The sequence below is a fragment of the Balaenoptera musculus genome, chromosome 1, assembly GCF_009873245.2.
Source record: "Balaenoptera musculus isolate JJ_BM4_2016_0621 chromosome 1, mBalMus1.pri.v3, whole genome shotgun sequence".
Taxonomy (NCBI): domain Eukaryota; kingdom Metazoa; phylum Chordata; class Mammalia; order Artiodactyla; family Balaenopteridae; genus Balaenoptera; species Balaenoptera musculus.
Window position 1 is genome coordinate 53,671,104 of NC_045785.1, and position 135,109 is coordinate 53,806,212.

A 135,109-nucleotide genomic window follows, 5' to 3' on the forward strand; every position below is an offset into this window, starting at 1 on the left:
GCTTCCTTAATAACAACCCTAATAAGTGGATCCAATTACATGTTTATTTACTACAAACACCTATGAATAACAGATAACCTAATTATAGTTTATTATTACTTCTGAATCATTCCGATGAAAATGTTTTCTCTCACAGAGTTCATATTGCTTTGGTGTATGAGTATCAAAAGCAGCAGATTGTTTTCCATGATCGTAGGTTTTAAATATTTACCTGCTTGTGCTGCATAATTTAGCACACTGGAGTTGGAAAGCAGTTTGTATGGTAGCTGATGCCATGCCAGTGTTAGAGAATATAATTTCCCTGTGTGACTTCTACGTGAAGTTGTAAAAATGGAAAGTATTCTACTCTTTTACTAACCAATTAAAATTTGTTTTTGCTGTAAATCCACAGACTACCAATGTTTGTGGTATACACACAGTTTTATTTTGTATAATTACCATGTAGTTTATTTACAGAATCAAAGCATTGCTTCTCGCATCCTGTTAATGTATGATATTAAAAATGAAATACATTCATTCTTGTAATCCGAGTCTTTATGAAAGTAACAAAAAAGCATCCAGACAGCTTGTTAAATGCATGTTATCTGTCCTAAGAAATCAAAACAGAGTTCCGTATTTTAAAATGTGGAACCACTGGCTATCCAATCAGGCAAGAAAACAGTTATTTTGTTTGCTCACTCTAAAAAATGTTACATCTTGCTATATCCTTTGTATGATAGGTTACTTGGTGGCCCTACTGCATAACAGAAAATAAAAAGTTGCATTACCTGTTTTTGTGAGAATAATAATAAAAATAAGATAATTCAAACCATTAAACACATAAAAAAATTGAAAACCCTTTTCAAATCTACTTTTGAACTTTTCAACTCTGCATTCTGAAAGATTTTCTTTCCCTCGTGGTTTCATAGTCTGGTAGTACAGACTGTTAATTTTTCACTTCTCGCTATTATTGTAATTTCCTATGCAATTCGGGAGCACGTTTGGTAACCCTTGTTACAGCACAACCTTGCAGTACTGCAAAAACGACACAAGATTACACTTTGCAATAATTTAGTATTTCTCTCAACACCCCTTATGAATGAGGATAAAAATTTCCATTTCATAAAAAGCCTTTGCAGACTGTCCTGTTTCAATTCTGGAAAATAATCTGAACGTCGAAAATGAACGCACATATTCCTTGACATTTAATACCTTCACAAAAGGAAAGGAGGGAATACTGGTATTTTTACCAAAGTGGGGCTTGCTAGAAAGGTCTACATTAATCTAAAGGATTTAATGAATCCTCTGAAATCGCCTTTGAGGTCTGCAGGTGTCAGAGGCAGAGTGAAGAATAAGGGGCGCAGTGCATGCTGGATCTTGTAGTTCCCGCGCTGGAAGCGAGGGAGTGTTGCATGGCAAGCTGGGAGTTGAAGTCCAAATTGTTCAGCAGGAAGTCATGGCAGGAATAATGTAGTTTGTCTATCGGAGACACCGCTTATAGATGGATACTTTCTCTTGATTCTGCGCTTGCTATATTGGTGACTTACAGTCTGAGGCGGCAAACAGGACGAAAAAAGGAAAAAAGGATGAAGTAAACAGACCGGGGGCCTGTAGGCCGCTGCTCTTGCTGCTGCCAATCAATAGGCGTTAGTGCCCCGGAAGTGGCTGACCTACTGGGTTTGAAGCGGGGGTGGGGCGTTTCTCTTACTACGGTGGCCGGGGAGCTCGAGGTGCCTGTAGCTGCGGCGCTGAGGTCGGGGTGTCTGCGTGTGTGTCGGCTGCTTTTGTGGCGGCTGCTGGTGGAGCTGGAACATTTCCCGGTTGGTGGCTCCTGCACATTGTTTACATTTCTCCAGTTCTGTTTTCGGTTTTTCGGTGAGGGGTCGACTTGAGGTTCCTCTGACTCCGCTAGCCTCAGAGAAGGTTGGGACTTAGTGTCTCCGGTCCTTCCAAATGACCAGGTTTCTTGGGGGGCCCTGCCCTCAGTGGAGACCCAGTAGCCAACCGTTTAGGCTCTCTGAGGGTTTTGGCGCCTCCCTCATCTCTGTTTCTGGTGTAATTTGTTTTCTGACTCCTTGCCCTTCCTGGGCTCCAGAGCTAACGAACCGTAAGCCTTCCTGTGGGCAGCTGTTCCCCCTCTCCTAGAGGCTTTTCTTACGTGTTTCAGGCACGATCTCTCGTCCTCTAAGCTATTGCATCCATTTAACTCCTTCCCTGTTTCTCTCCATTAAAAAAAGAACAGAAAAGAGAAAAAAAAAAATCCCCCCAAATGAGATTCTCAAGATCTCAATCTTCTCATTCCTAACTCCTTTATCCCTTTTTAGGCCTTTGTTACTGCTTCAGACTCTTAACACATTTGCCTGAATATCTTAATGCTTTTCCATTCAGACATTAACGTTTAATCATTTTATTTGATTCTTACTCATCCTCAACTCTTCGACTTCCATCCACATGTCAGGGCTTTTTAGGTTGGATGTTCAAACACATTGTTATGATGACTGGTGAATACGAGAGACGTCAACGAACAGCCAAGCCTGACTCTGCTTATGAAGTTTATACTTAAGATCTATTTGGCTTACATTTTTGTTTTGTATTGATTATTTTCCCACAAGGGGTTCACTGCTACCCTATGGTTAGAGGAGAATACCTCGTCCTACAGCTCTTTGTATCTGAATTACTTAGATGGGATTTTTTTCCCTTCTCCTACTCGAAACATATGTCCCCAGTAGAATTTTTGCGATGATTTTGTGTCAATTAATAGCAGATAGACACAAGGGAATGCTCTTTCCTCCTTGGTTGTTTATGATTTGTAATTAGATTGTGAGTCATTGAAAGTACACAGAGGGATTAGAAAAGCTTTGAAAGGTAAAGTCTGTGTGTGTACCAATTTACAAGTAAATAAAGTGTCTTCCCTGAACAAGGGAGCGTTTCTAATTAGTCGAATAATCTGATGCTATATTGAATTAATTATCAGTTCTTTCACTGTAAAATTTTGGGAAGTGTTTAAAGTTAAAAAGTAGCCAATATGAGAACTTTTATAGTTTAGTAAAAAGAGTTTAAAAACCATTTAACTGATGCTCCTTTTTCTGTAAAATGGAATACAAATATATTGAAAAGTTTATTTGTTGTGATTGTTTATGAGATATTTCTCTCTATATATATTTTTAAAATTTATTTAATTTATTTAGTTTTGGCTGTGTTGGGTGGTCGTTTCTGTGCGCCAGCTTTCTCTAGTTGCGGTGAGCAGGGGCTACTCTGTTGCAGTGCGCGGGCTTCTCATTGCGTTGGCTTCTTGTTGCAGAGGGCTCTAGGCACGCGGGCTTCCATAGTTGTGGTTTGGGGGCTCTAGAGCTCAGGCTCAGTAGTTGTGGCGCACGGGCTTATTTGCTCTGCGGCATGTGGGATCTTCCCGGACCAGGGCTCGAACCCGTGTCCCCTGCATTGGCAGGCGGATTCTTAACCACTGCGCCACCAGGGAAGCCCCTTCTACATAATTTGATAGATCTGGTAAAACAGCATTGTTTACTATTCAGTAATGTTTTGTAGACAGAAATTTTTGTACTTCTTGTCTTTCTGGGGACCATGTAACTTAAATAACTTTGCAGCTTTCTTCTATTCTGAGTATTTTACTATTCTAATAGTAAAATTATTGTTCTTCTTTCGGAGTCAAATATAATCTCTATGTCAATAAAATATAAATATTAATACTTGTACCCAGTCTAAATGAGGTTGTTCCTAATTAATCAGAAATGGTTTTAGCCATGCTTAAGAGTGGGGCTAAATGTATAATATTTCAGAATTAATTCACTCTTGAAATTCTTTATTGGATAAATGATATGAGGCTAGACATTACTCAAATTTGAGATTTTATTCATTTAGTAGGCATTTATTAAATGCTTCTTACTATTTAACTTTTGTCACAATATCATCAAAACATTTATTGAGAACATTCTCTTGTCCTCAGCTCTGTACCAGATGCTTTAAAGCAGGAGTCCCTAACCCCCGGGCCATGGACTGGTACTGGTCTGCGGCCTGTTTGGAACGGGGCTGCCCCGCAGGAGGTGAGTGGTGGGCGAGCGAAGCTTCATCTGCCGCTCCCCATCACTTGCATTACCACTTGAACCATAGTCCCCTCCCCACGAAACTGGTTCCTGGTGCCAAAAAGTTTCGGGACCGCTGCTTTAAAGCATTATTGCATTAAATCATTATACCAACTCATTGAGCTATTGAGTATTATTTACATTTAGCAGATGAAGAAACTGAAGCTCAAAGAATTCAAGTAATTTAGTCCAGTTCCTTTTGACTCTTCCCACTTAACTACAGTTGCAAAGATTTGTTCACTACTCTGGACTATATAAAGAACATTAATTCAATAAATACTTGCTAAGCAGCTATTACGTACCAGATACTCTTCTAGGTGCTGGGAATATAACAGTGAACAAGAGAGAAAAGTCCCTGCTCTTAGGGAGCTTACACTCTATCAGAATGTTTGACATGTAAACCTTGCCTTCAAGAAACAAAATATAGCCAGTATGCATTTGGTTTTATGTGTTTTAGGATGTTAAGGTTGAAAAGAGAGATTAACCAAGGAATATTTCATGAAGATGAGATTTGATCTAGAACTAAAATAGTGAGTATAAATTTGATAGGTAGAAATTGGGAGGAAAGTAATTCCAGTCTGAGGCATAAAATGAGCAAAATTCTAAATTGTAGGAGAGAGAGATTAGTGGGAGGGACAGTTAACTGGACTGCTTTGTATCTTCATTTCTTTGCATATAGGTGCGCAGTGTTGGCTGAATTTGAAACAAATGTTTAAATGAATGAAGCTGTGGCAAGAGCTCAGGTACCAGGCAATGAGGAATTAGATAGATCTAGTGTTATTATTGTGGGATTTAAAGAAAAGAATTAATTGGATAACTGTTGGTGAAAGAACCAGTAAGCACTGTTAATTACTGAATGTTGGGAGTGGCATGGTGGCCAAAGGAGAAGGGAGGCTAGCCTACCAGGTTTGAACTGAGTGGGTGAGGTGTATTGTAGATTTACCTGGGATGAGGGTTTTTTATTTGTTTGTTTATTTTATTCCAAGATGCACCATTATTTTATGAACTGCCATGAAAGAAAAATAATATTGCCCATTAAACATAAAAAGATTGTCAATTGTTAAGATGTATTCAGTTTCAGAGTTTAAAATGTAAAAATGTGTGATCTAGAAATGATGAAATAAGGTACTCCTTATGATGGTTCGTGAGCCTTGTAACTACTTAATTTTTTTGGACTGTTTATAAATGTTTGTAATCTTTGACGTGCATTCAATCATTTAACATTTATTTACTAGGCACGCTTCTAGGCCACAGTGATATAGTGATGAGTAAATGCAGTCTCTACCTCATAGAACTTATGAGGGGAGGCAGACATAAATCAAATATTCCATCAAAGAAATGTAAAGTTGCAACTATTGTAAGTTCTATGAAAAAGGACTTGATGTTATACAGAAGAAAAATTGTTTACAGAGGAGATAAGAGTGTGGATGAGGAGAGGCCAGATGAGAGATGGTAATATCTTAGACAAGGTGGTGGTGAAGACAGGTAAAAGTGGATGGGTTTTAGAGATGTTTAGGAGGTGGAACTGGTTGATGAATTGGATATGAGGAATGAGGGAGAGAAAGGTGCCATCAGCCACCACTAGCATTTTGGCTTTTGTAACTGGATGGATTGTGGTACAGTTCATTGAGGTTGAGAACATTGTAAGATGACTGGGTTTGGGGGGACATGCTTTGTTTGTTAATATTTTTTCACCGTGGCATCAGTGTTCAAGGTTTATGTCTTATTCTTTTTTTTCCTTTTATGTCATTGTTTAAGTTAAGTATGTTTGAGGAATGCTGTACCTGAAATAAGTTTTTTCAGTATTTTTTCCCTTGAGTGGGCAGGGATAAGGTTCTAGATGAAGGCTTTTGGAAATATGTTGGTATTTGTTTTGAATTTATATGTAACATATTCAACCATATATATGAATAGGTAACTGAGTAATATAGCTCTATATCATTTTTAATTGCACTTGGGATTTGGCAATAAATTGGGCATCTGGTTAAATTCTAACTTCATTCAGTTGGTGTATGTGTAAATATAAATGTGTATTAGGGAAAAAAGACATGCTTATGATTTTCTTTGAAATAACTCCATTGTGTAGTTTTTGGTAGATATTGAATTAATACAGTCAGTTATTATTTAAATTTTACATTTCATAGTAAAGCAGTAGAGGGTACAGAGCAAAAAGCTTGGGCTTGGAGTCAAATTGCCTGGATTCAAGGTGTGTTTTGCTATTTAGTAGCAGTATGATCTTGCAAAAGTTATTTAGCCTTTGTTATTTTTTAAATCTATAAAATGAGGATAATAGTACCTGCCTTAAAGAGTTGTTGTGAGGATTAAATGAGATGTTATATGTGCATAGGTTTACAAAATTCCTGGTACAGAGTTTATTATTATTGTTATCATTATTATTATTATAGTGATGTGGTGTCTGGGATCATCTGTACTTCTGTAACAACATCTTAATTTAGAGTTCCTTTTTTTTTTAAGTTATTATTTGGGGGTGGGTTTTTGTTTGTTTGTTTGTTTTTAATTATTTATTTATTTTTGGCTGTGTTGGGTCTTCGTTTCTGTGCGAGGGCTTTCTCTAGTTGCGGCGAGTGGGGGCCACTCTTCATCGCGGTGCGCGGGCCTCTCATTGTCACGGCCTCTCTTGTTACGGAGCACAAGCTCCAGACGCGCAGGCTCAGTAGTTGTGGCTAACGGACCCAGTTGCTCCGCGGCATGTGGGATCTTCCCAGACCGGGGCTCGAACCCGTGTCCCCTGCATTGGCAGGCAGATTCTCAACCACTGCGCTACCAGGGAAGCCCCTAGAGTTCCTTTTAACTAATAGATCTTGATTGGGGAAAAAAGCGTTTGGTAGTCATATTTGGATTTGGAGAAAATATTATACAAGACAGCTTTTGTTTATTCACAGTTGTCCTAGGTGAGTCAGCACATGTCATCTTTCACAGAATTCACATCAGAGATTATGGTTAGTCTACAGCTATAAGTGGAAGTTAATGATGGATTGGCTTATAATTACTTATATTTGTTAGGATTATTACTTTTATTTTTAGTCCAACCTGTCTGAACTTTGTACTGGCTTTTAGGTCTTATGGATAGGGTGAAGACATAGTTAAACGTTATAAAGTCTGATCAGCTGCTCTAAAGTCGATTTAATTTCCATCATACTTTTTTCCCCAACTTTTTTTCTTTTGAAAGTTTCAAACCTATACAAAAAAGTTTAAAGAGTAGTACAACAAATACCTGTATATCCTTTACCTGGACTCACTAGTTGTTAACATTATGCTTCTTTTGCTTTTTCGCTTTTTCTCTAACACACACACACACACACACACAAATGCACACATTTTTTTTTCCTTCCTGAAGCATTTGAAAGTAAGGTGGAAACATCATGATACTTTACTTCGAAATACTTCACCATGCATCGCCTAAGAACTAGGACATCCTCCTACATAACTATAATGCCATTAGCATACCCAAATAATTTAATTTTGATATGATAATATTATCTAATGTGTAGGCCATATGAAAAAATTCAGATTTACCCAGATGTTCCAGTAATGTCTCTTATAGCTTTTTAGGAAAAAAACACTGAATTGAATAAGAGATTTCATTGAATTGTATTTGGTTGTCATGTCTCTCTGTTTTCTTTTATCTAGAACAATCCTCACCTTTTCTTTTTCCTCCTGTCTTCCTTCCTTTTTTTCTTTTTTTGGTGTTTCAAGACATTGACATTTTTGGAAAGTCTAGGCCAATTGTTTTGTAGAATGCCTCACAAAATGAATTTGATTGTTTCTTCACAGTTTCAGGCTAAATAGTTTTTTTTCAAGACTGTTACATGGTAGTTATTGTAAACTTTCCATTTGATCACATCAAGAGTAATGTAATGATAATTTGTCCATTTATTGGTGATGTTAAGGTTGATCACTTAGGTTAACCAGATTCCTACATTTTAAAGTTGTCTTTTCCCTTTTATACTTAACAATTAATCTGTGGAGGTGATACTTTATCATTAGATATTCTGTTTTCCAACAATTTTTTTTCTATACAGTGGCTTTAGTAGCCATTGATGAACCTTGCCCGAATCAATCATTGCATTGGTTGTTGCCAAATAATGGTTTTCCAGTTCTCTCAATCCTTCTACATATGTTTGCTGGCTATTTTCTTTAAAGAAGAGTTATTCCTCCTCTCTCTTTTTATTTTATTTTAAAGGAAGATACAAAATATATATATTTATTTATTTATTTATTTATTTGGCTGCATTGGGTCTTAGTTGCGGTGAGTGGGCTCTTTGTTGAGGCATGTGCGCTTCTCTCTAGTTGTGGCGCGTGGGCTCCAGAGCGCACGGGCTTAGCTGCCCGGCGGCCTGTGGGATCTTAGTTCCCTGACCAGGGATCGAACCTTCGTCCCCTGCACTGGAAGGCGGATTCTTAACCACTGGAACACCAAGGAAGTCCCTCTCCTTTTATTTTAGTACTTCTTTGTACCCAAGGATTCCTTTTTAAAAAACGTATCCAATGTGATGATCTGTTACCATTATGCTTTTTGATGACTGAATTATCTCAAATTTGTTTAGTCCCTTCAAACTAGTTCCTGTGGCCTTTGCATATGTCCACATTGGTATTTGGGCACCTTCTTACTTCTTTGTACAATAAGGTGTTCCAGGCTCACCTTGTATATTCTACTTGGAATCAACTATTTTACAGTGGAGCCCTCGTTCATTTTAGTGGAAAATGGTACTTAGAAACCAAAATTTGGACATTGAATATACTCACTACTACTACGGTTGTTGCTTCTAGGCCCTTTAAATGGTTACACACATGCACACACATTTTTTAAAAGAAATCATGATTTTATAGGATACCTTCAATTCAAGTTCAGAACCACAGAGTTCAACTTTACCTTTCCTCAGTTCATATTTGTATCTCCCTTTTCCTACAGGGAGAATTCTGATTCTCAACCATATCAATATATTTACTCATTTAATCTGCCCTACACACACATATGATAGTTTTGGAATTGCTATACTGACACTCTCTCCTGCAACAGATTTACCAAGTAAAGATTTCTTTGCCACTTTATGTCCTTATAATATATCCCACTAAAGATATATAGTCAAAGAAAGCAGGTGTTCAAAGGTATTTGAATGATTTCTTCTGTGATTATGTTATCAATTTAAAATATAGTTAAGTTCCTACTAAACCACTTTTTAATAGACTCTTTTTGTAAAATCGGTTATCTGTAAAACTACTAAAGTAGACATAATAATTTAAAACTTTATCATAATATATAGTAATAGGGAGCTCTAGGATAGTTATATCAGATAGAGAATATGCAGTTTTTATCTTTATAAGGCTTTAAATTTGTAGCTCTTTTTTCAAATTGATATAATTTTTTATTATTTAAAATTAGAAATGATGAGAAAAATGACGTCAGGCAATTCCATTTGTAAGCCAAAACAATTATGTTTGTGAACATTTTAAACAGTGCTCTTCTTTTGACTGATGATACAATTCAAGCATTAATCTTTAACAATAAACATAATTGTTCAGGGTACTTTAACTCATTCCTAAAAAATATGGCTAGTGTTTTCCTGTATTGACACCCAGAATAGAAAGATTTATGTTATTTGTATGTCCTTGTTCTTTGTATTTGAAGAATGCCAGTTATGACTGTGTGTTACCCTGTGATTTTTTTTCATGTGTGAATGTTCTCATTGGAAATGGAAAAATATTTCTCTTAATTATTATAGCATTTTATATTTTTGTTGTGAGACATAACCACATTCAATCTTGAGTTCTGGTTAGTTATAAACATGTTGCTTATTAGAATGCAAGGTTAATGGGGACAGGAACTGGGTTTCGTGGCTTATTATATTTCCCATAGTGCCTTATAGAAGTAAGTACTCCAGTACTTGATGAATGAATAAATGTGATACTTTGTGTTTAAATGACATATAATACTAGTGTCAATAATATGGATGCACCTTTTTCTTGACGAAAGTATCTAATGGAATGGGACTTGGAAAAGATCTTATTGGTATTTACTTGTTACAAATCTCAAAGTCACTGTGTCTCACACTGAACTCCCCATCTTCCCTTAGCCTTTTCCTCTTGGGTTCCCGTTTTCTGTTAAAGGTATCATTATTCTCTGAGACATCAGACCTGAAATTTCAGTCATTTTATTCTCTCTCCTGTATGTGGGCATATAAACATTCATATATTTATATGATGTTGCTAGTTCTACCGTCTCAGCTTGTTACTTGTATCTCCTTATTCCTTATCCCCTTACCAGCACTCTGATTGAGGCACTCATTACCACTTATAACAATCTTCTGACTAATTGAAGGAATTAAGAATATTTAATGTGGAAAAGAGATGATGGGGTGGGGTGAAGAGCAGGAAATATGTCTTTGAATATCTGATGGACTATCAAATGGAAGAGGGATTGATTTCAGAGCGCACAGCCAGGACCAGTTACTAGAAATTAGAAGGACATAGACTTTTGGTTCAGTATGTCTTTCAAGCCAAGTGTAGGTGTTTAAAATTAGCTGATATCAGGCAGTTGTATGGATACTCTAGAGCAGTTATGTTAGTAGAAAAAAAATAGTTTAAAATATTATCAGGCTTTTAAACTTGCTGCTGTATATTCAGCTCAATACAAAGCTCATTATATACTGAGCTCCCTGTTTTAGGAGTGTTCACTCAGAGGCTGGGTAAATGCACTTGGCAAAGATATTGTAAAGGAAATCTTGCTGCCATATGGGTGGATGAACTGATTCGCGATTAGTGAGCCCGAACCAGAGAGCAGATCAGATTCCTAGGGATAGGAGTGATTTTTTGTTTTTTGTTTTTTGCTTTTTAAACTTACACATTTTCTTTCACTGCTCCTCCCCATCCAAGCAGTGCAAGTTAGGAGAGATTACTGGTAGATTGGAGTGTATTGTGTAGGAAAATGGTCAAGAACTATTAATAGTACTACTTAATAGTTACTAGATGCTTTTAAGTTCCCTTTTAATCCTAAGATTCTGACATCCTTCAGTTCTTAGAGAGGTTAAGTTCATTTTATTGATTAAATGATTTGACTCACTATGTTATCTCTTATATGTAGACTGTGTACTTAACACCTTGCAAAGTTGCTCTTTAAAGTGTGGAGGCTGCAAACATTCATATTTATCGTGGACTCATCAGAGGTTACTAAAGTACTGACAGAGTTCTAGGGTATCCATACAACTACATGATTAAAATTTATTTATCAAACTATAGTCAATATTATGTTCTTCTTAGAGATAAGATCAAGGAATGTTTAAGACAGCCCAGATAACATTAATAGTTCCTATTGTAGCCTTCAACCATTTAGGTTGGTTATGGTGATGACTTTACAGTCTGTGAACATGTAATACTCAGTGCTGCATACGTGGAGATTTTTGCCTATAGGAACTTGATACAAGTCATATGTCAGGGTAAGTGTCTATTCAGTACTTAGGTTTTTCCATATAAGTTTCATTTTAGATTTCAGAGAAGAACACCTTAAGTAGTACCTTTTATTTATGTCATCATTATGAAGTAGCTGTGCATTGATTTAGTGTCTTTAACTGGAGGATGCAATCCTAAAGAGTTCTAAGACTGTTTACAAGATGTATCCTTTAGGCAAAACTACCAAGCCAGTTTCTGGATGTGCGTGTCTTACCCTTATTATGTTGCTTGTCCCTTTTCTCAGTCTTTTCATCTTTATCTCTTACTGCCATCTACGTTGCCTAACTGTTAGCTCTGAAAGAGGGCAATCCAGGTAAATATTTCTAGTGCTCTCCCTATCTTCATATTTGCTACTTAAAAAAAAGCGTGCTGGGTTTACAAACTGAACATTTTTAGACAAGTTCAGGACATGAAGATAGAAGACTGGCAAGTATAGGAAAAGCAAAGGAATAGAAATGGATACAATAGTTGATGTTTCTGTAAACAAAGAACTGAGATGGAGAAAAGAAATAAGAGAGCAGAAGTGACAGACCAACATATTGAGAGACATTCAAGGTCAGACAAGGGATTGATATTTGTTACTAAAAATGCAAGCAGGTAGAAAAGGTTACAGTGGATGAAAAACTTCCTCACAGTTCAATTTATTTGATGGCATAGCTAAAAGCACATCAAAAATTCTAAATCAATATCTATATTTCTTTTGCTGCAGAATACCATTTGGGGAAGATGCCCAACCATACACAAATCCTGGAATCCTGCAGTGTTTTTATTGGTTGTGCTGCGTGACTGAGATATATTCTGTAGAATCAGTCCCCTAAAGTTCTGTCAGGAGTTTTTACTGGCTTTAAATCCTCAGTGGAGAAAATATTCTATTTATTGCCATATGGGGGAGGCTGATTATCCTTATCTACTCTTCAAGGACATTGATTTGAGTACCTTTTACATTTATCAGTTTATAATTTATCGACCATCTTAATGTGTGGTTGTGGTTAGAAAAGTGACTCTCTAAAAATGACATTTGGGTCTCAATCGATGATTTTCATATCAAATGTTGTAGTTCTGTCTTCCAAAACAGCTCTGTTTAGTCTTCACTCTGCACTTCAAATCATTAACAATAAAGTTGAGGAATGAACCTCATCTAGTGGCTTTATCTATTTTTACTGAGGTAAAGAGTTTTCTCCTCTTTAATGCTATTATTTTTAAATTAAAAATGGAATCGTCAGAATGTAAACAGCAAACAAATATGGAAATGGTGGATGATAAAATTTGTTATAGTATGTGTTAGTGAAGAATGTCTACTTGAAAAAAGTGTTGCCAATTTCTCTAAAGTTTTAAGAAATAAACCATAAATCCCTTCTAAAAAGTATTTGGAAATTGTGGAGAATGTTATTTGGATGGTTTTTTAGACTGAGGCTCTGACAACACTACATAAAATAACCAAGAGTTTTGGCGTATCATTTTTTTTTTCCTGGAGCAGTCAAACCATGTATTTTAGGTATCACAGGAGATTGAAATATACTGGATAATGGGTAAATCATCTCTTCACTTTATAATTGATAGACTAGTGAATTTTAATTCATTTTTAATTTTTTTTTAAATCAGGAAAGCTTTGGGAAAGGGAATTTGTAGGTGAGGATAGTTTAGAATTGCGGTTTCTTCATTTGTATGTTTTTTTTTCTTTTATAGTTAAACTAAAAGTACTGTTTGTCTTGCCTTTCCCTGGCTTTTCTCACACAAACAAAAGGAACAAATTTTTTTCTTCATTGATTTTTTAAATTATTATATACATTTTCTTCCAGCTTTATTGAGATATAATTGACATACAGCACTGTATAAGTTTAAGATGTACAGCATAAAGATTTGACTTCCATACATCATGAAGTGATTATCACAATAAGTTGAGTGATCATCTGTCATCTCATATAGATACAAAATTAAAGAAATAGAAAAAAAATTTTTTTTCTTCTGAAGAGAACTCAGGATTTACTCTCTTAAGTTTCATATATAACATACAGCAGTGCTAATTATATTTATCATGTTAATTACATCCCTAGTACTTATTTATCTTACAACTGGAAGTTTGTAACTTTTCTTTTTTTTTAAATAACTGGAAGTTTGTACCTTTTGACTACCTTCATCCAACTCCTCCTCTGTCATCCCCTCCTCTGGTAACCAGAAATCTGATGTCTTTTTCTATGAGTTTGTTTGTTTTTGAAGTATAATTAACCTAAACACTATGTTAGTTCCTATTAACATAGTGATTTGGTATTTTTATACATTTTAAAATGATCACCACAATTAGTCTAGTTACAGTATGTCACCATCCAAAGATATTATGTAATTATTAACTATATTCCCTATTCATACATGAGACTCATTTAAAGAAAATATTTTAGTAGACTGAATGGATGCAAGTATTAATTTATGCTTTTTCCTCTTTCCAGATCTCACCGCATTTATTTTTAGGAGAAAAAAAATTATGAGTTAACAAGGGGTAGCCTCCAAGTCATTTTACTCAGCTAAAGCTGTTCTGGGGAATTACATTGAGGAAGTTAAGTTTTGTAAATGACTAAATAGCTGAATCTGATGTCTTTGAGAAACACAAGAATAATGTTGTTTATCTTAAAAAGGAAAAAAGCACTTTGTCTCAGCATTTTTATCTTTCTCATAGGCTTTTTAGGAATTTTGTAATAGAATGTCTTCTCTGTAGATTTCTTAGTTTGTCGGAGTCCAGCTCCAACAGGATCCAGGATACCCCAAAAGGATGGACAGCGTCGGCGATGAACAACAGGAAGGAGACTGAGACTCGTGGACTCAGCCAACTAAAAATAGCACCATCTCGTGCTTTCTTTATTTCATATACTCATATATAGATTACAGTAGAATTACATAAATCATTAACATACATTGTAATACTATTGTTTTGAGTCGAAAGAATGAATCATTTTGAACCCACAAAGATTTCCTTAAAAGGTTATGTAAACCATACCTTTTAGTTTCTAGATTTTCTCATAAGATAAATTCCAAGGGTACCATTACGTACAGTACATGTTCTAAGAATTATTCTTGGTGGTTAACCAACCTTAACACCTAAGTCTAAATATATCCTTATATTCTATATGTCCCTAGCCCCCACATAGCTTTTCCTACATGGACGTTCCTTTTTTATAATGCCATTAAAATATCTAAAATATATTTTACAATTTCTATTTTGAATATTGCTACTCAAAGGCAATTTAATATAGCAACAAACAATATTAGGATCCCAATAATCTATTAAAGAATAACTTTCCAAATCATTTCTATTTGTCCCTAATCTAGAACATATCTGTTCACCAGTTAATTGATCAAATATCATTAAACTACCATTAATATTGAACCACAAATTATTATTACCATCATAAACACCCTCATATGGCCATATCTCTAGGGAGGATGGTGTTTTCCAAAGAAACATTTCCTTATGTCCAGATTTAGTCACTGTTTCCCAATGTCCCTTTTTAGGCACCGGGCCTTGCCAAACAGTACTCAAAGGGGAAGTCAGGAAATCTAAGATTTTTCCTTGGGGCAAATCCTGCCACACTTAAATTTACATATATAGAAATTATAAGTATTGCTTTTACGAGGAATGTAGTCCACCTTCCACGTGCGGTTCCGCCTTGCAGTTCCGCACTGGAGCGCCCCATGACCTTGTCATGGTGTTGCAGCGTCTGGATGGCTTCCAACATTAGTTGAGCAGTTTAAGTTGTTTTTGTTAGAATTTAACATAACCTGGACACACTTGTAATTTCCTGTGTTAAGTTTTTCATTTGAGCGATTTATTTTTGAATAATTCTGTTATTATTTTAAAAGAGGCTCAATGTAAACACTTTAATAAAGAGAAGTACAAAAAAGAAAGTAGAAATGACATTGCATAATGTCAGCATAGAGTCTCAACATAAATCATACCTTGTTAAAGCTTCTCCTAATGTTAAAAAAAATGATATTGCATCTCTTAGAGATTTCCACTTTTAACATTATGGACTTCTTTTTTTTTTAATATTTATTGGAGTATAATTGCTTTATATTGCTGTGTTAGTTTCTGCTGTATAACAAAGTGAATCAGCTATACGTATACTTATATCCCCATATACCCTCCCTCTTGTGTCTCCCTCCCAGCCTCCCTATCCCACCCCTCTAGGTGAACACAAAGCACCGAGCTGATCTCCCTGTGCTATGCAGCTGCTTCCTACTAGCTATCTGTTTTACATTTGGTAGTGTATATATGTCAGTGCTACTCTCTCACTTTGTCCCAGCTTACCCTTCCCCCTCCCATGTCCTTAAGTCCAGTCTCTATGTCTGCGTCTTTATTCCTGTCCTGCCCCTAGGTTCTTCAGAACCATTTTTTTTAAGATTCCATATATATGTGTTAGCATACGGTATTTGTTTTTCTCTTTCTGACTTACTTCACTCTGTATGACAGACTTTAGGTCCATCCACCTCACTACAAATAAGTCAATTTTGTTTCTTTTTATGGCTGAGTAATATTCCATTGTATATATGTGCCACATCTTCTTTATCCATTCATCTGTTAATGGACACTTAGGTTGCTTCCATGTCCTGGTTATTGTAAATAGTGCTGCAGTGAACATTGTGGTGCATGACTGTTTTTGAGTTATGGTTTTCTCAGGGTATATGCCCAGTAGTGGGATTGCTGGGTTATGTGATAGTTCTATTTTTAGTTTTTTAGGGAATCTCCATGCTGTTCTCCATAGTGGCTGTATCAATTTACATTCCCACCAACAGTGCAAGAGGGTTTCCTTTTCTCCACACCTCTCCAGCATTTATTGTTTGTAGATTTTTTGATGATCCCATTCTGACTGGTGTGAGGTGATACCTCATTGTGGTTTTGATTTGCATTTGTCTAATGATTAGTGATGTTGAGCATCCTTACATGTGTTTGTTGGCAATCTGTATATCTTGTTTGGAGAAATGTCTATTTAGGTCTTCTGCCCATTTTTGGATTGGGTTGTTTGTTTTTTTGATATTGAGCTGCATGGGCTGCTTGTGTATTTTGGATATTAGTCCTTTGTCCATTGCTTCGTTTGCAAATATTTTCTCCCATTCTGAGGGTTGTCTTTTCATCTTGTTTATGGTCTCCTATGCTGTGCAAAAGCTTCTAAGTTTCATTAGGTCCCATTTGTTTATTTTTGTCTTTATTGTCCTATAGATTTTGGATTGTCGTGTTTTTGTTTCCATTTGTCTCCAGGTTTTTTTTGATTTTTTCAGTGACTTCAAAATCATGCTAGTAAGCATTGGTTGTTTACTAGCATATTGCTTAGCTTCCATGTGTTTGTGCCTTTTTTTTTTTTTTATAAGTTTGTCCTGACCACTTTAACTAGGGTCTGGCTTTTTTTTTTTTAAATTTATTTATTTATTTATTTTTGGCTGTGTTGGGTCTTCGTTGCTCTGCATGGGCTTTCTCTAGTTGCGGCAAGTGGGGGCCACTCCTCATCGCAGTGCGCGGGCCTCTCACTATCGCGGCCTCTCTTGTTGTGGAGCACAGGCTCCAGACGCGCAGGCTCAGTAGTTGTGGCTCACGGGCCTAGTTGCTCCGCGGCATGTGGGATCCCCCCAGACCAGGGCTTGAACCCGTGTCCCCTGCATTGGCAGGCAGATTCTCAACCACTGCGCCACCAGGGAAGCCCTGTTTGTGCTCTTTTGCAGTATTTTTCTTGTAGTTGATTTCTAGTCTCATAGCATTATGGTCAGAAAAGATTCATGATATAATTTGGATTTTATTAAATTTACTGAGAGTTGTTTTGTGGCCTAGCGTTTGATCTATCCTGGAGAAGGTTCCATGTGCATTTGTAAAGAATGTGTATTTGGCTGTTTTTGAATGGTATGTTCTCTATATATCTTTGAAATGCATCGTATCTAATGTGTCATTTAAACCCCTTTTTCCGAATTGATTTTCTATCTGGATGTTTTCAGTTCATGTAAGTAGGCTGTTAAAGTTCCCTACTATTGATGTTATTGTGTTACTGTCAGTTTCTTCATGTCTGTTAATATTTGCTTTATGTATTTAGGTGCTCATATGTTGTGTGCTTATATATTTACAACAGTTATATCTACTTCTTGGACTGATTCCTTGATCATTATGCAAGCTCCTTCTTTGCCTCTTGTTATAGTCTTTGTTAAAGTCTATTTTGTTTGATATAAGTGTTGCTATCCTGGCTTTCATGTCCATTTGCATAGAATACCTTTTTCCGTCCCTTCACTTCACTGTGTCTTTAGATCTGAAGTGAGTTTCATGTAGGCTGCGTATGTATGGGTCTTGTTTTTGTATCCATTCAGGCACTCTCTGCCCTTGTTTGGAGTATTTAGTCCATTTACATTTAAAGTAATTATTGATAGCTGTGTAATTTTTGCAATTTTGTTAACTGTTTTGGGTTGTTTGTGTAGTTCTTTTTGTTCCTTTCTTCTTCTTTTGCTCTTTTGCCTTGTAATTTGATGACTAGCTTTAGTGTTGTATTTGGATACCTTTTTTCTTTTTTTTTTTCTGTGTATCTATTGTAGTTTTTTGCTTGGTTATTACCATGAGGTTTATATATAGCAATCTCTATATATTTATATGATTGTTTTAAGTTGCTGATTTCTTAAGTTCAAACACATTTTAACAACCCTGCATTTTTTCTCCCCCCACCATGTTTACTGTTTTTGACATCATATTTTACATCTTTTTGTTTTGTATATCCCTAACTAGTTATTGTGGATGTAGGTGGTTTTACTACTTCTGTCTTTTAACCTTCCTACTAACTTTGTACTTCGTTGGTTTACTACCTTTATTGTATATTTGCCTTTACCAGTGAGGTTTTCCTTTTGTAATTTTTATGTTTCTAGTTGTGGCCTTTCTTTTTCATTTAGAGAAGTCCCTTTAACAATTCCTGTAAAGCTGGTTTGGTTGAGCTGAGCTCTTTTGGCTTTTGCTTGTCTGTGAATCTTGATCTCACCATCAAATCTGAGTGAAAGCCTTGCTGGGTAGGTAGAGTCTTCTTGGTTGTAGGTTTTTCCCTTTCATTACTTTAAATGTATTATGCCACTCCCTTTTGGCCTGCTGAGTTTCTGCTGAAAAGTCAGCTGATAGCCTAATGGGAGTTCCTTTGTAGCTTGTTGCTTCTTCCTTGGCTGTTTTTAATGTTCTCTTTATCTTTAATTTTTGCCGATTTAATTACTATGTGTCTTGTTGTAGTCTTTTTTGGGTTGGTCTCATTTGGGACTCTCTATGCTTCCTGGACCTGGACGTCTGTGTCTGTTTCATTTCCCAGTTTAGGCAAGTTTTCAACTATTATGTCTTTCATACATTCTCTGCTTTTTTCGTCTCTTCTTCTTCTGGGACCCCTGTAATGTGAATGTGAGTCATTGTGCAGAGGTCTCTTAAACTGTCTTTGTTTCTTTTTATTACTTTTTCTTTTTCCATCCAGGTTTAATGATTTTCACTACTTTGTCTTCCAGCTCACTGATCCATTGCTTATATCATGCAGTCTTCTGTTGATTTCTTGTGTTGTATATTTTATTTCAGTTACTGTATTTACCTCTGTTTGTTCTTCTTTGTATTTTCTAACTCTTTGTTACAAACTTCTAACTTCTCTCTCTGTTCATCCAATCTTCTTCTGAGTTCTTTGAACATCTTGATGATCATTACCTTGACCACTTTATTGGTTAGATTGCTTATCTCTGCTTCCTTTAGTTCTTCTAAATTTTATCTTGTTACTTTATTTGCAAAATATTTTTCTGTTTTCTCATTTTGCCTAATTTGCTATTTTTATTTTTATGTATTTGTTAGGTTGGTTATGTTTCCAGCCTTGGAGAAGTGACCTTGTGTAGGAGACATCCTATGCGTCCCAGCAGTGCACTCCCTTGTAGTTACCGGAGCTATATGGTCTAAGGGTGCCCGCTTTGTGGGCTGCGTGGGTTCTTCTGTTGTGGTGAGCTGGCTACTGTGGTTGGTCTGGTAGGCATGACTGGTCCCCAGTCTATTTCTTTGTCAGGCCCTGTCTTGTGCAGAGGCTGTTGGCTGCTGGTTGGTGGGGCTGGGTCATGAGGCACCTGACTGCAGAGCCCCAGAGGGTCCTGGGGCTAGTGCTGTCCCACTGGTGGGTGGGAACTGGGTTCTGGTGTGGGGCTGGGGGGTCCTGGATCTATTGTCAGCCTGCTGGTGGTCAGGTCCATTTTCTGGCATGGCTGGCTGCAGGGTCTGGGGTGTCCCAAAGCTGAGTTTTTACCCACTCGTGTGTTGGGCTAGATCCTGGGGAGGCTGGCTGAGGGGCCCAGGGTATCCTAGAGCTGGTGTTGGCTTGCTGGTTGGCAGGGCCAGGACCCAGTGTGTCCTGTGGGTGGTGCTTTTCTGCTGGTTGGTGGGCTGTGTCCTGACATGACAGGCTGTGGGGCTGTGGTGGTCCTGGGTCTGGTGTCTGCCCTCTGATGGGTGGGTCCGTAGCCCATGGGATTCTGGTGCTGGTGCCCACCCACTAGTGTCTGAGGTCCTGGGGCTAGTGCCAGCCCACCGGTTGGTAGAGCTGAATCCTGGAATCTCTGGCTGTAGAGCCTGGGAATTACAGAGCTGGTAGCAGCCTGTTGGTGTGGGGGGGCGGGGTGAGGCCCAGGTGGTCCTGGGGCTAGTGCCTGCTAATTGGTGGGTGAAGCTGGGTCCCAGGGTCTTTGGTTGTAGGGCCCTGGGGGTCCTGGAGTTGAGGTGTTGGCACACTCATGGGTAAGGCCTGGGCCCAGGGAGTTCTGTGGCTGGTGACTACCCACTAGTGGGTGGGGCCAGGCCCTGGGTTCTCTGACTGCAAGGCCTGGTGGTTCCGAGGCTAGTGCTGGTGCACTGGTATGTGGGGCCAGGTCCTGGGCCCTCTTCTGTACAGCGCGGGTCCTGTGGCAGTTGTGGGCTTGGGGGAGGGGGGCGTCTTAAGGTAGCTGGCCTGCTGGTGTGTGAGGCTGTGTCTCTGCCTGACTAGTTGCATGGCCTTAGGAACCCCATTACAGGTGGTGACATGTTGGTGGGAAGGGCTTGGTTCCAGAGATAATAAGCGAGAGAGAGGAGTCCAAAATGGTACTTGACAGCACCGGGGTCCTTGAGGTAGAACAAGCTCCCCAAAATGGCGGCCGCCAGTGGGTATGTCCCCAGGGTGAGCTCCAGTTGCCTCCTGCCTCTCTGCCAAGATCAGCAGGTAGGTCTGACCCAGACTCCTTTCAAATTACTGCTTTTGTTCTGGGTCCCAGAGAGTGTGAGGTTTTGAGTGCGTCCTTTAAGAGTGGAGTCTCTATTTTGCCCAGTCCTCTTCCTCTCCCGAAAGTAAGCCCCACTGGCTTTCCAAGCCAAATCTTTTGGGGGGCTTGGGACCCCAGTGTGGGGCTTGGACCCCCTTTCTCCTTGGGGAGAAACCTCTACAACTGTAATTATCATTTTGTTCCTGGGTCAGCCACCTTGGGGAATGGGTTTTTTTTTTTTAATTAATTAATTAATTTATTTTTGGCTGTGTTGGGTCTTCGTTTCTGTGCGAGGGCTTTCTCTAGTTGCGGCAAGCGGGGGCCACTCTTCATCACGGTGCGTGGGCCTCTCACTATCGCGGCCTCTCTTGTTGCGGAGCACAGGCTCCAGACGCGCAGGCTCAGTAGTTGTGGCTCACGGGCCTAGTTGCTCCGCGGCATGTGGGATCTTCCCAGACCAGGGCTCGAACCCGTGTCCCCTGCATTGGCGACAGGCAGATTCTCAACCACTGCGCCACCAGGGAAGCCCTGGGGAATGGGTCTTTACTATACTAAGTTTCTGCCCCTCCTATCCATCTTGTATGTTTACTTCTTTATACCTTTAGTTGTAGAAGATCTTTTCTGTTGGTCTTCCGGTCTATAATCAGTAGTTGCTCTGTAAATATTTGTAATTTTGGTATGCCTGTGGGAGGAGGTAAGCTCAGGGTCTTCCTACTCCACTAAAGAGGCCACCCAGATGCATCTCCTGTGCATTGCTGAATTTGATTTCCTAATATTTAGTTGAGGATTTTGCAGCTATGTTCATGAGAAATACTGGTCAGTAGTTTTCTTTTCTTGTAATGTCTTTGGTTTTGGTATTAGGGTAATGCTGACTTCATAGAATGAGTTTGGAAGTATTCCCTCTGCTTCTATCTTCTGGAAGAAATTGTAGAGAATGGACATAACTTCTTTCTTAAATGTATGGTAGAACTCAGTGACGCCATCTGGGCTTGATGCTTTGTGTTTTAAAGGTTATGAATTATTGATTCACTTTTAAAAATAGATATAGCCCTATTCAAATTGTCTGTGTTTTCTTCTGTGACTTTTGGCAGACTATCTTTCAAGGATTTGGTCCATTTCATCTGGGTTATCAAATTTGTGAGCATAGAGTTGTTCATAATATTTCTTCTTATTATTTTAATTTCCATGGGAGCTGTGCTGATGCCTTCTCTTTAGTTCTGGTATTAGTAATTTGTGTCTTCTCTCTTTTTTCTTAGTTAGCCTGGCTAGAGGCTTATAGGTTTTATTGATCTTTTCAAAGAAGCCCCTTTTGGTTTCATTGATTGGTTTCATTCAATCTCTATTTTTTTTCTGCCCTAATTTTTATTATTTCCTTTTTTCTGCTTACTTTAGATTTAATTTGCTCTTATTTTTCTGGTTTTCTAAGGTGGAAGCTTATGTTATTAATTTTATCTTTCTTTTCTAATATATGCATTCAGTGCTATAAAATTCCCTGTAGCCATGCATTTGTTGCATCCCACAAATTTAGATACTACTTTTTCATTTTCATTTAATTCAAAATACTTTTCAATTTCCCTTCTTTGACCCATGAGATTTGAGATTTCTTCTTTGACCCATGAGAGGTATGTTGTTTAAGCTCCAAGTATTTTGGGATTTTTAGGCTATCTTTTCATTTTTGATTTCCAGTTCAACTCCACCATGGTAAGAGCAAATACTGTATGATTTTGATCCTTTTAAATTTGTTAAGGGGTGTTTTATGGCCCAGAATGTGGTCTATTTTGGTGAATATTCTGTATGAACCTGAGAAGAATGTGTAATCTGCTGTTGTTAGGTGAAGTAGTCTGTAGCTGTCTAGTCTGTAGCTGTTTTTTTTTTTCCCCCCTACAGAGGCCCCTTGGAGGGGTAGTCTGTAGCTGTTGATTGATGCTGCTTTTGAGCTCAGTTATGTCTTTACTGATTTTCTGCCTGCTGAATGTGTTCATTTCTGATAGAGAGGTGTTAAAGTCTCCAGTTATAACAGTGGATTAGTCTATTTCTTCTTACAGTTTTGCCTCACATATTTTGATGCTCTCTGGATATCTTTTTTTAAAAACTTTTTATTGGATATCTCTTTATGGTGATAAATATAGGTCATAATATGTATCATCAACAGATATTTGTGTCTGCTAGCACTCCTGTGTGCTAGGTGTGAGGATATAGTAGTGAACAAGACACATTCTCTGCCCTCAAGGAGTTTGTTATCTGAGAAATAATTTTGTGAAATGCTTGTTACCTCAGGCTTGCTAATATCTCTTGTGAATATGAAAAAAATATTAAATTTCTTTAATGTGCATTACTTTGATCTAGTAAGGTTGAAAATATTTTCATATGTTTATTGGTCCTTTTCTTTCAGAATGCTTGTTTTTTTTTCCATTTAGTTTTTTTTTTTCTGATTGATTTTTAAGAGCTCTTTGTATATTACGGACATTAATGCTTTGTCTATACAATATGAATTGGATTTTTTCCTTAATTTATGAATTGCAAGTCAACCTTGTTAATGCTTTCTTTTTCTTCTTCCTGGCAGAAGTTTTCTTTTTTATGTGATTACATTTTCTTTTCTGATTTCTAGTATTGCATACCATGCTTAGAAAGGTCTTTTCTACAAGACTGTTAAAAACATTTAAATCAATACTTCCCTGTAGTATGTGCAAACATGCCATGTGTTTGCATTTTCATTTAATTCTGTGATTGGTCTAGAATTTATAATGTGTGAGGTAGCTTTATTTTTAAACTGGCTAGTTTATTATTCCAGTACTATTTACTAAATCAGCTATCTTTTCTCACTGATATGAAATATCTCTTGTATCAGTCACTAAATTCTCAAATATATTTGGATTTATTTCTCTACTCCCTGTTATGTTTTACTCAGTGTCATCCTTTGCTAATAAGATCAATAAATTTAAGTATTACTAAACTTAATTACTGTAGTTTTATAATGTGTTTTAATATGCAGTAAGGAAAATGCTTTCCTCATTAGGAATTTTTGGTTCCTTTTTAAAGTGTTTTAGTTTATAGTACTTTCTAATATGGTTCGAGGGATCACCTTTCAAAATCATCTCTGCTCTAAAAAGTTAGGATTTTTAGAAACAGCCATTTAAATTTTTGTTATGGAAATAAAGTGGGTTTCTGTCTTTATAGAAGATTGGAATTCAATTTTAGTTATATGGAAAGTAACTATACTGAATTGTTAAACTAATAACAGCTTAGTTAATTTGACCTTATGATAATAATTTTATTCTTTCCATGTACTCTATATTAAACAATGGCAATAAATGCATTCTTATAAAATAGTTGAGATGTTCCAAAAACATTTCAAATGTTTCAAGTTTGGGGTAAAATTACTCTGAGTAAATAGTCTATAAGTAGCAGGAGTTTGAAGTAAAAATAACAGTAAAAGAATAATTTAACAATTTATTCCACTCTAAGTTCCTTGAGGTTAGTATATTTGTCTCATTAATTTCTGTATCTGTCACAGCATCTTACCTTGGTTATTTATTTATTTATTTATTTAGGAGTCTTTATCTAATATACAGACTTTCCTCATAGAAAATGTCTCATTTTGTCTTGATTTTCCCCCAGCACACTTGAAAGTCATGTTGACTTTCACACTGTTGCTAAGGACTGTCCAGAGTGTTCCTGGTAGCTGGTATTGGGAACTCTTTGAATCAAGGTCCTCCCTGTGGCCTACTTTCTTTCTAACTTAGAAAGAAAATACATGCATGTACATTCTCTTATTTTATTTTTATTTTTTAATTTATTCATTTTTATTGAAGTATAGTTGATTTACAATGTTGTGTTATTTCAAGTTTACAGCAAAGTGATTCAGTTATACATACATACATAGGTCTATTTTTTTCAGATTCTTTTCCCTTATAGGTTATTACAAAATATTGAGTATAGTTCTCTGTGCTATATACTAGGTCCTTGTTGGTTATCTATTTTTAATAGAGTGGTGTGTATATGTTAATCCCAAACTCCTAATTTATCCCTCCCCCACCCCTTTCCTCTTTGGTAACCATAAGGTTGTTTTCTTTGTCTGTGGGTCTGTTTCTGTTCTTTATGTAAGTTCATTTGTATCATTTTTGTTTAAATTGCACATATAAGCGATATCATATGATGTTTGTCTTTGGCTTGCTTTACTTCATATGATAATCTCTAGGTCCATCTTTGTTGCTGCAAATGGCATTATTTCATTCTTTTTTATGGCTGAGTAATATTCCATTGTATATATGTATCACATCTTCTTTATCCATTTATCTATCGATGGACATTTAGGTTGCTTCCATGTCTTGGCTATTGTACATAGTGCTGCAGTGAACATTAGGGTGAATGGATCTTTTGAATTAGTTTTGTCCCTATATATGCCCAGGAGTGGTATTGCAGAATCATATGGTAGTTCTATTTTTGGTTTTTTAAAGAACCTCCAGTCTCTTCAGTAAGTGGTGCTGGGAAAACTGGACAGCTACATGTAAAAGAATGAAATTAGAACACTCTCTAACACCACACACAAAAATAAACTCAAAATGGATTAAAGACCTAAATGTAAGACTGGATGCTATAAAACTCCTAGAGGAAAACATAGGCAGAGGGACTTGCCTGGTGGCGCAGCAGTTAAGAATCTGCCTGCCAATGCAGGGGACACAGGTTTGATCTTTCCAGGTCTGGGAAGATCCCACATGCCGTGGAGCAGCTAAACCCGTGTGCCACAACTACTGAGCCTGCGCTCTAGAGCCCATGAGGCACAACTACTGAGCCCGCATGCCACAACTACTGAAGTCTGCGTGCTCTAGGGCCTGCGTGCTGCAACTACTGAAACCCGTGTGCCTAGAGCCCGTGTTCTGCAACAAGAGAAGCCACTACAACGAGAAGCCCGCACACCACAAGGAAGAGTAGACCCCACTTGCCCAACTAGAGAAAGCCCATGTGCAGCAACAAAGACCCAATGCAGCCAAAAAATAAAACAAAACAAAAACCCCCCAAAAAACATTGGCAGAACACTTTTTGACATAAATCACAGCAATATCTTTTTGGCTTTGTCTCGTAGAGTAATGGAGATAAAAACAAAAAGAAACAAATGGGACCTAATTAAATCAAAGTATTTGCACGGCAAAGGAAACCATAAACAAAATGAAAAAACAACCTACAGATTGGGAGAAAATATTTGCAAATGATGTGACCGACAAGGGATTAATCTCTAAAATATATAAATAGCTCACACAGCTCAATATAAAAAAAACAAATAACCCAATCAAAAAATGGGCAGAAAACCTAAATAGATATTTCTGTAAAGAAGACATACGGATAGCCAAAAGGCACATGAAAAGATGTTAGACATTGCTAATTATTAGAGAAATGCAAATCAAAACTACAATGAGGTATCACCTCACACTGGTCAGAATGGCCATTGTCCAAAAGTCTACAAACAATAAACGCTGGAGAGGGTGTGGAGAAGAATGGACCCTCCTACGCTGTTGGTGGGAATGTAAATGGGTGCAGCCACAATGGAGAACAGAATGGAAGTTCCTTACATTCTCCTATTTTAAATATTTTGTATTTAGAAGATTCATGGTTGGTGGCTTTTTAAAAATAAACTTTATATATATTTTTTAACATTTATTCATTTGGCTGTGCCGCATCTTAGTTGTGGCACATGGGATCTTCGTTGCGGCATTCAGGATCTTTTTATTTGTGGCATGTGGGACTTTAGTTGCGTCACGTGGGCTCTTAGTTGTGGCATGCGGGATCTAGTTCCCTGACCAGGGATAGAACCAGGGCCCCCTGCATTGGGAGCTCGGAGTCTTAACTACTGGACCACCAGGGAAGTCCCTAAAAATAAACTTTTTAAATTCTAAAAATTACGTGTGTTTTTTGTATAAGATTTGGAAAAGGTGAGCGATAGTGATAAAAAAAAATAGCCATACGCAATTTGTCAGGGAAACTATTGTCAGCAATTGGGTATACTTTTTTTACTTCTTCACCTCCCACTCAGCCCCCAGGCAGTATTGTGTGATACATAAAGTTTTAGATTTTGCATAGTGTTTCCCCATTTTCACAGACTCTTTGTAAGCATTTTTAATGGATATATAACCCATCATGTGGATGCACTATATATAATCACACATTTTATAAACTTTTCTCCTTCTTGCTTTTCCAAATTTTGTTAAATAATGCACTTTTGGGAGGAAATTTTTTTCTTTATTCTAGTTGTCAGTTAAAGAATTCTAATTACAGCAGGTAAGACTACTGCTTATGTTTCATAATTTTTCAGTTCACTGATTCATTTAATAAACATTTTGAGAAACAACTGTGTGCCAGGCAGAATTTAAGGACATTTGAAAAGTTTACTGTCTGGTGTAAGAGGCAGGTAAGAAGCAAGTTATTACAATACAGTGTGATGAGCGCTGTGATAGAGGAAGACATAGGCTCCTAAGGAGCAAAGAAGAGGGGCTTCTGTCTTAGTTTGAGGTTGGGAGGAGGGTAAAAATCTTACTAATCTTACCAGAGGAGGAGAAACTTAAGCTGGGTCATAGGGACTCATGATAATAAGACAGTCAAAAAATGAGGGTGAGCAGGAAGGCATTGTAGGTGGAGGGAAGAGCACATGCAAAGGCATGGAGGTATTAGCATGTCAAGTTTAGGAAGCTTTAATATTAATATTAAAAATGGCTTTAGTATATAGTGCATGTGAGGGAGTGGCAAGAGAGAAAGCTGAGTAAGTGGGCAGATATAATTTCATGAAGGGCTTTGAATATCATCCTCCAGGCTGGGGTACCATCATGGACGAGGCAGAATCCTTGAGAAACATGTTTATAGCTCTTAACTCTTCATTTGTACATCAGCAATTCTCAAATTAATAGCTCTCACCCAAACCTCACCTTTGAGCTCCAGAGCTATATATCCAACTGCCTTGTTGGCCTCTCTAGAATGTCTAGAATGTAAGCGTCATGAAAGCAAGTATTTTACTCCCTTTGCCCTAAGCTATATCTGCACTACCTAGAACAGTGCCTGGCAATAATTTATCGAGTGATTAAATAAAAATGAATGATTCCCTACTATATCTCAGAGCCATCTCAAACTCCACATAAATCCAATTCATGATCTTCTCCCTCTAACCTGCCCTTCTCCTAATGTTCCCTATTTTTAAAAATAATTAAAAAAAATTTTATTTAGTTTTGGCTGTGTTGGGTCTTCTCTGCTGCACGCGGGCTTTCTCTAGTTGCGGTGAGCGGGGGCTACTGTTCGTTGCAGTGTGCAGGCTTCTCATTGCCGTGGCTTCTCTTGTAGTGGAGCACAGGCTCTAGGTGCGTGGGCTTCAGTAGTTGTGGCACATGGGCTCAGTAGTTGTGGCTTGTGGGCTCTAGAGTGCTGGCTCAGTAGTTGTGGCGCATGGGCTTAGTTGCTCCGCGGCATGTGGGATCTTCCTGGACAAGGGATCGAACCGTATCCCCTGCTTTGGCAGGCGGATTCTTAACCACTGAGCCACCAGGGAAGTCCCCCTAATTTAATGTTCCCTATTTAAGTGATTGGCACCAACTATTTAATTTCACAAGCCAGAAACCTGGGTGTATCTTTGACATATTCCTCTTTCTCACCTTTCACATCCATTTTATCACTGAGACCTAATGAATTCTTGACGTTTCTTCATATGTCCATTTCTGTCCATCTCCACTGCTCTAGTCCAAGCTACCATCTCTCTCCTCATCCTATACGGTAGTAGTAAACTCTCACCCTTTACTCTTGTCCCTTTTCAATCTGTTCTCTGTGTTGGAGTCAAAAAAAAACCAAACAAACCCACAGAATCTGATTCTGATATTCCTGTTTGGAACCAGTTGCTCTTTGGATAAAGAACAAAACCCTTAACATGGTCTACAAGGCCCTGTGTGCTTCGGCCACTGTCTAACCCGATAGCCACATCTCATGCCACTTTTTTGAATTCTGTGCTTAGTCACATTGGCTTTTTAAATTCTTCCGGTGGACCATGCTTTCTTCTGTCACAGTTATAATGTATAATTAGTAGCTTCTAATACATATTATAAAACGGAATGCCTATTGTCAGAGAAACAAATGTATCGATACCTTTGAGTTGATATTTATAACCCTGAAAGGATAATGTTCTGTGTGGCATTCTTTTCTTGAAAAGAAAACTGTCTGTGAATTATTTCAAATAAGCTCAAACACTTTCAGTTATAATTTGTTCCTCTTTCAGATTACATATCACGTATATCAATTTTCCCTCAAGTAAGTTAAATACTTATAAGCTACATTTATTCTTATTTTAAAGTAAGAAAACATTGTCTTGTAAATTTAAGCCATTCGATTTTTTAAAAAATGCTGCAGTAGGAAGCAAGGAGGTATTGGAAATATAGGAAATGCCTTAATTAAAAAAACAACTAGGCTTTATATGAAACTAGTGACTTAATCAATATAAGTGGAAGCCTCCATTCTGAAGATAGTCGCCATTTCTTATACGATTTCAAATCACCCTCTCTGATTACAAATGAAACAAGTCTTGAATAATCTCACCAAGACTGACTTGTGTTACTAAGTTATTGTTCTTAATTGTGAGTGTCTGGGGGAGTTTATTGTTTGGTTTTGTGTGATAATTTTTATTGTACATAAAATATACAACAATAAAATATATTTTGTAATTAAAATATTTTTAGAGTATATTGTATTCTATTCTGTAAAATGAAAAATTGATTTGCTCATTTCCAGTTCAAGTTGTATTTAATCACTTAAGTAACTTTAGCAGATAGTGCACCACATAGATAGTGCACCATATAATATGTACTCATTACTTATTTTTCTTTAACTTCTTTTCTTTATGTCAGAACAAAAGTCTAAACTTACAGAAGAATGCAATCAAGTGATGGCTTTTTCTTTAGAATCTGAATATGGAGGCCACAGGAACAGATGAAGTTGACAAGCTAAAAACTAAATTTATATCTGCTTGGAACAATATGAAATATAGTAAGTATCAAGATTTGAAAACTGTATAAATCCAAAGAAATATTTGAAGACATGTATTATCTCCCTTATTAAGTCACTGACAATTGCTGAGATTCTCTTTGAATGAAATATTTCTGTAAGGAACGTAGATAAGAATACTACCTGAAGAGAGAGCCAAATACCATCATAAACATTGCTTAGAAACTCAGGCATATCATGTGGTCCTTTAAAAAAGAAAATTCCAAAGAAGATAGAATTTATTCAGGTGATGATAATACCTCAGGTTTTCAGACTCAGCATCAGGCAACCTCATGTATGAACCAGGAAGCAAGCAAAATAGACTGCTGAACACACAAAGCAGACCATTTAAAGTTCACATGCTGATACATATGACTTTCTTCTAGGAACACACTCAGATTCTTATTTTTAACTTAGTTACTCTTGGTTTGCATACAAATCCAATAAGGATCATATGGTGGTTTTGAAGCCCACTTAAGACTAGAAACAAATTGGAGATGAAAAATCCTTCAAAGATGGAGAAATACTCAGCAGAACCAGTTTCAACTGGAAGAAGTTAATATCCATAAGATAGGAATGATAAAATTTAGTAAAACCCCTTGACAGTGCAAATTCAGGTAAAACACAATTGGCTGTTGGCTCCTGGTTCACTGGAAGTCATGGCCAGCTAGCTATTTAGACAGTTAAAACTTGATAATAACTTGACATTGTATTTTGAAGATTATAGACATTAATTTTTTGAAAATTGAGATTTAAATCATATACTACTAAAATTCACCTTTTTAAAGTGTATGATTCAGTGGTTTTTAGTACACTCACAGGAATGTACAACCATCATCACTATCTAATTCCAGAACATTTTCATCACCCCCAAAAGCTACCTTGTACCCATTAGCAACTACTCCCTATTCCTCCCCACCTCTCTCCAATCCCTGGCATCCACCAGTCTACTTTTTGCCTCTCTGGATTTGCCTATTCTGGACATTTCATATAAATGGTATCGTATAACTTGTGGCCTTTTGTTTTTGACTCCTTTCACTTGACATACGTTTTGAAAGTTAATTCATGTTGTAGCATGTATATATCAATACTTCATTCTCTTATACGGCTGAATAATATTTCATTGTATGGATATATCACATTTTCTTTACCCACTCATTAGTTGATAGATGTTTGGGTTGTTTCCACTTTTTGGCTATATGAATAATGCTGCTATGAATATTGTATACAAGTTTTTGTGTAAACATATGTTTTCAGTTCTCTTGGGTATATACCTAGGAGTAGAATTGCTGGATCATATGTTTACCCTAAGTTTAACTTTTTAAGGAACTACCAAACTGTTTTCCAAACTGTTTGCACCATTATACATTCCTACCAGAAATGTTTGAGGGTTTGAATTTCTCCACATCCTCAGCAATACTTGTTAATGTCTATCTTTTTAATTAGACCCATTCTAGTGAGTGTGAAGTATCTCACTGTGAGTTTGATTGTATTTCCCTGATGAACATATGAAGTTAATCCTCTTTTTATGTATTTATTGGCAATTTGTATATATTCTTTCAAGAAATGTCCATTCAAATCTTTTGCATGTTTTAAAATTGGGTTGTCTTTTTATTATTGAGTTGTAAGAGTTCTTTATATATTCTAGATAAAAATCCCTCAGCAAATATATGATTTGCAAATATTTTCTCCCATTCTTGGATTGTCTTTTCACTTTCTTCATAGTGTCCATTGAAGCATAAAACTTTTACTTTTTGATGAGGTCCAATTTACCTATTTTTTTTCCTTTTGTTGCTTGTGCTTTTGATGTTGTATTTAAGAAACTGTTGCTTAAATCAAGGTCATGAAGATTTGCACCTATTCTTTAAAGAGTTTTTATTTTTTTAGCTCTTATATTTAGGTCTTTGATCCATTTCTAGTTAATTTTTGCATATGATGTGAGGTAGAGGTTCCACTTTATTCTTTGTATGTGGCTATCTGGTCCCAGCATCATTTGTTTAAAAGAATATTCTTTCTCCATTGACTGGTCTTGCCACACTTATCTAAAATCAGTTGACCATAGATGTAAAGATTTATTTCTGGACTCTCAATTCTATTCCATTAATCTGTATGTTTGTTCTTATGCCAGTAGAACATTCTCTTGATTACTTTAGCTTTTTGTAAAATTTGAAATTGGAAAGTATGATTCCTCCAACTTTGTTCTTCTTTTCCAAGATTGTTTTGACTGTTCTGGATTCCCTGCATTTTCCATATGAATTTTTGATCCTCTTATCAATTTCTGCAAGAAATCCAGCTGGGATTTTTATATAGATTTTAGTGAATCTGTAGATCAATTTTCAGAGTATTGGCATATTAACAGAATATTGCCATATTAAGTCTTCCAATCCATGGGCATGGGATGTCTTTCCATTTATTTAGGTCTTTAATTTCTTTTAATGATGTTTTGTAGTTTTCTGTGTGCAAGTCTTGGCACTTCTTTTGTTAAAGTTATTCCTAAGTATTTTATTCTTTTCAATGCTATTTTAAAGTGAATTTTCTTCATTTCATTTAGACTCTTCATTGCTAGTATATAGAAATACAGTTGATTTTTATGATTTGATCTTGTATCTTGTAAACTTGATAATCTCTTTTATTCTAATAATTTTTTGTGGATTCTTTAGGATTTTCTGTGTGTAAATCATGTCATCTGCAAACAGAGGCTTATGTTCTTTTTCAACCATTTAATCTGATGGATAGGTTATGTGATGAAGATTTCATTTATAAGGTCTGAACATTGTCATACAGGTACTCAACACATTTCAGCAGTGACCTAGGAATTGTTATTTAACCTATTATTTACATATGTGTAGCTTTCCCTATCTAGATATTTAAGTGGGCATCATAAGATTATGGTAATCCCTAATCTCTGAAGAACAGATTGTTCAGGGTAACTACATGTTCTAGATAGTTTTAAGTTATAGAGTAGTATTTTAGTTTTATTTTTATTGGTGAAAATTATTCTAAAATGTTGAATGTATTTTCATTGTTTAGAGTTTGTGTAGTATGGATGGTTTAAGAAGGATTAAAATCGATTGAGCACCCACTAGTATGTTGTAGTTTATGTACCTTCTCATTTAAATTTCATATCTTTCTGAGTTAGATATCTTTCTGAGATTTAAACCTAATATGTTTCTAAGGTATTCTTTTTGTGCAAATTAGAAAACTGAGATTAGGTGACATATTCAAGGTCGTATATCTAGGTAAGTCTTGAAACTTGTATTCAAACCCAGCCTCCCTTGCTCCCTATTCTTGCTGTTCTCTGAATACACTGAACATAATTTAGGATTATTTTTTATCAATGTCAATATTATTATATAAAGATGGAACTAGAAATGGCATAGCACTTAAAATTTAAAAGAACTGGACCTTACTTTCTTGAAAAAGTGTTTCATTTTTGCTTCCTCCCCCATATTTACATGACTTTATGAGGTATGTAAACTTGATTTCCTTTTTAAAATATTACGAAGTAAATCATCCTTCTGGGTGTTTCTGTTTCTCCAGAAAATCATTATCATCTCTACTATTTCTGTGCTCTTTGGCTTGTTTGCATCTTTTAAAGCCTGACTTGTGATTTTCAGATTGCTGACTTAATGGACTATCGGTTTTTTGGTAACATTTTGTTTATGGTAGCTAGTCTCCAAAGACAGTCCTCAGTGAATCACATTTTGTGTTGTCTCTTTTCTCATATGAATCTGGGCTGGCTTGTGTCTCATATCAAGCAATAGAATGAGTTAGAAAGGAAGCTATGTCAATTCCAGGCCTAGCCATTAAGAGACAACTTCTGCCTGGTGTGTGCACTATAACTCATTGCTCGTGTAAAATGTAGATCGTTGCAAAGCCTCAGGCTCTGACTTGTCAGATTCACCTTTCTTTTCTTTTGGAAGGACTGGTGACTGGTAAGAGGGTATACAGGTAGAGGGTAAAGCATAGGGAGAAAGAGAGAAGTTCCTCCGTAAAGGTTTTTTGTTTGTTAGTTTTTGAGGTTGTTTTTATGAAGTTCTTAGGATTTGCTTTGGAAGTACTGCCTTTTGGGGAGAGGGGATTGTTATCATTTTGGGGATTAGAATCATTCTAGTATGGTGCTAATAATACTCCTATGAAACAATGTCTATAAAGCACCTAGCTTAGTTCCTAGTATAAAATAGATGGTCAGTAAATACTATTTTCCCATTGGAGTTCAGAGAAGAGAATGAGAGATAGGTGGGAACAGGAAAAGATGTCTTAGAAGTGCGTGTTTGAGTCAGAAGAAGAAGATTTAAATGGATTTAAATGGGCTGATATTGGGGAGGATATTTTTGTTATGGAATAGTATGAACCAAATATTAAAGCCCACTTTGAGTATAGATGAGAAGTAGTGGAAAAGATGACTGTAAAGGTGATTTGTATCATATTGTGGAAAGTCTTTAGTATCACAGAGAAGTTCATTATAAATCTGTTAAGTAATGAATCATTGAGGATGGTTTTTGAGCAGACAAGTTACCTAATCAAAGCTGAGCCACAGGGAGATTAATTTGGCAGGGATATGTGGCATATGCTAGAGTGGGGAAAAACTGATTACAGATAAGCCATTTTGGGGGAGTATTGCAGTAATCCAAAGCCTGATTACTGTATTTGACTTTCCATTCTTTCTTTCTTTTTTTTTTGGCTGCGTTGGGTCTTCATTGTGGTGCTTGGGCTTCTCACTTGCAGTGGCTTCTCTTGGTGCGGAGCACGGGCTCTAGGCTTCAGTAGTTGCAGCATGCAGGCTCAGTAGTTGTGGCACGCGAGCCCTAGAGCATGCAGGCTTCAGTAGTTGCGGCACGTGGGCTCAGTAGTTGTGGCACACAGGCTCTAGGGTGCGGCGGGCTTCAGTAGTTGTGGCACGCGGGCTCAGTGTTGTGGCTCGTGGGCTCTGGAGCACAGGCTCAGTAGTTGTGGTGCACGTGCTTAGTTGCTTCACAGCATGTGGGATCTTCCTGGACCAGGGATCAAACTCATGTCCCCTGCATTGGCAGGCAGATTCTTAACCACTGCAGTACCGGGGAAGTCCCTCCATTCTTTCTTTTTCACTACCAGACTCAGATACTTGCATGATTTTTATTATAAATACATATTTTAATTTACTTGTTCTTTATGCTTATTTGTATTATAGTACTTAAGGGAGCACTTTCATAAAAATCGCTCATTTAAAATTTTGTAACAACTCTGTTAAATATAAATGTTGGTCTGCTTAAGACTAGACCTAAGTCTCTTAACTCCCAATTTCAGATTCTTTTTATTTATATGTTCTTGCATTTTAGGAGCTGCTTTTAAGTCTGCCATTAGCACTCAGGAATTTCATACACTTAGGAATATTCAGGAATGTAATGGGCAAGTGCTTTTCTCAGGAAATTGAGAACTATTAATGGCAACATAAAAAACCAAAAGGAGAGTTCCTTTTAGATATAGACAGTTTAGTAGGAAGAAAATTGGAAGAATTAGAGTTTGCAACTAAGAGTTGAGGATTGGGGATTGGGAGGTGGAAAATTGAGATGAAAGTGTCTGAAAACTTTATACATCACTTTCAGAAATCCTCATTTGGCTGAAATGATGGGGTAAAAACAGATTTCCCTAGGAAACTTCAGAGATCCACTTTTATCATAAGCATTAGTGTACTGTGTGATCTTTTCCCTAAATTACTTCACTGGAATATTCAAATACTTTAAACCTTTAAAATATCTAAAATGGAAGAAAATATAAGAAATTGGTAACATTTGTTGCCTTTGGGAATAGAGGTTGGTGTCAGGGAAACTGGAGTAGAATTTGTACCTTTTAAGTTTTATATCATAAGAACATTGTGACCTGTTTGAAAATAAATTAAAACAGATTTTTTCTCTGCCGTGTTCTTTAAGTGGGCAGAATGTGGTTAAAATACTTTGCTTTATTTGAAAGTAGCATAAGTAGTCTGTATTTTCAGTTCATTGTCAAAATACTTTTGCTACGCTTGTAAAAAATGCACATCCATAATTGAGAATTGGTGATTTGAAATTAAATAAAAGAAAATGCTGCTGAACTTTTAGTCTGAAATCCTTTAATTGCAAAACTGTTTTTCTCTTTTTCTCATTTAGGTTGGGTGTTGAAAACAAAGACATATTTTAGTAGAAATTCCCCTGTATTATTGCTTGGAAAGTGTTACCATTTTAAATATGAAGGTAAGTGCTAAATTTGTGATCCATTTAAAAATCTTTGCAGAAATTCATTGTGTAATTGTTTTCATTATTTTATTTCCAGATTAACCTACTTTTGACATATTTCTTTTTGTTTTTTACTTCCAGTTATTTTTATTGTGGTAAAATACACATATCAAAAATTACCATCTTAGTCATTTTTAAGTGTACGGTTCAGTGGTATTAAATACATTCATAATGTTGTGCTACCATCATCACCATTCATCTGTAGAACTCTTCATCTTGTAACACTGAAATTCTGTACCCATTAAACAATAACTCCTCATTCCTCCCTTCCCTTCAGCCCCTGGCAACTGCCATTCTACTTTCTATGCCTATGTTTTGGCATTTATCTTTTAAAAACCTGTATTTTATGTAACACATAAAATACTGCCATATGGTTTGGGTTTCTTGTGAATTCCTTGAAAATAAAGTTCATACCGTCATACACCATTTGTTACATCCCTCATAATTTTGGACTTACCGTATGAGTGCTAAGTAAATATTATTTGAGTCAATATCTTAATATTCTTTATCAAGTTCTCTGATGATAATTTTAAAATATATGATAATAATTAAAAGTATCACGTTAGTTAACGTAAAAAATGGTAAGTTTTCCAATTCTTAAGGATGCTCCAATTCCTGAAATTATTTACTGTATTTGATGTTTCTGAATTTTCATATATCCTCATCCTTTCTGTAATTATCATATATTTTCTTTTAATAATTTATGTCCCCTAATGAGTGCCTATTATGTGTCAAGCATCATGCTAAACTCTTTGGGAAATGTCTTTAATTCTCACAACAAGCCTACAAGGTAGATTTAAGTGTCCCTATCGTATATGTTTGAAAGCCGGAGTTTAGAGAAGTTAAATAATTTGTCCAAAATCACACAGGTATTAGATGACAGAGCTGAATTTTAAACCAAGACTATGTTTCATTTTAATACTGGCATTCTTTGTACTATATGTCTTTGCTTGGTATTTTGTATGTATGAGTGTGTGTGTTTTTTGTGTGTTTGTGTGTGTGTGAGAGAGAGGAGAGGGGAAGAATGTATGTGACAGTATGTGATTATCAAGGCTTTTATTCATTTTTTTGATTGATCTTTTTTGGTCACATCAGCAGTTGTCTAAAGCCTAAATGGTTTGTAATAGTAACAGCTGACATTTATTGAGTATTTATAATACGCCAGACAGGATTTTTAAGTAATTTACATGTATTAACTCATTGAGTCCTCACAGTATTCTTGAAAGATGAGTAGGAAGTTGATGGATAAAGAAGGCATGCATTTTAGGTAAATGGAATGGCATGATGAAAGCAATAGCACTGAGATGTTAGACAGTATATTTAGGAAACAGAAGTGTCCAGTGTAACTATGGTGGGAGAGAATTATGAAAAGGATCAAATTATGGAGGAGCATCTTGAATTTTGTGCTAAAGAGTTCGGTCATTTTTTTACAGGCAGAGGAGAGTACGGGCTTTAGGGTGAGACATATGTGGGTTTGAATTTTGGCTCTTTTTGCTGATTAGTTGTTATTTTTGGCAAGTTATGTGATTTCCCTAAGTATTAATGATACCTATTTCGTAGGCATTTAGTGATATGTCTTGTACATGTAAGCATTCTAAATGATATTATTATTCATGATAAAAGGAATGTGAGAAAAAGTTATTAGAATTGTTTTTAAGGATAGCATTATATATATTTTTTGGAAGAAATACTTTGAGCAGTAAGTGGATTCTTGGGGGTCCTCAACTTGAGATGAAAAGTAAATGATATAGGAGATACAAATGAGACAAATAGAAGACTGTTTTGTTTTGGACTAGGATTAGGGATACAGGGAAAGAAAGACAAGGGTATGGGGCTCGGGAAGGAGAGAGGAGAGCGAGCCAGAAAGGTGGTTGGATTCTGCATGTCCACTGAGAGGTTTCCTTGTTGACGTGCTCTGGTCTTCAGCAAAGTCAGGTAAGTTTATGAAATGCTTGATGTAGGAAAAGTTCTTTTGGAAAGGGGATGGATTTGGCATCTGGAATGAAAAAGACAACTCATATCATTGTAGGAGTTAGAAGCGGGAGGGGAGGAACCAAGAGAGTTTAAGCTGTGTAGAATTAACAGAAATCTGCGGGGCTAGCTTTGAACTTCTACATGTCACAGAATTTTTGGTTCAAGCAAGTTTTCTAAGTTATCAGAGAGATAGGGGGTGGTGTACCCAGCTTCTTAACTACAATGGTTATTATTATCCTAGGTTTTTTTATTTTTTAAATTTTTTTATTTTTTAATTTATTTGTTTATTTATTTATTTATGGCTGTGTTGGGTCTTCGTTTCTGTGCGAGGGCTTTCTCTAGTTGCGGCCAGTGGGGGCCACTCTTCATCGCGGTGCGTGGGCCTCTCACCATCGTGGCCTCTCTTGTTGCGGAGCACAGGCTCCAGACGCGCAGGCTCAGTAGTTGTGGCTCACGGGCCCGGTTGCTCTGCAGCATGTGGGATCTTCCCAGACCAGGGCTCGAACCCGTGTCCCCTGCATTGGCAGGCAGATTCTCAACCGCTGCACCACCAGGGAAGCTATCCTAGGTTTTTGAACAACAAAATACCAGATTTCATTTAATTATTTTCAGTGATCATGTATTGAGAACATGCTAGCTAGGACATTGATCTTGCCCAGAAGGAGCATATGATAATCATAACTAAATACATGCTTTAGAAAAATAACTGATAGCAATGTAGAAGAACTATTGGAAGTCAGTTATCAGGCAAGATACGATGACTCTGATATAGGGCAGTGGAAATGGAGAGGATTGACTTGAGATATTTTAAGGTAGACTTGATAGCATCTGACAAATGATTGGATTTGAGGTCATGAGAAAGAGAAGATAAAGAATACTTAAAGACTACTATCTTGGATTATAGGTAGTGTTAGTAACCAAATGTGATATACTAGAGGAAGTGTGGATTTTGCGGGGACATGTAGTGTTTGAAGTAGGCCATTCAGAAGTAAACAGTCTGAATGAAGTAGGTGGTTTAGAATTGATTGGTTAGTTATTTTCAAAGAGGTAGCATTTGAGGCTAATGAATAAGGTCACATTGATGGAAAGTATAGGTGGAGAATATTCATCTCTAAGGATCTACTGATGAAGAAGAATCAGTGAATGAAATTGAGAAGGAGTAGGCAATATATAGGACAAAACCCATGACAGTATTTTATCATAGAGACTGAAGGAAAGAGATTTTCAGGAGAAAAGTTGGGACAAAGTGCCTAATGCTCAAAAGAGGTTAAGCAGGAAAAAACCTGAGTAGAGGCTATAGGATTTGTCAGTGAGAAATTGCTGATGACCTTTGAGAGATCAGTTTCACTGGAGTGGTAAGGATAGAAAAGTAAAAGCAGTAAAATTAACAGCAGCTAACCTGCATTTACTGAGTGTGGCTCTTTGTTATGCACGAAAGCCAAAGTGTATTCTATTTATTTATTTATTTGGCTGCATTGGGTCTTCATTGCGATGCGTGGGGTTTCTTGAGTTGCGGCGAGCGGGGGCTACTCTTTGTTGCGGCGTGCGGGCTTCTCACTGTGGTGGCTTCTCTTGTGGAGCACGGGCTCTAGGCGCATGGGCTTCAGTAGTTGCAGCATGCGGGCTCAGTAGTTGCGGCATGCAGACCCTATCGCACACGGGCTTCAGTAGTTGCAGTGTGTGGGCTCAGTAGTTGTGGCGCGTGAGCTCTAGGGCACGCGGGTTTCAGTAGTTGTGGCACGCCATCGTGGCTTGCGGGCTCTAGAGCACAGGCTCAGTAGTTGTGGCACATGGACTTAGTTGCTCCGCGGCATGTGGGAACTTGCCAGACCAGGGATTGAACCTGTGTCCCCTACATTAGCAGGCGGATTCTTAACCACTGCGCCACCAGGGAATTCCCCAAAGCGTATTCTTTTAAAGATTTATTGGTTATGATATCGGGGTAGAGAACTGCTTTTATAAAACGTAAAAACACAGCCTGTATAGGAAAATATTGATGTATTTGACCAAATAAAAATTTAAAAATCTGCATCACGAAAGACACCATAAACAAAGTTTAGAAGCAAGACAGAGAGAGAAGATATTTGTATACGCACTCTCATTCTCTTTTTCTCTCTCTCTGTATTGGTGTATGTATGTGTGTGTGTGTGTGTGTGTACATTGAAGATCTATCTGTCCCTCTGTTATCTCTTCATCTATATCTTAGACAAAGGATTAGTCTACAAAATAATATGAAAAACATGGAGAATTCAAAAAAAATGAGCCAAGGAAATGAACAGGTGCTTTTAAAGTAGAAACTTGAGTGGCCAAACATAAGAAAATGTTCACCACAGTAATAAAGGGAGTGCAAATTAAAATGAGATACTGTTTCTTAGTTATCAAATTTGCAAAAATTTGAAAGCTTCATGATATCAAATTTTAGCAAGGTTGTGAAGAAATAGGAACTCAAACACTGCTGATGGGAGGCAACTTGGTACAACCTCTTCATGAATTTGAAAGTACTTAGAAAAATTGATAATACATACAACTTAGGATCTAGCAATTCTACCTTTAAGTATTTACCCCAGAGAAGTTATCTGTATATGTGTAGAACACTTGTACAAGGATGTTTATTGTAGCTTTGTTGAAATAACAAAAAATATTGAAAACAAGTATGTGCTACTAGTGGATTAGATGAATAAGGTTATTCATTCATTCCAAAAGTATTTATTAAGAGCCTGTTATGTGCCAGGCACTGGGGTTACTGCTGAAAGTATTGCAGGCACAGTACTTAGACTCAAGGAGCTTACAGTCCAGTAGATGAGAGACATTAAACAAATAATTACAAAATTATTAATTTCATTATGATAGTCATGATAAAACAGAAGTACAGGTTCTTATAAACAGAGACCAAATTAGAAAGGATGTGATTGGATCAAATAAGCAGAAAGTCCATTTCAAAATAGCTTAAAAGCAGTAAGGGTATTTATTATCATTCACAAGCGGAAGTCCTGACGTAGGGATGGCTCTAGGTTGGTTAATCAGTGCCTCTGTGACATCATCAAGGACCCATGTTCTGTCCATCTTCCTACTCTGCTAATCTCAGCATATTGGTCTTATCTTCATCTACCTCTCCCATAGTAACAAGTGTCTATCTTAGTACCATTATAAGACATATGGCAGATATGACAGAATCCAGTGGAAGTAGGACTTTTTCTTCTTTGTTTTCTTTATTATAAATATGAATTTTTATTATTTTAATAATTTTATATTATTTAAAATCTTTACATTTTAAAAATTATGAATTACTCGTACACAGAGAAGACAAAAGCCTTGTGTATACACTTTCAAGAATAGTAATGAAATTTTATTAGACAAGAGAAGTACAACATTATGAATAAGTTTTAATCTCCTTGTGCTTCTACCCAACTGTAGTCCTTCCCATGCCAAAAACTCTACTATCCTAAAGTGGTGGAATTTAGTGTTTCCTATTTTTGACCTTTTTGAAAATGAAATCGAACTATGTTTTGCTTCTGTGACTTGCTTATGGCTTTTAAGGTTGTGTTTTTAAGATTTGTCCATGTTATGTGTAGGTTCTAGTTTATTTTTACTGCTGTATAATATTCCATCGTATGAATTACCACAAATTATTCATTCTACTATTGTTAGACATTTAGTTTGCTTTGGTTTTGCCATTTTAAATAGTGTATAATAGTACATTCTTGTATTTTTGTAGAAATAAGACTGTAGTCTCAGAAGTTTTTGAAATACGACATTTGCTGTTTAAAAATATCTACATGCAGAATGAAGGGAATGAATCATTAGCCAGAAGAATATCATATTTCTGTTCTTATCATCCACTTTATAGATTCTCTTTTCTAATGAGTTAACCCCAAACCACCTTCTTACACCTTTCTAGGAATTTTTTGGTATCCTCAGAGAGGGGGAGGCCCTTGTACTTAAAAGCATACAAATTTAAGTGAGTCAAGTATAATTCTGAAAACAGGAGGAATAACACTGAATAAGATCAAATACACATTTGAAAAGAGATTTCAATATACATTTTGAAAATAAGAGGGGTCACAATAATCAAGGCAAGGTAAAAGGGAATTAGAATATTTGTTCAGAAAAACAAAGGGATTATGACACGGTGGAAGTAACATATTAAGGATTTTTTTTGTTGTTAATGAAGTTTTAAAACTTTTGAAATATATGACATAAAGGTCTGTTGATTATGGGGGACTAATTTTCTTTATTATTTCTCCTGTTGTGGGTATACAAACCCATATTATGTAAAGGTTTATTAATCCTATAATTATGGTATTACTTTGGTGAATTTCTAGTTCATAACAGTTGTCCTAAGGTTATTGCCCTGTTTTGTCATGACTTTCTTTATAGCTTCAACAGAAATATAATATTCTGTTTATCGCATTCAAAATATTTTAATGCTAACCTTTTCTCTCTGTGTGTCATTATGTACTCATAGCTTTTTAGATTTACTGTGCATTGGTCAATCTCCACCAGATTTTCTCTTAGATGGTTCAGGACATGATGGGCCCAGAGACCACTAAGGAAAAACTGTATCTGTGGTTATCTCTAGTATACCAGTTCTATCTTAGGGACCCAAATGATTTAACATGAATAACAGAGATAAGGCTCTCTCCTTCCTAATTTTGGGGCTGAGGAGCATCTATAGACAATGATTCTAACCTATGGACAAAAAAACCCCAAAATAGTGCATGGAAAAAAGGAAAAAAAAATAAGTAGAGAGGGTAGCACAGAGGCTAGAAAATAATAAAAGTTTTTTCTGCACTGAAACCAGCCCAGGGTGGAGCTTTGCCTAGGGATCTCTTTATAGGATATAAAGGGCATGAAAGTAAGGTATCAAGGGGTCTTCCTTTGTGCGCTCTTGGTTCTTGTACTATCTCTACTATTTTCAGGGATCTGTGTTATTCCACATGTTGCCAAGATTATGCCCAAATGTTGTGGAAATAAGATCCCACAATTTGGAATTTTTTGAAACATGACTTTTGCCATTTAGTAAGAAAGGGTGTGCAGGATGAAATCAATTGTTTATAGGTATATTACTTAATTTGGAAATTTTCCAGATCTTGTTCTGTTATTGATTTTTAATTTAATTCCATCGTGGTCAGAGAAAATATTTTTATGACTCTAATCTCTTTGAAGTTACTGAGACTTGCTTTACGGTCTAAATATGGTATAACTTGGTAAATGTTCTTTGTGTGCTTGAGAAGAATATGTATTCTGTTACTGGAATGTTCTATAAGGACAGTTAGGTCAAGTTGGTTGAGTTCAAGTCTTCTCTCTCCTTGCTCTGTCCTACTTGTTCTACCAATTTTTATGAGAGGGATATTGAAATCTCTGACTATAATTGTGGATTTGTTTGTTTCTCCTTGCAATTCTATCAGTTTTTGCTTCTTCAATTTTGAAGCTTTGTTATTGGGTACATTAACATTTAGAGTTGTTATGGTCAGTTAATGAATTGACCCCTTTATAATTATAAAACCCTTCTTTATTCCTGGTGATATTTTTTTGGTCTGAAATCTACTTTGTCTGATATTAAGCTTTCTTTTGCTTAGGGTTATATGGTATATCTTTTTATGTTCTTTTACACTTAATCTATTTTTCTTTATATTTAAAGTTCGTTTCCTGTAGGAAGTAAATTGTTGGGTCTTGCTTTTTTATCCAATCTGATAATCTCTGCCTTTTGATTAAGTTGTTTAGACTACAGGCATACCTCGGAGATATTGTGGGTTTGGTTCCAGACCACTGCAATAAAGCAAATATTTCAATAAAGTAAGTTGCACAAATTTTTTGGTTTCCCAGTGCATATGAAAGTTATGTTTATACTGTATTATAGTCTATTAAGTATACAATAGCATTATGTCTAAAAAAATAATATATGTACCTTAATTAAAAAATACTTTATGGCTAAAAAATGCTAATCATCATCTGACAACACAGGGTTACCACAAACCTTCAATTTGTAAAAAACGCAGTATTTGCAAAGCACAATAAAGTGAAGAACAAAAACAAGGTATGCCTGTATTCACATTCTATATGATTATTGATATAGTTAGGTTTGTGTGTTATCTCACTATTTGGTTTCTATTTGTTAAATCTGCTCTTTGTTCCCTTTTCCTCTTTTTCTACCTTCTTTCAGATTGAATATTTTTTGATTTCTATTTTATCTCTTTGTTGGCTGGTTAGCTGTAACTTTTTATTGTGTTATTTTACTGGGTTACTTTAAGGTTTTAGGGTATATCTTTAACTTATCACAGTCTACCTTCTAATGATATTATACCAACTCACATATAGTATAAGAACTTTAGAGTAGTGTACTTCACTTCCCTCCTCCTGGTCTTTATGCTACTGGTGTCATACATTTTATTTATTTGTATCTTATACATGCCATAATACATTGTTATTATTTTTGTTTAAACAGTCAATATCTTTAAAGAGATTTAAGTAATAAGAAAAATAATATATTTGCTCATATAGTTATCATTTTTGGTGTTCATTCCTTTGTGTGAATCCATATTTCCATCTGCTAAAATCCATTATTTTCCTGCTTGAAAGACTTATTTTAACATTTCTTATAGTGCAGGGTGTGCTGGTGATACATTCCTTCAGCTTTTGTGTCTCTGAAAAAGGGTTTTGCTTTCATTTTTGAAAGATACTTTTGCTGGGTATAGAATTTTGGGTTGATGATTTTTTTTCTTTCAGTAGCTTTAAAGATGTTGCCCTGCTATCTTCTTGTTTATTTTGTTTCCAGGGAGAAATCTGATGTCATCCTTATCTTTCTGTGTACATGTGTCTTTTTTTTCTTGACTATTTTAAAGATTTTTTTTTTATCACTAGTTTGGAACAATTTGATTATGATGTGAAGTATAGTTTTCTTCATGTTTCTTGTGCTTGGGTTTTGTTGAATTTCTTGAACCTGTTGTTTCATAGTTTTCACCAATTTTGAATTTTTTCAGCCATTTTGTCTTCAAATATTTTTTCTGTCTTCCCCTCTCTTCCCTCTCCTGGGTCTCCAGTTGAACATATATTAGCATGAATGAAATTGTGCCACATCTCACAGATGTGCTTTTATCTTTTAAAAAATTCTTTTTCCTCTCTGTGTTTTAATTTGGATAGTTCCTATTGCTGTGTCTTCAAGTTCACTAATCTTTTGATCTTTTCCTCAGCAATGTCTAATCTGCCATAAATCCTAGTCAGTATATTTTTCATCTTGGTCATTGTAGTTTATATATCTAAAAGTTCCATTAAAAAAATCTTCCTTACTTATCTTCCTTCCTTACTTAATCTTCTTCTACTTATCTTTTTGAACATATGTAATATTGTAATAACTGTTTCAATGTACTTGTTTGCTAATTCTAGCATTTGTGTTAGGTTGGGTTCAGTTTTGATTGGTTGAGTATTCTCATTTTGGCTTGTGTTTTCCTGCCTATTTGCATGCTTGATTGATTGCCAGACGTTGTGTTATTTACCTTGTTGGGAGCTGGATATTTTTGTATTCTGAGTATTGCATTGTGTGAATGTGCCATACTTCATCCATTTTACTCTTGGTGGGCATTTGGATAGTTTTCAATTTTTGGCATTCGTTAAGAGCCCTGCTGTGAATATTCTAGTACATGTGCTTTGGTGAATGAACATGTGTATGGATTTTCATTCAGTATGTATACCTGGGAATGTAATTGCTGGGTCATAGGGTATTCATATGTTCAGCCTCAGTATATACTACCAAATAGTTTTATAAAACAGTTGTGCCAGTTTGTATTTCTACCAGGTGTGTATGCAAATTCTGCTTGCTCTCAGCTCACCAATACTTGGTATTTTTCCATGTTTATTAGAGCCACATTTTATTTTAATTTGCATTTGTCTAACTTATGAAATTGAGCATATTTTCATAAATATTTTTCCATTTAAATATGTCTTCTATTAGATTATCTCTCTAGGTTTTCTTAATATATTCTGGATATGAATCCTTTTTTGGATATGTCTATAGGAAATGTTGTCTCCTACTTCGTTACTTTTTCCCTCAGTTTATCTTTTGAAGAGCACAGTTCTTAATTTTAATATAGTCTGGTTAACTTTTTTGTCTTCTTAAATGGTTAGTACTTTTTGTGTTCTGTTTAGTAAATCTTTGCTCACTTTAGGGCAAGATAGTCTGTCTAGTGTTTTGAAGCTGTCATTTCTATGTTTTTTCTCTCTGGTTGCTTTTAAGATCAACTCTGTCTTTCATGTGGATTTCACTTTATTCTACTCAGAATCATATATTTCTTAAAATCTGAAGAAATTTCAGCCACTTTTAATTATAGTTTTTCTCCATTCTTCTTGTTCTGTCCTTTTGCATCTCTGATAAGTCTTTCTGTTAGACTGTTTTTCATGTCTCTGAAATTCTTGTTTTTTGTATTTTCTGTTATTTTTTCTCTCTGTGCTGTGTTCTGAGTAATTTCTTTAGTTTTTCTGGTTCCTTGATTATCTTCTGAGCTTTGTATAATTTTCTATTTAACCTATACCAAATTTCTATTTTCATTTATTATATTTTTCATTTCTAGTAGTTTTATTTGGTTTTCTTTTACATGTGCCTGGTCAACTTTAATTGTTTTCTGTTATTTGTCCACCTTTCAGTACCCTTCTACTTTTTAAACATATGCATACTTATTTTGTCCCATACCTGATAATTACAATAGTTGTACTCTTTCAAAGTTTATTTCTGCAGTTTGTTGTACTTCTGATTATTTCTCATATTAGCTTGTTTAATTGTGATTTTTTAAAAAAATTATTTATTTATTTTTGGCTTCATTGCATCTTTGTTGCTGTGCGTGGGCTTTCTCTAGTTGCGGTGTAATTGTGATTTTTGATTGCGATAAGCACCCTTGACTGAGCCCTCAATATTACTAGCAGGTCTCTTCTATTTCCTTTATCAGCTTTCTTTCTCATCCTTTGTAGTGGTTCTTTCAGGCATTCTCACTCTTCATATACCTCTGCTCAGAAGTCTTTTCCATCATAGAAAACAAAAGCAAAGCAAAACAAATATTTATTGTGTACCTACTATGGACTGAACTCTGTTAGGCGCTGAACATTCAGAGGTCTAGAAGATACACATATTTCTTCTCCTCTAGAATACTTGAAATCTGGAGGGGGAGCAGATGTAGATAAAAAGCATTCTAGATATAATTAGTTAATACTGTGAAAAGGACAGTCAGTCAAAAAGTGGAATAGCAGGAGTAGTATTATAGTGGAAAGTCAACAAGACAACAAAGTTCATTTAGTATGAACAGTTTCACAGTAATACTTAGAGTAAATATTAAGAGGAGACTAGATCTTAAAAGGATAAGGAATTAATCACTTTGTCAAGATAGGAGATTAGAACTGTGTGTTTGGCAAGCCTCAGGATGAGCTGTGAGAGTTATGTGTTATTATATCCAATTTCAAACAAATTTAAATGTCTCCAAAGTGGAAATTTTGGCCTTATTTGTAGTGCCATATTCAGTTTTCAGGTATTTTTATTTTTATTTGGAATTAAATTCAAACTCTATAATCTTGAGAGAAATTCATTGATAATAGAGATTTGCCACGTATTCGTTTTTTTTTTCCTTAACATCTTTATTGGAGTATAATTGCTTTACAATGTTGTGTTAGTTTCTGCTGTATAACAAAGTGAATCAGCTATATGTATACATATATCCCCATATCCCCTCCCTCTGCGCCTCCCTCCCACCTTCCCTATCCCACCCCTCTAGGTGGTCACAAAGTACCAAGTTGATCTCCCTGTGCTATGCAGCTGCTTCCCACTAGCTATCTGTTTTACATTTGGTAGTGTATATATGTCCATGCCACTCTCTCACTTCGTCCCAGCTTACCCTCCTCACCCGCCATATCCTCAAGTCCATTCTCTTAGTCTGCGTCTTTATTCCTGTCCTGCCACTAGGTTCATCCGAACCATTTCTTTAGATTCCATACATATGTGTTAGCATATGGTATTTGTTTTTTACCTTCTAACTTACTTCACTCTGTATGACACACTTTAGGTCCATCCATCTCACTACAAATAACTCAATTTCATTTCTTTTTATGGCTGAGTAATATTCCACTGTATATATGTGCCACATCTTTTTTTATTTAATTAAAAAAAATTTTTTTTCACATCTATATCGGAGTATAATTGCTTTACATTGTTGTGTTAGTTTCTGCTATATAGCAAAGTGAATCAGCTATACATATACATATATCCCCATATCTCCTCCCTCTTGCGTCTGCCTCCCACCTTCCCTATCCCACCCCTCTAGGTGGTCACAGAGCACCAAGCTGATCTCCTTGTGCTATGTGGTTGCTTCCCACTAGATATCTGTTTTACATTTGGTAGTATATATAAGTCCATCCCCCTCCCTGTGTCCTCAAGTCCATTCTCTACATCTGCGTCTTTACTCCTGTCTGCCCCAGGTTCTTCATAACCTTTTTTTTTTTTTTTTAGATTCCATATATATGTGTTAGCATATGGTATTTGTTTTTCTCTTTCTGACTTACTTCACTCTGTATGACAGACTCTAGGTCCATCGACCTCACTATAAATAACTCAATTTCTTTTCTCTTTATGGCTGAGTAATATTCCATTGTATATATGTGCCACATCTTCTTTATCCATTCATCTGTTGATGGACACTTAGGTTGCTTCCATGTCCTGGCTATCGTAAATAGAGCTGCAATGAACATTGTGGTACATGACTCTTTTTGAGTTATGGTTTTCTCAGGGTATATTCCCAGTAGTGGGATTGCTGGGTCATAAGGAAGTTCTATTCTTAGTTTTTTAAGGAACCTCCATACTGTTCTCCATAGTGGCTGTATCAATTTACATTCCCACCAACAGTGTAGGAGGGTTCCCTTTTCTCCACACCCTCTCCAGCATTTATTGTTTGTAGATTTTTTTGATGATGGCCATTCTGACCGGTGTGAAGTGATACCACATAGTCATTTTGATTTGCATTTCTCTAATGATTAGTGATGTTGAACATCCTTTCATGTGTTTGTTGGCAATCTGTATATCTTCTTTGGAGAAATGTCTATTTAGGTCTTCTGCCCATTTTTGGATTGGGTTGTTTGTTTTTTTGATATTGAGCTGCATGAACTGCTTGTAAATTTTGGATATTAATCCTTTGTCTGTTGCTTCGTTTGTAAATATTTTCTCCCATTCTGAGGGTTGTCTTTTGGTCTTGTTTATGGTTTCCTTTGCTGTGCAAAAGCTTTTAAGTTTCATTAGGTCCCATTTGTTTATTTTTGTTCTTATTTCCGTTTCTCTAGGAGGTGGATCAAAAAGGATCTTACTGTGATTTATGTCATAGAGTGTTCTGCCTATGTTTTCTTCTAAGAGTTTGATACTGTCTGGCCTTACATTTAGGTCTTTAATCCATTTTGAGTTTATTTTTGTGTATGGTGTTAGGGAGTGTTCTAATTTCATTCTTTTACATGTAGATGTCCAGTTTTCCCAGCACCACTTATTGAAGAGGCTGTCTTTTCTCCATTGTATACTCTTGCCTCCTTTATCAAAGATAAGGTGACCATATGTGCGTGTGTTTATCTCTGGGCTTTCTATCCTGTTCTATTGATGTATATATCTGTTTTTGTGCCAGTACCATATTAACTTGATTACTGTAGCTTAGTAGTATTGTCTGAAGTCCGGGAGCCTGATTCCTCCAGCTCCGTTTTCTTTCTCAAGATTGCTTTGGCTATTCGGGGTCTTTGTGTTTCCATACAAATTGTAAAATTTTTTGTTCTAGTTCTGTGAAAAATGCCATTGGCAGTTTGATAGGGATTGCATTGAATCTGTAGATTGCTTTGGGTAGTATAGCCTTTTTCACAATGTTGATTCTTCCAATCCAAGAACAAGGTATATCTCTCCATCTGTTTGTATCATCTTTAATTTCTTTCATCAGTGTCTTATAGTTTTCTGCATATAGGTCTTTTGTCTTCTTAGGTTTATTCCCAGGTATTTTATTCTTTTTGCTGCAATGGTAAATGGGAGTGTTTCCTTAATTTCTGTTTCAGATTTTTCATCATTACTGTATAGGAATGCAAGCGATTTCTGTGCATTAATTTTGTATCCTACAACTTTACCAAATTCATTGATTAGCTCTAGTAGTTTTCTGGTAGCATCTTTAGGATTCTCTATGTATAGTATCATGTCATCTGCAAACAATGACAGCTTTACTTCTTCTTTTCCGATTTGGATTCCATTTATTTCTTTTTCTTCTCTGATTGCCATGGCTAAGACTTCCAAAACTATGTTGAATAATAGTAGTGAGAATGGGCAACCTTGTCTTCTTCCTGATCTAAGAGGAAATGCTTTCAGTTTTTCACCACTGAGAATGTTGGCTGTGGGCTTGTCACATATGGCCTTTATTATGTTGAGGTAGGTTCCCTCTATGCCCACTTTCTGGAGAGTTTTTATCTTAAATGGGTGTTGAATTTTGTCAGAAGCTTTTTCTGTATCTATTGAGATGATCATATGGTTTTTATCCTTCAATTTGTTAATATGGTGTATCACATTGATTGGCTTGCGTATATTGAAGAATCCTTGCATTCCTGGGATAAACCCCACTTGATCATGGTGTATGATCCTTTTAATGTGCTGTTGGATTCTGTTTGCTAGAATTTTGTTGAAGATTTTTGCATCTATGTTCATCAGTGATATTGGCCTGTAGTTTTCTTTTTTTGTGACATCTTTGTCTGGTTTTGGTATCAGGGTGATGGTGGCATAGTAGAATGAGTTTGGAGTGTTCCTCCCTCTGCTATATTTTGGAAGAGTTTGAGAGGGATAGGTGTTAGCTCTTCTATAAGTGTTTGATAGATTTCACCTGTGAAGCCATCTGGTCCTGGGCTTTTGTTTGTTGGAACATTTTTAATCACAGTTTCAATTTCAGTGCTTGTGGTTGGTCTGTTTATACTTTCTATTTCTTCCTGGTTCAGTCTGGGAAGGTTGTGCTTTTCTAAGAATTTGTCCATTTCTTCCAGCTTGTCCATTTTATTGGCATGTAGTTGCTTGTAGTAATCTATCATGATCCTTTGTGTTTCTGCAGTGTCAATTGTTACTTCTCCTTTTTCATTTCTAATTCAATTGATTTGGGTCTTCTCCCTTTTTTTCTTGATGAGTCTGGCTGATGGTTTATCAATTTTGTTTATCTTCTCAAAGAACCAGCTTTTAGTTTTATTGGTCTTTGCTATTGTTTCCTTCATTTCTTTTTCATTTATTTCTGATCTGATCTTTATGATTCCTTTCCTTCTGCTAACTTTGGTTTTTTTTGTTCTTCTTTCTCTAACTGCTTTAGGTGTAAGGTTAGGTTGTTTATTTGAGATGTTTCTTGTTTCTTAAGGTAAGATTGTATTGCTATAAACTTCGCTCTTACAACTGCCTTTGCTGCATCCCATAGGTTTTGGGTCGTCGTGTTTTCATTGTCATTTGTTTCTAGGTATTTTTTGATTTCCCCTTTGATTTCTTCAGTGATCACTTCGTTATTAAGTAGTGTATTGTGTAGCCTCCATGTATTTGTATATTTTACAGATTTTTTTTCTGTAATTGATATCTAGTCTCATAGCGTTGTGGTTGGAAAAGATACTTGATACGATTTCAATTTTCTTAAATTTACCAAGGCTTGATTTGTGACCCAAGATATGATCTATCCTGGAGAATGTTCCATGAGCACTTGAGAAGAAAGTGTATTCTGTTGTTTTTGGATGGACTGTTCTATACATATCAATTAAGTCCATCTTGTTTAATGTATCATTTGAAGCTTGTGTTTCCATATTTATTTTCATTTTGGATGATCTGTCCATTGGTGAAAGTGGGGTGTTAAAGTCCCCTACTATGATTGTGTTACTGTCCATTTCCTCTTTTATGGCTGTTAGCAGTTGCCTTATGTATTGAGGTGCTCCTATGTTGGGTGCATAAATATTTACAATTGTTATACCTTCCTCTTGGATCGATCCCTTGATCATTATATAGTGTCCTTCTTTGTCTCTTTTAATAGTCTTTATTTTAAAGTCTGTTTTGTCTGATATGTGAATTGCTACTCCAGCTTTCTTTTGATTTCCATTTGCATGGAATATCTTTTTACATCTCCTTACTTTCTGTCTGCATGTGTCCCTAGGTCTGAAGTGGGTCTCTTGTAGACAGCATATATATGGGTCTTGTTTTTGTATCCATTCAGCCAGTCTGTGCCTTTTGGTTGGAGCATTTAGTCCATTTACATTTAAGGTACATTTACATTTACATTTATCAATATGTATGTTCCTGTTACCATTTTCTTAATTGTTTTCAGGTTGTTTTTGTAAGTCTTTTCCTTCTCTTGTGTTTCCTGCCTAGAGAAGTTCCTTTACCGTTTGTTGTCAAGCTGGTTTGGTGGTGCTGAATTCTCTTAGCCTTTGCTTGTCTGTAAAGGTTGTAATTTCTCCATCAAATCTGAATGAGATCCTTGTGGGGTAATCTTGGTTGTAGGTTTTTCCCTTTCATCACTTTAAATATGTCCTGCCACTCCCTTCTGCTTGCAGAGTTTCTGGTGAAAGATCAGCTGTTAACCTTATGTGGATTCCCTTGTATGTTATTTGTTGCTTTCCCCAGCTGCTTTTAATAGTTTTTCTTTGTATTTAGTTTTTGATAGTTTGATTAATATATGTCTTGCTGTGTTTTTCCTTGTATTTATCCTGTGTGGGACTCTCTGCGCTTCCTGGACTTGGGTGGCTATTTCCATTCCCATGTTAGGGAAGCTTTCAACTGTAATCTCTTCAAATATTTTCTCAGACCCTCTCTTTTTCTCTTCGTCTTCTGCGAGCTCTATAATTCGAATGTTGGTGTGTTGATTGTTGTCCCAGGGGTCTCTGAGACTGTCCTCAATTCTTTTCATTTGTTTTTCTTTATTCTGCTCTGTGGCAGTTATTTCCATTATTTTATCTTCCAGGTCACTTATCTGTTCTTCTGCCTCAGTTATTCTGCTATTGATTCCTTCTAGAGAATTTTTAATTTCATTTACTGTGTTGTTCATCACTGTTTGCTTGCTCTTTAGGTCTTCTAGGTCCTTGTTAAACGTTTCTTATATTTTCTCCATTCTATTTCCAAGGTTTTGGATCATCTTTACTATCATTATTCTGAATTCTTTTTCAGTTAGACTGCCTGTTTCCTCTTCATTTGTTTGGTCTGGTGGGTTTTTACCTTGCTCCTTCATCTGCTGTGTATTTCTGTCTTCTCATTTTGTTTAACTTACTGTGTTTGGGGTCTCCTCTTCACAGGCTGTGGGTTCTTTGTTCCTGTTGTTTTTGGTGTCTGCCCCCAATGGGTGAGGTTGGTTCAGTGTGTTGTGTATGCTTCCTGGTGGAGGGGACTGGTGCCTGTGTTCTGGTAGGTGGGCCTGGATCTTCTGGTGGGCAGGGCTGTGTCTGGTGGTGTGTTTTGGCATGTCTGTGAACTTAGTATGAGTTTAGGCAGCCCTTATGCTAATGCGTGTGGTTGTTTTTTTGTCTTGCTAGTTGTTTGGCATGGGGAGTCCAGCACTGGAGCTTGCTGGCCATTGGGTGGATCTGGGTCTTAGCATTGAGGCGGCGATCTCTGGGAGAGCTCTCACCAATTGATATTACGTGGGGCTGGGAGGTCTCTGGTGGTCCAATGTCCTGGACTTGGCTCTCCCACCTTGGAGGCTCAGGCCTGACATCTGGCTGGAGCACCAAGACCCTGCCAGCCCCATGGCTTGAAAGAAAAGGAAGAAAAAAAAGGGGAAAAGAAAAAAACCAGTTAGAATCCCAAACCAAATGGTAAAAGCAAAACTGACAAAATCACACAAAGTAACGTACACACACACACTCATAAAAAGAAATAATAATTAAAAAAAGAACAGTCAGAACCCTAGGACAAATGGTAAAAGCAAACCTAAACAGACAAAACCACACAAAGAAACATATGCATACACAGTCACAAAAAGAGAAACAAGGGGGAAAAATAAATAAAAAAGAAATTAAAAAAAGAAGAGAGCAACCAAACCAATAAACAAATTCACCAGTGATAACAAGTGCTAAAAACTAAACTGAGAGAAACATAAAAACCAGAAACAAATCAGATGCAGAAAGCAAACCCCAAGTCTACAGTTGCTCCCAAAGTCCACTGCCTCAATTTTGGGAACATTTGTTGTCTATTCAGGTATTTCACAGATGCAGGGTTCATCAGCTTGATTGTGGGGATTTAATCTGCTGCTCCTGAGGCTGCACAGAGAAATTTCCCTTTCTCTTCTTTGTTCGCACAGCTCCTGGGGTTCAGCTGTGGTTTGGCCCCGCCTCTGCGTGTAGGTCACCCTCAGGCATCTGTTCCCTGCCCAGACAGGAGGGAGTTGAAGCAGCGACTGATTAGGGGTCTCTTGCTCACTCAGGCCAGGGAGAAAGAGGGTACAAGAGTCATAATTGGAATGCGGGGCAAGCCTGCGGCGGCATAGGCTGGCATGACATTGCAACAGCCTGAGGCGCACCGTGTGTTCTCCCGGGGAGGTTGTCCTTAGATCTTGGGACCCAGGCAGTGGTCGGCTGCACAGGCTCCCGGGGGGGTGCGGGTAGTAACCTGTGCTTGCACACAGGATTTTTGGTGGCAGCGGTGGCAGCGTAGCATTCCGTGCCCGTCTCTGGGGTCCAAGCTGATAGCCGCAGCTTGTGCCCGTCTCTGGAGCTTGCTTAGGTGGTACTCTGCCTGCTGTGGGCACATGGGGAAGGAGTCCTGTCTCCTCATGCACCCCGAAACAATGGTCTCTTGTCTCTTCAGCAGGTCCAAAGTATTTCCTGGACTCCCTCCCGGCTAGCTGTGGCGCACTGGCCTCCTTCTGGCTGTCTTCTCGCAGCCAACCCCAGTCCTCTCCCTGGGGTCTGTGCTCCGAGCCCGAGCCTCAGCTCCCAGCCCCCACCCGCTCTGGCGGGTGAGCAGACAAGCCTCTCGGGCTGGTGAGTGCTGGTCGGCAGTGATCCTCTGTGAGGGAATCTCTCCACTTTGCCCTCTGCACCCCTGTTGCTGCACTCTCCTCCGTGGCTCTGAAGCTTCCCCCATCGTAACCCCCCCGTCTCCGCCAGTGAAGGGGCTTCCTAGTGTGTGGAGACTTTTCCTCCTTCACAGCTCCCTCCCAGAGGGGCAGGTCCTGTCCCTATTCTTTTGTCTCTGTGTTTTCTTTCTTCTTTTGCCCTTCCCAGGTACGTGGGGATTTTCTTGCCTTTTGGGAAATCTGAGGTCTTCTGCCAGCGTTCAGTAGGTGTTCTGTAGGAGTTGTTCCACATGTAGATGTATTTTTGATGTATTTGTGGGGAGGAAGATGATCTCCACGTCTTACTCCTCTGCCATCTTGAAGGTCTCCCCGGCATGTATTCTTTTCATTACCACTGACACTATATGCTACAACTTAGCTCCATTAAGCTGAATATTATGAAGTTTGGGTGATTGTAATTTTTTTCAGAATGAGCTTGAAAAGGGATAGGTGCAGGAAAGATGAGGAATAAAAGCATGATAACACTGTTTTAACATCCTTTAGAAGGGCATTGGAAATTAAACTCCTTGGAATTGAGAGTTACGGGCGGATTTATCTACCTATGCATCCACCCACCCAAACCAGCCAACATTTATTAGGATCTATTTGTGCTAGGCACTGTGCTTCATTCTGAGGTTGAAAAGATGACTAAGACTTTCTGTCTGGAAGAATCAAGAAATGTTAGTTCATTTTGAGCACTAGTGTTTTGTAAATTATTGGGCAAATAGTGACCATAGTTTTCACATAGAAATTGCATAAGAGATAATCAATTTGGAAAAGCCTTTAAAAATGATATATATGGGTCACAACAAGTTAAAAATATATATACTTCAACATGAAAGGATACAAATATATTTAAGAATCTTATATTCTTACTGTTTAGCTTGTTAGTTTTGATTTTATAATTTGAGTATAAATATTCATGACAATAAATACAATGTGCACATTTTATTTGATTTTAAGAACTAGTTATGTGATTACATACATTTTTACATATTGATAAATCATGATATTTTATTTGCAAATCTCATTTTAGAGAGCACTAATATCTATATCCTGAGCCAAATGAGGCAATAAGAAAATATATTTTTATATTATGTCCTCATAAGAGAGTTGATTATATTCGGAATATAGGATATTATTATTAATAACAGTAGTACTGATAATACCTTATATTAGTTAGCACCAGAGTGTACAGAACATTTCAGCATTCATTCTCATTTGATTTTCATAACAGCCTGAATAGGAGGAATATGAGACTTATCTTCATTTAAATTGAAAAAAAAGAATTAGAAAGATTGTGCTGTGCTCTATATGGAGAGTAATGGGATTATAGTACCATTATTGACATTTCTTTGCATTTATTTAGAGTATAGTTTATATTTTTATTTTGTAGATGAAAATGAACTGTTACCTGTAAGCTCAGGATGTACAGTAGAAGATCATGTGATTGCGGGAAGTGTAGAAGAATTTCGTAAAGACTTCATTTCAAGAATATGGCTTACCTACAGGGAAGAGTTTCCTCCAATAGAAGGCTCAGCTTTGACAACAGACTGTGGTTGGGGCTGTACACTAAGAACTGGCCAGATGCTGTTGGCTCAAGGACTCGTACTACACTTCCTTGGTAGAGGTAAATCAAATCTCTGGTTTTGGGGGGTTTTGTTATTGTTACTGTTTTTTAAATTTGAACTCTAGCTTGCAAACTGAATAAAATTCCCTGATGTTAATTTCCTGAGTCCCATATGTCTTCTAAAGTTGTAACTAATCTAGCATGTAACATCTTTGTTGGACTGGGCCATTCACCTTTCAAACATACAGGTTAAACATAAGTATTATTCATGACTACCACTATGAGTTAATTAAGTTCAAATTTTAGTAGTCTTTGGATTTTTTGTTGCTGTTATCATTTAGTTCTTTTTGATTGAACTCTGGATTATCTCCAGTTCAGTAAATTCTGGGCAGGTCAACAGCAGTGACTTTGAGCAGAAAATTATTGAGCAGTTAATGTTTTTTTTTTTTTTGAATGTCTGAAACATTTATATTAACATATTTCCATACAAATACAAATATAAGATTTTTAGAAATTTCATGTAATGTCTGAAACATTTATATTAACATATTTCCATACAAATAACCCAATGAAAGTTTAGTATTAGTTGTTTTGTTTGTTTGTTTTTTTATACTGCAGGTTCTTATTAGGCATCAATTTTATACACATCAGTGTATACATGTCAATCCCAATCGTGCAATTCAGCACACCACCATCCCCACCCCACCGCAGTTTTCCCCCCTTGGTGTCCATATGTCCATTCTCTACATCTGTGTCTCAACTTCTGCCCTGCAAACCGGCTCATCTGTACCATTTTTCTAGGTTCCACATACATGCATTAATATACGATATTTGTTTTTCTCTTTCTGACTTACTTCACTCTGTATGACAGTCTCTAGATCCATCCACGTCTCAACAAATGACTCAATTTCGTTCCTTTTTATGGCTGAGTAATATTCCATTGTATATATGTACCACATCTTCTTTATCCATTCGTCTGTTGATGGGCATTTAGGTTGCTTCCATGACCTGGCTATTGTAAATAGTGCTGCAATGAACATTCGGGTGCATGTGTCTTTTTGAATTACGGTTTTCTCTGGGTATATGCCCAGTAGTGGGATTGCTGGGTCATATGGTAATTCTATTTTTAGTTTTTTAAGGAACCTCCATATTGTTCTCCATAGTGGCTGTATCAGTTTACATTCCCACCAACAGTGCAAGAGGGTTCCCTTTTCTCCACACCCTCTCCAACATTTGTTGTTTGTAGATTTTCTGATGATGCCCATTCTAACAGGAGTGAGGTGATACCTCATTGTAGTTTTGATTTGCATTTCTCTAATAATTAGTGATGTTGAGCATCTTTTCATGTACTTCGTGGCCGTCTGTATGTCTTCTTTGGAGAAATGTCTTTTTAGGTCTTCTGCCCATTTTTGGATTGGGGTGTTTGTTTCTTTAATATTGAGCTGAATGAGCTGTTTATATATTTTGGAGATTAATCCTTTGTCCGTTGATTCGTGTGCAAATATTTTCTCCCATTCTGAGGGTTGTCTTTTCGTCTTGTTTATGGTTTCCTTTGCTGTGCAAAAGCTTTGAAGTTTCATTAGGTCCCATTTGTTTATTTTTGTTTTTATTTCCATTACTCTAGGAGGTGGATCAAAAAAGATCTTGCTATGATTTATGTCAAAGAGTGTTCTTCCTATGTTTTCCTCTAAGAGTTTGATAGTGTCCAGTCTTATATTTAGGTCTCTAATCCATTTTGAGTTTATTTTTGTGTATGGTGTTAGGGAGTATTCTAATTTCATTCTTTTACATGTAGCTGTCCAGTTTTCCCATCACCACTTATTGAAGAGACTGTCTTTTCTCCATTGTATATCTTTGCCTCCTTTGTCATAGATTAGTTGACCATAGGTGCGTGGGTTAATCTCTGGGCTTTCTATCTTGTTCCATTGATCTATGTTTCTGTTTTTGTGCCAGTACCATATTGTCTTGATTACTGTAGCTTTGTAGTATAGTCTGAAGTCAGGGAGTCTGATTCCTCCAGCTCCATTTTTTTGCCTCAAGATTGCTTTGGCTATTCGGGGTCTTTTGTGTCTCCATACAAATTTTAAGATGATTTGTTCTAGCTCCGTAAAAAATGCCATTGGTAATTTGATAGGGATTGCATTGAATCTGTAGATTGCTTTGGGTAGTATACTCATTTTCACAATGTTGATTCTTCCAATCCAAGAACATGGTATATCTCTCCATCTGTTGGTATCATCTTTAATTTCTTTCATCAGTGTCTTATAGTTTTCTGCATACAGGTCTTTTGTCTCCCTAGGTAGGTTTATTCCTAGGTATTTTATTCTTTTTGTTGCAATGGTAAATGGGAGTGTTTCCATAATTTCTCTTTCAGATTTTTCATCATTAGTGTATAGGAATGCAAGAGATTTCTGTGCATTCATTTTGTATCCTGCAACTTTACCTTATTCATTAATTAGCTCTAGCAGTTTTCTGGTGGCAGTTTTAGGATTCTCTATGTATAGTATCATGTCATCCGCAAACAGTGACAGTTTTACTTCTTCTTTTCCAATTTGTATTCCTTTTATTTCTTTTTCTTCTCTGATTGCTGTGGCTAAAACTTCCAAAACTTTGTTGATTAATAGTGGTGAGAGTGGACATCCTTGTCTCGTTCCTGATCTTAGAGGAAATGCTTTCAGTTTTTCACCATTGAGAATGATGTTTGCTGTGGGTTTGTCATATATGGCCTTTATTGTGTTGAAGTAGGTTCCCTCTACGCCCACTTTCTGGAGAGTTTTTATCATAAATGGGTGTTGAATTTTGTCAAAAGCTTTTTCTGCATCTATTGAGATGATCATATGGTTTTTATTCTTCAATTTGTTAATATGGTGTATCACATTGATTGATTTGTGTATATTGAAGAATCCTTGCATCCCTGGGATAAATCCCACTTGATCGTGGTGTATGATCCTTTTAATGTGCTGTTGGATTCTGTTTGCTAGTATTTTGTTGAGGATTTTTGCATCTATATTCATCAGTGATATTGGTCTGTAATTTTCTTTTTTTGTAGTGTCTTTGTCTGGTTTTGGTATCAGGGTGATGGTGGCCTCATAGAATGAGTTTGGGAGTGTTCCTTCCTCTGCAATTTTTTGGAAGAGTTTGAGAAGGATAGGTGTTAGCTCTTCTCTAAATGTTTGATAGAATTCACCTGTGAAGCCATCTGGTCCTGGACTTTTGTTTGTTGGAAGATTTTTAATCACAGTTTCAATTTCATTACTTGTGATTGGTCTGTTCATATTTTCTGTTTCTTCCTGGTTCAGTCTTGGAAGGTTATACCTTTCTAAAAATTTGTCCATTTCTTCTAGGTTGTCCATTTTATTGGCATAAAGTTGCTTGTAGTAGTCTCTTAGGATGCTTTGTATTTCTGTGGTGTCTGTTGTAATTTCTCCTTTTTCATTTCTGATTTTATTGATTTGAGTCCTCTCCCTCTTTTTCTTGATGAGTCTGGCTAATGGCTTATCAATTTTGTTTATCTTCTCAAAGAACCAACTTTTAGTTTTATTGATCTTTGCTATTGTTTTCTTTGTTTCTATTTCATTTATTTCTGCTCTGATCTTTATGATTTCTTTCCTTCTGCTAACTTTGGGTTTTGTTTGTTCTTCTTTCTCTAGTTTCTTTAGGTGTAAGGTTAGATTGTTTACTTGAGATTTTTCTTGTTTCTTGAGGTAGGCTTGTATAGCTATAAAGTTCCCTCTTAGAACTGCTTTCGCTGCATCTCATAGGTTTTGGGTCGTCGTGTTTTCATTGTCATTTGTCTCTAGGTATTTTTTGATTTCCTCTTTGATTTCTTCAGTGATCTCTTGGTTATTTAGTAACGTATTGTTTAGCCTCCATGTGTTTGTCTTTTTTACGGTTTTTTCCCTGTAATTCATTTCTAATCTCATAGCGTTGTGGTCAGAAAAGATGCTTGATATGATTTCAATTTTCTTAAATTTACTGAGGCTTGATTTGTGACCCAAGATGTGATCTATCCTGGAGAATGTTCCCTGCGCACTTGAGAAGAACGTGTAATCTGCTGTTTTTGGATGGAATATCCTATATATATCAATTAAATCTATCTGGTCTATTGTGTCATTTAAAGCTTCTGTTTCCTTATTTATTTTCATTTTGGATGATCTGTCCATTGGTGTAAGTGAGGTGTTAAAGTCCCCCACTATGATTGTGTTACTGTCAATTTCCTCTTTTATAGCTGTTAGCAGTTGCCTTATGTATTGAGGTGCTCCTATGTTGGGTGCATATATATTTATAATTGTTATATCTTCTTCTTGGATTGATCCCTTGATCATTATGTAGTGTCCTTCCTTGTCTCTTGTAACATTCTTTATTTTAAAGTCTATTTTATCTGATATGAGTATAGCTACTCCAGCTTTCTTTTGATTTCCATTTGCATGGAATATCTTTTTCCATCCCCTCACTTTCAGTCTGTATGTGTCCCTAGGTCTGAAGTGGGTCTCTTGTAGACAGCATATATATGGGTCTTGTTTTTGTATCCATTCAGCCAGTCTATGTCTTTTGGTTGGGGCATTTAATCCATTCACGTTTAAGGTAATTATCGATATGTATGTTCCTATGACCATTTTTTTAATTGTTTTGGGTTTGTTTTTGTAGGTCCTTTTCTTCTCTTGTGTTTCCCACTTAGAGAAGTTCCTTTAGCATTTGTTGTAGAGCTGGTTTGGTGGTGCTGAATTCTCTTAGCTTTTGCTTGTCTGTAAAGCTTTTGATTTCTCCATCAAATCTAAATGAGATCCTTGCCGGGTAGAGTAATCTTGGTTGTAGGTTCTTCCCTTTCATCACTTTAAGTATATCATGCCACTCCCTTCTGGCTTGCAGAGTTTCTGCTGAGAAATCAGCTGTTAACCTTATGGGAGTTCCCTTGTATGTTATTTGTCGTTTTTCCCTTGCTGCTTTCAATAATTTTTCTTTGTCTTTAATTTTTACCACTTTGATTACTATGTGTCTCGGTGTGTTTCTCCTTGGGTTTATCCTGTATGGGACTCTCTGCGCTTCCTGGACTTGGGTGGCTATTTCCTTTCCCATGTTAGGGAAGTTTTCGACTATAATCTCTTCAAATATTTTCTCTGGTCCTTTCTCTCTCTCTTCACCTTCTGGGACCCCTATAATGCGAATGTTGTTGCGTTTAATGTTGTCCCAGAGGTCTCTTAGGCTGTCTTCATTTCTTTTCATTCTTTTCTCTTTAGTCTGTTCTGCAGCAGTGAATTCCACCATTCTGTCTTCCAGGTCACTTATCCATTCTTCTGCCTCAGTTATTCTGCTATTGATTCCTTCTAATGTAGTTTTCATTTCAGTTATTGTATTGGTCATCTCTGTTTGTTTATTCTTTAATTCTTCTAGGTCTTTGTTAATCATTTCTTGCATCTTCTCAATCTTTGCCTCCATTCTTATTCCGAGGTCCTGGATCATCTTCACTATCATTATTCTGAATTCTTTTTCTGGAAGGTTGCCTATCTCCACTTCATTTAGTTGTTTTTCTGGGGTTTTTTCTTGTTCCTTCATCTGGTACATAGCCCTCTGCCTTTTCATCTTGTGTATCTTTCTGTAACTGTGGTTTTTGGTCCACAGGCTGCAGGATTGTAGTTTTTCTTGCTTCTGCTGTCTGCCCTCTGGTGGTTGAGGCTATCTAAGAGGCTTGATGGGAGGCTCTGGTGGTGGGTAGAGCTGACTGTTGCTCGAGCAGTTAATGTTTTTACATTATTTAAATCTTAAGAAATTTTACAGTTTTATGCTTTAAAATTATTTTTATCTTTATAAATGTGATTATAATCAGTTAAATTGATTAGGGCATTTTCTTAATAAGGTCATCATGCTTAGACTTTTAGACTCTCAGAAATGTCATTGATACTAACTTACATATATTTTTTCCAATGTGCCACCTTTCTTACCATTTCTATTAGTTCATTTTTATATAATGTGTACATTTGTTGGAGGATTTTAGTTTACCATTATAGGCTATCATATCTGGTTATTAGTAAGTGTTGTTTTATTTTTTTAAGTGTCAGACAATTTTCTGCAGTGCATGGCAAATATTTAATAACCTTTCTGTAGAGATTATTATTATTTTTTAAAAAATTTATTTATTTATTTATTTATTTATTTTTGGCTGTGTTGGGTTTTCGTTTCTGTGCGAGGGCTTTCTCTAGCTGCGGCAAGCGGGGGCCACTCTTCATCGCGGTGCACGGGCCTCTCACTGTCGCGGCCTCTCCCGTTGCGGAGCACAGGCTCCAGACGCGCAGGCTCAGTAGTTGTGGCTCACGGGCCTAGTTGCTCCGCGGCATGTGGGATCTTCCCCGACTGGGGCACGAACCCGTGTCCCCTGCATTGGCAGGTGGATTCTTAACCACTGTGCCACCAGGGAAGCCCTGTAGGGATTATTGATGAGATCATTTGGAGAGAATGTTTATTCAAGAGCAGTGTGGATATTGCAAGGAAAAGGAATTTTTCAGCTTTTTCTGGGATGATTTATTTATAGTCTCATGCAGTCATGGATAAGAATTGGAATACTTTTCACACTCCTGACTAGGTCTCTGAATCTGTGACTCATTTTGTTAGCTTGAAATTACATGAATGTTTGGGGACTGTTGTGTTATTGAAAACAGTGAGGTAGTGATATAATTGATTTGGGGGGGAATCTTTGATCTCTAATGACTTCATTTATTAACTTCATTTACTAGAGAATTGATGTTATTCCCTAAATAATAAAGTTATTTTGAAAGGACTGTATGAGAAAAAAAACACCTTGCAAAGAAATATTAAACTTCCATGGTCAAACTTCTATTTTAACATATAACCAAAACAAAATCCACTTTCTGAAGTTAAACTCTCATAAATACTATCATTGTTAGTGAATATGTTTATTGTGCCTTTGGGTAGTCAAGACTGGATGTCTGGTGAGCAGTACTGGTAATGGAATACAAAAGTCTTTATGCCACCTTAGCACTGTCAAAAAAAAGAAAAGAAAGAAAAACATATTCCAGAATTGTCCATTTGTACCTAAGTTTACTATTTTTTCTCTTTCATTTCGGTAATTTTTTCCTGATTATATGTAATATATCCCCATTTAAAAAACTTTAGAAACTACAGGAAAGTCCGGAGAATAATATTTCAACTCAAAAGTAAACATCATTGGTATATTGGCATGTTTCCTCTGCTTGTACCTTTATTTGTTTTTTTACACAGCTTTATTTAGATATAATCAACATACCATAATTTCATTCATTTAAAGTGAACAACAATTCAGTGGTTTTCAGTATATTTACAGAGTTCTACAATTATCCCCATAATCTAATTTTAGGACATTTTCATCTTCCCCCAAAGAAACCTCATACCCATTAGCAGTCATTCCCAATACCCCTCCTTCCCTGTAGGCAGCCATTAATCTACTTTCTGTCACTATAAATTTGCCTATTACTGACTTTGCTATTTTAGTTTAGTAACCCATATGACTTTAAATGCTACATACTTATTTTAGTAGAATTGTTAAAGTCTAACTATTTAAAAGATCTGAACACCTTGCTTTGGAACTGCTATAGCTTGGACCTGGCCTGATGCTTTGAACATTGAAAATTCAGACTCTGAATCATGGACTTCCAACACTGTAAAAAAATTTACTGCATCATTCGAAGCATCGCTTTCAGTGGAAAGAGAACTCAAAACCCCAACAATTTCTCTGAAGGAAACAATCAGGAGATATTCTGATGATCGTGAAATGCAAAATGAAATTTATCACAGGAAAATCATCTCTTGGTTTGGTGATTCCCGCTTGGCTCTCTTTGGTTTACATCAACTAATAGAATATGGAAAGAAGTCTGGGAAAAAAGCTGGAGATTGGTATGGACCAGCTGTGGTTGCTCACATTTTAAGGTAAAATTGTTTTAAAATCTTTCATCTTGTGACAGAGGTCCTCAGGCTCAGAGATAGTGATTTTTGCAGTGCATATGTATTATTGGAACTTTTAAAGTCTAACTGTATGAGAATATTCATAAAGTAGCTTTCATTTACTGTTAGGGAAAAAACAAGACATGTTGTGACTCTAGTTACATTTAATTTATCTACTGACAAATTTTTCTTCTTTTGCTCATAGGTATAGATACCCAAGGTCTCCTTCTAACCAGGTTTTCATTAGACTACCTTATTGAAATGTTCTAAAAACTAACAACTCTTTCAACCTTGGAACATGCATAACATTATAGTTTTTTTTTTTAATAGTGTAACCTGTGGGCTGTAATGTACTGATAGTGTAATGAAATGTCAAGAGCTAAAATTGATGTTTTCAGCATTTCTTTGCACACATCAAATTCTTGTGAATTGTAAATGTATGGGACTATTAATATTATAATTATATCATAGTAAAATAAAGTGTCTGTGACATTCAGAGTAGTTAGAAAAAAGTCGAAAGTCAAATTTCACTATACCTCAGCTTTTTATGTGCCAATTATTTGGATGCTACTTAAGTTTTTAAAAAAATTGTCTTATTTATTGTGTCCCACTATTATTATTAACTGAATCATTAATATTGTCATCCAAGTACAGCATGTTATAGTAAATTTAGTCAATTTAGAATAATATACAAAATCCAAATTAGTACAAAGGTTTTTTTTGCTTATTAACAGGCTTTTATATTTTATAGGTCAGATGCTTATAGTTGAAAAAGTAGTTGCCTAATATTATTAAATGGATTGTTAATAACGTCAAGTCCAGCTTGGTATGACATGTATAAAAACATAATCATAAAAGCATGGTTTCTACTCTTCAAGATGTTATGTTCTGTACCCCAGGGATCAGAACACTTTTTCTGTAAAAGGCCTAATGGTAAATAGTTTAGGCTTTGCAGGCTATATAAGGGCTCTATTGCTTATTTTGCTCTTTTTTTTCTTTTTTCGTTTTACAGTCGTTGAAAACTGTAAAAACCATTCTTAGCTTGCAGGCTGTACAGAAACAGGCCACAGGTCATGCTTGGACTATGGGCCATGGTTTTCCCATCCCTCTTTTATATTAACACATACAAACATGCATAATAAGGCATGTTAAGTTAAAAAATTACAAAGATACAGTTAAATAAAAGTATTTTTCCACAATTTGTGTAATTTCCTTTTACATATATTATTGTGATTTTTTTTCTCTCTTCATGTGCACCATTGAGAATATTGTACTCACTTGGAAATATTTTTCAATTTGCAGTTTTACTTATAGAATTCTAAGACTTGAAAGTAGAAAATTCATTTGTTCAGGTCATATAGGTTTTTGAATGAAGGAAAAAGGTCATGCTATTGTTTAAAGAAAAGAAAAAATCTTTCATAAATGTACCAGAGGACAATCATACTTTGCTAGTCAGTAATGTCAGTTAATATGAAGCAAACCTTGAAGCATATTGTAATACCACTGGGTAGAAAACATTTAATATAGCCAGGTGAGTTTGAGAGAAATTCTTTTTTGGGGGGCAGGGTGGGGTTCACACCTTTGTACCCAAGAATTTTAAAATATGTTTTTTAAACTTATGTTTTAATGTTTTTTGAGTAATTTTATGTAATATTCTACTTTGAAAAAATTGACTTGATTTTTGATACCATTCAGATGATAGTTTTGAAAGCAGATGCTATAGGGTAAATAGGAAAGTCAAGAAAATGATGGCTTTCTTTTCCCTTAAATTTAATCTTTGGTTATTAACTGGAAATGTTAGTTAGGATTTTAAAGGATAATGCTTGTTATTTTCTTAGAAAAGCAGTTGAAGAAGCAAGACACCCAGATTTACAAGGAATAACTATTTATGTTGCGCAAGATTGTACAGGTGAGGAATGTATTATATAATTCTACTTTTTATCCATTTATTTGGTCAAACCTTTTTAAAAATTTAGGTATAATTGATATATAACATTATATTAGTTTCAGATGTATAACATAGTGATTCAATATTTGTATATATTGTGAATGATCACCATAATTAGTCTAGTTAGCATCCGTCACCATACATAGTTAGAAAATTTTTTTTCTTGTGATGAGAACTTTCAAATATACAATACAGTATTATTAACTATAGTGCCCATCCCCATGCTGTACATTATATCCTTATGACTTATTTATCTTATAGCTGGCAGTTGTACCTTTTAGCGCCCTTCACCCATTGTGTCCCCCCATCCCACTTCTGCCAGCCATCAGTCTGTTCTGTGTATCTGTGAGCTTGGTGTTTTGTTTATTCATTTTGTTTTGCTTTTTAGAGTCCACGTATAAGTGAGATCATACAGTATGTGTCTTTCTCTGTCTGACTTATTTCACTTAGCATAACACCCTCAAGGTCTATGCATGTTGTCACAAATGGCAAGATTTCATTCTTTTTTATGGCTAAATAATATTCCACTGTATATACGTACCACATTTTCTTTATCCATTATCCATTGATGGACACTTAGGTTGTTTCCATATTTTGGCTATTGTAAATAATGCTGCAGTGATTAAAGGGGTGCATTTATCTTTTTGAGATAGTGGTTTCGTTTTCTTCAGATAAATACCCAGAAGTTGAATTGCTGGATCACATTGTAGTTCTATTTTTAATTTTTTGAGGAACCACTGTACTGTTTTCCATAGTGGCTGCACCAACTTACATTCTCAGCAACAGTGCACAAGGGTTCCCTTTGCTCCACATCTTCAACAACTTTTGTTGTTTCTTGTCTTTTTGATAATAACCATTCTAACAGGTGTGAGATGATATCTTGTGGTTTGATTTGCATTTCTCTGATGATTAGTGATGTTGAGCACCTTTTCATGTACCTGTTAGCCATTTGTATGGCTTCTTTGGAAAAATGTCTCTTCAGATCTTCTGCCCATTTTTTAAATTGGATTATTTATTTTTTTGATGTTGAATTATGTGAGTTCTTTGTATATTTTGGATATTAACCCCTTATCAGGTTTATGATTGCAAATATTTTCTTCTATTTGGTAAGTTACCTTTCCATTTTGTTGATGGTTTCCTTTGCTGGACAGAAGCTTTTTAGTTTGATGTATTCTCATTTGTTTATTTTTGCTTTTGTTGCCTTGTGGTGTCAAATTAAAAAAATTATCACCAAGACCAATGTCAAGGAGCTGTCTACCTGTTTTCTTCTAGGAGTTTGTGGTTTCAGGTCTTGTGTTCAAATCTTTGATGATCGATTTTGATTTAATTATTGTGTATGGTATAAGATAGTGGTCCAATTTTATTCTTTTGCATGTGGCTGTCCAGTTTTCCCAATACCATTTATAATTAGATTTTTCATAAGTATTTAGCTTATCCCAATTATACTGTAAATGACGAAAGTAGGGACCATGTTTTACACATTTTTGTTCCTACATTGCACCCTGTATAGGCACTGATTAAATATTTCTTGATTGAATATATACTATGAATTATTAGTTGCAATATTGAAATAAATTCATAAGGAAAATTTCAATGTTTAAAATGACTACTTAAAAAAGATAGGTGGGAAAATTTAACATAGGTATATACTTGGGGTGCATGTCTGCCAAGTCTCATCTCATTGGGGATGTGTTTCAAGGAAGGAAAATTCTCTGTTTGATTTGTTTCTCACTAGTCCTTCAGTAAATCATCTGATCATGATGCAGCTATTGTCCAGAATGTTGCTTTGTTTTATTGTTATGGGTATTCTGTTTAATGACCAGTATCTATAGTAATTTTGAAACTCTATTGGGGATAAAATAGAGACCTTAATTTCCTAATAAAATAAAAGTGCCTTCAAAATAAAACACCTCATGTTGTTTATTTTTTACCGAAATGCTGTTAAGAGGATAAAATATGTTTGGGGAAAGTTAAATATACTTCAATTATGTTTATTTAAATATAAGGGTATTTACAAAATGCTTGTGATTACCCTGGTAACTGACTAGTGTTTATAGTGTGGATATAATCGTTACCAAATACACGTGCATTTTGTTCGGCCTTTTGTTAAGGTTAATTGGATTTTTAAGAAAGACTGATAAGCCATGATTATAGCCATATGAACATGAAAGTTTTAAGTTTTCAGATGAGTGTGTGAATTTTGCAGGTACTGTATTTGCTTTTCAGGTAGGAAATCTTGCAAGTAAAATGTACTGTGTTAAGAGTTCTAATTAAGCCAGAGGATGTGCTTAAACAATTAGTCATTAAATAATTTATGAATTTGCCTTTTGTGCTTTTATTGATATCAATCAGCCTTGGTCTTATGCGTTACATATTGTTAGTTAATTAAAGAACACAAAGCTACTCAATATCTAAGTGGTTTGTGTAATTTGAAGTAGATCTTAAAATTTTGAACACTGATGTTTAAAATTCTAAAGGGAGAGTTTATATTACTGTAGTGCATTTTGATAGATTGTGAGGTTAGGAACTAGGTGAAGCCAGAGTCTATTAATAATTCCCCTCCACACCCCCATCTTCATTAGTGTTTTTAAAAGCTCCACTTTCTATTCATTTTCTCTTCCTCTCATTCTGTATTCTCTTCCTTTGTAATTGCATATTTTTCCATGCCTTTAAGTAGTTAGGACTGTGCTCTGTATACTAGGACTTCTAAAACTGCATTTCTAGTGCTACTTGTGTTAATATGAGGTAACTCGTATTTTCTGCTCTCCTTCAAATATTTCCATCTGGATGTTCTACAAACACTTCAAATTCAGCGTGTTTAAGATTAACCCTGTCATTCCCCTCTACACCACTCCTTTCTTGCTTTCTATTTTCTCTTCACTAATAGTATCATGTCCACATGCGTGCGTACTTATTCTTGACTCTTTTTTCGTTGCTTATATCTAGTTAGTCAACCAAAGCTTAACAAATTATACTTAAAAAAATGCATCTGAAATCTGTTCTCTCTTCTTCACTCTCATTGATTTAGATCAGACCCTTATCTCTAACTTGGACTTTAACTTGATTTCCCTATCTTTCTTTTCTTTTTCTCATTCATCTGATCAAAAGAAATTGGTTGTGTCCCTTAATTTAAAACCAATGACTGTCTATTTAGTCTCAAGTTATTGTAGCATGTAAAGCACATGAAGTTCTTTACCATTTGTCTTGACCTACATTTCCAGCATCACCTCTCAACACTATCTTCCATGCTGATACACCAAAGTACCATCAACCTGCAAGCCATTCCTTGGGCATACTATCATTATTTTTTTTCCGTGTCTTTGCTGATATTATTGCCTCTGCTTAGAATGCCCCTTATTATTAAAATGTCTTTTGTTAACTCTTACTCATTCTTTATGAACATGCTCGAAGGTACACCTTTGGTGAAGCCTTTACCAACTCCCATCAGGTAGAATTAGTTTATTATTCTGTGTTCTGTAACATTTTGGAAACACCTCTATTAAATATTGTGCTTGTAATTCACTTTTAATATCACTTTGTGCTTATCTGTATCTCCTTGTAGATCAATGATTATTAAGGTAGCAGGGGTAGGGGAAAGGTACCAGAACCATTTGGTTGGCAATCACTGCTGTAGTGAGCCTGTGTTATGGAATTGGATTATTTCATAGCCCTTACATATGTTGAAAGTGAAGGAAAAATACCAAAACAATTGAGCCAGACACTATGAAGTAAGGATCTTATTTACTTTTATATTTCTCTGGCATAGAAAACTTCAATGAATAGTTGGCCATCAATCAATGTGTGTTGAATTAGACTGAAGGGTAAGAAGCATTTGATAAGGAAAAACTTGTATATGCTAGTGGAAATACTTTTACTAGTGGAAAGTGGAAGATAGGGATGGTCATGTGTGCACTGCCTCAGAAAAGTGAGAGAATTTAAAGGTTTATAATTAGAAGGCTTTACTGAGTAGTTTAGCAAAAATAAAATGACAGAATTGAAACATGGAAAGAACTGTTTTTCCATTTTTGTGGCTTCAGTTTAGACTGACTGTGGAGGATAGGGAAGCGGGTGAACAGGAGACTATGATAGCTCATAATCTAAATTTGGAATTTAGGGAAGAACTGGGACAGCAGTGGCAGAATTTGTTAATCAGCTAACTGTGGAAGAGTAAAAGAGTTTGCTGACAGGGAGTATGGGTGTAAAGTAAGTTTTGAATAAAACTATTTTTTTTGTTGAACAAAACAAAATAAAGTTTTGTCTGTATTTGCTTCCACCAAATCCACCCATTTTCTCTTGAACTATCCACTTAGGCTCTCATACCCATCACTCTACCAAAACTACTCTTGTCAATAATTTAATCTCACTAAATCCAGTTGTCACTTCTCAGTCTTTACCTCACAATCTGTCAGCAGCATTTGACACTGTTGACTTCTCCCCCACTCCTTGTAATGTTTTATTTACTTAGTTTCCAGAACACTACTCTTCAGGTTTTCCTTTTACCATTGTGTCTGCTCCTTCACGGGCTCCTGTGCGGATTCTTCCTTATCCCCCTATCTCTAAAGTACTTGGTGTGTTGTGCTATGTCTTTAGATCTCAACTTTTTTTTCTGTGTATACAGATTTGGATTTACCCAGTCTCATAGCTTTACAGTACCGTCTGGGTCCTGTCAATTCCCAAATTTATAGCTCCATCCCAGACCTGTCCCCAAATGCAGGCTTTTATGTCCTTACCTGCCTACTCATCCTCCCTGCTTGCATGTCTAATAGATATCTCAAACTTAGTATGTCTGAAACTGAATTCCCACTCCTCCTTTCTATATTTTCCCTTCATACAGTCTTCTATGTCTTTGTAAATGGCAGCCCGCCTACTCTGTTTGCTTATATGAAAACCACTCAAATCATCTATGACTCCTTTTTTCCTCTCACATCTTATGTTTAATGTATTAGGGAGTTCTTCATTTTCAACTGATCAGTTTTCACCACCTCCACATGATCATCCCATGACCGTTCCATATCTTGACAATTACTGCCTTTGTTCAAGCCGCCATCATCTCTTGCTGGGTTCCTGCTGTGGCTTTCTAACTTCTCTATGCTTCAGCCATTGCCCTCTGCAGTCTGTTAACACAGGAACCAGACTGGTAAAGTATAAATCAGAGCAGGACATTCCTTTCCTAAAAATCTCTTCAGCGGCTTCCCATCTCACTCAAAGTAAAGACTGAAGTCTTTATTAATGGCTTTTAAGATTTCCCACAATCTGTCTTCGTTCTCTCCCCATCTGTAACTTTATCTCCTAACCTCATTTTCTACTATTGTACCCCTTGCTCACTTCCCTGCAGAGGCACTGCTCTCTTGTTCCTGGAACAAGCTGGCAATGCTTCTGCTTGAAGACATTTGCACTTGCTGATCTTTCTATGTGGAATCTCTTCCCCCCAGGTATCTGCATTTCTTGGTTTCTTTCTTTCTTTTAAGTCTTGACTTCCCTACCACCTTATTTTAAATTGCATCCCTTCTCTACATTTCTTATCCATCTTTTTCTCCCTTGTTTTTCTTGAAAGCACCTGTCATCATCTGACATATCTTATATTTTACTTATTTATTGTCTACTTCCCTATGTGTTAGATGGTATGCCTTATGAGGGAGGGGTTTTTCTCCATTTTGCTCACTGCTGAGGACCCAGTGCCATATAGTAGTTATTTGATAAATATCTATTGAATGCATAAATGAGGTAGGTATTTTTTAACTCATTGAGACCTTGTTAGTGATGTCAGAGATCATATGACTGGCCATTGTGGGGGGGAAATTAGGGTACAAATGTTTCTGAAAATCATTTTTATAAAATTTAATACATATTAATTGTGTTTTTCTCAGTTTACAGTTCTGATGTAATTGATAAACAGTGCACTTCCATGGCCTCTGATAATACAGATGACAAAGCTGTTATTATTCTAGTTCCTGTTAGACTTGGTGGAGAAAGAACCAATGCCGACTATTTAGATTTTGTAAAGGTATGAAATAAGAGCTAAAAGTTTTTGAAGACAATGCTGGCTGATATGAAAAATAGAGAAGGTTTGCAATCTTTTTTCTATGAAATGGGTAGTGATGATTTTATAGTTGTCGATTGTAAAGTTTGACATTAGAGACCTTAAATTTCAGTATTACAAGATCAGATGTGATTTGAAGAGTAAGGTGTTCTATGACAAAATAAAAAGGCTTTTAATCTTTGCAGCTAATTAAGGGGATTCAGTGCAGCAATAATCATAGTCTGAAATATGTCTACAGTTCCCATCATCCTTATTTGTGATTTTTAAAAGTATGTACCTTTGTTTATTCATAAAACCCACATTAAACTATATCTAGGTAATTATTGAAACAAAATGAGTTTTTTTTTATTGCTGCTGCATTATCTCTTAGTTTGTTTCCTGTGCTACCATAAGGTCCATCAATAGGTAGAATACTTATTTATATAGACCGAAATGATGAAGATAGTATGGGGAGCTTCCAACTTTGTTTTCTTCATATTAACCAGTTAAAAATCTGTTCTATTTCAGAACACATAATTCTTTTTTCCAGAAGAACCTGTCTAATTAGGTTATCTTGTCACAAAACTTTAACTTTTGAATTACTTAGTTTCTAGTTGAGAGTATAGTATTTATGTTATTTTCATAGTTTTAATAAAATCAAGACCAGAGATAGAATTCCTCTTTGAATAGAGTGTTATGGCATATAGTAATCTTGAAATAAAGTTTAGATTTGTTCCCCACATGAAGCATTAACCCCATATTGTGGTCCCTATGTACATAGGTAGAACATATATCCTCACTCTAGACTGTACCAATTCTAAAAACCTAGAGCATTTATTTTCCATATGTGGTATATGGAAGTCTTCTAGCTGGTATATTGGCTTTTCCTAATCGTTACTAAACTGTTGCAGGCATACTTGTTACTAATAATACCAGTACGATAACCAATAACATATACATACCCTAGATAAAAGTGGGGTTTTGATTTCTAACATGTGGACTCTTTAGTAGAATTATTGGTGGAATGTGGGAAGATATGAACCATTTCATCTAGTGGATCCACTGAGGGTTTCGAGACTTCTCGCATGTTGTCACGTCTCTGTTGGTTGTAACCAAATCTGAAATGAATTCCCCTGCCTTCTCTACTACCATGAGAAGATCAGAAATTGAGGCAGTCTCAGAACTGACTCTTTTGCCACCCCCACTCCTGGTGAAATGGACTGCAGATAGCTTTGAGGCATACTTCATCTGGCTGAGGGCTTTGCTGTTTGGTGGTGTTGATAACAGTTATCAGATGGCAGGACTGCTTAACGCTGTTGAGTGATTCATTGGAGTCTGCATTGTAGTGAAACAAACCATGGTTAGCTGTTAAAGTGATCCTTAGTGCCTAGCGTATAGGAGCTGCTCAGCAAATATTTGTTAACTCTCATATTTGTATAACACTTTTAATACAGATTTATCTCATTTTACCCTCATACTAGCTAGGAACTGGATTGTCTTTATAAAACAGAAATGACAGAAGTTAAGTGATATGTTCAAATTCGGATAACAAACTGGTGACAGAGACCAGAACTTTTATTGTTTTTTCATATTTTCCCCTAAAATATGGACTCTCTAAAATGTAACATTTCTTTGAGCTTCTACTAATTTAATTTATGTTACAGTCCCCTTTTAGAGTAGTGACTATGAATACATTTAAAATTTTCAACTCTCAGGTAAAAATGGCTGAAACGGCTGAGTGAAGTAGTGTTACGTTTTGCTTGGTCAGGGCGTGGTTGGGTCAGAAGCCAAAAGGAGAGCATGTAAAGAGTCATTCAGTTAGCAGTGAAAACATAGTGTGTCTAATAGCCCTAAAAGAAAAGTAATCTTTCTCTTCCATTTCCGCTCCCTTTTCTTCTCCTCCTTCTCCACCTCCTCCTGTACCTCCATCACTGCCCCACCCACTGCCCACCACTACACTTCTTCCTCCTCCTTTGTCAGCAGCTGTATTTTTTCCTGCCAAACCATTGTGCATTATACTCTCTAAAATTCACCATTCAATTCTAGTTTTAAAATTTATTGATTGAGGTAATTCCACAGTATTTCAGAGACGGTTACCATCTCCTGCTGCATTCTGTGAGGAGAAAGAAATTTGGTGTGGTGCTTTATCAGCTCTTAACCACAGGAAGTTTACTTATTTATTTATTTTTAAAAGGACCTGGAATGAGGAAAATCCAATATGTTCTCTTTCTTCAGCAAGACAAATTAGGACTTTCCTTTTTGACTGATTACTTCAGTCTTATTTATTGCTTCATGGATACAGCTCAATCAATTCTCACCACTAGATAACTGTGAAAAAGCTTTTTTAGAAACTGAAAAGTGTTTCAAGTTTCCAAAGATACAGCTTCTTATATGTAATGGCATTTTAGCTCTTAATCTACTTATAAATGTTTATTGCTAAAAAGGAAATACAGGTGTCAAGAACCAAAGTCTTTCTTCCATTACCTGAAATCATTCTTTTTCTGAAGAGAGTCTGTGATGATTCTTGCTATATATATATGTATTTTTTCTTTTTTTTTCTTGGCTGTGAGGGACTTAGAACTTTCACTTCCTCATGGGTTCCTATATCAGAAACATTGTATTTCAGCTGATCAGATTGCTTCAGATTAAAGTAAGGCACTCTCTAATTGAGTTAAGGATTTTTATTTAGGGGGAAAGCAATAGAATAATAGAACTGTTAATAGAATGATAATAACAATAGAATAATAATAACTATTATTATCAAGTTTTTTGGTATAATTTCATCTTAATTTATTTTTTAGTTAGCTCTAAAATTTTAACTTTATATGCCTTCTCTGTTTCTGTAATTTCTTCAGTGCAGTTCTCCTTTCCAAAAAAACCTCTATGATATTTTCACAAGACTGAAAATATACAAAATTTACAGCCATTAAATATTATAATATAGATCTATATTTACTGATAGGAAAAGATATTTATGAGATAATGAGTGACAAAAGTTACAATGGCATATGTTGTATGATGCCATATACATAAAATTGTATTTATAAACTATATGTGAATATATGTAATACAGACAGATGTCAAGAAGGTATTCTCCTAAATGTTAATAATGATGAGTGTTGGGGTTTTGGGAAATTTCTGTGTGTGGTTTTTCAATAACCACCACATATTATTTTTAAGAAAATAATTAAGTTTAAACAAAACTGTGGTTTGTTTACTTGTTAAAGGGAAAAGGCATTTGTTCATACAGTCTTTATTTTTGTATCTTCTAGATTTTGAAACATTCTCTCATTTAAGAGAAGGAAAGTTTATTGTTTAATATTTTGGGGTTTTATAACATATACTTTATCATTATTAGTGTTTTCTAACATAATATATGCTAAAATTAATGCAGAAGCTATTGATAGGATATTAATTGATTCCACTGGACATGTTTTTAATTGACTCCACTCCATGGACATGTTTTTTAAAAAAGTATAGAATTATTTGGCCCAGCTTAAATAGAGTTCTGCTTAGAATAGATGCTGAGGGAAATATTAAACAATTTATTGAGGTATCACTGATATTTTATGATTAGTAAAATAAACTGAGTTTAAATACGGTAATAATTATTATTTTCCTTGGATTAAATTGTTTTCATTAGTCTTTATATTTATTCCAAATGAAGTAGTGTAAAAATTTTGTCATGAATGCCATTGATTGAAAGTGGTTTTTAGTTTGTGATTCTAAGACTCAAGTTTCAGTGAAAACAGTAACAATGTCTAATAATTATTTCTAGCATTTCAAAAAGCCTGATGAAAATACTACATTGATCACAGCAAGGCTGCACCAGCTAACTGAAAGGCCAAATATTTTGACTTTGGCAGGCATTTTTATTGCCTTTCCATGGTTATGTTGTTTATCTCTATAACTGGCACATAGTAATTGTTTAATGTTGTTGAATGGTTTAAAGAAAATGGAAGATAGTTTGGTGGACAAAAGGATTTCAGAACATGGGGAAAATGTAATAAAAATAAAACTGGTGGTGAAAAATTTGGGAACTACTACTACTATTAGTAATACAAATTTGGTTGTTTTGAATAATTATCATTTGTCTCTTGACTCTAAATCTGAATTAATTTATTTTGGCAGGGTATTTTAAGCCTTGAATATTGTGTGGGTATTGTTGGTGGCAAACCTAAACAGTCATATTACTTTGCTGGATTTCAAGGTTAGTGATTTAGTAAAATATATTTCTTCTCTGTTTTCTTTTAAAAGTTGGAAAGTTAATATAGGATCATCTAGAAACAGGATGATTAACGGAGCAAAATGAGTACCTTATAAATTCATCAGTCCTACCATAGCCACTCATTTGTCATTTTGTCCACAACATAATTAGATTCTGTAAAATGTATATTTAATTTCTGTTATTGCATAAACAAGGCATAATTTATTGGTTTTACTAAACTTTAGAAGATATTGCTGCCACATTCTGGCAGTTGCTATTTACATATTTACCTTTTACCAGTTTTAGTGGTGCTAGTTGATGATAAAATGACAAGCAATATGTTCTTCCTGTCAGGATAAAGTAGTGCAATACATTTTTCATATGCAAACTGTAGAATATAATTGTGTGTTTGTGAAAGTAATTTTATCACCAAAAATTAAATGACAGTCTCATCACTTTATAAAAATTCTGCTTATACAAGCATATTTGATTATGCAAAAGTTAATCTGTCCTGTGCAAACCTGTGTTTCAGTCAATGAATATCAGTCTGGCAAGCTGTTACTCCCAGATTTTTTTCAGCTATTCTACATAGAAATTGGATTGTAAGCAGTGTAATAATAAGGTGTTTTTTGAATTACTTGTCTTCTGTTTTGTCCTTGTAGACGACAGTTTGATTTACATGGATCCTCATTACTGCCAATCTTTTGTAGATGTCAGCATAAAGGATTTCCCTCTTGAGGTACTGTGGATAAAGAGCTGGTACTGTTTTCTTACCATATGAAGCAAATTCTGATTATTTAGAGATGTGCTAGGCAGCTACGCTTTTATGGTATCACAGTTACAAGTTAATAATAAATATTTTACTAATTTATAAAACCATAATACATACAGTGGTCAAAGGTTAAATAATTCATTGCTGAACTTTAATTTACAATACACTTTCTTCTTCATTTATCTTTGTCTCTAACTTGTTAGATACCCTAGCCCTACCAAAATAAATGATCAAGCCTCCAAGTAATTTTGTACATATACAGCTGAATAGTACTGAAGCATTTAAAATGTTAGGTATGTTTAAAAAAAAAAGAAAGGGGGAAAAAAAGAAAAATAAAGAAGATGATGGAGTTGGGTTAGAGTGACAAAGTGATTGAAGGAGCCTGCAAAATTATTTTGCTTTAAGTATAGTAATTAAGTCTTAGCCTCTAGTTAAGTTTTCACAAGTTTTAATTGGGTTTCTAATATTTGTTTTAGCTTTGATTTCTTAAAGTCTTCTTTTCCTTTATGTTAATCATTTTCTGATCCAGCATTTAAAAAAAATTTTTTATTGTATTATAGTTGGTTTACAGTGTTGTGTTAGTTTCAGGTATACAGCAAAGTGAATCAATTATACATGTGCAGCATTTTAATTCAGAAAATTTTGAGAGTGCATAAGTGAGACGTTATTATTACATGGTTTTGGTTCTTGTTTTCCCAGGTGATGCTTTTACAGACTTTTAAAATAATCGCTTGAGTGGCATGGATCACTAATTCTCAAGGGCTTGACAAGTTGGAAATGTGGTTTAGTACTTTGTTTTAGTAATAGCTTGCTAGCTAATATTAATACCTAATAAGTATTTAGGAGGTAGATTATGAAAATGGATAAACCACAAGATTAAAAAACTGGTTTTAAAAGATACATTATAAAACAGCCTAGCATTTTTTGTAGACTATTACCTCAACTAAAGTACAAGCGTCTTGAGGCCAGAATCAGCTTTGCTTTCTACTTCCTTCCTTCATAATATTTTGCATGTAAACTTTAATAAATATTTCTAGTTGGCTGATTGATACTGTGGGAGGAGGCACATAGAATTGTGCTACGTGAACCACACTGTAATTCTCTTGCTGCTGCATTGTGGTCTTGTGGCCCTGATTCCTATGTCTGAGTTACATTTCCAGTGTGTCTGTGTCAAACTGACTCCTTAAAAAAGTAAATACTTGAGATTCAGATGGAAACTTGTTCACAGTATTCTAACATCTAAAATAGGCAAATTAAAAGATTATTAGTGTTGGTTATTTTGGCCAGTAGAAAGAGACTATTCTTCTGATATTTTGAGAGACTCTACAAAGATGCCAGGTCAGTGAATATTCTGGTTATGTCTATACAGTCAATATTAGGAAGGTCGCAGCTCATTATTGGGAGACTGTTGCAACACTTCAGCACTTCAGTAAAAGCTTGAAGTGGGGTGAAAGTGAGAATGGAAAAGAAGAATTGATTTTAAGAGACTTTGTAAAGTAAAATTTGGTGAAATTAGGTAACTTCTTGAATGCACAGAAGCATTTATTTTTTATATATTGGGACACCAAGAAAGTGGGTTTAAGATGAGCTTTAGCAGCGAGGGTCTGTTGAACTGTGGGTTCATATTGCTGGTGGCTAGGGCAGGGCAGAGTTTCAATTGTTGGGATGAGAGGACTAGTGGATATACATTTTCTTATACATATTTATGAAGTGTGTGTGTGTGTATACATGCATGTATATATTTAATAAGTTAAGATTTCTTAAACCAGAGACTATTGCTTCATGCTATTTATGATATACTTTCAGAATGACTGATTTTCTCTCTTTACAAATACTGAATCTTTTCTATTATTAAGGTAATATTGTATTACCTTAATATTAATATTCTATTAATAAGGTAAGAAAAACCTTATTATAGATATGTTAGTCTCTTCTGATTCCTGGGCCCCCAATTCCAAGTTTCAGGTTTTAGGAGGTTTATACAGTGGTGACTATTTTAATATATCCTAGTAAGTTCAGAGAATAGTGGCATTAAAGCTATTAGAATGATGTGATGTGGTTATTTAGATAGATGAGTGAATTCATCGGTGAAAGATGTACGCTTTATGAATTACACATGTGAACTGCAGTTCGTAGGAGGTGCTTTTTAAGTAAGGATGTATTCTCTAATTAGTTATCTTAGGAAGCTTTATCTAAATCACCAGAATAACACAGCTACACCTAAAAGTATTTGTTTCAGTATTATTTGTATGTTTAGGTAATAGAATCCACTATTCCATATAATAAGCCTAGAACAGTCCTAGCATTTAGTAGGTGCCTAATATCTAACTGTTTGTTGAGGCAATGAATAAACAGTGTGTTGAAAAATGAAATAAATGGGAATTGACTCACTCTGGCCAGTTTTTTCAGAAACATATTTTATTGTCACAGAAGTGTATCTAGTGATACTTGCTAAAATGTGTTTGTGAAGTAGAAGCTGCTACTCTTAGCAGTCATCAGAATTTTAAAAATTAAAAAAGAAATCTAAGTGCATAGCTCAGAGAATTATCACAAAGTGAACGTAGCTGTGTAATGCCACTTGGGAAAATATTTTAAAGTCTAACTTGTTTTACAATAAACAGAAATGATTCTGAATTATAAATTAGTGTTGGTTTGTTTCAGAATCTTCTTGGGTGAACAAAAGATTATAATTTAAATGGTATAAAATGCCTCTCTGTAATATGAGTCCTAGTACTCATGTAGGAACACCCAATAACAATTTCACTTTTCAGTCATCAGAGATTTATATCTGTGTTTTGGTGAATAATTTGCAAGTTCTTTGTAGGTATCAAAACAACTATGATTAACTAGTGTTTGTCATTATTATCTATGATGATTGAGGCAATACAGTGAAATAGCACTAAGCTTATTCCGGTTTAGTCCCAATGGTTCTTACATGACAACTTTAATCAATGCTTTAATATAATTTAGGGCACCCATGTAGACAGGTTAAAAAAATACTTGTTGGACCGTACAAACTTTTGGCTCTTCTTTCTTATCCCCACGTAGCAAAAACTGAATAAACATTCCTTATTATTGGCTTTGGAAGGAGTTGGGCAAATGACTATTGTTAGATACCTTGTATGTAGAATAATTTTATTGTAACTATGACCTAGAACTGTCTGAGCCTTAAACAGTAATACTCCTGTATATTGTTAACTAACAAGTTTACCTAGCTTTTCTGTGCCTTTCCAGATCTGTTTTTAATATCTCTTTATAAATAAAACAGGTAAAACAATGTTAGAAAAAAGTCCAACTAAGACAATACTTGTGTTGACTAGAACACTGGACGTTCCAGTTTAGCTAGGTTGGATCTCACTATGAAGTAAGTGTTAGCTAAGCATTTCATAGAAGTCATAGTTTTGAAAACACATTTGTTTGGTCTATGCTTACTAGCATGATGTTGGATTTGAATCTAGTATGTGACTGAACTATCTGTAAGGGAAAAAAAAGCAGCTTGGAATGTATTCGTTTTGCATATCGTCTGATGATAATATGGGATTGGATCACTAGGATGTATGTAGGGGGAGAGAAAAGAGTGATTTTGACTGATTCACCATGAACATAAATATGAAAGCCTATATTTTTCTGTGTTTTAATAGATAGTTTCTAGTTGAAATCCCTTAGTTTCAGGCATTAAATGTAGGGAAATTTTAAGTTTATGGGTTCATATCCAGCCTAGATTATTTCTTGAGCTTCTTCTTTAATTCAAAAATATAAAATATGCAATGAAGAATTTCCCATACCTGTCTCCCATCTGCCCAGTTTTCTTCCTCTCCTTAAACTTGTTAATTTTTGATATCTTTATGCAAATATAAGCAAATATGAATATATTTTTATGGCCCTCCTTTTTAACATAAACTTTTTTTTATACATACAAAAAAGATTTGGTAGCATCAATAATTTTTAAGGACAAGTGTCTGAGCATTCACGCAGTTAAAAAACAAATCTTTTGAACAAAGTACCAGAGTGTAGTGGTGAAGAAAAAAAACATTGGAATGATTAGCTTTATATTCTGCCCTTTTCCTCCTTTTGCATTCTCTAAAGATACCAGACTCTACTGTTAGCCACAGCCTATTGACAAGAGTAGAGAGTCTAGAGCAGTCTCCTTAGCTCATTTATATCTTTAGCACTGTGACCACTTGAGAAAAGTGAACTAAGGGACGGGAGGACTGGTGAGGAGAAGGGCAAGGACCATAAGAGAACAGTTTTCACCTGTATCCTGTGTGGGCCTGAACAAGAACTTGAGGTAAAGCTCAGTAGAAGAGTGGGTTGGGAGAATGTGTAATTATGTGCTAATTGTGTCAATCGCTAAAACTCTCACGTTGATCTCTTTTCATATCATTATGGAACATTTTCATGAACCCGCATATTTGTTTACAAAGTCTTCGTATTCTTATTCAAAGGTTTATAAACATTTAAAAAATCTCTAACCAAACAGACTTAATTACACTTTCTTAGAAATAGCTAACTTGATTCTATACCTTGTACTAGCTTATTCATGTCTTTTTCAGAGACACATTTTTCTTCCCTTCTGCAAGTGTTAGAAATGCACACCACTTTTGACACACTTCCTTTCTTTTGCAGAATGGCACTAATGTTGCATAAGGTAGAGATTTGGTGAATTGAATATACACAATGTTGGCGCTTACGTTTTACAGCTTTGGAGATTGGGAGGGATCATCTGCATAGGATAGACTAAAACACCATTTGAAAGCATGTTTGTAGTTTGGAGAAAAGCTAGATAGCAAATTTTAAATTAAGTAATATTTTTGTATACTTAAGTCCATCAAATAAAACTAAATTAATCCTAAAGAACTTTTGAAATTACAGACATTCCACTGCCCTTCTCCCAAAAAGATGTCATTTCGAAAAATGGATCCTAGCTGTACAATAGGATTTTACTGTCGAAATGTTCAGGACTTCAAACGAGCTTCTGAAGAAATCACTAAGGTACTTTTATTTTAAATATTATAATAATATTTGTAAATGACCTAATTTTTATTAGAGGTAGCCTATCAGAAGATAAAAATCTATAGATTATGATTCGTTTATAAAATTCCCCCTTGAATGTTAATATTATTAAGAATATTTTGAACCAGAAAATACAACTATTTGGGGATTCCTAGCTTTTGAGGATGATGAAATCACTTAGTGACCAATTGAAAGTATTGATTGCTCCACTAGGTGGCACTGTTGAAATAAAAATCTCTGCAAACTAGTCATGTGCAAGCAATTAGGTTATATTTTATTTGAAGAGGATTTTAAAAGGGCAATACCTTAGGGGGTAGAAAAAAATTAATGAAATATTTGATCAAGCCAAATTGTGCATTATTTCTTGTTAGTCCAAGTGTTTTGATTTTTTTAAAGAGAAATGGTGTTTTTGGATTTCTCAGAACTGTTTTATCAAATGAGCTGTATTGTTACCTTCCAATAAACTTGTTTAATCTGATCTATTCTACTTATAGGATCTTGGAAATAGGTTTATTTAACTCCTCTTATTACCTTTAAACTTCTGCATTTTTCTGGCCCTTGAGTACTGCTAAAACATGTATAGGGCCATAAACTCTGTCTATATCTAGTACTTCAGAAAGTAAAAAAATTACTTATTTAGGAAGTAAGCCTAATTGGATGGCTCTCTTTATTCGTATCAATATTATAGGTTATCATTTTTTATGGTAAGTAAAACTAAAACTAGAATCATTTTTGGGAATTCTTAACTTGAGCTCAGTTGTAATATGTATACCTTATTACTGCTTCACTTCCGATTAATTTTATTCAGGAAAATGGACATAATGGGTTGAAATTTTATTTTTATAACGTAAAAATAGAATGGAAAAGTTAAATAAAAAGTTTCATTTAAGTTAGGTTTAGTTTACTTGACCTGCCATGTAAAAGGAAATTTAACAGGAACATGACAGAAAAATGAATGAGGAGAGGAGAAAATGAGATATGTGAGAACCTTTTCTTATTCCTCATTTCTCACAGTTGTCGTCTTTTCATTCTTCTTTTCAACCTGAAAGGCCAAGTGAACATAAGAAAATATGTTTTCTCCATTTTCCCCTCTTTTATTACTTGAAATTAGTATATACATTTGTATATTTTAGTTTGACAATTCTCTGGCTTTATAAAGTGTCATGTATGTGCTAAAATATACAAATACAGATGATATGGTAATATAGATTGACGTTGATGAACATTTTCCATTAAAAAGTCCCATTTATGTTTCCGTTAGTTTGTTTTTTATCTAGGTTGAAATAAGTATATTTAGAACAGTGATGTAGTCTACCTCTGGAATAGAAAAAAGCCCAAATTACTGTTACCAAATTGAGAAAAACAATATTCATAAATGAGTTGCATGTTGATATTTTCTGATTAAAAACAGATAGTTTTGTGGTTTTATACTAATAGTCTTTACACTGGAAAACTACTTAGAAGTTATTGCTCTTGATGCATCCAGGTAATATGCAATATTAAAGCAATGAGAAACCATGTTGAAATATAATATGGAAGTACTGAGAATTTTGCCAGAGTCAATTAACTTTGCTTTAATTATACTGTTGTTCTTAAGTTAATAGCTTTTTGGTAGCAGTATCAAAACCTCACTTTGTCAGTTAATAACTTGATCATTTACTTTTGCTTGGAAGATTGTAAGTTAAGCAATTTTCCTTCTTAAAACCTGAATTCAGCATTTTTAGTTAAACTGTTATTTTTTTCTTTGAAAATTAAAACATCTTAAATTATTTGTTTCTATATAGGATATATTTTCAGTTTTCTCATTTTGAAATTGAGGCCAGGTAGTCTAGATTCTCATGTTTAATTTGTAATGCTATGTGAATGAATATTCTAATGCTTATGCCACATGAGTTTTAAAATGTTAATAAAAATTGTTAAATTAATTCAGTGTTTAGCAGAGCTCAGTCCAGCAAGTATCTGAATAACTGTCATGTTGAAAACACAAAATGACCAAGGCTTTGCCCTCAAGTAGCATTTATAGTTCAGGAGGCGGAATAAGACAAGTAGACATGTATTACATTGAATATGATAAGCATTCATACAGAAATAGAAATAAATTGATAGGGTAAGGAAGAGTGTTAAAATGAGAGAGATGTCACATCCAAGTCACAGTTCTTTATTGTGATGGTGATATTTAATATGAGCCCTAAAGTGTACGCTTAATTTCTGTTGGCTAAGGGAGAAGGGGGAGGGTATGTCAAGCAGAGGAGATAACAAGAGGAAAAGTATTGGAAAAGAAAAATGTAGAGCTTCTCTAGAGAATGGCAAATAGTCCAATTTGTTAGGTGCCATGGGTACATATAGGGCACGATTTTTTGTCTTCTGATTGCACGAATCAGAATCCCTAGAGGTATGGCCTGGTAGCCTCCATTTCTAACAAACTTCACAAGTAATCTTGTACACCAAATTTGAGAACCACTAGTGTAAGACAGTGCAACCCAAAGTGTGATACTTGATATTTTTAGGTGACCCTGGGACAAATATTCTGATACTTATACATGTATATTCATATTAAAAAAGAATAGCTGGCTTATTAAACATGTGGTTTCCTACTTATCATTGACCTGCACAAGGCTATTGGGGTTAAAATTATGAAAAGAAAAATATTCATTAATTGTAATAGAGATGGCATATATAGTGAAAATAAGGAAGGAGGTATATAAATGTCCAAGGCTTGGGAAACACTGCTATAGGAAATAGTGAAGGATGAGGCTAGAAAAGTAGGTTGGAAAAATATTGTGGAGAGTATTGAATGCCAGGCTGAAGAAGTTTGTACTTTGCAATATGTTTATTTTATTAAATTAGTTTTTAAAAATTTCAAGCATACAGAAATATAGAGGATAGAATAATAAATACCCATGTGCTACCTCTAAGCTTAAGGGAAAAAAAAAAACCCACGTATATAATCGAAGTGTATTACCCTTCCCCAATCTTATTCCCTATTTCCTTCCCACTGGTAACCACTATCCTAAATTAGTGTAAATTAGTATACTTGATGTATCTGTAAACAACATACACTGTTTTTTTTGTATGTTCTTAAACTTGTCATTAATTATATATTCATAGAAAAATGTATGTATCCTTTTGCAACTTGCTTTTTCATTTGATGGTGACTTGGAGATTATATCTATTCATGTTGGTCTAGCTTATTCATTTAAACTGCTAAATAGTAGTACATTTTACAATATACTACATTTAAAAAAATGTATTTATTTCTTGAATTTTTTGAAGTATAGTTGATTTACAGTGTTATGTTAATTTCTGCTGTACTGTTGTACATATATATGTATATATATTCTTTTATACATGTATATTCTCAATTGTACATATATATATTCCTTTTTGATTTCTTTTCCATTATGGTTTTTTCACAGGATATTGAATATAGTTCCCTGTGCTATACAGTAGGACCTTGTTGTTTGTCTGTTTATTTATTTATTGAGGTACAGATGTTGAACATCTTTTCATGTACCTGTTGACCAATTGGTATGTCTTCTTTAAAGAAACAACTATTTAGGTTTTCTCCCCATTTTTTGATTGGGTTGTTTGTTTTTTTTGCTATTGAGTTGTATGAGCTGTTTGTATATTTTAGATATTAACCCCTTTTCAGCTGCATCGTTTGCAAATATTTTCTCCCATTCTGTAGGTTGTCTTTTAATTTTGTTGATGGTTTCCTTTGCTGTGCAAAAGCTTATAAGTTTGTTTAGGTCCCATTTGTTTATTTTTGCTTTTATTTCTTTTGCCTTGGGAGACTGATCTAAGAAAATATTGCTATGATTTATATCGAAGAATGTTTTGTCTGTGTTCTCTTCTAGGTGTTTTATGGTGTCATGTCTTGTATTTAGGTCTGTAAGACATTTTGATTTTGTTTTGTATATGGTTTGAGAGAGTGTTCTAATTTTATTGATTTATGTGAGGCTGTCCAGCTTTCCCAGCACCACTTGCTGAAGAGATTGTCTTTTCTCCATTGTATATTCTTGCTTCCTTTGTCATAGATTAATTGACAGTAGGTGTGTGGGTTTACTTCTGGGCTCTCTGTTCTGTTCCATCGATCTATGTGTCTGTTTCTGTGCCAATACCATGCTGTTTTGATTACTGTAGCTTTGTAGTATTGTCTGAAGTCTGGGAGGGTTTTGCCTCCAGCTTTGTTCTTTTCCTCAGGATTGCTTTGGCAACTCTGGGTCTTTTGTGGTTCCATATAAATTTTAAGATTATTTGTTCTAGTTCTGTGAAAAATGTCTTGGATAATTTGATAGGGATTGCATTAAATCTGTAGATTGCTTTGAGTAGTACTGCCATTTTAACAATATTAATTCTTCCAATCCAAGAGCATGAGATATCTTTCCATTTCTTTAAATCATCTTCAATTTCCTTTATCAGTGTTTTATAGTTTTTAGTGTATAGGTCTTTCACCTAGGATGCTGCCATTTTAGATTAGCACTACAATTCATTTCCTTCTAATCTTTTTTCTTTCTTTTTTTAATAATTGTGTTTTTTCTTTTTCCTTTTTTAAGTTGAATTATAATTGACATACAATATTAGACTAGTTTCAAGTATACAACATAGTGATTCAGTATTTTTACACATTATGAAGTGATCACCATGATAAGTCTAGTTACCATCTGTCACCATACAGAGTAATTACAATATTATAGACTATATTCCCCATGCTGTACAATACGTCCCTGTGACTTTTTAATTTAATTTAATTTTATTTTTATTTATTGATTTATTTATTTAAACATCTTTATTGGAGTATAATTGCTTTACAAGGGTGTGTTAGTTTCTGCTTTATAACAAAGTGAATCAGTTATACATATACATATATCCCCATATCTCTTCCCTCTTGCATCTCCCTCCCTCCCACCCTCCCTATCCCACCCCTCTAGGTGGTCACAAAGCACCGAGCTGATCTCCCTGTGCTATGTGGCTGCTTCCCACTAGCTATCTATTTTACATTTGGTAGTGTATATATGTCCATGACACTCACTCACTTTGTCCCAGCTTACCCTTCCCCCTCCCCGTATCCTCAAGGCCATTCTCTAGTAGGTCTGCGTCTTTATTCCTGTCTTGCCCCTAAGTTCTTCATGACCTTTTTTTTTTAGATTCCATATATATGTGTTAGCATACAGTATTTGTTTTTCTCTTTCTGACTTACTTCACTCTGTATGACAGACTCTAGGTCCATCCACCTCACTACAAATAACTCAGTTTTGTTTCTTTTTATGGCTGAGTAATATTCCATTGTATATATGTGCCACATCTTCTTTATCCATTCCTCTGTTGATGGACACTTAGGTTGCTTCCATGTCCTGGCTATTGTAAATAGAGCTGCAATGAACATTGCAGTACATGACTCTTTTTGAATTATGGTTTTCTCAGGGTATATGCCCAGTAGTGGGATTGCTGGGTCGTATGGTAGTTCTATTTTTAGTTTTTTAAGGAACCTCCATACTGTTCTCCATAGTGGCTGTATCAATTTACATTCCCACCAACAGTGCAAGAGGGTTCCCTTTTCTCCACACCCTCTCCAGCATTTATTGTTTGTAGATTTTTTGATGATGGCTATTCTGACCAGTGTGAGATGATATCTCATTGTAGTTTTGATTTGCATTTCTCTAACGATTAAGGATGTTGAGCATTCTTTCATGTGTTTGTTGGCAATCTGTATATCTTCTTTGGAGAAATGTCTATTTAGGTCTTCTGCCCATTTTTGGATTGGGTTGTTTGTTTTTTTGATATTGAGCTGCATGAGCTGCTTGTAAATTTTGGATATTAATCCTTTGTCAGTTGCTTCATTTGCAAATATTTTCTCCCATTCTGAGGGTTGTCTTTTGGTCTTGTTTATGGTTTCCTTTGCTGTGCAAAAGCTTTGAAGTTTCATTAGGTCCCATTTGTTTATTTTTGTTTTTATTTCCATTTCTCTAGGAGGTGGGTCAAAACGGATCTTGCTGTGATTTATGTCATAGAGGAAGAGTTTGATGGTGTCTGGCCTTACATTTAGGTCTTTAATCCATTTTGAGTTTATTTTTGTGTATGGTGTTAGGGAGTGTTCTAATTTCATTCTTTTACATGTAGCTGTCCAGTTTTCCCAGCACCACTTATTGAAGAGGCTGTCTTTTCTCCATTGTATATTCTTGCCTCCTTTATCAAAGATAAGGAGACCATAGGTGAGTGGGTTTATCTCTGAGCTTTCTATCCTGTTCCACTGATCTATATTTCTGTTTTTGTGCCAGCACCTTACTGTCTTGTTTACTGTAGCTTTATAGTATAGTCTGAAGTCAGGGAGCCTGATTCCTCCAGCTCTGTTTTTCTTTCTCAAGATTGCTTTGGTTATATGGGGTTTTTTTGTGTTTCCATACAAATTGTGAAATTTTTTGTTCTAGTTCTGTGAAAAATGCCAGTGGTAGTTTGATGGCGATTGCATTGAATCTGTAGGTTGCTTTGGGTAGTATAGTAATTTTCACAATGTTGATTCTTCCAATCCAAGAGCATGGTATATCTCTCCATCTCTTTGTATCATCTTTAATTTCTTTCATCAGTGTCTTATAATTTTCTGTATACAGGTCTTTTGTCTCCTTAGGTAGGTTTATTACCAGATATTTTATTCTTTTTGTTGCAATGGTAAATGGGAGTGTTTTCTTAATTTCACTTTCAGATTTTTCATCATTAGTGTATAAGAATGCAAGAGATTTCTGTGCATTAATTTTGTATCCTGCTACTTTACCAAATTCATTGATTAGCTCTAGTAGTTTTCTGGTGACATCTTTAGGATTCTCTATGTATAGTACATGTCATCTGCAAACAATGACAGTTTTACTTCTTCTTTTCCAATTTGTATTCCTTTTATTTCTTTTGCTTCTCTGATTGCCATGGCTAGGACTTCCAAAACTATGCTGAATAATAGTGGCGTGAGTGGACATCCTTGTCTTGTTCCTGATCTTAGAGGAAATGCTTTCAGTTTTTCACCATTCAGAATGGTGTTTGCTGTGGGTTTGTAATATATGGCCTTTATTATGTTGAGGTAGGGTCCCTCTGTGCCCACTCCCTGGAGACTTTTTAATCATAAATAGGTGTTGAATTTTGTGAAATGCTTTTTCTTCATTTATTGAGATGATCATATGGTTTTTATTCTTCAGTTTGTTAATATTGGTGTATCACATTGATTTTTTTTTAACATCTTTATTGGAGTATAATTGCTTTACAATATTGTGTTAGTTTCTGCTGTATAACAAACTGAATCAGCTATATCACATTGATTGATTTGCGTATATTGAAGAATCCTTGCATCCCTGGGATAAATCCCACTTGATCATGGTGTATGATCCTTTTAATGTGTTGTTGGTTTCTGTTTGCTAGAATTTTGTTGAGGATTTTTGCATCTATATTCATCAGTGATATTGGCCTGTAGTTTTCTTTTTTGGTGACATCTTTGTCTGGTTTTGGTATCAGGGTGATGGTGGCCTCGTAGAATGAGTTTGGGAGTGTTCCTCCCTCTGCTATATTTTGGAAGAGTTTGAGAAAGATAGGTATTAGCTCTCCTCTAAATGTTTGATAGAATTCGCCTGTGAAGCCATCGGCTCCTGGGCTTTTGTTTGTTGGAAGATTTTTAATCACAGTTTCAATTTCAGTGCTTGTGATTAGTCTGCTTATATTATATATTTCCTCCTGGTTCAGTCTGGGAAGGTTGTGCTTTTCTAAAAATTTGTCCATTTCTTCCAGGTTGTCTATTTTATTGGCATAGAGTTGCTTGTAGTAGTCTCTTATGATGCTGTGTATTTCTGTGGGGTCCATTGTAACTTCTCCTTTTTCATTTCTAATTTTATTGATTTGAGTCCTCTGCCTCTTCTTCTTGATGAGTCTGGCTAAAGCTTTATCAATTTTGTTTATCTTCTCACAGAACCAGCTTTTAGTTTTATTGATCTTTGCTACTGTTTTCTTTGTTTCTATTTCATTTATTTCTGCTCTGATCTTTATGATTTCTTTCCTTCTACTGACTTTGGGTTTTGTTTGCTCTTCTCTCTCTAGTTCCTTTAGGTGTAAGTTTAGATTGTTTATTTGAGATTTTTCTTGTTTCTTGAGGTAGGATTTTATTGCTATAAACTTCCCTCTTAGAACTTCCTTTGCTGCATCCCATAGGTTTTGGATTGTTGTGTTTTCATTGTCATTTGTCTCTAGGTACTTTCTGATTTCCTCTTTGATTTCTTCATTGATCTCTTGGTTATTTAGTAATGTATTGTTTAGCCTCCATGTGTTTGTGTTTTTTATGTTTTCTTCCCTGTAATTTATTTCTATTCTCATAACGTTGTGGTGGTTGGAAAAGATGCTTGATAGATTTCAATTTTCTTAAACTTACCAAGGCTTGATTTGTGACCCAAGATGTGATCTATCCTGGAGAATGTTCTGTGTGCACTTGAGAAGAAAGTGTAATCTGCTGTTTTCAGATGGAATGTCCTATAAATATCAATTACATCTATGTGGTCTGTTGTGTCCTTTAAAGCTTGTGTCTTCATATTTATTTTCTGTCTGGATGATCTGTGCACTGGTGTAAGTGAGGTGTTAGATTACCCCACTATTACTGTGTTACTGTCAATTTCCTCTTTTATAGCTGTTAGCATTTGCCTTATGTATTGAGGTGCTCCTATGTTGGGTGCATATATATTTATAATTGTTATATCTTCTTCTTGGATTGATCCCTTGGTCATTATGTAGTATCCTTCCTTGTCTCTTGTAACATTCTTTATTTTAATGTCTATTTTGTCTGATATGAGTATTGCTACTCCAGCTTTCTTTTGATTACCATTTGCATGGAAAAATTTTTCATCCCCTCACTTTCAGTCTGTATGTGTCCCTAGGTCTGCAGTGGGTCTCTTATAAATAGCATATATATGCGTCTTGTATTTGTATCCATTCAGCAAGCCTGTGTCTTTTGGTTGGAGCATTTAATCCATTCATATTTAAGGTAATTATCAACACATATGCTCCTCTGACCATTTTCTTAATTGTTTTGGGTTTGTTTTTGTAGGTCCTTTTCTTCTCTTGTGTTTCCCACTTAGAGAAGTTCCTTTAGCATTTGTTGTAGAGCTGGTTTGGTGGTGCTGAATTCTTCTAGCTTTTGCTTGTCTGTAAAGCTTTTGATTTCTCCATCGAATCTGAATGAGATCCTTGCCGGGTGGAGTAATCTTGGTTGTAGGTTCTTCCCTCTCATCTCTTTAAATATATCATGCCACTCCCTTCTGGCTTGTAGAGTTTCTGCTGAGAAATCAGCTGTTAACCTTATGGGAGTTCCCTTGTATGTTATTTGTTGTTTTTCCCTTGCTGCTTTCAATAATTTCTCTTTGTGTTTAATTTTTGTCAGTTTGATTACTGTGTGTCTTGGCATGTTTCTCCTTGGTTTTATCCTGCCTGGGACTCTCTGCGCTTCCTGGGCTTGGTGGCTGTTTCCTTTCCCATGTTAGGGAAGTTTTCGACTATAATCTCTTCAGATATTTTCTTGGGTCCTTTCTCTCTCTCTTCTTCTGGGACCCCTATAATGTGAATGTTAGTGCATTTAATGTTGTCCCAGAGGTCTCTTAGGCTGTCTTCATTTCATTCTTTTTTCTTTATTCTGTTCTGTGGCAGTGAATTCCACCATTCTGTCTTCCAGGTCACTTATCCATTCTTCCTCAGTTATTCTGCTATTGATTCCTTCTAGTGTATTTTTGATTTCAGATGTTGTGTTGTTCATCTCTGTTTGGTTGTTCTTTAATTCTTCTAGGTCTTTGTTAAACATTTCTTGCATCTTCTCAATCTTTGCCTCCATTCTTTTTCCAAGGTCTAGGACCATGTTCACTATCATTATTCTGAATTCTTTTTCTGGAATTACCTCTACCCACTTCATTTAGTTGTTTTTCTGGGGTTTTATCTTATTCCCTCATCTGGTACATAGTCCTCTGCCTTTTCATTTTGTCTATCTTTCTGTGAATGTGGTTTTCATTCCACAGGCTGCAGGATTGTAGTTCAGTATTTATTATGTAATGTTAAAGGAAAAACAGGATAAGCACTATATATAAAAATTAATCTCAGTTTTGTTAAAGTAATTTTAAACATGTACTTTAAAAAGTCTAGAAGGAAATACAACAAAATATTAAATATTTCCCCAAGTTATTAAATGTCTTTCATTATCTTTATTTTGTATAATATCTCAATTGATATAATACCCCAAGTCATATAGATAACCTAATTTGGAATTTTTTTTGTATAGATTTTAACATTTTCCATTATGGAGGGACCTTAATGTTTTGACAGTGCATCCTATTTTGTAGTATAAAAAAGAAAACTAAACTTTTCTCTTCTAATAGAAGTTCAAATCAATGGTTATTCTTAAAAAAAAAAAGTCTAAAAAATTCTTGATATGGTGCTTAGAGCTTTGAAAAGCATTTGAAAGGCATCTGATTTTGAAAGAAAGGATGAAGACATGATAATGTTAGCTCTTCGTGTTGAGTTGAAAATGATACAATGATACCTGCTTGTTAGATACTGGACTTTTATAAGTGACATTAAATGAATATAAAATGGTAACAGTTTTGAACTGTATTCCAGCCATTGGCTCGAGGTGAAAGATGATTGATCAGATGCCGGCCCCCTCTGTCTCTTACTTTTCATTTCCACATTTGTGCCCTTCTCTCTACCTTTTTTTTTTAGAATGTAAGTTAAATAAATTTGAGACGTGTAAAAAGTAGGAGCACAATATGAATTATAGGATCGATCATATTTCATCACGTCTGGTTTTTTAAGTACTTGATTGTTTTTAAATGGTTCATTTCCACTCAATTAGAAAATGGATTTCATATAAAGTGTCTCATTGAAATATTTTAAATTTAACATTGTATCTGTATCCTAGGGCTACATATTTATTTTAGCCAAGATAATCTATAAATGTAATATATAAGAATTTGATGAGCCTTCAGTTGAATATCAACATTTGGGAGAATTTAGTTTTTACTGCTAAAATTATCCTTAAATTATATTTAATTGATCATGATTAATGATGTATAAGTACTATTGATATTTTTTCAGCATTCTTTGTAACTCACATAAACTTTTCAGAATCCTTCTTATAAGTCCTGGTTACCTATGGAAATGTTTATTTCTATAAAAACATCCTTCACTCAAAAATTTTTATGCACCTTAAAATGAAAATTTTTTTAATAGACTTTGTTTAACAGAAATATTTAAATGGTTTAGAATGGGTTGTTGGCTTGTCAACAAATCCCATATTGACAGAGGTTATATAAGGGTTGTTGGTGTTCTCACAAAATTCCAGGTATTACTTATTTTACTTCTAAATTGTGTAATGTAACTTTAGAAGGTAATATGTAAAGTGTGGATTGTTACTGTGTATAAGAATACTGTTTTTCATCTTAACTAGATTATTGCAGAAATATATTTTTTTAATATAGAAATCTTTGAAGAGACCAAACTTGATTTTAAAAAATAACTTTTTATTGCTTTTGGTCATCCTAACATTTCTCTGAGATAAGGAGATTGGATAACTTTTGCCCAGTTTTATAGGTGATACTCAGGTAGAGTGATTTGTCAAAGATCACATCAAAGTTAAGTTGTAGAAGTGAGATTAGAATGGACCTTTTGACTTAGTTTAATTTCTTTTCTGTGTTATGGTACTAAACATTCACAGTATTTTACCATAATCAGTGATACCATTTTGTTTTATTGTCTATTACCAGCAATAGAAGGTAAATCTTAACTCACTAGTAAGCCTTCAAATGAATGTGACCAGAAGACTTTACTTTTGGGGGTTTTGGGTAGGAATGATAATATAGTTAATTTCTGATGGTCTAGTCCTAATGGGGAAGTAGGTATTTAGCAATAAATAAACTATACAATGCTGATCAACTTTTGTCTTTTAGCCAGAACAGTAAAGCAGTAGCACTGGATAAATGTAAATTAGAGAAGCTAACAAGAGAGATTCAGGGCTAAAACATTAGATTTCATCATGTGGTTCTACTGTGCGCTATTGCATCCAATAAGGGATTCTTCTGTTCTTTCTGTTACAGATGCTGAAAATTTCTTCTAAGGAGAAATATCCTTTATTTACTTTTGTAAATGGTCATTCCAGAGACTATGATTTTACATCTACTACAACCAATGAAGAAGACCTTTTCTCAGAGGATGAAAAGAAAAGATTAAAAAGATTTAGCACAGAAGAGTTTGTCTTGCTGTAAAGATTAGCACATTTGTGCTTGATGAGAAGAAATCCTTTGAAGGAAGCAAAATGAAGAGAAACAAGTATACTTGAAACTGGTTTATTTTCACAAATACCTTAATTTTGTACGTTCTTTAAAAAAAGAACATTTGAAAATATACAAGTTTTAAAGATATTTTTTTGAAAGAGAAATGATTCAGTGAATCTTGATTTCTAATAAATATCAAGTGATTCTGGCTGCATTCCTGTTTCCCTAAGATCTGCTAATGATAACTCTACCTTAACTGCAAGTCTTCCAGTCTTCAAATTCTTCCACCTGGGTCCAGTATTCTCCTGAAGGTTTTGTGATATTGGGCCCCAAAATAGGATTGCCAAATAGTTTCAAAAGCTTCAGTTTATACTAATGACCAGAAGAGCAGAGAATGAATCTTCAATGCTGCCTAAGCCTCCTGATATTAATGCAACCAAAGGATACTTTTGGATGTATCTTGATATATGTTAAATAGTAATTTTTAGCTGTGATATGATACAATTACATAAGCAGAATTTTGAGTTGAGGTAATACTTAGCAATATGATTTTATAATGGCTCCTCATTTTGCTTGCTGTTGAGCCTTGTCTGAGGAGTGAAGGTAAGGTATTTGTTTTCCCCACTGATTTAAAGGTTATGTTATTAATAATAACTACATCCAATCTAACAGATAAAGGCAAAATTGTTTGTTTCCTATCTCAAAAATGAAATTTTATGGAAACTCTACTTATTATGCAGTTTTAAAATCTAAAGATAAGTACCAGGAAAGATATCAGTAGATGCTCCTCCATGTGATTTTTGCTATTTGTATAAATCAGTGCAGTGGTGTTTAGAAGCTGAGGCCATCTATAAGGTAAATCTGCCTTAAGTGTATTATGTATTACTTAAAGGCAAATTTGTGATATAAAAGTATGAGTTATTATTGAGCCAGGTTTATAAAATAAGTACTTTAATAAAGATGTAAGAACATAAAATGCCTTTGTTTTGGTTTTAATGGGATTATTTTAATCCTTTCATTTGAAAAATCATTGTCTCAAATGAATTCTGTTTATTTATAATGAAGGCAAATAATATTGTTGCTTTGGAAGCAAGTATTAACTTATTTTATGAAGCTTCCATGTTTCAGTGTGAAAAGGTGACTTATAAAGACAAAAAATTGTGTATCATTTAAAGTCATTGATTTTTTTCCTTCCGGAAGCCTATTTGTTAGTTGTACAGTTACACGCAAAACTGAAAGGGTGGGCAGATAGACTGCTTTGGTATGCCTGACGAGAGAAATCAGGTTTGGCATTTCCTGGTGAAGATAGTTTATTGAATTCAAAAAAATAGTCAGTAATCTAAAATTTTCCTTTACCCTAGATGAAATCTGGACAAGTTAAGTATGGTACTGATTTTCCTAGAATGCGAAAGCAGTACAGGTACAACAAGAAGCCAGTGGTATGCCTGATTTTATACACTGCAGCTCCCTCGTCTAAAGTACTGCAATATGTTGTTCCTATACACCTGCAGTAGTCACAGGATTCTACAACAAACACATCAAATGAGAGCACCATATCTTCAAACAAATCAGAACTGACTGTAAGTGTTCTCTTACAAGGACTATATACAAGCTTAGAATTACAGGATAGCATTCTGTTATTTTCACAGCATATTTGGGGATGAGACAAAATTACACCTGGACAAAGTTGAGGTGAGAGGAGGGAGAAACTTCCTTTACATTGCATTATATTGAAAATACTCAGAATATTGCACAGACAAGACAGATCTTACAATACAATCATCCCCATGACTGAGAATAAATGGTTAGGATCAGAAATTATTAGAATAATATGCATATAAAAAGTATTCAACAATATGTATGAATGAATGCATGCATTCATGAAAATTGAGAGATAGGCTGATGGATTTATCTTGCCTATTAATAATAAAAAAATCAGCTTCAGCCAAGGACCAGCCAAAACTTGTGCTAATCTTTTATTGGAAAGACAGCAACAAAACTACATCATTAGATTTAGAATAGAGGTTTCAGACTTTGTTTTGAACACAGATTTCATTTAAAGTTCTGACAGCCAGTAGACTCAGTCAATAAAGCTATTGGATGATATCTTTCAGCCTGGAATAAAAGAAAGTAATAAAGGACAAGATTCTAAGGTGGGTGTTCTGTTAGAATTATGATAGGAGGATCCTCCATTTGGACATCAATATTAAGATACTAGATTTTACCATTAACATTTCAGAAATGAATTAAAAAAAATTTTGATGTGACTTTTTGGTGGCAAAGGTTTCTTTTCTCTCTTCTTCATAAAATTTGACACTTTGAATCCCCTTTTGTCAATGTATTAACCACCAGCAGGCAATCTTGAGAGTCATCATTTGGTGAATGACTGAATGAAAAGATCCTTTATAGTGTAAGTCTATGCAAAAGAATTTCCCAGAGATATCCATTTTTCTGTTTTTACGTTAATCCAACCCCATGGAATTTGTGTTAGTGAGAAGACAACTTTAGAGGATTAAAAATTCGGTTAACCTTAGGATTTAGCATTGTCCAAGGGCAAACATATCTAAAAATATATATGTTAATTTCATCTTATTTTTAGGAGAATGGAAACAAAATAGCAAAAATAACATCTGTATAGTCTATCCAATTTTAGGTCAGAAATCTCTGTTTTTTAGAGATCTCTTGTTACTTTCTCTTATTCCATGCCAGAAAGCACTGTATTTCTGGTCACATCGTACTAATCCAGTCTTTTTTTTCCCTTTTCTCTGCTAATTTCTTTGCTACTAGGAGAAAGATTTATTTTCATGGTTTATCACAGGTCACTTTCAGTAGCTTGCATTGTACATCCAGGTCTTGACTATATTTTCATACACAATCATAAAAACACTATAAAGGATTTTCCAAAAACAGAACACAATAGGAAGAACAGATAATGAAAAAACACTTGAAAATATTAAATCACTATATGAATTTCTATTGAAACAGACATAAGATAAGGAGGAGATTGAGAATTTAAAATAATAGTGAAATAGAAGCAAGATATCCAGAATATATTGATAGAGGCAATTTCTTAGAAAGGATAATGGATTATTATTTTCTATAAAAAGAAGAGCAAATGTCTTTCGAAAAATTTTAGGAGAATAAATACTTAACCAGTAATATTTATTATAGCCTCAGTATTGTCAATCAACCACAATTTAATAGTACTATATTTGGTTAAGCATTTAGACTGAATATCTTCAGGTACCGAATTGAAAAGGTGAAATGTCAGACCAGGAAAAATTGGAAACATCCTATTGATTCTAAAATATAAATTTTCTATCATTTTATAGTTTGAATCTTAAGTCAGTTTAGAAATCTGAAGCATTTTTGTGTGGTTTTCATGGTTATATAAAGACTTTCTCTTTGCCTATAAACTTTAGAAAATATTATATTTAGAGTCATTATTGCAGAAGTCCTCAGCATTATTGGTGGCAAGCAATGGCCCAAAATATTCACAACTACTATAAAGTTTCACTTACTTTCTCACAATAAGAAAAATATGCTAGGGACTTCCCTGGTGAACCAGTGGTTGAGACTTCGCCTTCCAATGCAGGGGGTGTGGGTTTGATCCGTGGTCGGGGAACTAAGATCCCACATGCCTCAGGGCCAAAAAACTAAAACATAAAAATGGAAGCAATATTGGAACAAATTCAATAAAGACTTTCAAGAAAAAGAAAAAGAAAAATATGCTAAAAGTGGAGAATACATGTTTGTATTAGGTAGAAAAATTATTGTGCTACCCTCTAACCAATTCCTCCAGAAATTTAGAAACTCAATTTTCCCCTATTTTAAGTCAATAGTCCAGATACTGCTGTCATTCAAGAATGAATCACAAAAAAATTCTACAGAGAATTATCTTTCATTTATAATGTTATTGAAAATTAAATTAATAAGTATAAATATAATACTTATATTTTATACTAAGACAATATAATAAGAATTGGGAATTCATGGGTTTTAAAAGAAGTTATTTTATAAGCAGGAAAGGTAAAGAAAGGAAAGTTATAAGTCCAATAGAAGTCTGATAACAAAAGGATGAGAGAATTATTGACAGCAAGTTTTGAGTGTGTCTAGGCAAATACACCAAATCAGACTGACACAGGTAAAAAGTATGAATTTAAAAGGCTTGAAGGCTGGGATGATTTAAAATTTTTTAAAAAAATATTTAATTTATTCCTTTCTTTTTTTTGGCTGCGTTGGGTCTTAGTTGTGGCACGTGGGATCTTTTGTTGTGGTGCATGGGCCTCTCTCTAGTTCTGGCATGCGGGCTCCAGGGTGTGTGAGCTCCGGAGCGCGTGGGCTCGGCTCTGTAGTTTGTGGCACACGGGCTCTCTTGTTGAGGCATGCAAGCCCAGTAGTTGTGGTGCACGGGCTTATTTGCCCTGCGGCATGTGGGATCTTAGTTCCCCAACCAGGGATGGAACTCGTGTCCCGTGCATTGGAAGGCGGATTCTTTACCACTGGACCACCACGGAAGTCCCTGGGATGATTTAAAATTTGATGTAGGCATTGGTAGAAAGTAAATACTGACTGATACCAAAAGGTAGATATGTGGCTGCTGTGTTGCATAACTCCAGGGGGGCACTGTTTTCAGTGTAATGTGAATGGCACTCCTGGAGTTGTACAATGTGGCATCCTTGTAGCTACTTGCTATTTATACAGCACTGTTTTGATCAATTCAGTTGTATCAAATTATAGCTAATGAATCTAAGATGGGGAATTAGATCTGGGATTAAGGAGACTATTAAGGAGTCCTGAGACTTGGATGATCCTATAATGGAGCAGGTCAGGAGAGTCCATAGCTAGGACTCTAGTAATTTATCAGGGAGTTTTAATGGAGAGATACACATACATATTTAAGTTATTTCCAAGTTACTTTAACTAGATATCATAGAAAAAAATCCACCCTACACTTCTGCTACCTCAACATAGTATTTTCACTTGTCTATATTGTCTTCTATTTTGTGCTTAATAGGTTGAATTTTGATTCTTATTTTTAAAATTTAACTGCATTCTATTTGATGGAGAGAGCCACTACTTATCAGTCTTTCAACTTTTGATTTGTGTAATGACATTGTCTCTCTGACTTGCATGGTAGTCTTTCCTGTGTTTTGTGTCTGGTTCCTAAACCTGATTCACTGTGCTTGGCCAGTTTTGTGGCTACCAGCCCATGTCTAGAGAGAGAGACCTAAAGAGAGACTCTTATTTTCGTACATAATATGTTCCTGTAAACACTTAAAACAGCTGAATGTGAAGGAACTGAGCCATAGATGCTTTCAAACAATATTTTAAGGAAGGTTCTGTCCCGGAGAGTATAAAATATTATGGAAATATTGAAAACATTATAAAATTATTTTAATCATATAGTCTTGACATAATCTTATAGTTCTAGCATTTCATAGATGTTCTTTATTTTTGGTCTTTTATAGTCAAACATACAGTTGATTGACTTAAAGTCCAGTGAGCATGTCATTGAGGCTGATGATTATGTCTATCTTTATATTAATTATATGAAATTTGAGACCTACATTTCTTTTTTCTTAAATTTTCATAGATCAATTTATTTAGAATTACAAATATTAAGAATAAAAGATTTATGCATTTCTTAATTAACATAACAGTTTAGCTAAATATAAACTCGGCACTAAAGTTCTGCAGTGGCACAATACCAACAAAGAATGTGGAAGCATTTTTAAACTATACAAAAATTTCAAATGGAAAATAATCTTGTTTCAATTTTATTATACATTAACATATAAAAAGTCTCATTTTATGAGACATCTAAAAGAATCAAAGCCACTTCTACAGCTATATCTTAAACTCCAAATCTAAAAACAATTTATTTTATTTTGACTTTATAATATTCTATATTAAAACAGAGAAAATTCCAAATACACACTTTTTACAAGATTAACATCTTAGGCAGGGTTTTCCTTAAAAAACCAGAAACCAAAAAATGGAGAGGAGGAGTATAATGTAACCGTGGTGGAGTCATAAAAAATCGAGAAGGTCGCTGTTTTTGTCCAAAGGCAGCAATAGGCATCGTCTCATGAGGCTCATTACTAAGAACTTCATAGTCAGGGATAGTATGAGTTCCAAGCCCTGCCCTATCAAAAGTTACTCTATAAGTAGCATTAAGAGTATCCACAGCATCTATCTGTCCAGTGAACAGACCATCATGAACACCACGTAATCGTGCTGTAACTTTGGTTCCAATAACCAGGGGCAAAGGAATTTCGTCTGGGAGATCTTTGAACTGTGAAACATCCGCAACTTTCCTTTGTTGTAAGAGCCTTATTTTCTGCCGTTTCTGTTTTAATGCTGATCTCTCTTCCTCAAAAAATGCAGAAGAACATCTCCGTGGTTTCCCCATAAGCCGCCTGATTTTTCCCCATTCTACTCTTGTTAACTTTCTTGTTTTCAAATTAGGAAAAGATTCCTTTAGACACACACAGAAGTCATTGTCGCCTTCAAAAAGTGGTTTATCTATATTTGAGTAGAACCACTCATATATGCACCACTTATGTGCTTTGGGAAGCTTGAGTAAGTTACGTAATCGAAAACCAATCTTCTGTGAGGCCTTCTTATCTGGTGTTGACATTGTTGCTGTAAATTTCTGTGGAACCATTGCCACCCTCTGATTTCTTTTAGGTGACCTTGTATTTATTTGTCGTCTTCATCAGAAAAGAGCCGACGTCGTTTTGAATTTCTGAAAGGCATTTCCACAGCAGAGCCTGTATTCCTGCCTTTCCAAACAGGTGTTTTTTGTAAAGAGCTGTACTTTTCATTCCATGTGTTAGATAAGCTTCCGTTTTTTAAACTGACAAGGGCTTTCGCTGAAGAGCTCTCGTCAGGCAACTGATCGAGCTCCGCCATCTTGAACGAGCCGCGCCGCTTTTTCAAAGGCTGCCCGCCGTGGTGCATTGTGGGGCGGAGACTGTCTTTGCGAGGGAGGTTCGAATGCGGAGCTCGCTGCCCGCGGTGCGGCGCAGCGCGGCGCTACTACCGCCGCTGCCGGCTGAGGCGGGCCCGGCTCCGCCCGCGCCTGCCCGGGGAGGGGGTGTCGCCGCCGAGACCTGCATTTCTTACCGTGAGTTTTAGCACTTTCTTTTTTCTATTTTCCTGTCATGTTTACAAAATAAGGGGAAATGAAATATAAAATCCAATATTGTATAAGCTGCTACACAAAGATTGTGGTATTAGCTGGCACACAGCATCAGCTCAGAGCTCATAGTGCTTCTTTGTCAGCTGATGTTCAAAAGTCCAAGTTTTATAATATTAAAGGTCATTTAGGAGTATCAGATTATATGAAAGTCTAATGTCTTTTTGATTTATAGCCATCCTAGTGGGCATGACGTGGTATCATGTTTTTTTTAAAAAATAACTTTATTGAGATGTAAGTCACCCTTTCAAGTGTACAGTTCATTGGTTTTAGATGTATTTGCAGAGTTATACAGTGATCACTACTCTCAAATTCCAGAATATTCTCATTACTCCAAAAAGAAACCCTGTACCTATTAACTAATTTACTTTGTTTGTGTGGATTTGCCTATTCCAGACATTTCATATGCATGGAATCATATAATATGTGGCCTTTGGTGGCTGACTCCTTTCACTTAACATAATGTTTGCAGATTTATCCACATTGTAGCATGTATCAGCACTTCATTCTTTTTTGTGACTGAATAATATTTCATTAGATGGATATACTACATTTTGTTTATTTATCAGTTGATGGACATTTTGGTTGTTCCTACTTTTTGGCTATTACGAACAACACTTCTATGAACACTTGTGTATATGATTTTATGTGGGCATTTGTTTTCCTTTCTTCTGGGAATATGCCTAGGAATGGAATTGCTGGTCATATGGTAGCTCTATGTTTAGCTATTTAAGGAACTGCCAAATTGTTTTCCAAAGTGGCTGCACCATTTTGCAATTCCATTAAGAATGTATGAAGGTTCCAATTTTTCTACTTCCTCACCAACCCTTGTTATCGTCTTTAATTTTAACCATCCAATGTGTGTAAAATGGTACATTATTCTGGTTTTGATTTGCATTTTCTTAGTGACTAAGGATGTTTAGCATCTTTTCATATGTTTGTGGCCATTTGTATATCTTCTTTGGAGAAGTGTGTATTCAAGTTCTTTGCTCGTTTTAAAATTGCTTATTTGTCTTTATATGTATTGAGTTATAAGAGTTCTTTGCACATTCTGGATACAAGTCCTTTATCAGAAATACATGATTTAAGAACATTTTCTCCCATTCTGTGGATTTTTTTACTTTCTTGATGGTATCCTTTGAAACACCAATAAAGTCCAATTTATCTGTTTTCTATTTTTTATTTGGTTGCTTGTGCTTTTGGTGTCATATTTAAGAAACCATTGCTTAATCCACGATCACAAAGATTTATGTACTTCTTTCTAAGAGTTTTATAGTTCTAGCTCTTACATTTAAGTTTTTAAATCCATTTTGAATTGATTTTTGTATATGGTGTGAGATAGGTGTCCAAATTCCTTCTTTTGCCTGTGAATGTCCAGTTGTCCCAGCACTATTTCTTGAAAAGACTATTCTTTCCCCATTGAATGGTCTTGGCATTCTTATTGAAAATTAATTGACCATAAATGTAAGAGTTTATTTCTGGACTCTCAATTCTATTCCATTTATCTATATGTCTATCCTCATGCCATATGTATATGACGTATAGTTGATTTACAGTGTTGTGTTAGTTTCTGCTGTACAGCAAAGTGATTCAGTTATACATCTCTATACATTCTTTTTCATATGCTTTTCCATTATGGTTTATCACAGGATATTGAATATAGTTCTCTGTGCTGTCCTTGTTGTTTATCCAGTACCATGCTATCTTGATTACTATAGCTTTGTAGTAAATTTTGAAATTGAGAAGTGTGAGTCCTCTAACTTTGTTCTTTTTCAAGATAATTTTGGCAATTCTGAATACCTTGTATTTTCATATCAACTTCAGCTTGTCAATTTCTGCAAAATTTTTCTTTTTTTTTTTTTCAGTCTTTATTTTTAAAACATAAAGTGTTATTGAATTTCCACATAGTATGAAGTTGGCCCAAAACACCAAAGATACTTGTTTGAAAAGGAATAAAACATGCAAAAGATAGGTCGTATAGGTATGGTCATATTGTAAAAGAACATATCAAATTACACTAGATTACAGCCAGAACAAGTGTTTCAAAACTAAGACTTTACATATGCACTTAATACTACTAGTTTGGAAAAAATTATGAATCCTTATATTTAGGGAAAAACAGATACTTAATTTCTCTGTCAAGCTCCAGTGTTCCACTGTGGAGATGGCATAAATGAACTGGTTAAACTATAGAGTCAGACTGGCTCTGCTCAAATTGTGACTTTAGCACTTACTAGCTATGTACATGGCCTTGAGCAAGTAACTTAATCTCATCTTTAAAATATAGATAATAGTAACTATCACATTGGGCTATTGTGAGGATTAAGTGAGGAAACATGCAAAAACACTTAGAAAAATGCCTGGCACATAGTGAGTACTCAATAAGTGTTAGTCTTTAAAACTGTTGTCAAGATTTCATTCATCTCTGTCTTAATATTTGAAAAGGCTTTAAGAGTAAGTTTTTTGTTTTTGGAACTGGCATTGAAGAACAAGAGTTAGAAAAGAAAAGAAAAAAAATCAAAACCCCTAAAACTTCTTAATTCCACTCCACTATTGAGTGTCTGTCGGGCTCTATAGAATACCTTGAGGTAAAAAAGTGACACTTCTGTCAGGAAGCTTGGAAATTTACTTAAGGGTGGGGAAAATACACCAAAAGATGGTCACACTTTGTAGGGGAAGAGAGGACTTATAATAGAAATTCTATAAAATAAAATTGTATTTGGTTTCAAAAGAGAGCTCATATCTGGTTATGGAGATTAGGAATGTCTTCATGGAGGAGGTGTTATTTGAGGTGAACCTTAAAAGTCTGGTATATAGGCAGTGGTGAAGTAAGTAGTGGGGCTAATAAGGAAACAGCACAAAGACTCAGAGACAGGGTCCGTGGACATGTTTTCTAAATGAAAATGGGGTTGGGGTGGAGGGTTATCCCCATAGGGCATGTCTGAGATGCATGTGGCTGCTTTTGGTGGTTCTACTGACCAGGGAGCACTGGTGGCATTTAGTAAGGGAATGATGATAATAAACGTCCTGCAACGATGTGGATAGAAGAATGTGTATTAAGAATGAAACATATGTCAAAGCTATATTACTGAGGATCTTGAGGGTCAGGCTGAAACTTACACTTAAGTAGGTAGGTGCCTGGGAGGAGGGCCACAGGAGCAAGGATGCTGAAGGAAGAAACAAAGGGTATAGAAGTCAGAAGAACTGGGGTTTAGTTCTAACACTTTAAAACATGAAGATTTAAAATTGGAAGATGATTTCTCAAACCCTATCCTTAGAGTCTGTTTTACTTTGATATAATTCTGTAGAGTCTATGGATGAACTTAGTGAATTTAGGTGGGGCTGAGGAACAGTAAGTCATTTAATGTAGAGGTTTTTTTTTTTTTTTTAATTTTTATTTATTTATTTATTTATTTTCGGCTGTGTCGGGTCTTCGTTTCTGTGCGAGGGCTTTCTCTAGTTGCGGCAAGTGAGGGCCACTCTTCATCGCGGTGCGCGGGCCTCTCATTATCGCGGCCTCTCTTGTTGCAGAGCACAGGCTCCAGACGCGCAGGCTCAGTAATTGTGGCTCACGGGCCTAGTCGCTCCGCGGCATGTGGGATCCTCCCAGACCAGGGCTCGAACCCGCGTCCCCTGCACTGGCAGGCAGATTCTCAACCACTGCGCCACCAGGGAAGCCCAATGTAGAGGTTCTTAACCTGATGAATCCATGAGTAGAATTCAAGGGTCTATGAACTTGGATGTGAAAAAAATTACATCTTAATTTTCACTAACATTTAACTAAAACATAGCATTTCCTTCCACTAAGAATGTAGGCAAAAAAGTATAGTAATATTAGCAGTACCTAGGACTTTGCAACTCATTGAAATCATAAATTCTTTCGTACCATGGTTAATGCGGTTATCTTGAAATATTTACACTGCCTTGAAATTACGGTAGGACTTGCTGCTAAGACTTATTAATGCGTTGACAAAGAAGCCAATATATTACTATATATCAAATTTCAAAATATTTTCATAACTATTCCCTTTGTAACCATGTGCATTTCATTTACATTTTAAAATATTTTATTCAGAATGGGTCCATAGACTTTACCAGGCTCGCAAAGGCTTTAAAGTGAGGAAGTGGGAGAAACGGAATGACAGAAGGTCGTGAGGATGATAGGCAAGGCAGAAGAAGTTCAGGCTGAAATCAGGAGTTGGAGCATTTTTAGTGTTGAAGTAGACGGATGCACATCAGGAGGAGAGGGTGTGAGATGATGATAGAGCAGCACCTGGAAGCGGGAATGCAGAGTCACCCTCACCACCACCCCCAATGGGAGGGATTCGAATAGAAGGAGGAGTCCCTGCTGGTTGAGTTTAGATGGGAATTAGTATCGTCAGGGAAAGAAAAGTTTGAGTCAGTGTGAAGAGAAAGGATTAATGATTGCAATGATGATAACAATTGCATCAGCTGCCATTTATTGGGTACTTACCAAGTATTTTATAAAAAACATTGTTTCATTTAATCTACACAAAAATCCTGGGGTATTAGTTATTTTTATCATCTTTTACAGATGAAGAAACTGACATTTCAGATACAGTAACTTGCCAGATTAGCACAGTTGATAATTTGCAGATCTGGGATTTAAACCTCTCCTGATTCCAAAGGCTGTTCTAGTTTTCCCTGGAGGGTAGTGAGTTAGAGGCTCCAAAGGACCGAGAAGCAGGCGCTAGTGAAAATGGCACATAGAGTGGAGGAAGGCTGGGCTGGATGGGGATGAAAATGGGGCCAACTGTCGAAGGGTAGCCTTTTACCTAACGTAGCCAGAATTTTGGAAAACTGGGAATAAAGACACAGGCAGTTTGAAGAGGTTGAAGAAGAGATGAGAGACACTTGACAGATTTGCTTATGTTTTACTGGCGTTGAGAATCAGATTCCCGTTGTTTGAGAAACTGCTAAATAGATGGGAAGTTTTCGTAAGATGCTCCTTTTCTCTCTTCCCTTCAAGTAGTACATCCTACTTACCCTGAGGTGAAGAGTCTGATCTTAGTAGCCTTATGAGGCGACAGTTTGAGCCCTCTCTTCTTTGCCTGGCCTTCAGACCCCAATTTTCCAGAGACCACAATTGAGAAAGACCTTTTGTTACTGTACAATAGGGGGAAAACTCCCAGTGGTAGAAAACAGACTGAGGACTTTGCAAAATATAGCAAGTTCATGTCTGCTAATATGTTAAGTTATTTGGCCTCCCTAGTTTAAGTAGTGATTTGTTGTTTTCATGCTAATACAAATTCTTGTATTAATAGGAGCATGGCCTGGGTTTCTTCATCCGCCTGGGAAAAAATTACTTGTTTGATGGTAAACAAAGAACAGAAGAATTGATTCACTGTCCTCATTTTAAAAAAAGATGGTATGAAGCAATAGTGGAATAATTTTAATTGTAACCCTCTAACACTTGCCATCAGTAAGATCATTTGTGTTCTGTTTTTAGGAAATGGAGTATTAAAGAGTACATAGTGCATTAGAAATGCAAAACATGACCGCATGTTCTCAGGATTTTGTCAGTGTTACATGAAAGAGCACTTGTATTGGGATACTCAGCTCTGAGGATATTCTCTGTTCAGTGTGTATTTACAGAGATGTATGAATATTTGATTAATGAGTCATGGTCTCTGGAGAAATTTAATAACTGTATTGCTGTACAAAGCCAGGCCCTTAACTGTTAACACAGCTGCCAATAGTGTCATTGACACTGCAACTCTTTCTGAATCTAATATATTCTGTGGAGTAAATTCCTTGGTCAAAAAAAGATCTGTGAGAGACATTATTCAGTTATCTGTTTTGAACTTTACTCAATTTAGAGGCTCTGATTTGTAAAGATTTTTCCAGTGAAAACAAGCAGTGATATGGAAACTTAAAAATGACCTATTTTAAATGATTACTTTTCCCAGAAATTAGTTGAAAAATCATTGATAAATAAAAAGTGGTTGATAATTCTCTTCCAGATTATCTGTTAGGGATTCAGCAATAATGTTGTCTTGCTTATCATATTAAGAAATATCCATAAGAAGTAGAAACATGGGGTATACCTGTGATTTAGATATACATCTCACATCTATTTGAATGCCATAATCTAAATTCATTATTAAACATAATTTAATGCTTCTTCAGGAATTATGGAAGGCTAATTTATCCCTTCATCTATTTTTTTGTTTGTTTTTAATATCTATGGAGAAATCAATTGTAACTTTCAAAGGTAGGTATTTTAGTATTGTTACCTCATTTAACTGCTTGGGTAACAGGGAGAAATGTCAAAAAAAGATAAATTTAGTGCAGAAGCTTTTGCTGGAAGCTGTAACTGCATGGTAGAATTATCCATGCTATGCAGAATTTCCTGCAACACTTCTCCTTAGGGCCACAATGCATTACAGCAGACGTATAATGAAGCTGCTATAAAATCTCTGGTAATTAAGGGGGATTTGACAGTAATTGCAACAGTGAATCAACTTAATTATTACCTGCTTCAGAGAGAGCTAACCTGATGTTATAATCTAACCTTTTCTACTTTTAAAATGGGAGATTAAACAAGTATATGTAGCATTGAAGAATTAGATCTGTTGAGATAGAATTGCATTAATATACTTCTAATATACATTTTATGCACATGTACACACCAGCTTCTCAAGAAGAACTAGCATTAGGCTCCCTGTGATCCTCTGAAGTTATTTGGTACACTCTGGAAGTTGAAGCAAACCCACAATCTCTGAATGGAGTCCGCTCCTCCTCAAGCCCAGACAGACCTTGATTATGGTTTGCCTGACTTCCGCAACATAAAAAGGATGCTCTCTTAATATTAACACGTAAAGAAAAGAAACACCATTATTATTATTGTTGTTTGCATGTAGATAGACAAGCTCTTAGAATCTTAAAATCTCAAGAGCTACAAGCAAGCTGATATGAAAGTGAAGATTTAGAATCAAATGAAAGCTCTTCTCTAACTTGGTATATTCAACCCTGAGTGCAAAGAACAAGAAACCCAAGTTTCAGCCTGAGTTCTGTCTGTGGTAATGCTTCTTATAAACTATATGCTCCTATTTCCTGTAGCCCGCTGTCTTCCTTCTCACAGGAGTGGGAATGGAGAAAGATGAAAGTAGTCACTGTGATTTGGAAGAGTTCATGTCATATACCATGTGCTATCAAGGACTTAGAACAATTAATACCAGGTTCCATATTTATGATTTGACACGCCCCACTCCCCCACTCTGACAGATACCCCTCTCTTTTCCGCTCTTAAGTCTTATATCTTCATTGGCTTTAGCTTTACCTATAGCCATATTAATTCTCTGTAATTATAGGAAGATTGGACTTCAGTAGTTTTGTTTTGGAGTGTGAATCTTTTTGTATTTTGTGGCTGCCATATGTAGAGACCCAGTAAACTGACTCATTTCATAAGAGATGATCGATTAGGCATAGATTTGGTACAGTTTGGGATGGAATAATCTTATCCTCAATTACTGTTTGCCACACTAGAAGTAGGTTCATATGAAAATGAACCAGAATTGATTCTCCATCTGGGGCAGCAGGACCCCTGGGCAGGCTTTGATCATCGATCTTTGTAAGATTTCTTCTGGTATGTTGCAAATTCAGCCTGAAGGAAGGATTCCTTGAAGGAAGATTGAGAACATGTGTTATATACCTTGTTTTCTAATGTTGCTTCATACCACTAAGCAGATTGTTTCTCAATACAGGAAGCAAATAAGTATGGTCAATAATGAATAACGATTGGAAAATTAAGCAATGTGAGTTATAATTTCAATTTGGTCACTGATTGACTTGGGGAAAATTGTCTAGAACCTCTTTTCGTTTTATTCCTCTACTAGACTGAATTTCAGCTACTCCACAGGAATCCCCTAAAACCCAATCCGCTTGTTTGTTAGAAAACTTTTACCAAAGCAGAAACTCACCTAAGGCATGGCCTTTGTAGAGGTAGTTAGTACAACCTCCAGAGGTACCTATTTTGTGATCAGGGATCCTCCTATTCCACATGAGCCATGGTTGTCTTCAGTTCATGCTCATAACTTTTAATTTACCAGGGATCAGTGATCTATGCAGGGTTTATCCCTCTGATTTTTATCTTTTAGATGGTTCATTCCTTGTTTTAATGAGCAGAGGAGGTTACAGGGCATGAAACTCAAACGAAATGATTTCTACTTGATAAACAATGTAACAAGGCCATGGAAAGAAGTTGGAACTGTTGGCCAGAGAAATAATCCTTTACTTATACAGCTTATCTATGTACTTGAGATAGAAAGGTGAACGAAACAGGCAAGGTTTCTGCTCTCATGGAATTCACATTTAGTTGTAACTTCTATTTACTAAGTGCTTACTATTCTAGGCACTTTATATGCATTATCTCATTTTTATGCCATAGACAGAAATCTGTGCTTTATACGGAAGAAACTTGAGACTCAGAGAGATTAATCAAATTGCCCAAGGCTACCCAGCTGGTAAATGATTCATTCAGGATTCCACCCCAGATCTATTTGACTCCATAAATGGTTGAAACTGCTAAATTTTGGGATTGTATGTAGAATTAATGAACCATGTTGTTCTTTTCCTAGATATTATAAGTTACAACTAACTTTACCATATCCACCATGCCAAATATTTACTATAGTAATGCAATGAGGCAGAGAGCCCTAAGTTTTTATTTTTGCTTGTTTTTTTAATTAGATGTATATGACACATTAATATCCTGTTTCTGACAAAACCCAGAAGTTAGCAAGGTTTCATGAAGACCCCTTGAAATGCAACGGAATTTTCAGTGTCAGCATTTTCAGTGTCAGATATGACATAAGAATCAGTAAGTTTTGAAGCTGTTACCTTCCATGCAAAAGCTATTACCCTCTCTCAGTTCCTCTCAGATCTTTTCCACAAACAAAACACGTACTGACTTCTTATGAACTTTATGAAGTATGGGTATCCATTTAGAGAACTGCATTGTAAGACAAATTGTCATACTTCTTTGTTCTTATAGAATGATGGAGTAAAAAAAAAAAATAGGATTATGCTTTCTGAGGGAAAGTTAATTATACAATCACCTCAATTATTCAGGGGTAGAATATTAGATTAGGGATATATTCACTCCTGCCTTGGGCGACAGAGAAGGACTTTTTAGTTGACATGATTGCAATAAGGGATTACAAGTGAGCTGGCATCACCTGAAAAATGACATATATCTTTGAAAGGTGGCCAAGTTTTGGGGACCTTAAAGATTATCTAGTCCATTGTCTTCATTTTACAGATGAGGAAACCAAGGCCACCAAAGATAAAATTACTTGCCCAAGTTACACAGCTATGTAGGACAGAGCTCTAATTAGAATTCAGTTTGTTCTTTTAGCAGAGAGAAAATTCATTTTAAAGAGTTAATATTTGGTAGCTTTAATATAGATAGCAGAACATCTACTGATGTCTTTTTAAAAGTCTACTCTCATTTAAGTAAATTGGGTTGTTCAGTTGACTTTCAAGACTAGAGTCCTGAAAAGGGATAGAGTTCTTGTTACAGGAGTTGCCTTTCCTTTGGTGTCCAATTTGAGCATTGTTGTAGACTTGGGATAGTGAGTGAAACCATCAAGAGAGAAAATAGAAAACTAAGAGCAGAGGGAATCAGTCTGCGTTTTTTTTTTTTTAATTATATTTATTTATTTATTTTTGGCTGCATTGGGTCTTTGTTGCTGTGCATGGGCTTTCTCTAGTTGCGGCGAGCGGGGGCTACTCTTTGTTGCGGTGCGTGGGCTTCTCATTGCGGTGGCTCCTCTTGTTGTGGAGCACGGGCTCTAGGCGCGCGGCCTTCAGTAATTGTGGCACGCAGGCTCAGTAGTTGTGGCGCACAGGCTTAGTTACTCTGCAGCATGTGGGATCTTCCCAGACCAGGGATCGAACCTGTGTCCCCTGTACTGGCAGGCAGATTCTTAACCACTGTGCCACCAGGGAAGTCCCAGTCTGAGTTCCTTTTTTAAAAAAAATTCTACCCCTCCCTCCCAATTCATATCTTGGCTTTTTGTGTTATTGTTATTGAGTCACTTCTACAAGAGGAATAGGAAAACAGGTGATGACTGCCAGTTGGCAGAACTTCAAAAGGAAGGTCAGATGTGAGAAGAAAACGAATGGAGATTTCTAGTATAAAATCTGTTTCACTTATCTATTGCCATGTAACATATAACCTGAAAATGTCACGGCTTAACCTAAGAAGGATTTGTTTTTCCTCGTGGTTCTGTGGGTAGATTGAGTTCAGCTATAACGTTCTTCTGCTCCTCGTGATGAAGCTGTAGTCAGTCATGTCTTGGGCTGGAACAGCCAAGATGGTGTCATCTTCCAAGACCAGTCTCCAAGTAACCTCTCATCATTTGCTAGTCTAACCTGAACTTTTTAGTGCATGGCAACTCCTAAGAGAGCACAAATGCAGTAGCTTCCAGGCCTTCAAAAGGCTCGTGCCGGGATCTTGCACAGTGTCACTTCTGCTAAATTCTATTGAGCAAAAGCAACTCAAAAGGCCAGCCCAGATTCACAGGTAGAGGAAATACACTGCATTTACTGATGAGAGAAATGGCAAAGAATTTTGTGGTCATCTTTAAGCCATTATCATCTCAATTTTTTAGAATCTCAATTTTTGTTTCTCAACCAATCTTATATCTTAACTTTCTTACCTTTTTAATGTCCATATCAAACATCCAACAAATGCCAGTATTTCCTTAGCCCAGGCAATAACCTATATCTTTCCTCAATTTCCCCTAAAGACAAAGAGATTCACAGACATACACAACTCAGGAAAATGCTAGGATTATGACGTTGTGAAATTCTAGATTTCAGAGATTACAAAAATATCCCTGATTATCTGCATGAGATCTGAGGTGAATTTTCCAGCCCCTTTTATTCTCTAGGGGTATAAAAAGAAGACTTCAAGTCCCAGGAAATTTAAGTTTTGGAATAAAAAGAAATATGAACGTGTGAGAGTGAGTCAGAGGGAGAATTTTGACTGGGAATTTAGATGTGTAATTTGGTTCAGCAAGAAGACCAAATCCATTTTCCCTTTGGCTGCTGCATTCTAATTTCTCTAATAGAGTCTGAATTTAGAGAATCGTCTTCTCTGACCAGGTACTCCTCTGCCAGAACAACAGAAAGTGCCAAACTGACGTGGCAGTGATGGCCAACTTGACGTGGAGACATTGGAAAAATAGGAATGAGGGATCAGCTTTGATTTCCCTAAACTTTATTTTTAAAAATACTTACAAAGGCGCTACACACAAGCACTCAGGTCTGCTTTTCTGCTGAAAAGGCAGTGATTGCACTGCCAGCAGGGCCCTCTTACTGAAGCATGTAGACAATGGTGGGAATGGGTGTTATGGAGTGGATTACACTGTAAAGACAGCCATGTGATTTTAAATCCCCTTTTCCCTGAAGGCACCAGCAGAATCACCAAGAGGTAGCCTCTTCCCCCTCGAATGAGATACAGCAGTTTATCATGTCAGACTACGCCACGGAGGGTTAAGGCTATCGGGCTTCTGGCTGTCAGGGACAGGATTTCATATTGGGACCCCTCAGGCCATATGGAGGAAGCCTAAAAAGTTCATTCTCCTTTTCCCATTGTCTAGCATCTTGCCTCCTTTTCCCATCCCAGTGTCCTCTTGACCAACCTTAGAGTCCAAATCCAAATCATGTCTGTGAAATAAGCATTGTAAGATTTTCCTCTTATTAAGAGAGGGTTCCCAATTGTATCTGAATAAATTTAGTAAAAAGAAGTAATGGGTTTTTATCTCAATTTATGAATTTTCATAAGCTTCCACAAACTTAGAAAACTATCTTTTAACATTTGGAACAATTCTGTGAAAAGAATCTGAAATTATTTCTGCCTAATAGAGAGTAATCTATGGAGGCAGGATCATGAGACCAAAATATACATATGGAATTCTTCTGCAGAGCTACTATATTAAGATTCTGTTCACAGCTCCTATTAGAGTTCATCACCACCTATTTCAGATTTTGCTCATAGTAATTGTTTAATTGTAAAAATCTTTTGTGTCTGTTTTCTGAATTGCTATGTTGTCTATAAATATTTAGTGATAATTCATGATTGGGTTGTATTTACCCCTGTAGTTACGTATTACAAATGAAACGGCAGCATCTGCTGAAATTAAAAGTGGCCACATTTTCACTGGAGCTTAATTAAATGCCAAAATTTATCTACATTAACAACAAAGTACTGAAATTTATTGATCAATTCACATGATATAAGTTGACAAATGGCTTAAGCAATTTCCATAATTTTCTACACGTGTTAAAATTTGTAATGAAAAAGAACACTATATTAACATTAAATGAGAAATGAAAGGGAGGTTTTGTACTGGGACCAGTGCCCTGGAGCAGTGTACTTTGTTTTCCAGGCCCTGTCCAGGCTTGCTGTTTGAGCTGTGTACAGATGGGTCTCTGACAGTCCTACAGCTGTTCTCCTAATTGTCCATTAAGTGTTCTATTGATTCTCTGATTCAAAGTACATGTCTTTCAGCTCAAGCTATCCTGTGAAGTGGCAGACACATTCCTTGTAGAATGACAGAGCTCCTTGAAACCTAAAAATGTGGTCTGCCAGTTTCAATTGAGGATCCTGCTTTCAAAGGAAAAGGCTTGGTTAAAGGCACTTTGTAATAGCTGGTTAGGTTTTATTTTCTAAACTTTTAGCATCAATCAATTAAAGCAGCAGCAGCATGAAGAGTTTTAATTCCTGGTTAAGCATGTACAGATTGCACCTGGCTGATTCAAGGTAGGGCGAGGGGATCAGTATTGGTAATAGAAGATCAGCCTTCTTTAGCTGTATGCAGCTTTTTATCCCCCTGTGCACCTGACACGCGCAGTCATTTTCATTTGACTTGCAAGTTCACTTTTAGCATTTTTTTAAAAATTGAGATCATCTGCAATTCCAGATTATGCCAGTCAGAAGCCTGTTTAAAATCATCTTTCTTTAATCTGGAAAGTGAAAGATAAGATGCATATCTGTTCTGAGGACCATAAATCTTCAGAGAAACAAATAACCATAGATAAAACTGTAAAAGTTATTTAGTTCTCCACTGGAAGAGGTTTATTAATGTAAAATTTCCGGTCCACGGTGTCATGATTTGGTTAGCACTCTGTATCTCATTTGCACAATGGTACCTCAAGCAAAGAGCTGATGGCTTCAGAGTTTGAACTTTATCAGTTGTGTAGTTCAGTTGTAATCTAAGTGCAAGGAATAAAACAAAAGCCGCTCTCCAAAAAAAGTCCAAAACTATGGTCTAGGTCACCCCCAATACTATTTGCTTTCTTTTCTTAATGAGATGATACATCCTAATGTTTTTACCACTTCAGTTTAGCTGTTAATTGCTTTGTCATATATTATTTCAATAGAAAGCAGTCTTATTATCTAGTAATCTTTCAGCTATAAATGAACTGAACAAATAATGTTTGTGGCCTCCGGTGTATCAGTTTAATTAGGAACTACCCCAACGGCCCTAATCACCGTTGAGGTTCTCTAGTGTGATTTTAGCTATTAAGTTTTGAGATTCAGCTAGATTTTCAAAGGGAAAAAAGACTGTCAAACACACATTTAAACGTGTTTAATGTGTTAAATGCACATATTTAAATGTGTAAAAATGAAAAATATAGATTATATTAAGGAAAATCACTTTAAGGGAGTGATTAATTAAAAACTGCTCTGTTTCTCACCATTAGCTGCTTGTTCTTTTTTTATGTCTCCTTTGTATCTTCTCACAGGAGCCCCTTTTGAAGAATACTCCCTTTTCTTTTCCTCTCATTATTGTTGGGTAAAGGAGCATGGCCACTAAACTAGTGTTCTCTTTGTCAAAAGCAAGTGATTTGTATCCTGATGCTCTGTCTGAAGTATGACTCTCTTTACTCTGACCCTCCCAGTCTATAAACCTCTACGTTGTAGCATCCTAAGTAGGAAGTGAGTGACCTGCAGTAAGAGTTGCTGAAACAGGGAGACAGAATTTAGATACTTAAAATTTTTTCTAGTGTAATGTGTTTGGGATTTGGAAACATTAGGAGTTGTATAGTCGATTTGCTTTTAAAAATATTTGTTTTGAAATTACATAAAATACGTAAATGAATGAACTATATGGTACATACTCCAGAATCAAATCTGAATTTAGGGATTTGTATTTTTTCAGAATATGGAAACTTCAAGCAAAATGTCCATTTACCAAAGGATGATAAAGCTTCCCTATCTGCTTTTTCTTGGGAAATAAGTGTAAAATCTATTTCTAACATAGTAATATAGTATATATTGATACCTGCAAAACATTATGTGAATCTAGTTAGACGCCAGCACTTTCAATTACACTGTTAGCCAGTTTTTTAAAAAGAGTTTTAGAAGCTTTCAACTGTAGACTTTTGTCTTGTTGAATGAACTTCAGCTACACTAAATTTTAAGTAAATTTGTGATGACTGAGCAATATACATTGGCTGAGCTAGAATCCAATAACCCACAGGACAAATTAATTTTCAACAAAAAGGGCAGAAACCTCAAGTGCCATGAGTATATGGAGTCTCATTCTATCTCTCTGGAGCCATTTTTGCAAATCACTACAGCTATTCATAATCTAAATCAGTCTCCTTTAGCAGCAGAAAGATCTTTTTTCATGACAAAACAGAAGATGACATTCATTAGTGCCTAACTTGCATAAGCTACCTTAAATTTATTGGTGCTCTTCTACTTATCTGAGTAAGAATTCCTTTGTCTATAGCTATAGGAAAATTCCAGTTGTACTACTTAAAAATATAAATTGTCACTTTTATCAGAACTTTTGGCAGTTTACTTTATTTTGGAAGTAAAACTGGTTGTTAAGGTTTTAAGACTTCCAATGGGCATTGTTTCAATCATATTTAATAGGTGCCTAGGACTGTAATAGGATCATGTATCACCTTCTCGGCTGCCAAAAAAAAAAAAAAATCCACATTTTCATCCGTGTACTGCTGGGGTGGCATGTGGGGGAAACAACCTTTGTGGGGGCGGATATGGCTAAATGCATCATCTTGCCTGCAGCTGCGGACAGACCTAAAGCCACCCAGCCTGTTTACTCATTGTATTCAAGGGCTATGTGTGATTTTAAAAGGGTCAAAATGCTTATAAGATATTATTTTGAGCTGTTCTAAGCCTTTTTACCTAGGAAAGAGCCCAGTCAGTGGGAAACTTAGTCTTATGTTCACATTCTTCTGATTAGAACCCTTCTTTTGTTGCTCAGATTTTCTTTCCAGTCTATAAGAACCAGGCTTGGATCTGTCTGGAAAAATTAAGTTGTAGCTACATCATTAGGACCATGTTTTTTTTGCTTTTTGTCCCCTCCCACCCCCATCCATGCTGGTTAAAAAGAAATAAGGAAAAGCTGACTATCCTTCAATTTTGCAATGATAGTTTTTGTTTTCTCCTGACAATCAGGTGCTTGGCCTGGTGAGACAGTGAGGAGAATTATCCAGCAAGAGTTATTTTGGCAGGGCAAAATGGCACCTTGGTGCATCTATGTAGAGCAGGAGAATGTGGGTATGGCCTTGATTGAACCTGACTTGGCTGTGGGTTTACAGTAAGGTAAGATAACCAGATCCTAACAACACTTCTTTTTCCGTGTCTACACAGCATCTCTAATGCCTGAATTCACATCCCTATCTGCTACTAGTCATCATTTATCACAGATGGTAACATTGAGGCAAGACTTGGATATGACCTGGAATGAAGGGAGAACCGAATAGGACCACAGGTGGTGTAGCCCACAAATTGGAAGACACCTTATACTTTAATTACAACAAAAATAAAGTTATTTTAACGGTGGGAATTGTGGGAAATTTGGGATTTAAGGGAGATGAGAAAAGGGAGCTTAGGGATAGTTTCTAGTCACATATCTGCATGAGGATTTCAGAGGCTGATCTTTGCTGTCCTGGTTTTTCTCCTCCTTCACTGCTCCTTCTAAAGTTCCCCCTCATCTCTTTAATCTGTGAATGTTGGGGTGCCCTAGAGCTTAGTCCTCAGTCTTTTTTCTTCCCTTCTATGTTTATACTCCTTGATGATTTCCTCCAGTTTCATGACCTTAAATACCGTCTATATGGTGCCTACTTCCAAATGTATAACTCCAGCTTGACTATCTCCCTTAACTAGCTGCTTTACGTCTCCAGTTGGATATCTAGTAGGCATCTCAAATGCAATGCAATCAAAGTTAAACCCCTGATCTCTCCTCCCCATCCCGCCCGCCCCGCCCCCCCAAGAAAAAGCTGCATTCTTCACAGTCTTCTGTCTCAGTAAAGGGCAGTTCTAGCTACTCAGTTGCTCAGGCCAAAACCCATGAAGTCATCCCTGATCTCTCTTTCTCTCTTTCTCATGCCTTGTATCAATTCCATCAACAAATCCTGCCATCTCTACTTAAATATACATCTGGAAACCAGCCTCTCCTCAGCACTCCACTGCTACCATCCTGTTCCAAGCCTCTGTCATTTCTCACCTGGATTATTGCAATAGCTTCTGTACTTAAGTTCTTGTCCCCCTATAGTCTATTCTCAACATAGCCAACAGAGCGATCTTTTAAAAGCCATGTCAGGGACTTCCCTGGTGGTACAGTGGCTAAGGCTCCGTGCTCCCAATGCAGGGGGCACAGATTGGATCCCTGGTCAGGGAACTAGATCCCACATGCCACAACTAAGAGTTTGCATGCCACAACTCAAGATTCTGCATGCCGCAACTAAAAAAACAAACAAAAAGCATGTCAGAACCCTCAAATGGGGCCCCAGTCACTCAATATGGAAACCAGAGTCCTCATAATGACTAACAAGGTCCTTCATGTTCTGGTCCCCAGTTACCCCGCTGACCTTGTCTCCTCCAGCTCTGTCCATCACTCACTCTTCCTCAGCCACATGGCCTCCTTGTCCCTCAAAAATGCCGGGTAGGCTCCTGCCTTAGGTCTCTGTACTTGCTTTGCCCTCTGCCTAGAACTCCCTTCCCCAAGATATTCTCATGGCTTGTTTCCTTACCACTTTTAGGTATTTGCATGCATATCACCTTGTCACCAGTATCTTCTTTGACCACCTCATTGATGACTGCACCCCCCTCACCGCCTCATCCACATCAGGCTCTTCCTATTTCTGTTCTGTTTTACCTTTCTCCATAGGACTTGTCACCACCTGGCATTCTATGTGTTTTATTTGTTTGTTTATTGTGTCTTCCCCTGTAGAATGTAAATTCCTAGGGACCAGGGGGTTTTGTTTTTGTATGTTTTGTTTACTTTTGGATTCCTAGCACCTGGTATAGTGCCTATAATATATTAGACCTCAATAAATATTTGTTGAATGCATAAAAGAAGGGCTTAGGGTAGTTCATAGCACATAATGAGCACTCAGTAGATGTTAACTATTATTTTAAAAGTTGTCATTGTGCATAGTATAGGATAACTATAAGCCAAGAGTCTACTTACACATATTAATGGCCCTATAACTCTGTACGGTAAAGCTCTTCTATTATTTCACTTTAGCCTCAAAATATCTCTTCTGGAATATACCAGTGCTTACCACCATGCTTTGTACACTCTCAGTAAATGTTTGATAAAATGAGTGGTTCGGTTTCTGACTTGAGAATATCGTCTTTAGGAGGTCAAGACTAGAAACCCAATGTTCTTTGGGATCAGCTTCCTGATTAAATCTTTTCAAGACAAAAGCAATAAGGGTAGCAGAAACTTACAGGTTAGAATTTCCCCTTCTTCCATTCTAAGACTAAGTTCTTAGCCCTGGGTCCTTTTTATTTAACTTAAAATTACTGGGCAATTTCAATAGTTTCACTTTGTTTTTCATTGTAGAGCTTGGTGTCCATGTGTATTACAATACAAAGTCCAATATCATAGCAAATGATAGACATATTCATGAAGATCCCTCTGTCAGGTCAGTTCAACAAATATAGAGATATACTTACACTGAACTAAGTGCAAGGAATTTGTAGATGAACATTACTTGGTTCTGCCTTTGAGGAGCCTAAGAACAGTGGAGAAGACAGACACATAAGTAATTGTGTTTCAATACAGCGTAATAAATGCTGTAAGAGGACCATGTGCAGAGGTGTAGAGGTAGCAAATAGGAAGGAATGATTAACTTTGGGAGATGGGGTGAGTTGGGGAGGAGATTAAAAGAAGGCTTCTTAAAGGTTATACCCAAGCAAAGCTTTTATGTACGAAAAAGTGTAAACATGAGTTATGGTGAGTAAGGTGGGGGCTGGAGAGGAAGAAGGCATCTCAGAAAGGGGGAACAGCGTGCGCAGGCGCAAAGATGCATAACAGTATAGTATGCTCAGAAAAGTCACAAATAGTTTGGTATTGTTGAAGCAGAAGGTGTGAGTGTGTGTGTGTGTGTGTGTGTGTGTGGTGTGTAGGGGGTGGTGGCATGCGTGCGAAGTCACAGAATATGAGGCTGCAGGGCTTTCCATGCAACATTAAGAGCTCCCATGTGGTCAGTGGGGAGCTATTCAAAACAGAAACCAATTCCCTGGTGGCGCAGTGGTTGAGAATCTGCCTGCCAATGCAGGGGACACGGGTTCGAGCCCTGGTCTGGGAAGATCCCACATGCCGTGGAGCAACTGGGCCTGTGAGCCACAATTGCTGAGCCTGCGCGTCTGGAGCCTGTGCTCCACAACAAGAGAGGCCGTGATAATGAGAGGCCCGCGCGCCGTGATGAAGAGTGGCCCCCACTTGCCGCAACTGGAGAAAGCCCTCGCACAGAAACGAAGACCCAACACAGCCATAAATAAATAAATTAAATAAATAAATAAATAAATAAATAATTAAAATAACCCTCTTTCCCAGGGGTACTTCTCACTTTAAAAAAAAAAAACAAAAAAAAAACAGAAGCCAAGTTCTCAAAACTACTCTTCTTGCACTACAGAGGGTGTATTGAAGGAGATAAGAGGGGAGGTAAGGAGGCTATTGAAAAAGTCCCAGGGTAAGCTGATCACGGCCTGAACTAAGGCAGTGTTACTGGGGATGGAGAAGAAGAAAGGACTTTTGAGACATTCTTCAGAGACTTAGGCAAAATACATTTGGTTGATTGCATTTAGGGGGCACGAGGAAGACAAGCACCTACTTGCTTCATAAAAATACATTTCTTATTTCCAGATTCTAAGTAAGTTGGAGCGTTATCATTTGCTGAGAAGGGGAGTTCTGAGACAGAAGCTATGGCAGGCCTCTGCACCCCACAGGTCCACGGAAGAGCTGGGTTCCTCTGGGGTTTCGTCTCCAGAACGGAATTGCTGGTTTCCAAGGCAAAGAACCCTAACCTGGTCTCTAAGAGCTGGAGGGAGTCTCAGAGGTCACTTAGTCCAAGCTTCTACCTAATGCAGGAACCATTTCTGTAGTATCCCGGACATAAGATCATCCAGCCTCAGCTTGAAATCCACTTCCAGAGACGGGAATTTTGCCACTTCTTAAGGCAGCGCCTTCTACCTTTGAACAGTTCTATTAGAAAGTTCTGCTTTACACTGAGCCAAAATTGGCCTTCTAATCTTTGGTTCTGGTTATATCCCATAATGCCACACAAGTGTGATTCTTTTTCAAGAAGAAGTCTTACTAAGAAATTAAAGATGACTTTTGGATCCCCGTGAGGTTTCCTTAGTTCCAGTTGCTCCTTGTGGGACATGGTTTCTGGACTCCTTACATCTTGTTTGTGCTTCTGGAGACAAGCATGAAATGCCAGTGATCCTCTTCAGAAACAGCACCAACAAACCATCATAATACAGTGGGCCCACTCCTGCGATGTGGAGCCCGCAGATGTGGAGAGCCAGCTGTACTACACTATTTTATATGAGATATTTGAGCATCCACAGATTTTAGTAGCTGCGTGGGGTCCTGCAGTTAATCCCCCGCAGATACCAAGGGATGACTGTACTACCCACAAGAGCCCAGTGGTCCGGACGTGCGTTTTCATCAATGTAGCCTGAGGTTCGTAGGGGTTTTTTTAGCAGCCAAATCATTAGCACCTGCTGAGTTTCTGGTCACCAAAACCCCTGAGCTAAGTCTTTTGTACCCTGTCAGTCCTATTCAGTTCAACTGATTTTTCGAATCTACGTGCAGGACTTACATATGTTCCTGTGAAATTTCACCTTCTTGGGTTTGTAGACCCAGCGTTTGTCTGTGATGAAAGTTGACTGATTCAAGACTCAAAACAATCATATTAACCACACTTTTAGTTTGAAGCGTTCCTGGAGGTTAACCTCTAATTGCATCTCCCCTTCACCTTCGTCTGAGGCTTATATTCCTTTCTTGTCTAGACATTTTCCTGATCCCAGAGCAGCTCAGGAACTTTCGATGACAGTTTGTTCTACTGCAGCAGCTGATGTGGCTCCACACGTGTTGCCCCTTAGCCTCTGCTGTTGCTGCCACTGCCCTGCTGTCCCTCCTGGTGAGAGCCGCCGGCTTGGGTGTATCTTTGGGGTGTGTCACTCCGCTGTGCACTGCTCGTTCCCACGTTGTTGGTGACGTTGTTAGCGTCCATCTTGCTTCTGGCCATCCTAGTCCTTCCTCTGCCCCAGCAGGCCCTGCACTCAGACGGGGAGGACCTCCACCCCCAAGCATAGCACTTCTTTAATTATATGCCGCAGAGGAAGGCATACTTTCTATGTGTGTGTGCGTGTGTGTACGTGTTTTAATACCCCCCATCAGCGTTACACACCCTATTTATTTCACCCTACCTTTAGGTTGTTGACAGGCTCCCTACCTCATCCCAGGATTCCTTCAAGGCGGAGACAGAAGACAATTCAAGTGGTAAGCAACAGTCATAAGCTCTGCTGAGGGCTTGGCATAGAGTCGGTGCTCAGTGCCCAGAGTACATCACCCCAAATCGTCACTTCCCACCAGCCCTCCACCAGTGCCCCTGGTTTGAACTGGTGCCCTTCCTCTAGCTATGGAAGATGAATTCCGCAACCCCCTCCTTTGTTTGCCCTTTCAGGGCCCTGCACGGGGAGTTGAAGAACAACTTTTGTCCCCTAGAGTCAGGCCAAGAGTCTTTGTCTTGGAAGTGAAAAGCAGTTCCAACCTCTATACTCTCTTTTTGGATTTTCGCCTCTTCACACAAACACAGTTTGCGCTGGAGGCTCTAATTGGCTGAATTTTTTTTTTTTAAACATCTTTATTGGAGTATAATTACTTTACAATGGTGTGTTAGTTTTTGCTGTATAACAAAGTGAATCATCTATACGTATACATATATCCCCATATCCCCTCCCTCTTGCATCTCCCTCCCACCCTCCCTACCCCACCCCTCTAGGTGGTCACAGAGCACCGAGCTGATCTCCCTGTGCTATGCGGCTGCTTCCCACTAGCTATCTGTTCTACATTTGGTGGTGTATATAAGTCCATGCCACTCTCTCATCTAATTGGCTGAATTCTGAGGCAGATTCCCAGAAGGTTCACTGCTCCCGTCTGTGAGACTCATCACGTGTCTGTTATTGAATGTGTGTGCTTTATCCAGCCTAAGAAACTTGCGTTTGGAGGTTTGGCCCTGACTGTAACACCCTCTTCGCCTTGGCAGTTGTGACTTAACCTCCCTTAGCATAACTTCCCCTCTCTACAAAATGAGGAGGATGATACCCTTTCTTTCCTCAAAGGGTTTCTTAAGGACCGAAAGAAATAATCTATGTATTTTACAAGTTCTAAGGAACAATGCAGGTATTATTATTTACTAGAATTGTCCATGGTCCAAATCAGCTCTAAGGGTCTAACTCAGGCTGCCGGAAAATATGTGACCAATGGGAGGAAGGAAGCTAGTCCCTTGGGGGCTACAAAACTGTCACAGGGTCAGAATCTCCAAATTTTAGAGTAGATGGGGCCTAACAGATCACTTGGTCCAACGCCCTCACTTTGCTGAAAAATCAGACGAGAGAGGAGCAGGGGACTTGCCTTGAGATTTGCTTGGGTCAGAGGATCCGCAGAGAAGTAACAATCCTCAAAGCTGGAGAAGGCGAGAGGCCAGCCAGCCATCGGGAAATGTGTCCAGCCTCTCCCAAGGTCAGGGAAACTATCAATCTTTCTACCAGGTGGATGGTTTGTTAACCGCTTTCCTTACCTTGAGAGCTTCCTCTGGCTCACAGGCTCCTCGAAGACCCACCTGTGTCCTTTTAGAGATTGGCTTTCCCAAGCAAGCATAACCGTGTTGTCTCTCAGCTGCGCTGCTGCACAGTGGGTGAGGGCTCCACTCTGGATCAGCCGGGGACTCCAGTGCCAAGCCTCTGATACACACTGTGGGGACTGCAGGGCATCCAAGTTGCAACAGGAACAAGATGAACTTGTGGCCTCGGGCTTCTAAGCTGCTCCCCAACCCACGCTTCAAAGAAAGTTATTACACAAGAGTTAGACTAAATCAAACCAAACTGCAATGTTTGCGTACTGTGGCCCATTTTCAGATCTCACTGTGTCTCACCACTCGTCCCTCAGAAACCTAGTTGGGAGTAGACCAAAAGGACCCAATGATAATTTAGTTGCAGGTCTTTAAAAATGAGCCCAACTGATTTATTTTGAAATTTCAGTTAAGCATGATGTCAAGAAAATCTCTCTGGCTATTTATCATCTTTTTTTCCTCTTGCATAGTCTGAATAGGCAGGATAAAATTAGAAACTGGCTATTCACATGCTTCCAGCTTTTGTTGTAGGCAGATGTTGTTACTAGAATATCAGAACGTTAAGATGTTTTGATGATCATTCTCTGCCAAAAGAATACTCATTGTAGCAAGAAAGGTCTTTACTATGCCATTTACTTTCTTTATCAGCAATGTTATACAGGTGCTGTAGGAAGAGGTACAATAAATGATCTAAAGATATATATTTCACTTTGGTGAGAACTGCTACTCCCATTTTTCCAGATCACCACAACCTGAAAGCATGAAAAATTGCATTTTTCTTTTGTAGCTTTGAACAGTGGATATAAGATCTGTAAGTTTTTGAATCATCAAAGAGAAAAAGCTTATATTCATTGTTGTCTAGTGTTGAGCATATTTTGTAGGATGGTTTAGAAAACTTTGTATGGTACATATGGTACACCTTTCATTTAACCTAGTAATTGAACCATTAAAACCCATACCTCCTAGCCATTCTCCATACATTCGTTATGCGCAACAGGGACGCTTTTAGACACTCCTTTAGTTCCAACCATGAATCACTGCAGTGTCTCAGAATCGTGGAGGGTTGGAGCTGGGAGAGATCTCCAAGTTGCATGAAGAAGGAAACTGAGACCACAAAGACAGGTAATTTACCCAAGGCTGCACAGACTGTTACTCAGAGCCATGGCTAGGATTCAGGTTGGGTGCTTTCTGCTTCCATCCCATACATGGCACCTCTCTTATTAGATCAAGGATGACAGACTGGAAAACCAAAATCAAAGAATTTTATGTGAGCAGAGACAAAAGTGAACTTTTAAATCGCAAACCCAAAGGCCAATACGTTAAAAATAAAAACCAGTCAAACCAAGCATCCAGCCCAAAAGGGGGAATGTGAGGCTGCAAAGCCCAGGGAAAAGTTATGACCTGGGTCCGAAGAGAAGAGGAGATGGGGACTCTTTTGGCTTCCGTTGACTAGACACATCTGTGGTGCAAGAACGGAATGTTTTCATGGTTCCCTTTCCATATTTCTTTTTATTGTTCCAATATTTGTGTACCCTCCTTGGATTTTGACTTGCTTTGTTTTGGAAAAGTTAAAGACTGAGATGCCGCTAAAGAGATTCTCATCCTCCTCCCTGGTAAGCAGCCTGCCCCTTTCCGTAGGAGCTGCCACACTTATCTTCTGAGCCAGAACATTAATCGGTCCATCACCCAGTCTTTACTCAAACTTAGCCCCAGATACAAAGAGTATCAGGTAGTCACTGCTCTCAGGGAGATCATAATCTGTTTTGGAGGTTTCAGGGGATATTATTAGCACCTTGGAATTATTTACAAATTTCCATGTATATGTGAATATCTTTGAGGGAAGAGTCAAAGAAATATCTGATTATCAGAGGGTTCCATGACTCAGAGAGGTTGATTAATCGGTCCAGTTGGAGAGACGAGTCTAATTTACAGAATCAGCAAAATAAGAACAGTATATGATATTCAATCCATTTGTGAGATCAAGGTGGGTCAGCTTCCCAGACAGCTTCCAGAATGAGGTGGGGTTTTTAGGTGTGTCTTGAAGGGGAGAAGATGTCTGGATAGGTAGAAAGGAAAGGGCAGGTGTGCCTGACTGGGAGAAACAGTGGATTGGAAACAAAAATTTATTAAGCAGAACGCATATACATTAGGCACCTTATTACATATGATCTCATTTAATCTTCACAACAAGACAGTGAAGTGAGGATTATCATCTCCATGTTACAGGTGAAGACAGATCCAGGAAGGTTAGGTGCCTTGTATACAATTGGGAGATTGGCAAAGCCATATTAAGAACCACAATCATTTAGTCATGGATATGAAATGTATAGTATGGGGAATATAGCCAATAATTATGTTATATCTTTGTATGGTGACAGATGGTAACTAGACTTGTCATGGTGATCATTTAGAAATGTATAGAAATATTGAATCACTGTGTTGTGTAACATGAACTAACATAGTTTGTAGGTCAATTATGTTTCAAAAACAAACAAACTCACAGAAAGAGAGATCAGATTTATGGTTACCAGAAGCGGGGTATGGGGGTAGGAGAGTTGGATGCAGGCAGTCAAAAAGTACAAAGTTCCGGTTGTGAGATAAATAAGTACTAGGGATGTAGTGTACAGCATGATAAAGATAATTAGCACTGCTGTATGGTATATAGGAAAGATGTTAAGAGAGCAAATCCTAAGAGTTCTCATCACAAGGAACAAAATTATTTTTCTATTTCTTTAATTTTGCATCTTTATGAGATTACTGATGTTCACTAAACTTCTGGGAGTCATTTCATGATGTATGTAAAGTCAAATTATACTGTACACCTTAAACTTTCACAGTGCTGTATGTCCATTATATCTCCATACAACTGGAAGCAGAAAAGTAGAACCCAGGCCATGTGACCTCAAAAGCTTCTTGCTGAGAAGCGGGGCGCATATGGTGACAGTAGAGCTAAATTCTGTCAAGCTAGGATCATAACGAACCTTTATTGAGCACTTACTATGTGCCAGTCAGGATGTAAGCTCTTTATCTCATTTAATACTCAAAATAACCCTCTGGGAGGGTATTGTTGCTACGCTCACTTTACAGTTGAGGAACCTAAGGTTATAAGTAGTTTGTCAAGGGAATTCCCTGGTGGTCCAGTGGTTAGGACTCCGTGCTCTCACTGCCAAAGGCCGGAGTTCAATCCCTGGTTGGGGAACTAAGATCCCACAAGCCGCATGGTGTGCCCAAAAAAACAAAAGTAGTTTATCAAGGTTCGCACAGATAATGGGTGGCTGAATTGGAAAGATTTGAAATTCCGATCTGATCTGTTTGACTCCAGAGTCCCACTCTTGAAACATGCTAGAAAATTAGCATTTTGTGAGTGTTCACAGCGTGCCAGGCACTGTGCTGAGCACTTTATGTGCATCACCCCATTCAATTCCACAGAAACCCTGGGAAGGACATCTAATATTATTTTCTGTATTTTACAATGAGGAGTGAAGTCACGGGTGAACTGAAGCTCAGGAAGGCTTAGTAACTAGTCCAAGGTCACAGTTTGGCAGGGCTGAAATCTAACCCAAGTCTTCTGGCTCTGGAACCTGGACTCAGAACTCCTGTGGTACAGTTTACCCAAACCAGGGATTCTGGGAGTGAAGGACTAAAGTCACTTCTCTTAACTATTCCCTCTCCTCCCACTGTATTTCTTATCTTCTCCTCAGTCATTATTTCTTCATGCCTTTTAGTGGCTCCCTTATTACTTCAGATTCTCATATACATTGGACCCAAATCACTATTTAAAGAAAGCCTGGGATAAATGTTTTTTGTAATGTTATAAATGGAGGTAATGTGAGTAAGACCTCATTTATTCATCAAACTTTTATTGAGCCCCTACTGAGGGCTGCTCAGGGTGCTGGGAATATAAAGACACAAAGAAAAAGTCCTTCTCGGTAAGCTGGGACAAAGTAAGGGAGTAGCATTGACATATATACACTACCAAATGTAAAATAGGTAGCTAGTGGGTAGCAGCTGCATAGCACAGGGAGATCAGCTCGGTGCTTTGTGACCACCTAGAGGGGTGGGATAGGGAGGGTGAGAGGGAGGTTCAAGAGGGAGGGGATATGGGGATATATGTATATGTATAGCTGATTCGCTTTGTTATACAGCAGAAACTAACACAACATTGTAAAGCAATTATACTCCAATAAAGATGTTAAAAGAAAAAAAGAAAAATTGCTTCTCTTCAGGGACTGCACAGTCTTGTGACAAGGGTAGACACTAGGCCCATAGACAAGTAATTGAAATACAATGTGATAAATCATGTGATAGAGGTAGGGACAGAGTAACGTCAGAACACAGAGAAGGGGCATCTGACTCAGAATGGGGTATTGGTGGGAGTTGGGGAAGGTGTCCCAAAGCAAGTGATGCTTCAAAAAACTGTTCTGTATCCAGCAGGCTGTTTATGGCATTTTGAAGCCGTTAGTTCAAGATGGTCAATACAATGTCACTTAACTGCATTTTCTCTCTTTTACACACACACACACACGCACACGCGCGAGTCTTTCTCGCACACAACTTCTCCTAGCTCATTGCACAATTGCTTTCTTTCTTTCTGTTATATTGAAGTATAATTGATTTACGTGTTATTTTCTGGTGTACAGCAAAGTGATTCAGTTTATATATATATATATATATATATATATATATATATATATATAGTTTTTCATATTCTTTTCCATTATGGTTTATTACAGGATATTGAATATAGTTCCCTGTGCTATACAGTAGGACCTTTCTGTTTATCAATTTTATATATAGTAGTTTGTTAATCTCAAACTCCTAATTTATCCCTCCCCCACCCTCTTTCCCCTTTGGTAACCATAAGTTTGTTTTCTATGTCTGTGAGTCTGTTTTTCACAATTGCTTTATTAAACTTTTAAAGTCAACACAAAGACAGTGGTTTATGAAAACAACACGTAGGGCTTTTGCTGGTGATATCAGATGTGCTGTTCTTGAATAATTCCCTTATTTGAACAAAGCAGCAAGCTCGGCTGATGAAGCACTGAGTTGAGGGTATCTCTTACCACCTGTGAATTTTAGACTGAGAGATACTTCCAAGTTCTTTCTGTATTTCTTCATTATTTAAAAATTTTTAAAAGTCAACTTTATTGTAATATAATTTACAGGTAATAAAATTCAATTTTAAGGGTATAACTTGATGAGTTTTGACAAATGTATGCAATTGTGTAATTATCATTACAATCAAGATATAGAATATTCCCAAAACCTGAAAAAGTACCCTTGTGTCTGAATCCAGTCACTGTATTCATTCATAGCAAGAGCTGTAGCGGGTAACCGTTAAAGAAATTAAATGGCTGGAGAGAGCATGACCAATCTAAGGAACTAACATTTATTGAGCACTTTCTGGATGCTTAACCTAATACATACACAGATTTATTTACACCCCCTATAAACCACGTGGGGGTTTTATCTCCATTCTACAGAAGAGGAAATTAAGGCTCAGAGAATTTAAATCACTTGCTCAAGGTCATTGAGCCAGAAGTGGTGGAGCCAGAATTCCACCCAGTTTATGTTTCCCACATTACCTTCTCACTGCTAATATATAGAGGAAAAGGTATAAAGAAATATGGGAGTACTCAATGCTCTGTGGTGACCTAAATGGGAAGGAAAGCCAAAAAAGAGGGGATATATGTATATGTATAGCTTATTCACTTTGCTGTACAGTAGAAACTAACACAACATTGTAAAGCAACTATACTCCAATAAAAATTAAAAAAAAAAAGAAAAAGAAATATGGGAAGCCAAACACAAAAGAGTAGATACCATCTGATTCTATTCATATGAAATTCTAGAAAAGGTAAAACTAGTGATCGAAAGTAGATCATTGGTTATCAGGGGTGTGGGAAGAGGATTAACTGCAAAGGGGCACGAGGAAACTTTTTCAGTTTATGGAAATATTCTACATCTTGATTGTAGTTGTAGTGACACAATTATGTACATTTACCAAAACTCATCAAAATGTACGCTTAAAGTTAAATTTTATTATATGCAAATTATACCTCAATAAAGTAATTTTAAAAATCTAAAAAGAAAAAATATAGAAAGACCTTGGAAATATCTTTTGGTTTAAAAGTCACAACAAAATTGTCACCTTTAAAAATGTAACTTTTGCCATATTGAATAATGAAAGTATAGAAATATTTTTTATGAAATGATGCTAAAATTTTAAAAGGTTGGCAAAATAAATCAGTGCTCATTATGACTTTGAAATTAAATCAGCAAACTGTTTTCTTGCATGAAATGAACAATTCAATATATATATTTCTGAATCTGTTGCAGATGTCTGGTGTACAAGGGTCTGATTAAGCATGATCCAAAAAGAGCTTGCAAGTAGGACTGTTTACTAACATTTCAATTTCTGTGCCTCATTTATTAGACTTAGAATAAAAGGGCTGTTTGGGATTGTCTTTAACCTTGATGATATTTCCACTGAAGCAGCATAATGGCTCTTAATTGCTTAAGTGAAGAGAGCATGTTGATGTGTCCTTCTTTGGGCTAAGAGCTCAGAGGCTAAACCATTATGCTAATTCAAGCATTATATACACCAAAGTATTTATGGGACTGACACAAGTGATGTTGTAGGTAAAGGGCTGTGAAATGGTCTGTAAACAGAGAGAATTGATTTGAGGCCCAAAAGCAGTGCTGTTAAAAGTCACAGCCATTGAACAGCCAACCCTACAATTTCTATCCAGATTGTCAAACTGGGTCAGACAGTGTCAGCAGGGCTGCCATTAGAGATCAGATGGGTGATTTAATAATATGTAAACCAACCACATAAACAGGTAATTCTCATGGTAGAGGTCCATACCCACCTGGGGTGTGTGTGTGTGTGTGTGTGTGTGTGTGTGTGTGTGTGTGTGTGTGAATTCTCATTATGGAAACTTCAGAGTGCCATATTCAGTCAAATATCAATGCATTGGTTTTTGATAAAAGAAAAACTTCCAGCCAGTATAAGTTAGACAAGAGAGCAGCAATGCAACATAAAGACATCCAGGGAGAATGAATCTGTAATCATACGGGGAAGGAAGGACAATCAGATCCATGCATTTGACCATCTAGACTTTGACATCATTTGTTTTTTATGCGTCTCTTTCTACAATAGTACTGTACATTTTTTGAGCCAACCTCAAAATAATTATGTGAGGCTCCTCATCATCCACATTACCAGCATGCCTCACTTAGGACGTCAAAAAAAATGGAATCAGTTGTTCTAAAAACTAGGTGGACTTTGAGTTCAGATCCCTACTCTGCCACTTACTGACTTGGGGCAAGTTGTACAACCTCCCTGCACCTCAGTTTCTTCCTCTGTAAAATGGGGCATTGACCTCACAGGATTATTGTGGGGCTGAATACGTATAAGAATACCTGGCACAAAGTAAGCATTCAAAAAATGGTGAATATTACTGATACATATTTGGCCTCATAAACTTTTGATTTATGCCTGATATAATTTCTGTGTCAGTTCAATTTTCTTCTTTCTTGGGATTCACAGAGATTATTAACATTCTAGGGAGTTTATTGGATATATATGGTATTTTAAAAAACAGCTCAAAGTATTCTCTCTTAAACTAGAAAATTCATTAAAGTGTATATTTTCTAACAGTGACAACAACAGACAGCTCACAGTTAACTCCTTTTAACTTTTCCTTTTTTCCCCAATGAAGGTCCTCTGTCATAGGGTTAGGTTCTACACCAGGAGCACGTCGTTCTCATTTGGTTTCAATGTTAGTGCAGCTTACAGTGGAGTTCTCCATGAGTGGAACAACAGTGACATCCTGTGCTGATTGATGTGGATCAATTAAATTCTTCAGGCCCCTCTTTTGGACAAGAACCTCTACAATGCTTTTCCTCTTATTAGATTGACATCTTATGTTAATTTGCTGCCATTCCAAGCCAAGCTTTTAGTGTATAGCTCTGCTTATATTGGTTAACAGTTTTAATTTAAATATCATTTTCTAGGTATACACCTGCTCAGGAAATTTTGATAAATTTCAGATTTATGAGTCATTGTATTTAAAATGGCACAGTGTGAAATCAAGACATGGTTTAACCATCCTATGACTTAGCTGTTCTTGTAACTGTCTTCCTTGAGAATGTGCATTAATGAGAAGATAAGATTTTGATTCAATTTTAATCTGTTAGCTCATCAGTTCTAGGGGTAAATTGTATTATGGTATTTTCTGAGGGCTTAACATGTGGGATCCTATCAAGGGTAATACAGTGTGTGGTTCCAAAAAAGGTTCTGTTTTAGAGTTTCTAACATGCTACAAATGCATATTTTAGGAAATATTTTTAAATGCACACAAGACATCCCTTAATCATAGATGAAAGAATTTTCCCAATTTCCTTCTCAACATTTTTGAGCTAGAGGTTTCTTTGAAACTTTGAACATACACAGATTGTTTCAGAGATGCTGTTATTAACAGCTGGGGGGAAAATCCAATAATAGGACCAGAGATGATTTCTAGAGGTTATTTTTTTTCAATCCTTTCCATAGGCAGGGCTATGTCCAATAATTTTGGACCAATAGGGATCTAGCTTATTTATAAAGGTATTTTAGAGATTTCACAGCCACACATAGTAACCCATTCAGAGATTCTATAATCCAGACCAATAACTCTTCAATAAAGTTTAAACCAAATCAGAATGATCCCAAAGTACAGCTTTATAGATTGGGCCCCTCCTGTCCTCTAGGCAGTCAAAGAGATGTACAAACAGCTTGAACTGGTTCTCTGGTCCCCTTAGGTCACAGAGAAAAAGCCTTTAAGTCTACGAGGGATGACAAATAGATTTCAGTATGAGTGTCAGTTCTGATGGATCAGTGGTAGTTGCCTGGAGCAAGGTGTTATAGGACTTGAGGCTCTGTCCAGGATCAGCAGGAAATTGTGCCGTGATCTATTAGCAATGCCTGCCATGGTGAAGGGGTGGAAGGTGGGAGCAGCTTTTTTGCTAGGACATGCCATTCTGAATTTGTATGTTGTATGTTCTTCCCTGTTGCCCATCTTTCTCAGTTGAAGTTACTTTAAGCTAGCAAACCAGTACCAGTCTAGGTTCCTACAAAGCGGATGCGTTCTTCCACCTGTATCACATTTTAAAATTTTTGTGTAGATTTGGGAAACATCCTGGGTGCTTTTTTTTCCCCCAAAAGGATAAAGAATAAGAGTTTCTTCTGAAAGCCTGAAACTTTTACTTCACTGAGCAAATATATTGAGTACCTACTATGTGCCAAGCATGTGCCAGGCATGTACCAGGCATGTATGGGTAAGCATGAATGGACTATTTTATTTGTTCAAAATATCTTTATTAAATAAGTTAAAACATAGGAACCCTCCCTAAAATGCCTAGAAATGTTTCGTGCTCAATAATTCTGAATTATCCTTTTAAAATATCTTTTACATGCTGGGTTCGGCCAAACATGTTTGGGCTCTCAGCATCCCTTTACCCCTCCCCCAAAAGGAAACATGGTAACAGCCTGACTTGGAAGTTAAGAAATCTGGTCTATGGTCCTGGTTCCATACTAGCAAGCAGTGGGACCTTGAGCAAGTCCCTCCACTGGCCTGTGCCCCCATTCCCCATCTGTAAAGGGGAACACCACTGACCCCCTGGAATGTTGTGTGGCTGGTCACATGGCAAAGGAAAGCACCTGGAGCAAAAAAATGTCTAATGCCAATGCTTTCTGTAACATCAGCATGGATTATTGTTTAAAACTAAACAAAGGAGAAGCACAGGGGACAAGAGAGGTCACACCAAATATGATCTAAAAGCATATAAACATTACCTTTTAAAGTCTTGCAAATATTGGGAGGTAGGGGCCAAAGATCTGGCCCAAGTCTGAATATATCAAGAGTGAAAGAGGCCTGCATTCTAATGTAGTTCTGGCACATCTGGCACTTTCCAAAGTTCTTTGGAAAGTTACTTAACCTCTTATAAACCTCCGTTCCCTTATCTATGCAATGGGAATAATCATAGCACCTAGCTCAGAGGGTTGTCTATTGGATTAAATGATGATACAAAAAGCTTAGTACACTGTCTGGAATATAACAATACTTAAATGAGTTTTAGCTAGGATCATATTGCTTGGCAATGCTATTTGGGTAACACACAGGAATATGTTTTCTCTTTTGTGGTTACAATAATCCCTCCCGTTTGTTAGCGATTACCAAGTGCCGTTACATAGCCTCCCAAAGCCTTGCACAGCCAGCATTTTTGGAGACTCCTGGCAAATAGTATTTGTTGAATTACTTTTCTCACTGAATTCTCACAGAGACCTTGTGAGATGCATATATCTATCGCAGGGGAGAACTCTGAGACACAGAGGTTAAGCGACTTGCCCAAGGTTACAAAGCTAAGAAGTGGCCAGCCTGGATCTGAACCTGAGCGCAGAGCTTCTGACTTCAGATTCAGTAAGACACTCATCTCATGATGACACACATACTGCACCACAGTCCTCTCGCTTTAATGTATTCCTTCAACAATTTAATGTATTCTTGAACCCTTACTGTTCAGAGGCCGTCTGTAACACAAAATTCAAGGATAAAAGGGGCACATAGTTAAAAATCAAAAAGGGAAAAATGTCTCAGACCAACCAAAGGGATTAAAATTTGTAACCATTTCCTCTTCTTGTCCTAATTTTCTAGAAAGGACTTATTCAAATTTGGCTGAAAGATTACAAACAAATAAACAAATTTTAAAAAACCAAAAAGACATCTAATAGATGTGAGTAGAGACAGTAAATTGTCCTCATCATTTACATGTGAGTATTTGAAGATACGGGCCCAGAAACAGTAAACCATCCTGATCTCTTAGGATCTCCTTCCTCAATCTGCCCCTTCCTTTTTCTTTCCAACAGTCTTCAAACCGGGGCAAATACACACATG

At 36.4% G+C, this 135,109-nt stretch overlaps 2 protein-coding genes across 2 annotated transcripts; one reads left to right on the forward strand and one right to left on the reverse strand.

The window, feature by feature from the left end:
• Nucleotides 1–1,683: 1,683 nt before the first annotated feature.
• On the forward strand, nucleotides 1,684–95,786 carry ATG4C (autophagy related 4C cysteine peptidase). Its single transcript, XM_036825550.1, has 11 exons — nucleotides 1,684–1,799; nucleotides 29,669–29,807; nucleotides 35,930–36,013; nucleotides 56,471–56,704; nucleotides 64,231–64,561; nucleotides 66,415–66,485; nucleotides 72,392–72,528; nucleotides 76,675–76,753; nucleotides 77,413–77,489; nucleotides 82,395–82,514; nucleotides 94,634–95,786. Exons 2-11 carry the CDS (start codon nucleotides 29,732–29,734, stop codon nucleotides 94,799–94,801), a joined length of 1,377 nt encoding a protein of 458 aa, XP_036681445.1. The 5' UTR covers nucleotides 1,684–1,799; nucleotides 29,669–29,731; the 3' UTR covers nucleotides 94,802–95,786.
• Nucleotides 95,787–100,671: 4,885 nt separating this feature from the next.
• On the reverse strand, nucleotides 100,672–101,780 carry LOC118905199 (protein lin-9 homolog). The gene is given in 2 exon segments (XM_036871702.1): nucleotides 100,672–101,521; nucleotides 101,524–101,780. Coding segments are annotated over 2 exon segments (1,020 nt in total). The 5' UTR covers nucleotides 101,777–101,780; the 3' UTR covers nucleotides 100,672–100,754.
• Between the last annotated feature and the right edge of the window lie 33,329 nt (nucleotides 101,781–135,109).

Excerpts from the sequence above, each read along its gene's own strand:
- ATG4C (XM_036825550.1), top strand. The coding sequence starts at position 29,732 with ATGGAGGCCACAGGAACAGATGAAGTTGACAAGCTAAAAACTAAATTT. Across the intron at positions 64,562-66,414 it reads GTGGTTGCTCACATTTTAAG|AAAAGCAGTTGAAGAAGCAA; the intron begins GTAAAATTGTTT and ends TTATTTTCTTAG. Across the intron at positions 76,754-77,412 it reads TTACTTTGCTGGATTTCAAG|ACGACAGTTTGATTTACATG; the intron begins GTTAGTGATTTA and ends TTGTCCTTGTAG.